The sequence below is a fragment of the Peromyscus californicus genome, unplaced genomic scaffold (genome assembly GCF_007827085.1).
Source record: "Peromyscus californicus insignis strain IS unplaced genomic scaffold, ASM782708v3 Scaffold_13__1_contigs__length_99412109, whole genome shotgun sequence".
NCBI lineage: Eukaryota > Metazoa > Chordata > Mammalia > Rodentia > Cricetidae > Peromyscus > Peromyscus californicus.
This window is the reverse complement of record NW_026294424.1, coordinates 66,271,297-66,415,475: the sequence shown is the minus strand read 5'-3', so window position 1 is coordinate 66,415,475 and position 144,179 is coordinate 66,271,297. Positions and strand designations below refer to the sequence as shown.

Here is a 144,179-nt window from a genome sequence, read left to right as displayed (position 1 = left end):
AATTGGACTCCCAGAGCTCCACCCGGGGCCTAGTCATGGATCTCTGCATCCAGATCCCTCAGTAGTTGGATGGGGTTTCTAGCACGACAATTAGGGTGTTTGGCCATCCCATCACCAGAGTAGGTCAGTTCGGGCTGTCTCTCGACCATTGCCAGCAGTCTGTTGTGGGGGTATCTTTGTGGATTTCTGTGGGCCTCTCTAGCACTTTGCTTCTTCCTATTCTCATGTGGTCTTCATTTACCATGGTCTCCTATTCCTTGTTCTCCCTCTCTGTTGTTGATCCAGCTGGGATCTCCCGCTCCCCCAAGCGCTCTTTCCCTCGACCCTCGCCCTTCACTACCCCCACTCATGTCCAGGCTGTTCATATAGATCTCTTCCATTTCTCCATCATTGGGCGATCCCCGTGTCTTTCTTGGGGGCCCCTTCAATATTTTATCTATTTAGAGAAATACATTCTGAAGCAAAGAGGGCAAAGTGCAAATGAAGTAGAATAGAGTAGAAGAGACCAGTTTTGAGGCATTGAGTTATTGATTTATTGATGTATTTAGTGAGCCATTTAAAACACTGCTTGTACCGCCTGTTTGCCAAGCATGACTTCACTCGTTACCTGGAGCAGCATGACTTGGAGAAACAGCTGAAACGATGGGCCATTGCCTTTAACCACATGCTGAGTGCCACATACGCTTCTACAAGATCTCGCTTGCTTGTTCAAACCAGTGAGCAGCTCCCCTCCATGGCCTCTGCATCAGCTTCTGCCTCCAGGGTCCTGCCCTGTTTGAGATGAACAGCAATGCTGAAGTGTAAGCCAAATAAACTCTTTCCTCCCCTGCCAACTTGCTTTTTGGTCATGGTGTTTCATCACAGCAATAGAAACCCTAATTAAGACAGGGTTGTTCCACCTCCCCAAAGGGTCGTGACCCACACGTTGAGAACCCCTGTTTTGGAATGTAACATGAGAGTATAAACTGGACCTGATACTGAGGCCTTGCAGGAGTTATCCTGGCTTAGGTTTAGTGCTTATTCCAGAAAGAGTCCCAAAACATAAGAGCTATTTAAATAGAGATGGTGGGGCTGGAGAGATGGTCCAGGGGTTAACCTCACTTGCTGTTCTACCGGAGAACCCGGATTCAAGTCCCACCACCCACACAATAGCTCACAACTATGCTACTCCAGGTCCAGAAATCCAATGCCTTCATCTGCCCTCTGCAGACATGGCACCCACATGGTGCACAGATAAACATGCAGGCAAAACACCCATACACACTGGATAATAAAATTTTAAAAAAATGACATGGTAAAGACAGGTGTAGTTGCATGCCTTTAATCCCAGCACTTGGGAGGCAGGCAGAATTCTAGAATTCTGTGAACTACAGGCCAGCCTGAGCTACATAGCAGGACCATATCTAAAAAGAAAAAAAAAAAAAGAAACAAAAAGAAAAATTGAGATGGTAGGTATATGCTTGGGATATTTTCTATAGATTTGAAATATTTGATAATTAAAATAAATTTCAGGTTATTAATAAAGAAAAACTCAAATGACTAGAAGAAGTATTGCTGTTTACTACGGTGCTGGGCATTGAACCCAGGGCCTCACACATGCCACACAAGCACTCTGGCATGGGGCTAAATCCCCACTTACTAGTGTAGCAGTGGACTGAGCCACTTGGCATCTGCGATGGGATAGAGACATTCATCCATTTGGATGTATATGTGTTTGCATCCTAATCTGAGACCTGGGCCCAGGTCCTTGGTGTTACAGGATTCAAACAAATAGTTTCAATCCACAACCCAAAATAGCACATTGACAAGACAGAGAGTTTGTGTAAGCAGCAAAATAAACAAACCCTCACTGACCTGTGTACGAGGAGAGAAAGTTTGGAAAGCCCTTTCAAATCACACTGTCACTCCAAATCGAGGAATCAGGAAGATGGGCACCTAACCAAGAGAATCGTGGAAACAGGTGTTCTGTGGCTTAACTGGAGCTTACTGTCACGGCAGAAAGTTATCTTAGGGACAACATTAACTTTTGATGAACCTGAGCCTCACAGATTGCGCCTGTGTGTCTCACTTTTTACGTCTTCTAGCTGTTTGAGTGTTTTCTCTCTTAGTAGCCTGAGATTGTTTTCACCATTAACTATTTCAAATATACAGAAAATAGTATTGCAACCACTTGCCTATCATATGCATTTAAATGACGTTGATATTTTTGCCATTGTGGTGGTTTGAAAGAAAATGGCCCCCATAGAGAGTGGCACTATTAGGAGGTGTGGCCTTATTGAAGTAGGTGTGGCCTTGTTGGTGGAAGTGTGTCCCTGTGGGGGTGGGCTTTGAAGTCTCCTATGCTCAAGCTACACCCAGTGTCACAGTTCACTTCCTGTTCCGTGTGGATCAAGATGTAGAACTCTCACCTCCTTCTCCAGCACCATGTCTGCCTGCATGCCACCCGCTGTGAAGATAATGGACTAAACTGAATTGTAAGATAGCCCGATTAAATGTTTTCCTCTATAAGAGTTGCCTTGGTCATGGTGTCTCTTCACAGGGATAGAAACCCTAAGATAGCCATCTTTGCTTCATATTTTTTTCTAAATAAATATGGATATATATATATATATATACATATATATAATGCTATGAATACATCTACAGCCAAGCTTCCATCTGAGAGTCATTCCAATCAATGTATCACTACATGGGTCTATGCTTTGACCATATATGTGTGTGTAAATATTATATGAATATATAAAATTATATATACATTTTATCATATTTAATATAGTCTGTTAGGATTTATTTTCATTTTGACTTAATATTTTTGAAATCTGTCCTATGGAATGAACAATTTATATTTCCAAGAGATGGAGAATTAGTGTTTTTATTTTTTTCCTCTTCTTTCTTTTTTTGAGACAGGGCTTCTCTGTGTAGTCTTGGCTGCCCTGGAACTCATTCTGTAGACCAGGCTGGCCTTGAGCTCAGAGATCCACCTGCCTCTGCCTCCCGAGTGCTAGGATTAAAGGCATGCACCACTGCTGCCCAGTGAGAATTAGTGTTTTACTAAACTTTTAGATGTATTTTTATTTTGTTATGTGTGTTGGGTGTGTGGGTATGTGCCATAGCATGCTTGTGGAGACCAGAGGACAAGTTGCGGGAGTTGGTTCTCTCCTTCTACCGTATGGGTCCTAGGGATCAAACTCAGGTCGTCAGACTTGGCGGCAAGCCCCGTTACCTGCTGAACCATATCTGTAGTCCTAGCGTGCTTTTGTATTTTTCCTTCTTTCTCGTTGTTGTGATGTAGTTAAAAACTCCCTGTCTGTTCTTCCTTTTGCCTATGTGGGCAAGTTTCTCTGCAGTAAAATCGCTGAGTCCCAAAAGGACACAAGGACACCCTCAGCTTTAGGAGGAGTAACCAACTTTTTTCCCAGTGGCTGTCTCTGTTGATACTCCCCACAAAAAGCCACGTCCTCTCCTAGGCCAGTGTTGAAAGACTTACCAGTTGGAAGGATGTCAAGCATTATCTCTTTACTGCTTCAATTTCTAATTTGCATTTGTAATTACTAGCAGGCAGAACTTGCCTTTGCATATTTTTACTGTTGGATTTTCTTTTGAAATGCACCTGTTTATGTTCTTGGCCCATTTTTATAGGCGTATATTATTTTCTCTTTCATCTGTGTGACATCTATTTATTATAGATTTTACCATTTTGGTTTTTTTTTTTCTCCTGGGCCTTATGAACACTTTCTCTCATACATTATTTGGTGACCTTAGCGTGTGTTTGAAAAACAGAATTTTTGAATGCAGTGCAATGTGATAAAAATGATGGCCCACTTCGTTTAGTTTGTTTTGTTTCTTGAAGGCCAGACAGGCAGCCCTCCTCAGAGAAAGCACCTACTCAGCCAGGCTGTCCATTTTTTGGTTTTCTGTCCCTACTGATGCTCATGGGAACATAAAAATACTAGATGGAGTCTTAAAAATTGAACCTAAGTGGCGGTGGTGGTGCACATCTTTAATCTCAGCACTTGGGAGGCAGAGGCAGGCAGATCTCTGTGTGCTCAAGGTCTACAGAGTGAGTTCTAGGACAGCCAGGACCTGTATACAGAGAAACCATGTCTCAGAAAACAAAAACAAACAAACAAACAAAAAGTGCAGACTAGGCAAATATTTTCCCTGACCAAATGGAAGTTCACCCCATATCAAGGTTTCAACGTTTGTCTTGTTTTGTTTGGAGAGAGCAGAGGCTGGACTAGGTAGAATGTTTTTTCCATGCTTAATAATTGCTGCTATTCACATTTGTTCTTAGGATTTGCGGGTGTGGTGTTTGCTTAGCATGTGTGAGGTCTTGATTTCTGCCCCCAGTATTACCCTAAAAGCGAAGGCGGCGGGAGAGAAGGAGAAAGAGAAGAATACGGGGAAAGAGATATTTATAATATGTTTGGGATGGAAATAGGGAATATTAATCACCTACAGAGAGATAGTAAGTGGTGAGCCACACTGTTGGGAGAATTTGCCAGGGCGTTTCTCACAGCAGGCTGCTAGCTGTGCGGATGCCAGCTGGGATTTGTAACACCTGATGCCTCACACGTGGCCATATGTTTAGAGATTGCTTTCTTGGAAGGATGGTGGCCACTTTTTGTATGCAACATGAAACAGCTCACACCTAACCCCACCTCGCTGAATGCTTGAACGATAGGATTCATAGGAAGCTGACATCGTCCTTACTGACCGGTTCCCACCGAGAAGGAAAAGCAGCACAGGGGATTCTTTTAATAACTGTGAGAGCAGGAGAAGATACTCTGCTTTCCCCAAAGGATTATGTAGCTGAATCAACTGGAGCTTGAAAGTCGTCTATGAATTTAACATTACGCAAACTGTTTTAAAGCAAAATTAAGAAGCAGCCTATTAGTCATCGGTAATACTAACCATGTGCCCTTCATCACGGATGCTCTCTTCCCATGTGTGCTGTTACTCATTTTAACCAAAGACGAGGTAATAAAGCCCATCTGTTTTATAAATACAGTTTTCTGTGCCATTTTTTGCTGTAACATTTTACTGTATCTTCTAAAGCATCCTTATATGAAAAAAGCATGACTCATGGGCAAAGACCTCTGAGGCCAAGCTTGATGATCTGAGTTGGATTCTGGAACCCACATGGCATGATGCAGAGAGAATGGCCCCCACAAGTTATTCTCTGACCTCCACATGTGTGCTCCCCAATCTCAACAAATAAATAATTAATACAAGTAAACAGTTAAAAAACCAAGCAAAAGCTTATGTAATGTATCCATGTAAAGCATTTTCACTCTTACAAATAAGGCGTTAGATTTACTGCTCTCCTTGGCAGGTAATACATTCCAGGCTTACCAATGTTTTCAATATCCAGTGGGATCCATTAGCTCCTGCCTACTAGAGTGCTGTTCAGTAGACATCTCCACCATACAATAAGAAACCATTAACCCGAGAGTTTCTAGCACTACATGCAATGAAATGAATTTTAAAACTCACCCAGGAATTGTTTCAAAATGAATTCAAGTGAATACTTTCTTTCACAAACTCCCATGCCAAAGAGAGTGAGTACATGGTATCTATATTTATATATCTATATCTATATATTCCATTCAAACACACGTATATATTCGACTGGAATCATTCTTACATTCATGCTATAAATATTTTAGAAATTGTTATTCCTGAAATGTATATAGTTTGCAACTGTGAGTTAGCAAATATTTAGGTAAATTCATGGATAATTGAGTTGAAGCAGAAAAGTACTATTTCAGAGAACACTGTTCCGTAGACTAGCTTCATTACCCTATATAGCGTAATCCCCCGACTGCAAATGGAATTTATTGTTTTAAACTGCCCTTACATTCACTCCTGCAACACATATTTTAGTACCTACTTGGGGCAGATGTTTAGTTTTTTTAATTCTATAAGCTGGCAATTCTCAACCTGTGAGTCATGACCCCTTTGAGGGTCAAATTACCCTTCCAGAGGGGGTCACCTAAAACCATCAGCAAACATGGATATTTACATTACAATTCATAACCAGCAAAATTACAGTTATGATGTAGCAACGGAAGTAATTTTGTGGTTGGGGGGCGGGGGTCACCACAACGTGAGGAACTGTATTAAAGGGTGGCAGCATTAGGAAGGTTGGGAACCACTGCTTATGCACCATCCGCTGTTGCCAGTTTTATAGGCTATGCAGCAAAACCTGGGAATTCTGTGGCATCTCAATTTCAAAAGGACATAGACACACTAACTCTTTGATATACGTATACACAAACTATGGTTGATAAATGACCTGAGGGGCCCAGAAATGAGAATGCTGGGGACTGGGGCTTCCTTCTGTTTGAATAGGAGACAGTGTACTCAAACTTATCTTTGAATGAGGTCTCCAGGTGCTGGGTAGCCAGATTCTTCAGCACCGCCATTCCCAGTGCCCCCTGTCCCCCCCCCCCCGATATCTGGCAGTTATGCTGAAACTGCTCAAGTGTTCCGTTTGTCCTCACACCCCCATACACTCCGCATTACACTTCACCTTGTAGGGGGAGAAAGCAATAGGAGGAGTGGGGTCCCTCTACTAGGTGGGAAGCCCTCAGCCCACCTACCTGATGTGAATATGTCTCTTTTTTAAAATGTGTAGAGACCATCTGCCCACTTTGGAGTCCTTCCCATGGCTGCATATCAGTAACCTTTGTTCTGGAGGTCCATGAGAAGCTTGAATCTGGCAGGCCCCACCACTTAGTTCTAGACTTCTGGAACTCCCCCTGGAACTTGGGACTGCCAGAGTTCCCGGCAGGCTCATCCAGACAGGTTCTATTCTCCTCTAGGATTCCAAAGCTCCCTGACAGGGGGAACTCCATTGTTAACATGGTTTCCCATCCAGTGCACCCCAGAGCCACCAGTAATGATGTGTAGAAGCTAACCTGTATACACACCTCCTTTCCCACTCTCTACACATCTGAGAAGTAATTTTACCTCTGGCTTCTGGTGATGAAAAAAGGGAACTGGTTTCTATAGATATATTTGATTCCACATTTCTGTTCATGGCTTCACATCTGGACATCCCTTTTGAACTCAGAAAGAGAATTTCAGTGTCTTTGTTATATATATATATATATATATATATATATATATATATATATATATATATATATATTTTGGTTTTTCGAGACAGGGTTTCTCTGTGTAGCTTTGCGCCTTTCCTGGAACTCACTTGGTAGTCCAGGCTGGCCTCGAACTCACAGAGATCCACCTGCCTCTGCCTCCCGAGTGCTGGGATTAAAGGCGTGCGCCACCACCGCCCGGCTCTTTGTTATATTTTTTGTTAGATTTATCTTTGTTAGATTTACTTATTTTTATATGTATGTTTGCCTGCATGTATGTATGTGCTGGGAACAGAACCTGGGTCCTCTGGAAGAGCAACAAGTGCTCTTAACCATTGAACCATTTCTCCAGGCCCTGGTGTCTTTATTTTCACACTCAGAACTGGACATTGCTGACCTAGGTGGTAGACTTCTTTGTTTACAGCCCTGAAGGGACACAAGGTAAAATGAGTTGTGGTATGTGGGGAGTAATGATATGACCATGTTCCAAACACATCTGATCACACCTTCTCTAAGTATTTTGTCTTGCATGTAGAAATGTCCTAGTCGGTCAAACAGTTAGACAGGAAAAAATGTTTTTATACCATGAAGAAAGCCATGCAAAATGGAAGTGCCTACACAGAAAACAGGAAAGAATGTTCAATGCTCAAGTGCTCATCTTTTGTATGTTTAGTCTGGTGGGGTTATAGGTTACTGGGGGATGTCTTTCTGTATGCTGTGAATACATGTTGTTCCCATTTGTTAATGAATTAGCTGCTTTGGCCTATGGCAAGGCAGCTTAGAGGCAGGCAGGAAATCCAAGGAGAGAGACAGGAAAGAGAAAGGTGAAGTTGGGAGAGATGCCAGCCCGCCATCCAAGGAACAACATGTAATGGACTCAGGTAAAGCCACAGAACATGTGGCGACATATAGATGAATAGTTATGGGTTGAATTAAACTATAAGAGCTAGCTAGCAAGAAGCCCACCATAAGCCATACAGTTTGTAAATAATATTAAGCCTCTGAATGATTATATTATAAGCGGCTGCAAGACTGCAAGGCTCAGTGGGACTGGAGAAACCTTTCGGCTACAATAGATGAGGTTTTATCTCTGGGTTTTCTGAAATGCTTGTAATCACCCTCGTAAATAGGAGGAAATAAATTTACTGGAACAAACAGAGATGTCGATCATTGCTAATCCATTTCCTTGAATAGACTTTGGATAAAGGAGAAATAACTGCCATTTATAAAGAGCCCATTCATCTGTGGTAAGCCATTCTAGTGGTTTAATAACTCCCTTGTCAGGAAGTGTTTCTATCTGTCATTAAATCTCTTCTGCTATATTTCAATGCCTTTAATCTCTGGCTGAAGTTCTAGTTGGTTATTTTACCAATGTCATAACTGTGGTTAACCACAGGGGAACGGATCCTTGTGCATTGTAACTAACAGCATGTTGGCTGAAGGCTAAAGTATCGCATGCTCATTGAAAGTATGACAGATGATGTAACCCCAGTCAGAGTGCCTCACAATATATGGAGATAAACATGAACTGAGCTGCTTGCCTTTGCAGTTGCCATAGCTATCACTTCCTTTTCTTTTTAAGCAAATAGGCTACTTAATCACTAAATGTTACGATGTAAAATTTGTTTTACTGATCATTTCCTAAGAATGGGAATGTTTTGAAATAGCTGGTGTTTTGAAAAGTTTCTGCCTTAAAAATCTAGATCAGGCCGGGCGGTGGTGGCGCACGCCTTTAATCCCAGCACTAGGGAGGCAGAGACAGGCGGATCTCTGTGAGTTCGAGGCCAGCCTGGTCTCCAAAGCGAGTTCCAGGAAAGGCACAAAGCTACACAGAGAAACCCTGTCTCGAAAAACCAAAAAAAAAAAAAAAAAAAAAAAAAATCTAGATCAGGGCTTGTGGTATTAATTATTTTTAGATTTATTTATCTATTTTTATGTGCATGTATGTGCTCTTGGTACATTTGAATGTTAGGAGAGGGCGTTGGACTCTCTAGCACTGGAGTTACAGATGACGGTGAGCCACCTGGAGGGTGCTGGAAGTAGAACCCAGATCCCTTGTCAGGGCAACAAGTGCTCCTGATTACTGAGATGTCTCTCCAGCTCTACTTATAGAATTTTAAAAAGAAAACCGACTTTCCCCTCGGTTAGATGATTTTTGTCTGGAGGGCATCTAACCCCTCCACCATTGATAAAAGTGTATCATTCTGTGGTTTTATGATTCATTGACTCACAAATGGCAAAATGTCAGAACACATTATTCATATTCCTTCCAGACTAGCCTAATTATACTAGACCTATATCATCAAAGGCCAACAGAGTTGCACAGTCATGTGGTCAAGTTCAGATAGCAGAGCTGTGTGACAATTCTTACTCAAGATGACAGAGTGTGTGCTATTTTTACAAGTAGCTAGGATAATGCAAAAACCAACTCTATGCTTTAAATAGTCTTTTCCACACTCCATATTGACTTTGCACATGGCCTAAAATAAAATAGAATACAGCTACAGTAGAAATACTCCAGGGGCAACTAGTTGACAATCAGGCTCTTTGAAAGCTTGGGTTTAAGATCATAGAATTTGTTAGGACAAAGAGAGGTAAAAGGGACCAGTTTCCTAAGCCAGCATCCAGTTCAGAGTTTTGTGTAGTTTCAGAAATTCCTCCAAAGGGAGTGACTGGTGTAGACCTCTCTCTCTCTCTCTCTCTCTCTCTCTCTCTCTCTCTCTCTCTGTCTCTGTGTGTGTGTGGTGTGTGTGCGCGCGTGCGTGCATGCGTGTGCGTGTGCACGTGTGCACGTGTGTGTGTGTGTGTGTGTGTGTGTGTGTGTGTGTGTGTGTGTGTATACTCTGGGACGTCCCAGTTTGAGGAGTCTGGTCTAGGACCAGGTAATCAATTCCTAGTTTGAGGTTTTCAAAATCCTCTCTGAAGGGGGTGTTGGGTGATTTTAGGGTTCCGAAAGGAATCTCATGAAGTACAAGATGACTAGAGATCCTGGCAGGTCACAGCTGGGTGTGTGGAAACTTCAATGGCAGTGTTTTCCAAAGTGAAACAACCTAAGTGTTTCCCAGAGGGCGTTTCAGGGTGTGGTTTCCCGCCCACTTTTCTGTGGACATGAATACTATAACATGTGGTAGGTCCACATTGTTCAGTGAGGTCCTAGTATTAGTCAGGGTTCTCCACAACAACATCAATATTATATGTAATTTATAAGAGGGGATTTAGTAGATTGACTTACATGATTGGAGGCTGAATAGTCCCCACAGTGGCCATTGGTAGGGCGAAGACCTAGAAAAATTCCAGTTCTAAAAGCTGGAAGCTTCAGGGGAAAGAAACAAAAACAAAAAAACAGACCAGAGATGCAACCCCGGCAAAAGCTGAGGGTCTAAGACTCCCCGGAGGGCTGCAGGTCCAAGTTCTCGTTGTCAGCACCCCAAAACTATACCTGCTTAAGAACCTCCCAGTGTAAGCACACATGGAGTTCTCTCTCTACTTTTCTGTTCTTTTGGAGGATGCCACCGCATCGAAGGTGGGTCTTCTGTTCAGTTCTCAGACACACACAACCATCCTTCTTCTCTGGAGGCCGCCTTATGAGAATCCCCAGAAATATGCTTTACCAATTAAAGCTATTGAATACTTGGAATAATTAACCCAAACTGAGATGTACCGTAAGTGTAGAACACACCGAAACATGAAGGCTTGATGATATCACAGCGAGAATGAGAATGTCAAATACGGGGGCTGGAGAGATGGTCAAGAGGATATGCTGCTCTTGCCAAGGACCCAGGCCAGTTTCCAGCATCCATATGCTTCCTGACAACCGCCTGTAACTCCAAGGGATCTAATGGCCTCTGAGTGTCCAGGCATGCACGTGGGGAACATACATACACGTAGGCAAAACACTCACACACATAATAATGAGTAGACTTTAAAAATATCTCTTTGTTTTTGTTTTGTTTTGATTTGAATCAGTCACATTAAACAAGGTAACATTTTGGGCTGGGGGTTTCACTGACTGCGCTGAGGGCAGAAAGACTGCCTTTGGGCGCTGGGCAGAGGAAGGGTAGAAGGGATGCTCTTGGGGGCTGGACCGAGGGGTGGGGAGGTGTGCTCCAGGACCTCTGAAACCTGCGGGGGGGCTGGAAGGGTAGGGGTCCCCTGGAAAGGTAGGTCCCTCCCACCCAGCTCTGATGGAGCTGAGAGACTCAGGCGGCAGAAGTGCTCCTATAGGACTAGACGGAGCCCGAACCTTCCATCCGGGAGCGTAGCCTGCCCCAGGCTCCCAGCTTTGAGCAGTGAACTGCGGGCAGCTGTACAGGTAAGGGCGAATCTGTGGATTCCCGTTGTCTGGTGGGGCCGCAGCTTTGCTCCAGCCCGGGGGACTCTGGAAAAAGTTATCCTGAGAACCCTCTTTCTGCCAGGATGCAGTCCTGGCCTCGATCCCCAGGCACACCCCAAAGCCAAAGCCGGGGTCCGGGCAGCTCCAAACAGCAGAAGGACGCTGGACCCTATTGGGGACCTCCATACTCACTTGCAAGTTACCTCCTGCGGCACCAGCAGGCATAATAAATGGCATCGTGTTGGCAAAACAATGAAAACAATATAGGGCCGGAGAGAGTGCTCAGTGGTTAAGAACACTGGTTGTTTTTCAAAGGGGCAGGGGTTCAATTCCCAGCACCCACGTGGCAGCTCACAATAGTCTATAATTTCCAGGGGATCTAATACTCTTCTGGTCTCAGAGGGTACCAGACACTCATGTGGTACACAGACATACATTCAAGCAAAACACACACACACACACACACACACACACACACACAGACACATAAAAAATTAATTAAAAAATAATAATCGGGATAAATTAGGTTAAATGTGATATCTGTAATGATAAATGTAATATTTTTGCCTGGTTCTTTTTACTTTTTCATTGTGTTTGTAGCCTGCATTTGAGTCTATTTTATTTTCTATCCAACAGTTGTTGCTCTGAACCGGCAGGATTAGAAAGGTTCCCATTCATCACAATTTCCACGGCATGCTGGAAGTTAGGCCTGGGACTGCTAGAAAAGGCTCCAGCAAAATGAGGAGCGTCCATCTACCCGATGGCCCGCAGCAGGGTGCTGCTGGCACAGGGGCTGAGAGCAGGTCACGGCAAGCTGAAGCCAAGAGAGGAGAGAATGAACATTTGCACTTGTAATGCTTTTATTAAGTAGAAATTTAAGTGACGAAAGTGAGTAAATTAAAAAAAAACATAATAGTAAGATAAGACTGAATAGATAAGCGATTGAAGTTTGTATTAACAACGTGACTGCTTACTCAAGATTCTTTGAATGAAACCATTTGTATATATTAATGTACTGGCTCTTGTCAGCTTCAAAGAAAACTCCCGTTGTACACATGCCCAAAGGCAGTACTTACATCCAGAGATGAAGGAATCTGGACTATAGGAGGATTTCTGGTGGCTAGACGAAAGCCAGCAGTCCTTAGGAATGAGTTGAAACCAGTTCCCATCTTCCAGGAGGAGTAGTCATTGCCTTACCTCTGGCAGAAGGTAAGGCACTTATGAGCATATCAAAGCTCATGCTGGCCCCCAGCCTCCCTCAGTATCACAAGTACCTGTTACACATTTCAAAGTCCACACGAACATCCCTTCTCACCTCCTTCCCTACCCTAAACTGCCTCCAGCTCATGGGCTTCCCTCCTCCCGCCTATTCTCGCTAACTCCTCTCTGTTCTCTATCTCCTGCCTTCTCCCCTCTCTCACAGACAGCCCTGGCTGTGTCCAGTCTGCCGGCCATGTTTAGTTTACTTCTTTCTCTCTGTGCTCTGGACCCTTCCAGATGCCCCTGGCTGTTCTCTCTCAAACCTACAGTAAAACCCTTAACTATATTATGTAGCAGTCATGTTGACAGTTTCTATACTGTACCCATCACGTGCATCTAGTGCCCAAACCCTTGCAGATGGCTCTTACTATGTATTCTTAACTTTTCTATTTCCTAATAAATATTAAATATAGTAGAGGGACTGGAGAGACGGCTCAGTGGTTAAGAGCACTGGCTGCTCTTGCAGAGGACCTGGGTTCAATTCCTAGCACCCACATGACAGCTCACAACTGTCTGTAATTCCAGTCCCAAGGGATCTTACTGTGGGATGCTTTTCTGTATGCTGTGAATATGTGTTGCTCTGGTTGGCTAATAAATAAACTACTTTGGCCTATGGCAAAACAGCTTAGAGGCAGGTGGGAAATCTGAACAGAGATACAGAGAGAAGAAGGGTGCAGTCAGGAGAGATGCCAGCCCGCCCGTCCAAGGAACAACATGTAACGGGACACAGGTAAAGCCATGGAACCTGTGGCGACACATAGATGAATAGGAATGGGTTGAGTTAAATTATAAGAGCTAGCCAGTGAGAAGCTGAAGCTATAGGCCATACAGTTTGTAATTAATTTAAGCCTCTAAGTAATTATTTTATAAGCAGCTGTGGGACCACGGGGCTGGATGGGACAGGAAAAACTTCTGTCTACAGAATCTGAGCCTCTCTGGCTTCCACAAGCAATGCACACACGTGGTGCACACACATACAGGCAGGCAAACACTCATACACAAACAATAAAAATAAATAAATAGACAAATAAGTATCTAGATATAGCAGAAAGATAGCCTTCTCTCTCTCTCTCTCCTCTCTCTTTCTTATCACATTAGGCATCAGGAAATACATAGTCAAGGATCATTCAAGGAAGATGACTGGCTAACTTCCCTGTCCCACACTGTTCCTTCTCTGAAGTCACCCAGACATGAAGCTGTCATGTTCCTGTGAATGACAATTCCTGGAAGCAATCTGTGTCTGCAAAGACTGATGGAAACTGAAGTGAGGTGGCGAGGTTGGAATGCTGCATGTCCAGAGGCTAACTACCTTATCTTGGGCTAGCATTAACCCCCCTAATGGCCATTCCTTGCCCACCTCTGTGCCAGAACTAACATCAGGTGACTAACAGATAAAGCCTTCTTGAAATCGATTAACTTAGTAGACCACTAGCTTCCACCAACCTGAAAGTTAAGAGTGTCATCAGATAGCATCTGAGGCCTACAGAGCAGCTTCCTCCATCCTGCCCTAACCACACGCTGATGGACTCACCAAATACATTTGAAAGTTGCCTAGATTTGTGACTTTCTTTGCTCAGTGAAACTGTGAAACTTCTTCCACAATGGAACATGGAATTTGGGGTAACTTAAATCTGTGTTCCTGAGCCATGGTCCCTTGAAATGGCTCCAGAATAAGTTGTCTCTTATTACCTTTAAGGTGAGAGCTGTGTTTTCACATCCACATTCTTATACTATCTTACTATTGATGGTTGAAGTGCCACCCCTTGGGATCCATGAAGAGTTAGCACCCTGAGACGGCCTTTTGGATGTCTCTGCCAGCCTCAGAAGATCCAAGTTTCATCACTATGGAAAGATGTTCAAGAACTTTCTGTTTATATAGTCTTAAGAATTGTTTTTCTTCTTTTAAAGTTAATGCAGGAACTTACAAAGAGCAGTGAACCTGTGTCAGCAGTCCAGGATAAAGAATTTCTTTTTTCAAGACAGGGATTCTCTGTGTAGCTTTGGTGCCTGTACTGGATCTCACTCTGTAGACCAGGCTGGCCTCAAACTCACAGAGATCCTCCTGGCTCTGCCTCCCGAGGACTGAGATTAAAGGCGTGTGCCACCACCTCCCGGCGATAAAGGATTTTTTGAAAAGATAGAATTGAATTCATCGGCCAGTATTCTCCCACAAAGAGAAGTTTATTCATTTATTCACCTATTTGACAATTCAATGAGCAGCTCCTGGTAAGGTGTAAGGTGAACTTACCCAGTAGGTGCTGATTTCACAAAATCATTCATGTTGAAGAAATAATCTCAGAGAAGACAGTTTATAGTATTTGTCTCAAAAGTTCAAAATATGGACACTCACCATGGGCAAATAGGGGAAAAAACTAAGAGAAAACGATGTTTTTTTTTTTTAACCTCTTGAACAAGATCCAGAGGTTTGTTAACAGTGGGAACCTATTTCCTGATAGTCAGATCAGTGTGCCTGGCTGGCCAAACTTCCCAATGGGCTTTGTGCCCAATGTGAGAAGCCAAGAAAGAAGTTGAGTGGGGATGCTTCACTTGCCTTGGGCCGTCCATTGTGCTGTGTAGTGATAGGAAATCTACCTGACCACAGAGAAAGTACAGGCAAGGGCTTTTCCTAACACCTTCATGGCTGTGGTGGTGAATTAGCCCTGGGGGAAAGGGATTAATTAGAACAGGCAAAATGTTCTTCCATCTAAACACAAATAACACAAAATATCTGTAATTTAGGATTTATTTGGCTGAGTACTTCTGGGCGGAGGCCCCTGGGAAAAACCATGTGTGCATAGCTCTGAGGTTTTATGCAGTCACATGTAACCAGTTTACAATACCAGAGTATACGGTGTATTTCTGTTTTTTTTTTTTTTTTTTTGAAGCTAAACATCATCAACTTTGAGCCTTCACTCAATGGTCTGGTAAGAAATTGCATTTTGGCTATCCACTTCCTTGGAATCAAGCAATAATCACAGGGTTGCATAGTCCCAGATGCTAGGTCCAAAGTGGGCCCCAAAAGTGGCCCTACTGTTGACAGTGTCCTAAATGACAGTCTGGGCTCAATCAGACTAGACTGGACTCTGCCAGAGAAATGAGAAGGATTGCTAGCAGATAAATAAAGCCTAAAATCAGCGTCTCTCAGAAACCTTGAGAAGCAGGTCTGTTCGTCAGGAAAAACCATTATTTCCTGTACTATCTTGGCAATGGGCATCTAGTTCCATATTAACTCAAACAGGCCTGAAACAGATCCAAGTCCCCACCCTGTCTCCCAGGTTGTTGTAGCCCATGAGCCCTCCCCTCCCACTACTTTAGTTCCTGGGAGGTTCCAACTTACATGCCTCATCTCACCTCTACACAACCCCTTAAAACTGGCAAGGCTTTCCTGCCTTTTGCTATTCTCTCTGCTCTTCCTTCCGCCACTTAGCCTTGGTGGTTTGAATTCCCCAAATAAACCTTCCTTTCTACCCACAGAACTGTCTAGTTTGGTGTTTTCACTGTACCCTGCCTATCTACACCAGGAACTTTGGGGATGGCCTATGCTTTGTATATAAACTGGTGATGTGACCACTGTGGTGGTGTGGATAGGTATGGCCCCCATAATCTCATGCATTTGAATGCACGGCATTTAGGGAGTGGCACTATTAGGAGGTGTGGCCTTGTTAGAGGAAGTGTGTCACCGTGGGGGTGGGCTTTGAGGTTTCATATGCTCAAGCCACACCCAGTCTAGTACACAGTCTCCTTTGGCTGCCTGCAGATCAAGATGTAGAAGTTTCAGCCCCTTCTCCAGCACCATGTCTACCTGCAGAATGCCATGCTTCCTTCTGTGATCCTAATGGACTAAACCTCTGAAACTGTAAGCCAGCCCCAATTAAATGTTTTCCTTTATAAGAGTTGCCTGGTCATGGTGTCTCTTCAGAGCAACAGAAACCCTAACTAAGACAACTACTGTATGGTATGGATAAGGGGAAGGCTTTTATTGTTGAGAGAGAGAGAGAGTGCCAGGGGCATCTGGAAGAGTCCAGAGCAGAGAGAGAAAGAAGTCGACAGAACATGGCCAGCAGACTGGACATGGCCAGGGCTATGGGTGGGTGGGGGGAGGATGGCAGGGGACAGAGAATAAAGCACAGTGAGAGAAGCAGGAGTAGAGCAGAGAAAGAGAGAGCCCATATCAAGAATAGCAGGGCTATAAGGGGAATGGGTAGCTGTGGGGAGGGAAGCCAGTGAGCTGGAGGGAGTTTAGGATAGGGGAGGAGGTGAGAAGGGCAAGGATGTTAGCGTGGACTTTGAAATGTGTAATAGGTACTTGTGATACTGAGGGAGGCTAGGCTGGAGGCCAGTGTGAGCTTTGATATGCTAATAGGCACCACAGGTAGCCTTAAGTCCCTTCTGCCAGAGGCCAGGGAAATGACTCCTTTTTGTAGGGGGGGGGGGGGACGGGGGGGACGGGGGGGGGGGGGGGACGGGACGGGGGGGGGGGGGGACGGGGACACGGGACGACTGGCTTCACAAGCCCCTGAAGAATGCTGACTTTTAGCTAACCTGTACAAATCCCCCTTTCGTCCAGGCTGAGCTCATCTCTGGATATTTGGACCGCCTTTTGGAGTATATGGAACTGGAGTTTCCTTGGGAGCTGGCACACTTTACCCAGGGTCAGAGTTTGGCTTCTTTCTCATTGTTTCTCTACTGAAACCATCCTGGTTGTGAAGCTGCTTTGGGGGATTTTAAATTATGCATTACATTCTTTAATGGTTACAGGACTTTCCTGGCATATGTATTTTATGTTGACTAAATTGTAACTCAGGCTTAAAAAATCAGTTTGATCTAAACTGTCACATTGATGTATGTAGGGTTATTTGTACCAGTCTGTAGCATTCATGCTAATTGGTCTTTTTTTTTTTTTTTTTTTTCTCGAGACAGGGTTTCTCTGTGTAGTTTTGGTGCCTGTCCTAGAACCTACTCTGTATATCAGGCTGGCCTCGAACTCACAGAGATCTGCCTGGCTCTGCCTCCCTAGTGCTGGGATTAAAGGTGTGTGCCACCACCGCCCGACCTAAGTGGTCTTAATAATAAAAACCTGGAGCTAGATATTGGGGTAAACACTGATCAGTAAAGGAACCAGCCTCTAGAGAGACTTCTTACCTCTACTGAATCCTCAGCCTGAAAGGACAAGCTTCTGTCTCCACCCTGTCTTACCACTTCCTCTCTCTGCCCAGCCATATCACTTCCTGTTTCCTCCTCCCAAGTGCTGGGATGAAAGGTGTGTGCCACCACTACGTGGCCTCTAGTGGCTAGCTCCCCACTCAGATCTTCAGGCAAGGTTTATTTGTTAAAGCACAAACAAAATATCACATCATTTCAAGTATTCTTCTGATTCCCGGAAGATCTGTAGGGATGGTACCATCTAGGGTGCAGGAATGGCCCATTTCTCTGCCAATTAAGGAATTAAAAGGTAGTGAAATCTTGGGGAGTCCCAGGAAAGCCATACTTGGGAAATAAAGATTCCCCTCTTGGGGGGTCTTAATCTCATTAATAAAAGAATTTAAGAACAGGCACAAAGGGAAGCTTGAGGACAGTTTATCATTATTTAAAAGAAAGAGTCCACAGTGGGCAAGCTGTGGCTCTCCAGCAAGCCTGGGAGGAAAGAAAAGAAAGAGGAAGAGAAACAATGGCTGCTTCCGTCACGGAGGTCACTCACCTGTCAGTAGGCAGCCCTACCACAGAAGGGAGGGTTAATCACAGTAAGGAAGCCCACAACCTCAGTTAGGGACTTTAGAAGAATACTCATGCTCTGGCCGCCCTCTGAAAGAAAAAGACAGACGAGCAGGAAATATTTCCATGTTTCTGACTCAGGCCTTAGGAAGATGACACACCCTGCCAGCCTCATGGCAGCTCAGCTGCTGGGGACTGCACTGGGGTGAGGAATTCTGGGAAGGAAGCGTTCAGTGTCTTAAGGGGAACTTGCCTCCCTAGGGGTAGTCACCTACCCAGGTTCCTGCCGCCCCCTCCCCATTAGCCCTTATCGGAGGAGACCAGGACGTGTCCCACCATTTTGTGCAGCAGGGCAGCCTCGTCTAGTCTTGGTCTTGGTTTTCTTCCTACTTCGAGTCTTGCCAGATGTGTTTCACTGCTGGTCGGTCTTATCTACACACACACACACACACACACACACACACACACACACACACACACACACACACACACACACACACACGAAACCGTTAAAGAAAAAGAGGCCATGAATTTGTAAAAGGGTAAGCAGGTTATACGGGAGGGTTTGGAGGAGAAAGGGGAAGGGGCAAATGATGTAATTACAATCTAAAATAATTTAGAAGTATCTTTGCAAGGCTTTTCTTTCACTGACACTCCACACTTGTTTTTGTTCTTAAGTCTCTGGTTTTTGCCTTTGTTGTTAACTTTGCATTTGTATTACGCTTTTTTTTTTTTTCTGGAGTCTTATAACAGAGTTTAGATTAGCAATTTGAGATGTAACTCCTTTCTAATGCATGCATTTACTGCTCTTTACTTAATTCAAAGTTTTGTTTTTTGTTTTTGTTTGTTTTTGTTTTTGCTTTCCCTCGAGACTGTCTTTGATCTTTGGCTTATTTACATTATTGGGACTGGAGGGGTGGCTCAGTGGTTAAGAGCACTGACTGCTCTTCCAGCGGACCCAGGTTCAATTCCCAGCATCCACACAGCAGCTAACAATTGTCTGTAACTCTAAGATCTGACACCCTCACACAGACATACATGCAGGCAAAGCACCAGTGCACATAAAAAATAAATATAAATAAATTATACACAAGTATGTTATTTAGTCCCAAATATTGCTTAGAGATAGTTCCATTGTTGTTGTTGTTGTTATTATTATAATTATTATTTTAAAACAGGGTCTTCCTATGTAGACATTGCTGGCCTTGAACTTAATATGTAGACCAAGCTGCCCTCAAACTGAGTTCCACCTGCCTGACTCTGGCGTGCTGAGATTAAATGCATGTGGCGTGCTGAGATTAAATGCATGCGTCAGCATGCCCAGCTCTCGGGTTATTGTATTCTACGTTTGAGTTTGACTTTTTTATAATCAGAAAAGACAGCGTGTATGATTCCAGTTATTTGCAGTCTTGTAGTGGTTTGATGTTTGACCCAGTTGTAGTTTGTCTTGGTGCAGTTTGTGGTGACCCAGTTATGGTCTGTCTTGGTGCAGTTTGTGGTGGTGGCCCAGCTATGCTCTGTCTTGGAACATGCTTCCTAGACACTTGATGAGCATGTATATCTGTTTTACTATACAGAGTCTGACTCCCTGGGCCAGTGCTCTTAACTGCTGAGCCCTCTCTTTAGTCCTTGTGTATAGCTTTTTAAGAGTCACTTCAGGCTTTACATTATATGCACAACTTCTATTGATGTCATTTTTACCTCAGTTGAGGAAGTATGGACATTTTAACATTTTTATCTCTTGGTTTTTTTTTTTTTTTTTTTTTTTTTTAAGACAAGGTTTCTCTGTGTAATAGCCCTGACTGTCCGAGAACTTACTCTGTAGACCAGGCTGGCCTCGAACTCACAGAGATCTACCTGTCTCTCGAGCCTCCCAAGTGCTGGGATTAAAGGTATGTACCATCACTGCCCAGTGACAGTTACTTTCTTTCAGCTCTCAGGAAATCTCTCTCACTTCCCTCTGCCAGGTTTCCCATGAAACATCAGCTGTCCTTGGAGTTGTTTTCTTGTCTAAGGTCAAGGTCACGTTTCTCTGCTTTCAAGAGTAATTTTCTCTTTAACGTTGTGAAGTTCAGCTATGGTGGGTCTTATTGTGAATTCCTTTGCATCTACCCTGTATGAGGTTTGCTCAACTTCCTACTCTGTAGCTTTACGTCATTTGCCAAATGTAGAAAAGTTCAGCTGTTGTTTCTTTGAAATACTGTGTCAGCGCTGTCCTCTTCCTCTTAGGAGACTCTGATGTTGCAAATAGCAAGTCATTGGTCGTCGTCTGGTGGCACCATCCATGACTTTCTCCCTTCTTTCATTCATTCTTTCCGTCCTCCCACCATCTGTCACTGTTGTTCAGATTAGGTAATGACTGTTGCTCCAGAAACGAGCGGTTCATTGGGTCTCCCTTCTAGACAAGCATCCATCACTGTCGCGCATTCATGGAGTTTCCATTAGAGTTATTGGGTTGTTAGTGCCAATACTTTCACCTGCCGCCCCCCCCCCCCCTCTTCTACATAGTCTACTTCTTTCCTTGGACTATCTCTTTCTTTCCTCCTTTCTTCCTCCTTCTTCCCTCCATCCCTCCTTCACCTGCCTCTTTCTTAGGCTATTTGCCACAAGCATGTGTGGAATTGAAAACATACCTAACATGACTACAAATTTGATTGTTTTAAATGACTAACTACGAACCTGCGTTTCTTAATTATCCTAAACAGTTTGTAATAACAGCTTTCAAGGACAAGAATTTTTACGTTACATTTTCAAATGAGCTGCATAGGTGCAATACCTTAAACAAGAGCAGAAACATAAAGACAGTGTGTTTTAACAAAATAACCTTAATTTGTATCAATATACAAAAATCCATAACAATGTAAAATATTTGAAACTAGTAGTTGCTTTTTAGCTTGAAGGAGATTCAAAAATCTGCATTTTTATCCTATCATTCCTATCCCCCCCCTTTTTCACTACATAGGAGAGAAAGAAGGATAGAGGAAAGGAGAGAAAGAAAGAAAGAAAGAAAAAAGAAAGAAAGAAATCCTTTAACCTAACCTTTTTTGTTTAGTTTCCTCCCTGACCATGATCAATAACAACTTGCAACTAACTCCCCTAAACAATGACAAACATCCATAACCCACTGAATGACCAAAAAACCACCCCACCTTTCGAGAATGTGGGCGTTGTGTTCTTAAAATTACTTCCTGCTGTCTGGGGATGATGGCATCTTTAGAGGACCCTGAGAAAATTGGGATAATGGTCAAGTCCTGGAGAGCTAGCTACATCATCTGGCGTTCAATCTGTGTGTGATGGGAAACTTCAAGGCCTATCTGAAGTCCTGGATGGAGTAGTCTATGAGGCTGGACCATTTTAGCTAGCCACTTTGAAGTTCTGGATGTAGATTTTTGAAGAAACTGCAACAGAGGCATTCTGAGTAGCTGGGTCACCTGGGCTACTTGTCCTCATTGGTGTCTGGTTCTTTTGTTCTGAAAACACACAAACTTTTTTAAAGGTAAATACATATCTATACTAACACAACCATGGAATGTGTGGTGTGCACAAATCAGCTAAAGATGATTCTCTGCTCTGTTTTTGAGCAGGTAAGAGACATCCTGTCAACTTTCTAAGTCCGTTTGGACTGCATAAAACTGTAATATAAATCTCCATCCATGCCTTATGGAAGGATGGCATGGAATAATCAGTCCTGAGGACTCTTTAGCCAAAAAGACTTATCACATCTCATGCAATTCAGAGCTGTTCCCATGCAGAGGGATAAGCGTGTATGTCACATGTCTTGTAGTTTTTCTTGGTTTCTTCCTTATGTATGCAGCCAAGACTTTCAAGAGGCCTCCCCCTGTCAAATTTGATCTTTATTAATTTTGAATAAATGTATATATAGCCTTTTGTTTCTCATGGAAATAAAGGTATAACTTCTCCCCCAATGCAACACATTTTCTGATTTTCATTCTAAAGTTAAGACATCCTTAAAATACATAGGCTGGTTTAATTTAACAGGCTACATGCATGTAGTACCTTCAGACTCCAGAAGAGGGCATCGGACCTTCTGGAACTGGAGTTAGAGCTGGTTGTGAGCTACCATGTGGATGCTGAGAATCAAACCTGGGTCCTCTGGAAGAACATTCAGTGCTCTTTTTTTTTTTTTTTTGGCTTTTTTCAAGACAGGGTTTCTCGGTTTATTCCTTGCTGTCCTGGAACTCACTTTGCAGACCAGGCTGACCTTGAACTCAGAGATCCACCTGTCTCTGACTCCGGAGTGCTGGAATTAAAGCATGTGCCACCACCGCTTGACCAAGTCCTTTTTCATCCAGTGCTCTTAACTGCAGAGCCATTTCTCTAGCTTAACAACTGTTCTTGGTAGTATGTTTAACAACTTCATGTCTAACATTCAGCATTCCTTCCTCCTTTCTATCTATTGAGTTCCAAATACTTCTTTGATACACTGCTTTTTTGATATACAAATACTGCTTTTGATACACAATGGAAAGAGGCAGACATGTCACATAATCTCAGTGAGGTCCTCTTCACATAGAAAGAGAGTCTCTGCACAAGACTGATAAGATCTGTATTATTATCATCATTGTAATCATTTATTCATTCAATGAATGCTTGGTCAGATTATGGGCAGGTTCTTTGGGTAGGTCAAAAGTCACAAAAAAAGTCACCAAACTGGGGTGCCAGACTCCAGATACAAACACTGCTTTGTCTACAAACCTTTCAGGTGGATTCTATATGTTTCTTATGTACCATGTGAAATTTTAACCCATGTTAAAAAAGGTATTTTTTTCTCTCTCAAGAAACAGAAATTGTCAACCTATTATTTAGCACTTAAATATATAAAATTTTATAGATGTCATGGCAATACCGTATAAGAAGGGAGATCATGGGCTCCAAGACATTGTATAAATGCCTAATTTGTACTTCAACTTTATTAAGAAGGCTGTAATGGGTAATGAAGACTGAGCTTTGACTTTGAAGGAAAGGGGAGAATTTTTTTTTCTTTTGTCCAGTCAGGGATTCTCTGTGTAACAGTCCTGACTATCCTGGAACTTACTTTGTAGACCAGGTTGGCCTTAAACTCACAGAGATCAGCCTGCCTCTACCTCTTGAGTGGGGGGAATGAAAGGCATGAGCCACCACACCCAGCTTTAAGGGAGAAATCTTAAATCCACGACCTTTTGTTTGAGTTATGGAAGCCCAACCTTTGTATTCTCTTTTCATGTAAGATGGAAGAAAATAATAATTTATGATAATTATATATATTTACACACACACAGACATGCCACGGGATGGTATATTATTGTGTTTAAGTGTGTACATGCCACTCTATGTATGATGTCAGAAGACAACTTCAGGTTTCAGTCTTTGCCTTTCACCTCGAGACAGAGTCTCTCTTATTGTATACATCATGTGTACAACTGTGGACATCAGCTGCCTCTGGAGCTTCGAGAGTCTCCTGTCTCTGCCTCTTATTTTGTCACTGGAACGCTGGGATTACAGATGCCTGTGTGTGTCCAGTTTATGTGTGTGACCTAACTCGGGTCATCAAACTTACACAACAAATGCTTTGAATGCTGAGCCGTTTCCCCAGCTGCAGCATTAAATACCAAGCACATTCTGAATTCGGCGTTCACACTTTCCCACTGATGGACTTGAAGTCCTCTGCTGGTCTCTGTCTCTTCTTTTTACCCTGCCGAGAACAGTGGTCCTCTCTCCTACATGGTTTGTGGAGGGCATACGGTGGCAACACCTTCTTGAACTGTTTGAGTGACAGCGGAATGAAGGTTTTCTTCAGGAAACCTTCCCCCAATTATTGTCAAGCTATTTGGATGGAGGTGTTTTGCTGACAGGTATGTCCTCTCTTATATTCCTCAGAATTAAAGGAGAGCAGTAGAGTAATTTTTTTTCTCTCTTAAGCTTTAGGAAGGAGGCATCAGAAAGTCTCTTATTTAAAATTCCTTACCACCAAAAGCCTCATTTCCATGTAGTTGAGAATATGAGACAGGAGGATCATCCAGGGGCAGCAGTCCATATGACAAGAAATGAGTTCTAAGCATCATAGTATCAGGTGGTGGTGCCCTTTAAAGGCAATAGTGCTTATCTTTTCCAAGGTAGTCAATATGATAAGCTTCCAAGTGTGTACACACACACACATACACACACACACACACACACACACTGCAGCACCATGGCTATCACTTGCTCTCTCTGCACACACACACACACACACACACACACACACACACACACACACACACACACACACTGCAGCACCATGACTATCACTTGCTCTCTCTGCACACACATGCTCCACCTTTTTTTTTTTTCAGACAGTTTCACAGGATCCAAACCTCCTCTCCCCAAGAACATCTGCACGGCAGGAAAAATCAGCACAATGAAGGGAATAAGAGGCAGGAGGTTCACTCAGAGCATGGCTCATGATGCTTAAGGCCTTCCCTGGAGCCAGAGGATTTAGACACAGATCATTGGTTCAATTCTGTGTTCTCCTCTCTTTCCCTCACCCCTTCCTAATTATATGACTTTAGGCGAGTCCTTTAAACAGCTCTTGGTTCTTTCCCTGTCACACGGAATCTTGTCACATGCCGTCTCAGGTCAGTGCGGTGATCACAGCAGAAGTAGCACCGGAAGGCAGTTCTTGGAAGTCCTCAGCAGGTGTGAGGGAGGAGTCTCACTGCTCAGTCATCCCGCCCCTCCCAGTTTCATCTTCGCGTTGGCTGCCTGGTTCAGGTCTCAGCTGCACAGTCACTTCCTTTGAGAAGTCCCCTCCTCGTCACTCTCTCTTTCTTTACCCCAGTGTATTTCAGTCAAGACACCTCACAGGTGAAGTGGTTTCTTTGCTTACCTGTGCATTGGTTTTCTCCCTGTTTAGAGTAAAGGCTCCACCGTGGAGGCCAGAGGTTGAGTGTCTCTGTCAATTGCTGTCTACCGTTTGATTTGAGATCCAGTCTCTCATTGAACCTGGACCTGAACCCAGAGCTGGCCTGCTGGGCTAAGACTGGGTGGCCAGCAAGTTCCCGGATATGCTTAGTGTCTGCCTTCAGCTCTGGATTACCGGTGGAGAGCTGTTGGGTTTGGTGGGTTCTAGGTGATCAACCTACGTTTACATAGCAAGCATTTTACAAGTTTAGTCTATCTCTCCATCCCACAAGCTTTTGGAGGGCAGAGCTCAGTCTTGTATTCTCAGGGACAACTCATGAACATTACAGTCCTGTCCTGTGTCCCTCTCCCTCTGGTCCTCACATCCCAACCCTGGCTGGCATGGAGCCAGTATGTAGACCTGACTGGCTTTGGATACACAGAAATGGGCTTGTCTTTGCCTCCCAAGTGCTGGAATTAAAGGTGTGGGCCACCATGCCTGTCCGACAGTACGTGATTGATGAGTCCTGAGAGCAAAGGCTTCTGTCAAGGACAGTTTAGACTTCAAGGTAGAGATGAAACCCCTTGCCTTGTGGACGTTAAGCAGACACCGTACCACTGAGCTAAAGCACCAGTCTTTCAAGGCCAGCTTCTCAATTAGCCAGCTAGGTGACAGTGGGCAAGTTCTAAGTCCTTTACAGTATTTAATACAAGTGAATAACTCGAAAGCTGTTTTCTACTCTTCAACGAGGTTAAGTGTTAATACACTAATAAGGTACGTGACCCTGTGCTATGCTCTCCTGCCTCAGGATTGCCAGTAAAAAACGACCCATTCTTTTTATCACCCCAGGGCACAGCGTCATCCGGTTCGCCTCGCCGCCGCCGGGGCTAAGGGGGAAGTGGAAGTCGGTTCTGAGTTCCGACAGGGCTCTCAGTCACCAACAGGTGCCACTGCTCCGGGCTCTCCCAGCCGGGGACAGACGAGCCTTTGCTTGGGATGGGGAAGTCACGACTTAGAGAGACCCCACGCCATGCCTGTGTGGATAAGGGACGCTCCCTGGAGCCCCGGCCACAGTGCGGGGCGCTCTGACACCATCCAGCCTCTGGCTTCCTTGCAATCGCGGAAGGAAGGTGGGGGACTCGGGGCTGTGGGCAGCGGCGGCGCGGCGAGGGGGCGGGGCCGGAGCGGAGCGAGGGGGTGGGCGTGGCTGTGGGCGTGGGCGTGGCGGTGGGCACGGTCAGCGCTCCCCGGGCTTCAGGCTCGCCAGTCCTGACGTCTCGCTGGTCTGGCCTGTCTCCGTGCGAGCTCCATCTAGGTAAGGACCCCGGGACTCTGGGCGGGGAGGACCGGACGGGGTGCGCGCACAAGGAGGTGGCCTCCGCCTGCTGGAGCCTGACCCCAGTGGGATTGGGAAGGATCTTCTGCCTTTCGCGTGGAGGTGAGAGTGGGCTGTCTGTCCTTTTTGGGCCGGGAAGAGGGGACAGGTGCGCTCCCCTGATGGCCGCGCCTTCCCTGTGGCTGCAGCCTGTCTCCGGGCTCCACATCTGAGCCCTTTTTTTTTGACTTGGTTTCTGAGGCTCAATCACTCGCGGTTGAGTTCCGTCCCCAGTGGAGCCGCAGGCTGCTTTTTCTCCTCTCTGCTTGTCCCGCGGGAAAGTGAGAATCCACGAGATGGTACACAGTTGCCTGTGCCTGAGCGCCTCACCCCATCGGGGGCACTTATTTACTTTTCTCTCTGGAGAGTGGTGTTTGGATCTTGATAAATAGGGGCTTGGAGACTCTGGGAAAAACTTATGTGGACCTTGTCCCAGGACGGTGCCATCTTAAGTTTCTTAACTTTCTCCTGTCATTGGTGAATAACAGATATGTTTCTGTGTATCAGGTCCCATCTCGGACCAATCTTTGGGAACTGGAATATTTGATTAGAGGAGTTGATCTCAGTGTTAAATTGGAACAACAGGGTGGCTGGTGGTTTGAAGGCTAACCCGCCTAGTTGTATGCTTTAAGCATATGCCTTGCATTTTTTCCAGTGAGTCTCCGTTTTCCTCTTAGGAAACTCTGACAATGTATTCCCTTTCTAGATAATTCTCTTTTACAGAGCTAGGGAGTGGTAGGAGGAAGCATCCTAAGTAAATTTTGGCATTTGACAGATTAATGACACGGGTAGCTCTTTGGTGTGCAAGACTCAAATATAGTATGGAATAGCTTGATTTCTATGGGGGAATGGGGGAGAAAGGTGGCTAGACTTACACATTAAGTATTTGAAAGCATTCTTTTGTTCAGTTATAGTTTCATTGTTTAAGAAAGGCTTATCGTTTCACCGTGCTCTTATTAATCTGATCACTACTCCTGCCCTTGACAACTCATGCTTTCTGTAGTGTGTTTATGTTAATGGCCCTCATTCTTCCCACAAGGGTGTGTGCATTCTGGTTTGTGGAACTGTGTGGGACAAGTATTGTAAACACATGCAAATCAATGCTACGCTGTAGTTGGCAATACCTTTGCCCTACACATGGATCTTTGGCCTAGAATTTTCCTCTCTTCCCAAATACGAAAGAATCTACAGTATGAATGTGTGTTTCAGCGTTGCCGGACTGTTTCTTTACTTTATTCTGCATTAAGGTGCTTTTGTTTTCAAAGCAGGGCAGGGGCTATGTTTTTATCAAACCTGTAACGATCCGTAGATGGTAAAACCTTAAACAACAATGGAGGGGCTGTGGATAATTCCTGGTCCATTTGTGTTCTTGAAGAATGACTGGCCTCCTTGCTTCCCTCCAGGCACCCCAGGGTGCTGGGAACTTGGTCCTTGGGTCTCTAACCACACCTCTGCCTACAGGTTGCCCAGGCTGCCCTAGTTGGTGCCTCTCTTCCTTGCCCTGCCCCTGTTCTTCTAGATTTTGGCATCTGCTTCACCCCTCCCTGGGTCTTCACGCCCATCCGAGGGAGATCATTTGTTTGTTGTCTACAGCATCAGTAAGGGCATCGATACTCCGTCTGGTGCTGGCTCCCCTGTGGATGCTCGGGAAGTGTCTGCTGATGATACTGCCCCTGTTCAGAGCCCTTACAATGCTCCCATCTTGTCCAGGGAATAGTAGGTGAAGCAGAGTGTGTCTCAAGTTGAATACCTACTAATAGTTTTGGGAGGCAGCTGTTTTGGTTCAATTAGGCTCCTAAATGGGGCACCCATGTGTGTAAGAAAGACATGAAATTGACTTGTGATCATTGGCAGTGGGGAGATTTTCCTGCTCCATGTGATTATGCTATTGGAAGAGATTTGTTGGGAAAAACAACCACCAAAAGGAACCTAGAGGAGAGGGTGTAGAGGTTATTTATACCTCCATGCTTGCTTCCACCTAGGCCTGCCTTGTTTTTTGAATCTCTGCCTAGGTCAGCCAGCCCTTCCTTGGGTTGGATTATAGCTATTAATTTTTTTCTGTATGTTCTACTGCTCAGAGCTCAGATGACTAAAGCTACCATGAAACAGAGGTTGAAATTACATTTTTTTTTTTTTAGAGAAAAAGAAAAGGGGATAAATTAAAAAAAAAGAAACCCCAAACAAATAGTTTGCTATTGGGGAAACAAACAAATGTAAATATAAGGAGCAAACAAATGTAGATGTAAACATATGTAGGCACAGAATTTGGGCTCGGAAATGGCTAGATCAATATAAGCCACAATATTAGTGGTAGGTCAATATTCACAGCTAAACCAAGCACAAATTTTTGTGTTCTTTGTTTGGCTTGTGTGTGTGTGTGTGTGTGTGTGTGTGCGCACATGCACTTCTCATTAATTCTACAACCCTTGACCAGTTTTCCAAGTCTTCCCTTAAAAGGAATCCGGTCTTCTGTTAATTTCGTTTTTCCCAGGAAGCTGAACCTGAACCTCCTGGCTTACCGTACTCTGGAGAGGTGGGCTTTTCTATTTATCGTGTGCAGCTGGCACTCAGAGACTGTCCGGTCACTAAGCATCCTGGGAATCCCCACCGCCTCTTTCTTGTGTTCCATCTCCTAGTTATCCACAAAACTTCCTTTATTTTGGTGGACTCCTCAGAGCTTTCTGGAAAAGGATTTATGGAATGTCAATCTTTCTGAGATTAAGAATGACTGAAGATATCTATTTTCCCCTCAAAATTTTTAGATTGACCAAGTGTAGAATTCTGGGATGAAAATTTCAATGGTATTATTCCAGTATCTTCTAAATTAGGAACTTCTGGCTCCTTAATGTTTACTTGCAACCTTGAGTAGAGGCCACAGCCCTGCTGTGCTTTTCCATGGGGTTGTGAAATATTCTCTTGTTCTTCACAATATCTAAGTTTCCTGGTGCTGTATCCTGGTTTGCTTCTGTTTTCATCCAGTGTGCTGGGCTTTTGAATCTGGGCGTTGGGGAATTTTCTTGAATTATTTCATTGGTGATTTTCTCCTATTTTCTGTCTTTTTTTTTTTTTTTTAAAGGAATTCCTTATTTAGATGTTAGGTATTTTGGATCAATCCTCTTACTTTGTACCTTACATAATTTCTGTCTTGTTATTTCCAAAATCTTCTAGGAAGATTTTTCTCAATATTAGTATCCAAGTTTAACATTGGAGTTTTCAGTGTCTTTAACATTATTATTGTTGTTATTATTGAGACAGGGTCTTGCTATGTAGTTCATGCCAGCCTAGAATTCATTTGCTATATAGTTCATGCCAGCCTCTTAGAATCCACTTGCTATGTAGTTCATGCCAGCCTAGAATCCACTTGCTATGTAGTTCATGCCAGCCTAGAATTCACTTGCTATGGAGTTCATGCCAGCCTAGAATCCACTTGCTATGGAGTTCATGCCAGCCTAGAATCCACTTGCTATGGAGTTCATGCCAGCCTAGAATCCACTTGCTATGGAGTTCATGCCAGCCTAGAATCCACTTGCTATGGAGTTCATGCCAGCCTAGAATCCACTTGCTATGGAGTTCATGCCAGCCTAGGCTGGCTCAAAGCCTACTCACTCCTGCTTTAACCTTACGAGTGCTAGAATTACAGGTGTGTCACCACATCTGGTTCTAATAATGCTTTTAGCATTTTTAATTTAAAAGCTCTCTCTTTTTGTTCTTCAAGTAGGTACGTGTGTGTGTGTGTGTGTGTGTGTGTGTGTGTGTGTGTGTGTGTGTATACTTTTTATCTTTCGCTTCCAGGGTCTTATCTGTCTGGGGAACCGATTGACTTTTTTTTGGCTAGAAGTGTGCCCAGCCACACCCTGTTGGTTTGCAGAAGTGTAGTGAAAACAGGCAGTGTGTTGGAGGTGTTCCTTCTGGTCTGGTTGCCCAGGGTTACCGGCTCGCATTTGAGGGGAGGCACTTAACAAGGCCAAAGCTGTGGATAGGCTTGTTGACCTTAGCTTCATCTTAGGCTGATTCAACTGGGCCTCCCAAGAAAGGCTGGGCTGGGCCAGGTGCAAAGCTTGTGGGTGAGGTGACTGGGACTTTTCTAGTTCTTTTTGGTGTGTGGGTGTGACTTTTAAGTTTTCCTGGAGATGGGACGTATATATGGTGCCATGTGTCCAAGGTGGTGTTTTTCTGGTAACTATCTGGCCTTGGACTATTGTGTTGTTCACATGGTTGGAGATCAGGGTGATCTCTGATACCATTGCTGGTCTGGTGAGAGTGACCAGAGAGGGCTCTTTTGGTCCTCTCGAGGCTGGAGGAGTGCCAGGTTGCCACAGCAGAGATGAAGCTGAATGTCACGGCTCAGAACCCTTTCATGCTGTGTGTCCAGACTTGACCCGAAGGTGGAGAAGGACAGCCACTTAACTTCTGCATGTGGTTGAGGGATATGGGAAGGTCCAGCTGACTTTTTTCTTTTTTGGTAGTGTTGGGGATTGAGCCCAGAACCTTGAGCATGTTAGATGCATTCACCTCCTCCTCAGGGAGTCCAGCTTTCTGAACAGTCTAGTTACTCCCCTGCTTTTTAGCCCCCTCATCTAAGAAGTATGTATTTCATAATTGTCTTCTCCTCACCCCACAATATGTGTCTAGTGTTATCTCTCCCTCTTTTCTCATTTATACATCAAAGGCAAAAATACTTTCCTTTCTCATTTGATTTTCCTGGGATTTCAGCAGGGATGGGGTGGGGGTGTGGAGGAAATGCAGGGATGTAGATTTCCTCAGTAACCCCCACCCAGACTCCAGCGGCTAGGTCTGGGTGGTGTGCTGTCAGTCTCCCTGCCTGTACCACAAGTACATGTTTTCTAACCATCCTGGAACAGAGAGTGTCACTGGACAGACCTCAGATGTCCCCAATTCTCTCTAGTCCACTACTAGTTGATCAAAGTTGTAGGAAGCCAAGTCTGTGTGTAAACCAGGCTTAGACCTGTGGGCAGTAGGAAGCTCACTGGTGTTTGGGTCTTGGTCCTCTTTCTCCCCTCTGGATTGCCTTTGAAGACACTTATCTGTCACGTGGGCCACCATATATCTTCTTGCCTGAGGGTAAAGCTCAGCCTCTTTCTGTGTGTCTCACATTTCAATTTAAAGGCTGGTCCCTGCATTGTTGGTGGCTGTGTGGCCTCAGGAGCAGATATGGTTTCTCTGGAGGCCAGCTGCCTTCCCAGAATCCTCTCTTCCTGTTCTCAAGTACCTGCCCTTCTTGGAATGTGTACCAAGTTCCTGTTTCTGGCCGGCTGAACAGGGCTACTGACTTACCCTGCCCGTACCAACTTTCCCGGCCCCAGCTTACCAGCTGAGTCATCGCTCAGGCTCCCTTCTTGAGTTGTGACCTTCAGCATCAATTCCAAGACCTCTGGCATCAGTGCTCTCAGTGGTGACACATAAGGAATACCCCCAAGCATCAGCCTCCACGGAAGCAGGAAAAGCATTCTTCCCTAGCCATCTGCCTGCAGGCTGGCCAAAGCTTTGTACTCTTGGATGCCAGGTGTGCCAAGGGGAAGAGGAGGAGTGTGAGCTGTGGGCATGGCTGCAAAACAGCCAGTGTTGATTCGACTGTCTGTGGTGGCTGAGAGAAAAGGACGGATGTCAGAAAAGAGCCAGGTGGCTGGTCCCCAGTGGGTGCCCACATGAATGAATGCTTGGCTGGGAGAAATGTAAACACACTGCATTATTATTATTATTATTATTATTATTATTATTATTACATTTTGTCTTCGTGATTGGCCCAATGTAGCCCAGGTTGGCCTTGAACTTGTGATCCTCCTGTATTAGCCTTAGGGGTGTTGAAATTACAGGTGTGTACCACCATGTCTACTGGACCTTTCTTCCAAAGGGAATGTGTGTATGTGTGTTATCTGTTTGTCTGTCCATCCATTTATCATTTGTCTTTTGTTTTGTTTTGAGACAGGGTCTCTCTATGTAGCCCTGACTATTCTGGAACCCACTCTGTAGACCAGGCTGGCCTCGGACTCACAGAGATCCTTTTGCCTCTGCCTCCCAAGTGCCGGGATTAAAGGTGTGCATCATCACACTGGGCCCTTGTTTTCAGAGTGAGACCTGGTCTTCCTAAGCACACACTGGCCTAGGACTTAGCAAGTGTAGCCTAGGTTAGACTCACACACATCTGACTCTCATGCTGAAAAGAGTGTTTGCTGCTGTCAAAGCCCCCTTGCACATGGTTTGTTTTCTCCACTGGCGAATGCATTTCCCACGAACTGGTTCTGTTTCCCCAGCTATGTCATATGTACTATTCCAGGGAAAGCACAGCATTACCATAAAAATACTTGAATGACTTTCCCTAGATGATCGTAGACCTGTTGCAGCTAAAAAAGATTTTGTCATAATTAAGCATTCTTTGTCCAGTTGTCTAAATTCACTATATTCCTGACTTGGATTTCACTTTGGCTGTGTAGAAGGAAGCATAGAATATTTGTGTTTTTCTGGGTGTGCTGTTTCTCATGTTAGTTAGAAACAGTCCTCCGCCTTTAATCCCAGCACTCGGGAGGCAGAGCCAGGCGGATCTCTGTGAGTTCGAGGCCAGCCTGGGCTACCAAGTGAGTTCCAGGAAAGGCGCAAAGCTACACAGAGAAACCCTGTCTCGAAAAACCAAAAAAAAAAAAAAAAAGAAACAGTCCTCACAGAAACATGTGCTCATGTTTCCCATCCATGCTTTTCCTTAGTGTAGTGTCAGACATTGTCTTGGCTTTTGTGGTAAAGACAATGACCTGTGGTGTGTGTGTGTGTGTGTGTGTGTGTGTGTGTGTGTGTGTGTGTGTGTGTGTGGGAAGTACATGTGGTAAGATGGTCTCTGGTGAGGGAGGGAGACCTTTGGATTCCAGCAATATGTATATATATATTTCCTCTTGTAACTAGATCCTTCATTTCCAGGGTTAAATGCCTTTGACATGCTTAGCTAGGGAGTATCAAAGTCCCAGGCTTTAAATCCCTATCCACGGTGTGAGATCCAAATCCTGCCGATGTCCGTTAGCTATCCTGCTCTAACCTGATTCGGTGGTTAGTAGCTTTACCTCTTCCCCTTTATCCCGCACAGAGCTCTAGCCAGGAGTCTGCTATGATTTCCTTAGAGACCCCTTCTTCCTCATGTGGTCGCTGGCCTCAGAGTTCAGCCACAACCTGTGACATCTCCATAGGAGCTGGACCAAAAATGGACTGAACCTCGCCTCCTTTTTCTTTTTCCTACACAGGAATGATTTTAGGGTGCTATGCTTTTTTCCCTTTGGGGGACTGTTTTTCATAATACCACCCTGGGATAAAGGGCTGCCAGTTTCTATAAACTACTGCTAGAAAAGCACACCCCTAATCACTAAGAAAAGCTCACCAGCTCTAGAAGGGGCTTCTTAAACTTCCATTTTCCTCCCCTTGCCCTCTGGGGTTGACGGCATCACCTGCGTGTAGGTGGAGTAGGTTTAGACAGATGGCTTGAGGCCGTGTGTGGCTGTTGGGTTGTAGGTCAGATGTAGCAGTCAGAAGAACCTGGCAGAGGTTTAATCTCAGCACTTGGGAGGCAGAGGTAAGAGGTGAGTTGGAGACCAGCCTGGTCTACAGAGTGAGTTCCGGGAAAGCCAGGGCTCCATAGGAAGACCCTGCCTCCAAAAAAGAAAAAAAAAAGTGACAGGCCCATGTCTCATGTCCATGTCTAGGGCCTTGTACTTGTTGGGCATATTGCTTGTTTAAACTTTTGGTAGGACTTCTCAAGGGTCAATTACAAAAGGTGGAGAGATTTTGACGGTAACTCTGCAACTCTCTTTGTCCTTTGGACTGGGCCAGGGTTTACCAATCTTCCTGTGAAGGCATCTGAAGTACTTGGGAAACTCCAAGCTTCCTCTTCATCCCCCAATTCCTCTACTAGGCAAATAAGCAGGGCTCAGTAAAGCAAGCAGGCCACCAGGGGCAGCTTACCATTAAGAGCTAGAGCGGAGCAAATTCCTGCTTAGATCTCTCACTCTCCAGACATCTTTCTTGCTATCTCGTTCCCATGTTTAAAGCCTCAACTGTATTTCTAAGTCAACTATTAACTGGAATTATGTTCCCATGCTTCAGCTATTCCCATCTATTAAACAAAGCGTAATAACACATAATTAATAGCCCACTTCAGAAAGGTAACACAGCCAGATGCTTGTAAAAAAAACTTGGAGGCTTTTCTGGGAGTGCTTTATACACATGCATGAACAATAAGATGGCTTCTCTAGTTGGCAAAGAACACCTGTATTGTGCCCATTTTATAGACAGGAAAAGTGAGCCTTAGAGGAGACGGTGTCTTGCTGAGGATCAGAGGGTAAAATTTAACATAGTGTCTATGGAATTTTTCTCAGACTTGTTAGAACAGTGAAATATAAAAAAACTGACCCCCCCTATCCCGTCCCGTCCGTGTGTGTGTGTGTGTGTGTGTGTGTGTGTGTGTGTGTGTGTATACATGCATGCTTGAGTAGCATGTTTATACTGCCTTAACCAAAATGCAGCATTTGGGAAATATGCTCCTACTCCATTAGCTTCATTAGCTACTCTTCCATTAAAAAAAAAATGAAAAGTTCATTAGCTTTCTTTTTTTAAAAAAAAGGCTTATTATATCTATCTATCTATCTATCTATCTATCTATCTATCTATCATCCATCCATCCACCCATCCACCCATCCACCCACCCACCCACCACACCCACCCACCCATCCATCCATCCATCCATCCATTCCATCTATCTATCTATCTATCTATCTATCTATCTATCTATCTATCTATCTATCTATGTGAGTTTATATGCACCATGTGCATGTAGGTGCTCACAGAGGCCAGACCACATCAGATCCCTGGAACTGGAGTTATAGACAGTTATGAGTCACCTGATATGGGTACTGGGAACCGAACCCAGGTCCTCTACAAGAGCAGTAAGTGCTCTTAACAGTTGAGCCATCGCTCTAGCTCCTCCTTAGTTCTATTAAAGAATTTTCAAAAATTAAGGAATTCAGGGGGGAAAAGTGTATCTTTCAAAGCCATCTTGAAACTATACTACACAAAAGCTATTCCATGGGAATCAGTGGGCATTTGGGAGAAATATTTTTAAGAATGAACACTCAAGAGGGACTGAAAATCAGAGGGAGGGTGGGACATTTCTTAGGATACAGGGTGTGAATGAACGAGTCTGATGATCATTTTAAAAATAGCTGATGTACAAGAGGCCAGTACTGTCCCCATGACTGTGACAAATACATGATGGAAGCAACTTAAGGGGGAGAAAAATTCAATTTAGCTCATGGATTTTCGGTCCATCATAGCAGAAAGAGTGAGTCTTATCATAGGAAATCTAGACACACACATGGAGTGGGGGGGGGGGGGGGCAGGGAGAATTTTGTATTCCGATTGTTCTATCAAGTCTGAGAAAAAATTCCATGGACACTGAGTTAAATGTATTCTCTGGTCCCCTAGCAAGACACCATCCCCTCTTCAAGGCTTACTTTTCTACTTTTCCTGTCTGTAATGTCCATCATAGCAGCTCCATCCGCCATAGCAGCTGCATCCCTTGGTGATGGGGGGCGTGGTGCTGTAGCATGTTCACATGGTGGCAGACAGAGAAGGGCGAGCTAGACTGGACAGAGAAGGGAGTGTAGCCTTCAAGGCACCCTCCCAGTGACAGGTTCTGTCAGCCCCACCTCCTAAAGGCTCCCCGCCTTCAAAACAGCGCTACTAACTTGGAACCATGTTACATGTTCAAAACACTGGCCTTTGGGGACATTTTGGATTCTTCCGTAATAGGTGGTTAGTGAACTCCATAATAAGTAATTTTACCTCATTTTTTTCTGTGATAGTTTCCTAAGTTTTCATTGATATATCTTGACAACAGTAGGCTTAGAGAAATGGATTCAGCTGTGGAGTAGAAGACTGAGCCAAATACTCCCCAGTGCACTCTGCTATTTAGAATGATCAGGAGGAGACAGGTGGCCAGGATTGCTACTACCCTGGCATCTCAGAAACCGAGCTATCCAATTCAGGGAAGCCCTTTGTGCTGGCTAGTCTCTATGTTCAACTTGACACAAGCTAGAATCATCTGAAAGTGAGGGAACCTCAGTTGAGAAAATGCCTCCGTAAGGTCGGGCTGTAAGACATTTTCTTAATTATCGATTGATGGGGGAGGGCCCAGCCCACTGTGGGGTGGTGCCATCCCTGGGCTGATGGTCCTGGGTTCTATAAGAAAGTAGGCTGAGCAAGCCATGAGGAGCAAGCCAGTAAGCAGCAGTTCTCCATGGCCCCTGCCTCAGGTCCTGCCCTCCAGGGTCCTGCCCCTGCTTGAGTCTCCTGCCCTGACTTCCCTCAGTGATGAACTGTTTGTTACCTGTAAAATAAACCCTCCCCTCCCTAACTTGCTTTTGGTCACGGGTGTTTCATCAAAGCACTAGAAAACCTAAGACAACATTCACCTGAGCATTCCTTTTTCCCTAACAGTAAGCATTTCAAATGTTTATTGGATCTATATAATGTGCCAGGTCCTATGCGAAGGTCTGCACATGGCTCATCACATTTAACTCTCTAAATAACCCCTCAAACGAGTAAGATTAGTTCTGGCATTTTGTAGACGAAGAGACTGAAATCCAGTGAGGTTTTGTTATACTTCTAAGTGTCTTCTGAGCTGGAGTTTCTCGTATGTGTTCTGCTGATCTCTACTCACTGAGCTTATACTTTTCTCTCGCTATTGTCTTTTCTCTCCTACCTCAACTTACTTGAAAGCCTAGGGTCTTTCAAGTACAAAGAACTGCTTCTTATAAAATGAAAGTGGTCAGTTTCTTCAGGCGTTGCTCCAAATCCTTCACCCTGTATAGGTCCTGAGACCAACTTCTCAGCAGCAAATGGAGATACTCCGTAAGACACATTGACTTGAACATGTCTACTAACAGGGCTGTGGAAGTGGCTCAGTGGTGGGATCTCCATCTGACACATGCAAGGCCTTGCCTTTGATCTCTAGCCCTACACCCCACAGAGAGAAACGTCTAGGAGCTGCACTGAACAAGGAAAAGCACAAGTGAAATTAGTTTTCATAACTTGCGCTGTATAACCCGATATTCAAAATACTGTAATTTCCCATATAACCATGTAGTAAATGATTAATGAGAAGCAGTTAGGAATAAATGCAAGATAATAAATGCAGTGCAACAGAATGCAGTGTGATTCAATACAGTGTCTTGTGGATGGCAGTTCGTGAAGTGAAGTGTTCTGTTGAACAACAGAGTTGTTGTTCGTGGGGCAATAGTTCAGACTGCTTCAGTTTTAGATGGAAGTGTCTGCTGTGGAAAGGCTGTGTTTGTCTCCACCGCTGAGAAGGTGTGTGGTGAGTAACCACATGGCCACCAGCACAGCTGCATCGCAGAAGTTCCCCTGTCTCCGAAGGCCTCCCGACTCTGATTTCACTCCTGTCCTGCTTGACCTCCCCCATCTCATGTACCTGCCTGCGTCTGAGGCTACCAGGCAGAGTTTGTGTGGGTTATTGCGAAACCATGGGCTGTCGTTTTCCATCAGAGACTTAGTGGGCCAGCTTTCTTTTCTGCAACAGATTTTAGAGAGATAAGAAGGAATGATTTTAAAGGAAGGTATTTTGTCTCCTAATGTATGCAAAGGCATTTTTGGGAGAGAGTGAGTAGCTGAAGTCTTTGGGTCTTCTGAGTGAGCACAACTGTATTATTATTATTGTTGTTGTTGTTGTTAATGCTTATCAGGCTCCCAATCCCTTTGCCAGTGGCTGGAAATATGGAAGCAGTTTCCATCAACCTCTCCTCCTGCAGAAAGTGTGCTCAGAGGCACATTACCCTCCACATCGTCTACTTTGGAGCCCTGTGTGTCTTCCTGGTGATTTCATTCCCAGATGCTCAACACATTTCTTGATCTGAATTGTCACCTGGCTTTAACTCCTGGGCCTCTGGCTTATGTCCTTAGTTGCTCTACTGATCTTTGACCCTGGACTCACTGATGTAAATGCTGACGTGGCTGTCCTTCATGGAGTCCCTGCTCCCCCTTCCATGTGGTACAGGCCTTCTCATGACACTTGGTGTCATCATGGTGGTGTCTAATAATAGTGACGGGCTCTTGATCACTTTGTGTCTGGCATTGTGCTGAGCTGTTTATATGTGTTATTTAATTTAACCCTTGTAAACAGCTCCAGGAGGCAGGCATTATACTCCATTTTCTAATAAGGAAATGGAGGCATTGAGAAATGAAGTATTTTACCTGAGGCCATATAGCTAATGAGGTATCTTTATAGCCAGCTCCCCCCTGACTTCAAAGCTCTTCTGGGTTGCCATTACTGGAGTTGGGCTACTGCCTGTGGTCCCTGAGTCCTTAGGAACAAGAGGCACACCATAGTAGACTTCCTGTTTGTTAGCCCAGACTTCTTTCCTTTGGTGAACTGGAGTTCAGGTGGTTTGAGTAGGGACTGATAGACCCTTGGTGGTCATGTGACTTTGCTCTGGTCAATCTAAGGAGTCCCTTCATCAGGCCATGTGATTGGCTCGTGAGCTGGTACTTGATCCCAGCTGGCTTCCAGACTCCTCTTCTGCTTTCTTTTGGAAAGGGAGTTTTTCTCTGACTCTTAAGAAAGTGGGTTGTCACCCAGGGAGAAGTGGTACTGAGCTGTGGGGAGAATGGAGATAGCCACCTCGGAAGCTGTGTTCAGCTGTGTTCCCTGCATCCACGACTTTAGACTTAGGTGAGCCTGTATGTTCGTGTTGTTGTTTACTTAAATCTAATTATTTGTGTTTGATAACATCCTCCTGGATTCTGAAAATGCAGCCTTAGCTTCCCCATTGCCATGTGCTGTCCCCAGGTGAGAGCAGGCGTTCTTGGGTCTTGCTATCTACTCAGGACCCAGATGTCTTTGATCCCTATAGACTTGGGTCCTATCCAGCGTTATGCTTTCCTCGTAGGTTGTTACTTCTTTCCCCAGTGAAAGGAGATACCGCACCCAACCCTTCCCTAGCACTCTCTCTCCTCTTTCCAAGGGGTAGCCCACACACATGGATATGGGTGGGGTGACCATTGAGCCACGAGTAGAAGAGTAGAGAAATCTGTTCTTCATAGTCACTAGGGGATTAATCACCAATCCTACTCTTTGAATGCTGATCAAAGACTATTGAGCACAGAACCCATCTGGCTCCCGACACTCTCTGGGCTCCCCAGCCAGCTTTGGGCCAAGGCCTTGTTCTCAGCCCCGCTTGCCTTGACTTTCCGCCTTCCTGGGCCGCTGTTGGCCTGTGGGCTCTCACTCCGGCTGCGATTCTGTACTCCGTCCTTCTGCTGGCTTTCCTTCCCACCTCTTCTCAGCAGCCCTCCGAGAGGGGAGAACGTTGTTGCATTGTGACTCAGCTCTCCCACACAGAGCTACTCCCAGGGCATCCCTTTCTGCCCCTCTCCTTTAGAGTTCAAGCCAGTGTTGCACACAACCCTCCTGGCTTCTCCCCCTACCGGCCTGTTAGTCATTCTGATTTGATGGCTTCTGTTCTTCTCTCCCAACTCTGCTCCCCCCCCCCCCCCCCCCCCCCCCCCCCCCCCCCCCCCCCGTCTTCATGTGTACAGCTAACTTTTTATTTGCAGTCGTAGTTGTGGTAAAAGGGGGACTTCATAAGAGATTACGGTAATCAAGACCTTGAGAAATGAATAGGATTGCTGTAGGTGGCTCAAAAGTTGAGGAGCTGTCCAGGCAAAGTGAACGACTTGGACAGAAGTCCAGAGATACAAAAAGGCTTGCTGGGATACGAATGGTAGAAAGGGAAGAGCGAACCCAGTTTGATGAGGCGTGATTGTATTGGGGTCCTGCTGCTTAGGAGCTCTGAGAGAGTGAGGCCCTGGTTGGTGATGGGAAGCTCATGTTCTGGGATGCGAGGAGACAGCGGCTGTATACTAGCTAGGAATCAAAGTTCTCAGCCCTTTAATTAACCTTGTCCATTAAAAGTAAGATAACTTACTTCATGATAGTAAAAATGACGTACGCTATATAAGCTTATGATGTTTCTCAAAGCATGTTTTATAGAATACTCCCAACTCTGAGAGATGTTAATAAGGTTCAAGGGAAATAGAATGAGTTCTATGACCAAATAAAGTTGGGAAACACTGCATTTGACGTGATTCATAGAGCATGCTCCCATATTAAATGCTCTCAGAAATGCACGCAAGAAACAGGCTTGAGGGTGTTGAATTCAGGTTTTTCCAACTATATTAATTTGGTCATTCATTCCTCTAGCCAACAAACATGTAGAAAGCACACACTCTAATAGCATGGTTATAACATGCTAGCCACCATGCCCTGCTATAGAGGATGTTGGCAGCCCATGCACCTGCCTTTACGAGCTTCTGGCCAGGCATGAGTGTGTGCTGTCATCTGACAGGGGCCTAGTGATGGGAGGTGCTTGATGTGGCAAAGCCCATGTGAAGGTTGTTTAAACATTCCTGTTTGTACTCTGGAATGGAGCGATGTGGAGTGACTGTCTATCTGCCTGTCCCTCTGGCCCCACGGCTGTGTCTTACATCAGTCTCCCCGCCTCTTCACAGAGTATTTCCTGTCCCGCCTGCTCTGCGTAGATAGGGCACATGGCAAGGGAACTTGCAGGTCTGGGAAGCTGGTGACTCGCCCAAGGTTACCCAGCTAGTTGCAGAAGGAGAGCCGAAACCTAACCCAACTGGTTCTAAGTTCTTCGCTCATTGTGTTCCTGATCAGAAGGGGCAACTTGAAATGCTTAAAAATGGAAAAAAAAAATCAAAACCTTTCAGTAGACTCAATAGGTTGAGTGAGATCCTGTGGACAATGTTAATCAGTGTCATATAGGGATCTCCATCACCACCTTTATTGTGGAGTGACAATATGACCGTGTACTGGGCCAAGTACATTCTATGCATTCCTTTAATTTCACAGCCCTGTGAGGTAGTAATTACTACCTTGTTTCATAAATGAGGGAAGAGGTTCAGAGAATGAGTATAGTATCCATTTTACACAGCTTGAAAGGGTTTCTCTAGGCTGTTGTGAGCCCATTCCGTGTGAGGTGAAATGTTTTTTTCAGGTTCAGACTGGCAGAGCCAGTGTGTCTTTTGGTCTTTCCATTTTAGCTTGTCACCTCTGTGAAAAACTGAATTTCAGCCAGATGGACGTGCATTACCTATAGTTCCCCATTCTCAGGAGGCCGAGTGAAGAGGAACAGTGCTCGTTCAAGGCTAGTCAGAGCTACACAGTGAGACTGGTCTCAACAAAACCAAAGGAAACCAACCATACAAACAAACAAAAAGACAGACAGACGGACAGCACTCATACACACACACACACACACACACACACACACACACACACACACACACACACACACACAACTAAAACATATATAAAATAGAACCTCCTCTCAAAAGGATCCGATCCACTCAGTGAACAGCTGAGCCAGGGAGCTCTCACACAGCCCTTCATGAGCACCTAATGATGTGAAGGCACTCCAGGAGCTGAGGATCTGGAAGTGGATGCACACACTTGGATATTGTTCTTGTGTAACTTAACTAGTGCAAAAGCATATAGTAAAAATACACAGAAAGACTCAAGAAAAATTGTACAGTGATTACTAGAATGCTAAGAATTGAAATCAAACAAAATAAAATTGACTAGATGTTTTATTTTTTCAGTGACTAGTTTTTTTTTAGTTATTTATTCTATATTTATTTTTTGTTTTATATTGATTTATTTTTATTTTATGTGTATGGGTGTTTTGGCTGCATGTATCTATGTGCAGCACATGAGTGCCTGGTGGAGTATTGGATGTCCTGAAACTGAAATTAAGGGCAGTTGTGAATCACCATGTGGGCCCTGGGAATTGAACCCAGGTTCTCTGGAAGAGAGAAGCCTGTGCTCTTAACCACTGAGCCATCTCTCCAGCCTCCAGTGATTGATTTTTTTTTGATAAGCTCTTACTGCATAGCCTTGGCTGGACTTGAACTTGCAACTCTCTTGCCTCTGCTTCCCCAGGGCTGGGATTACAGGCTTGCATCCAGCTAGTCTGTCTAATTTAGATCCGGCAGTGCATTAGTTACCCTTTCTTGTTGCTATGACAATAGCAGTGGTATGGAAGGGTTTATTTTGGTTCACAGTTTGAAGGTCCAGCCCATCTCGGCAGGAAAGGTCTGGTGGTGAGAGCTGGAGGCAGCCGGTCACATTGCATCCACAGTCAGGGAGCAGAGAACAGATGTGCATGCTAGTACTCAGCTCATTAGCATTCATTTTATTCAGCCCAGGGCTCTAGCCAGATGGATAATGTAACCCACGGACAAAGTGGGTCTTCATATGTCAGTTGAACCTAATCTAGATCATCCCTCAAAGACGTGGCCAGAGGCTTGTCTCCTAGTTAGTGTAGATTCTGTCAAATTGTTGGTCAATATTAACTGTAGCAGGTAGTCAAAGCAATGCCTTTTTGTGAAAGTGACATGTAAGATAACATTCAAATTAGGAGTAGGTGGAGCGGGAGAAGGAAGGGGAACAAAGAGATATAGAGATAGCTAGATAAGGAACATTTGTAGGTGGAAGGACCGTCATGTATGTACAGAGGCCCTGCCCGTGGATTTTTCAGTTGGAAGAACAAGAAGAATGGTAGTATGTTTCCACCATGGTGGGTCAGGGTGAGGTGGTACTAATACATTTGGAGTAGGAGGTATGCTAGGTTAAATTGGCTTTTAGTGTAAGCGTATAAACAGGGAGGACAACATGGGCATGATTCAAGCTTTTAAAAGATTATGTTGACTGGTGAATGGAGAAACTATTACAAAGAGATAAGGAAGTAGTGAGAACCCAGTGGGGGATATTGCAGTAGTTTTGATTATAAGATTATGATGGTGGTTATAAATTTATCAGTTACCACCACAGTGATGCTGTATAACACACATCCCCATAAACTCAGCAGCATACAAGAATAATGATTCATTGTTGCTCAGGCATTTATGGAATGATTGTGTCATTTTCCTGATCTGAGCCAGGCTCTATTGGTTTTGACTAAGATAGTCCTATGTACCTGTAATAGCTGTGGGTCAGGTGAGCAGCTTTGCCATACTGCATAGGTTCTTAACTGTTTTGTGTTGGGGAGTACTGGATGTCAACGGCTTTAGGATGACTTTGCTGGGATAGTTCTGTTCTTTCCCATAAGTCCAGTATACCCCTCTAAGACCCTAGCTTGTCCTTCTTCTCACATTTTTAATGGCTATGGCATAGAATCAAGAATGGAGGTACTAACAGGCAAATGCATCTTAAAATTGTACCTTTGGTTAAGTTTGCTTCTACTCTACCAAGTCAAAGCCAGTTATTTGAAGGTCTCCATAGTCAGTGTGGGAGGGGTGTTGACAACTGACAGGCACTCAGGTGTGAGCAGAACACAAGAATTTGAGGTGATGGATGTGAATACTAATGGGAGAGAAGTGAAGGAAAGAGTTGAATAGGCTCAGAAAAATATTTTGTATCTATAGCTCAAAGAACATGCTGAGAAATTAGATATAAGACATGAGGGCGGGGGTGGTGGGGGGAGAATCAAAGAAAGTGCCTGGGTTTGAACCAAGTGGTAGGGAGATAATGAGGCATTTACTCATTGAGGCAAAGAATGGGTCAGGAGTAGGTTTTGGGGTACCTAGGGTTCTGAGATAGCTGGTAGGTATTGAGATAAAGATGTCAAGATGGTGGTTGGATATAGAAATATGAAGTTCTTGAAGAATTCAGGGATTAGCAAGTAGGTTTCAGAGGCATCAGTAGAGAGACTGAGGCCAACCATAAAGAGGGTGTCTAGGTGTGGAAGCAAAGCAGGCCGAAGAAGGACTCTGGCACACCTGCCTTAGCAGTAAAACAGAAAAGTGGAATCCAGCAAAGAGGGGCTGTCTTAGTCAGTGTTCTATTGCTGTGAAGAGACACCATGAGCAAGACAACTCTTATATAAGAAATGCTTACAGTTTCAGAGGATTAATCCATTATCATCATGGTGGGGAACATGGTGTCACACAGGCGGGCATGGTGTTGAAGCAGTAACTGAGAGCTTTACATCGTGATGTATAGACAGCATGCAGGAGAGAGATGCAGAGAGAGACAGAGAGAAACACACACACAAACACATACATACATACATGGAGAGAGAGAGAGAGAGAGAGAGAGAGAGAGAGAGAGAGAGAGAGAGAGAGAGAGAGAGAGAGAGAGAGAGAGATTCACAAACACTGGGCCTAGAGCATCGGCTTTTGAAACCTCAGAGTCTACCCCCAGTGACATATTTCCTCCAGCAAGACTATACCTACTCTGATAAGACCACACCTCCAAATCCTTCTAATTTTTCTCAAACAATTTACCAACTGGGGACCAAGCATTCAAATATATGAGCCTATGGGGCCCAGTCTCATCAAACCAGCACAGAGGCTGACTTTCTAAGACCAAAGAAATATAGGGAATGTCTGTGTTTTGGAACCAGGAGAGGCTGAGCACCAACCTGTGTTGGATGCAGCCAGTAGGATGTGAATTAAGAAGTGAGCGCTGGGTCTAGGTACAGGGACATCCTCAGTGACTGACAGGTACAGTCTTGTTAGAGTGGTGGACAAAAGCCTAATGGGAGGAGTTTCAGGAAAGCATGTGAGGGGACACATATTGATGGAAAAGACAATCTCATATTTCAAGAGTGTTTCAGAAATAACTTGGTACTTGGAGGTGCAGGTGGGTCAAGTGAATGGTTTCTCTGGGAGGATTGTAAATGATGCACCATGCCAAGGGGTGATTGGCAGAGATGGTGGGGTGCACTGGAGACATGTGGAATAATTGGACAGAGTGGAATAATTGAGATGCCAGAAAGGATGGACTGAAGAATCAGAATATACTTCATTTGATGTTTGACCTTCGGGTGTATTCCCACCCCATGTTTTATAGTTAATTTGGAGTGAAAGTGTATGTCCATAGTTGGAACAGTTTCTGCTGTCAACCTGGGTAGACGGTGCTTGAGTTCTCTTGTCCTTCTGGGCAGTTTTACAGCCCGTGCATTAGGCTCAGCTCTCTCTCTCTCTCTCTCTCTCTCTCTCCCTCTCTCTCTCTCTCTCTCTCTCCCTCCCTCCCCCCCCCCCCTCTCTCTCTCTCTCTCTCTCTCTCTCTCTCACACACACACACACACACACACACACACACACAGTCTCACATATACTCTTTACTTTTCTTTTTTTTCAGTCCTGGGGCTTAAATCCAGGAAACACACTCCATCACCGTGCTATGTCCCTGTTTCACTCAACTACCACTACAGATCAACTACCACTACAGATCAACTACCACTACAGATCAACTACCACTACAGAGCAACTACCACTACAGAGCAACTACCACTACAGATCAACTACCACTACAGATCAACTACCACTACAGATCAACTACCACTACAGAGCAAAGACCTTTTTGGAATAGTGATGTCTCCTCTGGTGGCTTGAATGAGAGTGGCCCTGTCCAGGCTCATATATTTGAGTGTGTTCCCAGTTGGTGGACTGTTTAGGAGGGATTAGGAGGTGCCATTTTGTTGGAGTAGGTGTGGCCTTGTAGAGGAGGCCAGGCCTGTGTCTCTGTCTCTCTGTCTCCCTCTCCCTCCTCCCCCTTCCCTCCCCTCCCCTCCCCTCCCGCCTGTGGATCAGATGTAAGCTCTCAGCCACTGCCTCAGAGCCATGCCTGTCTGCCTGCCCTCATACGTCCCACCATGGTGATCATGAGCTAACTCTCTCAAACTCTAAGCAAGCCCCCCAATTAAACGCTTCCTCTTCTAAGTTGCCTCTGTCATGGTGTCTCTTCACAGCAATAGTAACTAACCCTAACTACGGTATCTCTGTAGGTCATGCTTATTGTGTTTTGCAATGAATACTGATGCTGGTAAATTCAGGACCTCAGGTTTTGATGTGGTTCACAAGTTTGGCAGATCCCAGGCAGAGCTAGGAAGGGAATATGAATTAATGTGCTACTTTCTCATTCAGGCTCTTAGACCAGCATGGCAGATTTCCTTTTTCATTGATATAAAGAACGAATTGCATCTGGCAATGCGAAGATTCCCCTTTATTCATAGACTCCATGACGGTAGCCTACAACTCAGTGGATCCCAGAGAGGCATGCGTTCTGGAATTCCAGCTGAACCACGACTTCCTTTGTGTGTGTGTGTGTGTGTGTGTGTGTGTGTGTGTGTGTGTGTGTGTGTGTTTAAACCAGTATAGCTGGGCTTTTGAAATGTAAAGCAGGAATTGGAGAAATGGCTCAGTGGGTAAGAGTGCTTGTAACGGAAGTGTGGGGGTCTGAGTTTGAACCCCTCGAGCCCATGTAAATCTGAAAATGGTAGCACATACAGTAATGACAAAATGGAGGGGAGACTGGAGACTCCCCAGAAGTTCCTGGTCCAGCTAGCCTGCATAGCAGCAGAGCAGCAGGAGAGGCCGTCTCAAACAAGGTGGACAGTACAGACCAACTCCTGAGGTTGTCCTCTGGTCTCCACATGTGTGCCATACACGGCATGCCGTGCCTGCACTCACACACATCCTGCACATCCGCAGAGATTTAAAAAAACGTGTCTAACCAGTGTATCACAAGTGGGAAATTTGAAATGTGTTTTGGTTGAGAACAAGCACAGATTCAGCATTCTTTTCTTTCTTTCTTCCTTCCTTCCTTCCTTCCTTCCTTCCTTCCTTCCTTCCATCGTTCGAGACATGGTTTCACTGTGTAGCTCTGGCTGTCCTGGATACCGCTCTGTAGACCAGGCTGGCTTCAAACTCACAAAGATCCACCTGCCTCTGCTTCTTGAGAGCTGGGATATAAAGGTGTGCGCCACCACTGCCCAGCTCATATTCAGCATTCTTAAGCATCTGCTTTTCTTAGTCTTCAGGGAGTGTGTGCACAGTGTGTGCTGGTGGGTGAGTGAGGTTGTGTAGAGAGACAAGGTACCTTGTTGGAGTTTAGTAATGACCTTGGAGAAGTTTTGTTGCATGACCTCAACTCCACTTCGTTGTTTCACTAGTTTAAAATACTTGGTCTTATAGTGTGAACTGAAAACAACAACAACAACAAGAACAAAAAAACAACACACCTTTGTCAGTCTGCCTTAGAGCTTGCTTGCTTGCTTTTTGCAAATTTAAAGCTATATTTATTTTGTTTTATGTGTACGAGTGTTCCGTCTGCATGTATGTATGTGTACCATGTGCGTGACTAATGGAGGTCAGAAGAAAGCATTGGCTCCCATGGAACTGGAGTTATGGGTAGTTGTGAGCCATCATGTGGAAGCTGGGTCCTCTGCAAAAACATCCTTCCAACTCCCCAGAGCGTTCTTATTTGCCAGAAATAACACTGAATACCAGCCAGGGTCTTATGATTCTTACCCCTAATAATCAGAGATATCCTAGCTTAGTGTTAATTAGGAAGAACACGAATGAAATCAAGAAACAGGGCTCAAATCAGATGAAGTTTTTCCTAGGCTGGGTGGTTCAGGCCGGTAATCCCTACTTGTGAGGCTGAGGCAAGAGGAGCTGATGTTTGAGACCTGCCAGGTTTACAGTAAGAGTTCAGAGTCAGCTGGGCAAAGGAGTGAAACACTGTCTCAAAATAAAAAAAACATTAAAAAAAGACCGGAGCACGGACCTCGCAATGGTAGAATGCTTGCCAAGTGTGAGGTTCAGTCACCAGCACTGTGGTCAGTCAACCGATCAGATGATGTTGGAATGTGTAAGTACTTCCAGTGGCGCTCTGGGTCTCTGAGACTATGGGCATTCTCTGTGACATCGAGGCATTCAGCTAGCATATTATAACAGACCTAGACCATCAGAAAAGCACTATTAACCTTTTCCCAACTGACAGATGTGTTCAAATGACACTTAGCTTTATTGTTATCAATGTACGATTTAATTTCCGTCACATGGGAGGAAAACCATGAATGCCTCTCATTCAACTTTCGTCAAGAATAAAATTGGGATAATACTTAACATATCTAGACCAAAGATCATATTACCTGTTATCTACTTTTTATGTTTTATTGCCATTTCTGAGTTAACCAGAAAGTAATCTGTCTTGCTCAGCCAACACAGAAATGCTCTTACCAAGGCATCGCTAACTAAGGCGCCATTATCAAGTGTTAATATCTGAAGTAGCCTGGTGGGGAATGCTAATGTTAGTTTTGGCCAAATCCTATTGAAAATATCAGGCAGCAGCTTTCATTTCTGTTACGTCCCCCTCAGCCAATTTCCCCTTGGAATTCCGTAACGGGAAGTTTTTCTTTTGATAAATTGGCATCATAAAAATAAGGTCACAATTTTATGAGGCACATAGCTGTCTTTCTCCCCCACCCTGGATTTGGGGAAGTTCCAGTTTCAACAATCACAGTTCTGAGTTCTGGCTATCAGGGTGGAGCGGAATTGTTGCCTGTGTGAATGGGAGCAGAGGGAATTCAACTCCGTGGGCCAGCCAAGAAAGGACAGAGAGGAAAATAATTGATCAAAAGGGTGGCGGTGATTCTGTTCCCCAGTCCTGTGGGTGCGTGACTGCCCTGGAGCGCATGCCCACTCCCCCCACCCCCTCCCCCGCCCGGCCTGCCACTCCCCATCTTAGTGGGCACTGCTTCTCATCAGTGTCTGCTGATGCCAGGTGTGACCGCAGTGGTTAAAGGCAAATGCCTTTTTACGCAGACTGCCTCCAGAGCCTAATGCAGTAACCACGGTAATGGGAAACCAAGAAAACAGACCTGTCCTTTCCTCTGGGCTGCCTTGTTTGAAGAAATAAAAAAAGGTTTCCGGTTTCTCCAGCCGCCTTTCTGCCCTGGGGTTGTCACCTCTCTTCCTGACTTGGCTGGGCTATTGATCTGGCTTTGGCCAGTGACACGGGAGTGCATGGATGTGCATGCCTTGGGTCTTGGTCTGTCCTTGATCTTGGAACTTGAGGACCATATGAAGAAGCCCGCAGGTCCCAGTGACTCCTAACGTGTTCCAGCTACCAGCCCTTCAGGTGCCAGGCCAGGACTGCTTGTCCTGTAGAATCAAGAGAAATAATCTGTTTGTATTCTTGGATGCTAATGTTAATTGTAGAATAATTTTATTTACTTAGCAAATTTATTAATTGATGGTGTGCATGTGTGTGGACCATGGTGTTGTTGTAGAGGTCAAAGGACAATTTGAGGGAGTTAGTTCTCTCCTACTTTGTGGGTCCTGGGGATGGGACTCAGGTCATGGGGCTTGGGAGCAAAAGCCTTTACCTACTGAGCCATCTTGCCAGCCCCATGTTTTTAATGTTTTATTTTTGACAATTACACACATGTACAGAATGTATTGTGATCATATTAATCCCCATCTGTAGTATGAATCTTAGAAAGTCTTATTAATAAAATCAAACCCGAGGCCAGTTATTGGGGTGAATACTGGAAGATCAGAGAGACAGACGAGATCGGGCGCGTTCAGGGTGGTATGGCCGTAGACAATCAGAGAGACAGAACGAGCCACAGCTAACCTCACCTTGCCAGATCCTCAGCTGGTCTTGTTTTCTCTGACTGGAGGCCTCTGAGTCCTCATCCAGTATGGGTCTCAACTGAAAGCTTAACCAGCCAAATGCTTAACCAGCCAAATGCTTCTAGTTTCTGGTCCTCACGCCTCATATATCTTTCTGCTTTCTACCACCACTCCCTGGGATTAAAGGCTGGCTTTCTGGGATTAAAGGCATGTGTCACCATGCTTGGCTGTTTCCAATGTGACCTTGAACTCACAGAGATCCAGAGGGATTTCTATCTCTGGAATGCTAGGATTAAAGGCGTGAGTGCCACCATTTTCTAGCCTCTGTATCTAGTGGCTGTCTGTTCTCTGACCCCAGATAAATTTATTAGGATACACAATATTTTGGGGAACACAATACCACCACACCCATCACCCTGTCTTATTCCACTCTTGCTGGCATCCTCTCTTTCCCAAATAGTCCTTCTTCTAACCCCTATGTTACATGTGCATACATGTGTGTGTGTGTCTCGTGTGTGTGTGTGTGTGTGTGTGTGTGTGTGTGTGTGTCTTATGCAGGTAGCCACAGATGCTGCGTTTTTATTATTGCAATGGCCATGTCGTATCCAGAAGACAGCATTTCATAGCGTCTCCATCCTCCAGCCCCTACAGTCTTTCCACCTCCATCTCTGTGATCTACCCTGGTCCTTGAAGCAGTTATATACCTTTGTTTAGGCTTAAACACTCAATGGTGGCTTTTTTTCAGTACGTTGACCAGTTGTTCATTGATTGGCACCCTCAAAACAAAAAGAACCCTCTCTGACCCAGGCTGAGGGCAAAGCACACGTCTATGGGTATGGCTCTTTGTTTTCGCTCTTACCAAAAGCTGGTAGAATTTCTAGTTGCTTCTGTACGGTTCTGCCTAGGCGGGGTACTTAATCCAGAGATGGAACATCTGTCTCCACTGTGGCCTGTGCCTCCTGGGGAAGCAGTCATAGCTCATTTCCCCGCATTCTGTTTTACCGGGTATGCAGAGAAATAAGCTATGTGCTCCACTCAATTTTCTTCTTGCCAATTTGATTTCTAACTCTTTCTTTTACTTTTACTTATTCTAATCAGTATGTTGTTTGCATGCTATACAGGTTTTTTTTTTCCTTTAAAATTCTTTTCTGGAGAATAAATTCAGTTACATGCAATACTCCATTTACATCATTGGGAAGGGTGCAGGCCAGTGGCTTTGAGTCTATCCATGATATGCAGCCCTCACTGTATCCAAGTTGTCAAGACAGCCGTTACCCTCTCCCCAAGCTACCTCTTACCCTCAGATTTCCCCTCTTCCCTCCTAATCAGTAATCTGCTTTCTGCTGGTGTGGATTTATGTTCTCTGGACATTTCATATAAACAGACTCTGTGGTCTTTTGTGTCTCCCTTCAACTGTGTAATGCTTCCAAGATACAAGCTGTACCATGTGCCAGTATTTAATTCCTTCTTGTGGTCGGATGCTGTTCCATCACATAGCTGCATGGTGTCTTGCTAGTCTCTTCATCAGTTGATAGCCCTTTAGGATGGTTCCACTTTTGGGCTGTTATCAGCAGCACTACTCTGAGCATCCACGTGCAGTTTTTGTATGAATATGTTTTCTATTCTCTTAACTACATATCTGAGTCATATGGTGACTCTGTGCTTAAGGTTTGAGAAACTGCCACATGGTCTTTCACAGTGTCTGGGCTCCTTTACATTTCCAGCAGCAGTATGGGGGGGTTCTGACTTCTCCGTGTTTGTGTAAATTCTCCGTTTCTATTTTCTTTCTGTTTTTAGCCACCGTGATATGTGTGAAGTGGGATCTTGTGGCTCTGATTTGCATTTCCCCACTGACAAATGATGCTGAACACCATTTCATGGCTCATTGGTCATCTGTGTGTATCCTTTGGAGAAATGTTTGCTCAAGACTGTAGGCCCTGGTGGTGTGGTTGTTTGCTTTGAGACAGGGTCTCATTGCTTTGCCCAGGACAGCCTTGAACTCTCGGGCTCCAGCGTCCTCCTGTCTTCCTTTGCCTGCCCTGTGCTAGGATGTCTGGTGTGTGCTACTGGACTTGACTCCGTTATTTATAAACTGAATTGCTTGTCTTTTTCTTTTCTTTCCCTTTCCCTTCCTCTCCTTCCTTCTCTCTCTCCCCTTCCTCCTTCCCACTCTCCCTCCCTCCCTTCTCTCTCTCTCTCTCTCTCTCTCTCTCTCTCTTTCTTTCTTTCTTTCTCTTACTTTGGTGCTAAGCCTTGAAGCCTAGGCCTTGCACATGCTAGGCTGTACTGTACCCATGCGTTATGAATATTTAATTCTTCATTTAGAATATCTTTTATTTATTTTTTTGTGATGACTTCCTCCTCTTCCTCCTCCTCCTCCTCAACCCCCTCCCATGGAGTCCAATTAGTGCTTCCTGCTGGAATAATGACTGATCTTGTTGGCTGGATCTTGTGCAGATGACCATAGCCTTGGTGACTTAGGAGCACAATGGCTGTGCCGTGACAGCACTTCACAAGGCTCCTCCTCAGCTTAGCCCATATTCTCTTCTGCTCCCTGAGCCTTGGCGTGGGGGTGGAGTGGGGCGGGGGTTGATATAGATGGCTCACTTAGGGCTGAGCAATCAAGAGTCAGTGTTTCTCAGCAGTGTGTGTGTGTGTGTGTGTGTGTGTGTGTGTGTGTGTGTGTGTGTGTATGAGAGAGAGAGAGAGAGAGAGAGAGAGAGAGAGAGAGAGAGAGAGAGAGAGAGAGTCAGTATCTCATTGAGTTCTGTAGGCTGGCCTTGAGTTGTAATTCCCCTGTCTCAGCTTCCCACATATCTGGGAGGCCTGTGCCATCAGGCCCAGTGAAGTTTGTCTTTTGATTGTTCAATGTAAGTGTTTTGTTTTGTTTTTATATTGTTTGTGTACTTTACTCTCTTATCAGATATGTAATTTGCAAATACTTTCTCCTGTTTTTAATTTAAAAAACTAAGACTTATTCTATTTTATATGTATGAGTATTTTGTTTGCATGTATATATTGTACACCATGCCAGGTGCCTGAGAAGGTCAAAAGAGGGTGTCAGATCCCCTGAAGCTGGAGTTATGGATGGCTGTGAGCCACCATGTGGGTGCTGGGAACTGGACTTGGGACCTCTGCAAGAGCAACAAGTGCTCTTAACTATAGAGCTATTTCTCCAGCATCCTGTTTTAACTTTTTTGGTAATAAAATACAAAAGCTTTTAAATTGATTAAGCCCAATTAATTTTTTCTTTTGTTACTTAATGCTCACATTTAAGAAACCCTTTTTAGCTGGGCTGTGGTGGTGCACACCTTCAATCCCAGCACTTGGGAGGCAGAGACAAGTGGATCTCTGAGTTTGAGGCTAGCCTGGTCTACAGAGCGAGTTCCAGGACCGCCAGGGCTACACTAAGAAACTGTATCCCAAACAAACAAACAAACAAACAAACAAGCAACAACCCCCCCTCAAAAAAAACCAACCAAACAAACAAACAAAAAACCCTATGTTTAGTCTGAGATAATGGAAATTTATACCTGTGTTTCTCTTAAGAGTTTTGCAATTTTATTGCTTTCATTTCTTGTGTGGAGTAGGGACTCACTTTCATTTACACCCAACTGTTTCTGTACGGTTTATTAGAAAGATTATTCTTCCTCCATTGACACTAGTCAGAAATCAGTTGGCCACAGGTAAGTTTTTTTCTGTACCCTCAGTTTCACATTATTGAGACTATATGGTGGTATTAATAGCATAATGTTGGTTGTTCTCTTTGCTTGTATCTGTTCATATTACAGTGTCCCCCACATAGTTCAGGGACTTAGAGTAATGCTACAGAAAATAAAGATACAACAGTGATACTAACAACAAGTACTTCCATGACACACACATGCCGGGTAGCTGTTCTAAGGGTTCGACATTTATTAGCCCTGTTAAGAAAATTGAACGCTGAATATGGTATAGCTTTATGATTACATGTGTATCTGTGTTTACTTTTTCTTAATGAGTATTTTGGCAAAATATTCATAATATTAACCTTTGGTTCTCCAAAATTATGATACATAGTATAATATCTCCTTTTCTTCACATGTAATCTAGGTTAATATATATAATATAATGTACATTATACTATATAATGATATAATATCCTACATATATATGTAGGAGGACTGTTTGGGAAGAGGCAGTGTAACAGTGGGAGAGGGATAAGAATGGGACTGAATGTGAGAAAAACAGATTAGATACTCATGAAAATGTTCCAAGGTAGCCCGTTATTCTGTACAGTTGATACATGCCAAAATGAGTGCAAAAGTAATTATGATGTTAGTAACAGCATTGATGAGCAAAGGGAGGGAGGTGATGTTTGTCAAGCTTGTTTGGGCTTTAATGTCTCAGTAGAGAAGCTGGATCTGGTGATTTCTGGTCTGGGCGTGGCTGGGTCTCACTGTCCAATGTCCGGCTGCCATGCCTCACAGAAGCAGGCTTCAGGGCAGCCCTTTAAGGCAACACATCAAAGCCCACAGGGCTAGAAGCCCAGCGAAGAGGAGGCCTTCCCATGTACAGTTTTGTGTCTGTTACGGCGCATGATGGAGAGTGCCGTTGCAACCAAGTGTTTATCGAAACACAAATGAACAAACAAACCCAACGTTATAAAGGACTCTTTTGGATTTTGTTTTAAATAGTGGAAATAGTTTTCTCTCCCTTAGGACTATTTGTACTTGAGGAAGAATGGAGGAGATGAAGGAGCATTCAAATGGGATGTATCTAAATTAATGCAAGCTGTTTTTACTGCTTGTTCCTTCAAACCACTGTGCATGTCTCAGTGCTGAGGTCTTGGCCTGACATTGCCCTGTTCACTGTATTCCACGGGTGACAACTTACTGGGGTTTTTTTTTTTTTAAGCCTAGCCCAGGTACCTTTTTCTTTTTCTTTTTCTTTTCTTTTCCCTTCCTTCCTGCCTTCCTTCCTTTCTTTTTTTCTTTTGTTGTTGTTGTTTTTGAGAGAGACTTGTCAGAAATCCAGTCTGGCCTGAAACTCACTGTGTAGCTCAGGGTAGTCTTGAACTCTTGTCCATCCTTCTTTCCCTATCTCTGCAGTGCTAGGAATACAACCGCATGTTCCCTCTCCCAGCTCCCTGACATCCCCTTTACCGCTGACCTTCTGTCTCAGCAGAAGCCGTCTGTGGTCTAGCACATGGTAAATAAATCACTAGTGTTTGCCATTTCTGTTCCTTTTACTAGGCTATAAGTGGCTTCAGCTAATGGCTCTGTCTAAGGTTTTGTCTTCCAGAGCCTGAGAATATATCTAGCACTCGGCCGAGCTCAGTTAGCAGTTGTTGAGTGTATAAACGTGAACCAGTTCAGAATACAGATATGGCAAGAGCCAGCTGAGCAGCGGTTCCCCCAACCATTTACTTATGTCTAAGACGTGCGTTGCCTTGTTTGTTCCTACGATAGTCCTTTGAGCTTGATAGCACCATCCTCATTATTCTCACCAGGGGCAAGGTAGCACCTGAGGGAGTTAGGTAGCTTACGTGAAGCTAAGGTCTGAGTCACGTCCACCAGCTCAGCTGTTCCGGGTATTTCCACCAGTTCTTGCTCCTCAGATAAGTTTGCTGTGAATAACTGATAGAATGAGGTAATAGAGGGTGATACCAAGAAAAACATCTTCAAGATAGTGTTCAGAGAACCATTGCTTCCTCAGGAGACATATTAACAGCTGGTTCTTTTAGAAACACAGTCATAGTGGTGCATATCCATAGTCCCAGCTACTTCGGAGGCTGAGGCAGGAGGATTGTTAGAACCTATGAGTTCATGGTCAGCCTGAGCAACAGAGAGACCCTAACTTGAAAAATAAAAATAAAACCCTTTTTGATCTTTTAATATATGAAAAGACACAGGATGGCCTCCTAGGTGGTGATCTTCCTGTTTAAATCAGTGGGTCTCTTGGAGCCGGTGGGTTCCTAGCATATTGAGCTAGAAGAATTGAATTATAGGGTTAAAGGCAATGCTGGAGCTCATTAGCTTCAGCCCGTGAATCTTCCCAAAAATGTCACAGAACCCCCAGATTTTGTGAGGTTTGCCTTCAGTTTTCTTGTTTGTCCAGGACAGAGGGGGCTTCTCTCACCATGAGCCACCACCTATATTTTAAAAGGCCTTCCAGACAGTATTGGGCACAGGATGCTCCCATTTAAAGGGACAAAGTGCAAGAGATTGGTCAGAGAATCATGCCACTCATGAGAGATGTCTGTCACTCTCTGGTGAAGAAGCTCTGAGTCCCCAGTCCCATGAGGAGAGGATCTGCACAGCGCAGACCTGGGTCCCAGGAGCATTTCAGAGAAGAGGCAGTCCGCTGGCTGTCAGTTAGGATTCCTGGATGCTGACTGAAAATGCAGCCGGGGGTTTGTGACACAAAGATCACCAGCTTATGGTGAGGGCCTTGGGACATTGAACTGCATAAAAGAGGAGTTTTCCTTTAGGTCTGTCCAGTGACAGCAAGGGACACAGAAACTAGGGAAGGCTCTAAAGCGGACGCTTTTGTTACCTCTGATGTTTTGCTTCTGAAATAATACAGCGAAGGCCATACAGTAATTACTTATAAATGCTTACTTTATTCCAGGCAAGGTTCTGACTGCCAGGTCATGCTAAATGTATATTCTTTTGCTTGATTTATATAAGAACAAGTAGTCAGACTTGAAAATACATTTTTGAGAGATTGATGTGAGACAGAACAAAAACTTACACATACATGACATGTATGCATGCATTCTCTCTTTATTGCAAACATTTTTTTCACACAATATATTCCGATCTGTTTCCCTCCTCCGATTTCTCCCGGATCCTCCCTACCTCCCCACCTACTCAACTCCATACCGTCTTTCTCTCTCCCTCTTTAGAAACAGGCAAACCAAAAACCAAACAAACCAGACTTAAAGCAAAGCAAAACAACAAAAACTAAAGAAAAAACATAAGAAACCACACACACACACGCCATAAAAAACACAAAAATTGGAAACTATAATATACAAGCAAAAGACCAGTAACCGCCCCCCATCAAAACAAACAAACAAACAAAACCCAAACATCCAAACGAAGCAAGTGATATGAGACAAAAAAGCCTACAAAAATACCATCACGCTCATTTGTGTGTCGGTCATCTACTGCTGGGCATAGTGGAGCTTGTACATACCACAGTGAGAATCCATTAGAGGAAATGAAATTGTCCTTTGCAAGGGGATGTCAGCTGGAGAGAGCTTCTTGCTTAGGGATGGGAGTTCCTGTCCACACCCTCCTCTCAGTTCTGGGGCCCCATCTGGCTTGAACCTGGCCAGGCCCTGGGCATGCCGCCACACTCTTGAATTCATGTTATTCTTGTTGTGTTGGGAAGACACGGTTTCCTTGATGTCATCCACCATCAATGGCTGTTAGAATTATCCTGCCTCCTCTGTGGCAGAGCTCCCTGAGCCCCGAGAGGAGGGGTTTAATAAAGACACCCCACTTAGGTCTGAGTGTCCCAGGGTCTCTCAGTCTCTGCACACTGTCCAGTTTTGAGTCTCCGTTAGTTCCCATCTATTGCAGGAGGAAGCAGTTTGCTGATAAGAATTTCATAGTGTGCTAGAAAAAAATTGGGCATCGATTTATTTTATGGAGTATGTGGTGAGTTCTCAAATCATGGAATTCCAGACTATAGTGGCAGAATGTGATCCAGAGATTTAGGTCAGGTGATAATACAAATGGGGAAAATGCCCGGCTTGGGGACTTTGGTGCAGTAGCAGATGTTTACGAGTGACAGAACTTTGGTTTGGGGATGGTAGTAAAAGTACTGGGGTGACGGGAAGTGGAAAGCCCTGTGATAACCGTTCAGGCCTTTACACCACCCTGGAGGCTCGATGGCTCCTCCTTAGTTCTGTGATGTCCAGAGTGTTCTGGGCTTGTTTCTCTCTCAGGATTTGTCCCATATATCCTGCATGCTTTCTTTCCTCCACGGGAATGCATCTGGATCCCAGAATTAAATCCAAGTGGAAAAACTCTTCCAGTCAGTTTCTTTTCATTTCAGCCATATGCCTGGGCTGCCTCTAGTTTACAAAGTGAAGAGTACATGTCAGTAAAAGAGTCACTATTCTTTAGCTAAGACCCTTGCTTTTCTGTTTAGCTTCATTCTTATAGTAATAAATACTGGAAAAAAACATGAAAACTCATCCCAGAGTTTAAGTATCCAATATTAAAAACTACTACAAGAAATTTGAAAATGAAACAGTAAAAACATGCCCCCCTTGGTTCCCTCCCTCCCCCTCCCTCCCTCCCCCTCCCTCCCTTCCTATCTCCTTCCCTCCCTTCCCCCTCCCTCCCTTCCTACCTCCTTCCCTCCCTTCCTACCTCCTTCCCTCCCTTCCTACCTTCATTCTTTCCTTCCTTCTTTTTTGGTTTGTGAGACAGGATTTCTCTGTGTAACAGCCATGACTGACCTGGAACTTTCTTGTAGACCAAGCTGGCCTTGAACTCACAGAGATCCATCTGCCTCTGCCTCCCCTGCGCTGGGATTAAAGGCGTGCGCCGCGGCGCGGCACATGGCAACACATGTCTTTTCTATGTATGGTTCTGACTGAAACTAGATAAACTTTAGAAGGAACTTATATGCCAGGATGTGGCCATCAAGATCTGAACATTGACACCTACCTTATTCATGTGTTGGCGTATCTCTAACCTGTCAACATTCTGCTAATATATTTCCTCACAGAAGTGGTTCATTATTTTCTGAAAGGGGGTAATGGTTTACTCTTTGGTGACCCCAACCTGGAGAATATTTGGGGCTGTGTGTTTGGGGATGGTCTTCAGTGTGGTAGTATTGGGAGATAAGACCTTGGCGAGGTATGGTTTAGAGGGAAATCATTGGGTCATTGGGATTAAGGTAATTTAGTGTTCTCCCGAGGGCTGTTGTAAGCCTGCCCACACCCTGCTCTTTGGTTTTTCACATGGCAATGCATTTTCTTGCATCACATGTCCTACTCTTGTATGCTCCATGATGTGATTCAGCTGAGTGGGTCCTTAGCAAAATCAAACCCATGTAGCCATCGTGCTCCTGAACCTCCAAAGCTGTGGCCTAAGTGGACCTTTCTTGTTCATAAAGTTAGCCTCTTTAGGTACTACTTGATTATAGCAATAAAAAGCTGAATGATATACCAATAAAATTCGATATCATCAGTATAATTTAATATTCGAATTGACATGCTGACAATTTCTGCTTGAATATCGTCATTGAAAATGAGCCTACGCCTTTAATGCTGGCACTTGGGAGGCAGAGGCAGGCGGATCTCTGTGAGTTCGAGGCCAGCCTGGGCTACAGAGTGAGTTCAGGAAAGGCGCAAAAGCTACACAAGAAACCCTGTCTCGAAAAACCAAAAAAAGAAAAAAAGAAAAAAGAAAAAAAAGAAAATGAGCCCACCGAAAATTTCCCAGTAATATAGTAAAACAAAATGAAATGAAATCAGTATGATTCAGGCAGATTCTGAAAAATAAAGTAAATGTTTTGATTTTTATCTAATGTTTAACCCCATTTAGATCATTGCTGTTAATTCCCAACAAAGAGTAAATTTTCACTTTCCACAATTTTTCTGCATAAATGCATGATAAGAAACTTCTTTCATTTTGCATTTGGACTTGTCAGCACCATTTTAAAAAGAGCAAGTTTGCTTGGTTGCTTGTTTTTCCTCCAGAAATCATTGGAATTCTTCCTTAGCTTTTGCAAAGGCTTTCCTATTAGGAAGGAAAAAAGTGAAACCACTATAATGAAGAAACTATGACATGTAAGTTCACTTTTGATGACTTAAAGAATTCTTTGCCGGGCGGTGGTGGCGCACCCCTTTAATCCCAGCACTCGGGAGGCAGAGGCAGGTGGATCTCTGTGAGTTTGAGGCCAGCCTGGTCTCCAAAGCGAATTCCAGGAAAGGTGCAAAGCTACACAGAGAAACCCTGTCTCGAAAAAACCAAAAAAAAAAAAAAAAAAAAAGAATTCTTTGATAATTTCATACATACATAAATCCATACATATATAATAGACTTTCATCATATTTTCCTCCTCCTATCCTTTCTTATCCCCATCTCCACCTCACCAAGCCCATTCACTTTCCCAGCAAGCTCCCTATTATTTTTCTTTCCTTTTTTTTTTCTCTCTCTGGGGTGTGTGTATGCCCTACTGCATTTAATTAGGGTTGCTTGCATGAGCAAAGGTCAGGGGTTATTTACCAGAGCAAGGGCAACTTACCACTGTGTACACCACTGAGGATTATTACTCTTCCTTCTCCAGGAATTATGAAGTGCCCATAGGTCCTCAGGGAGGGATGGGGCCTAATGATCCATCCCTTCCCCATCCATGCTGGAATGTCGATGGATGGACCCAGTTGGTGCCTGCAGAACTTCTGCAAGTCTTGTGCAGGTATCCACTGCGGCTGCGCAGCATTCGTAGCCAGGCTGTGTCCAGGAAATAGTTTTACAGCACTCCTACTCCTCCTCTAGCTCTTACATTTTTTTTCTGCTCCCTCTTGTTTGATTTTCCTGCATCTTGGAGGGGATGCTATAGATGCCCTATTTGAGGCCGAGACTCAACAGTCACTTGCTCTCAGCACTTGGAATAGATAGGAGTCTGCATTAATCATCGTCCACTGCAAACAGCAGCGTGTTGGACCAAGGGAGAGAGCAGCACTAATTGACATGTAATCTCTAAGAGACGACAGAGGTATTTCTTCTGTCCTTTGCCTGCCTTCTGGGTTAGCGTTTCTGCTCCTTTGATGATGAGAGTTGTGAAAGGTTGTATTGAATAGACGGGCTGCCCTAGTGGCCACTTGTTTTTTAAAACTTATTCTTCTCAGGCAGAGTCTTTGATGATGAATGAGGTTCCAAGATCTGTTGGCTGCGATTGCCGGACCATGAAACTGAAGCATTAGTCTTGCCCTCGGACTATCTGCAACACTGAACAGAGACAGAACTTTGATGGTTTAAGTGTGTCACTGGTGAGATGGTGACATTCTTTTTCCGTTGTCTGCTTCAGAATATTAGTGTTCATAGTCTGGTAAGGTCTGTTTTAAGCTTTTAATAGCAGCCAAGGTAGAGAGTGAAGTTATCTTTAGCTGCAGTAAGACAAAGACAAAGGGGACTTCTTTTGGCAGTTTAGTTTTATGCAAAGAAGCTATTTGTAGCCAGGCATGGTGGCACGTGCCTGCAAACCCGGCATTTATGTGGCAGAGGCAGGAGAACCATGAATTCCAGGCCAGCCTGGGCCACATAATGAGACCCTGTCCCCTAGTGAAACTAAAACATGTATTTGTAACCCTGAGTTATATAATGTTTGGGAGATGAATCTGGAGCATTTGAGGATATCTTACCCCCTGCCTCCCGCCACAACCTATGATATTTCCATCAAAGGCTGTGGAATCTGGACCAACACAGGGAAGGAAGCTGAAGACAGATTTTCCCTAGAAGTAGTCATCTGTGTCCTGGCTCCTGTGAAATCCACAAGGGTGAGCAAGGCACAGAGCAGCCCTTTGCCCAGAAAATCAGGGCACCGGGTCCCTATTCAGAGGAGGCAGCTCCCTTGAGTTTTGGGGATCGAAAGGTTCCTTCTCACAGGACATGTCTGTGGCTATCGGAAGATGAATTCAGTTGCTTTCAATCATCTTCCTGAGTGACGTTGCTCAGAGCTCAGTAGCCTTTCCCCCCTTCTTTCTGCCTTCCTTTCCTGCAGAGCGCAGTGAGCAGGACAGGTGCTGTAGCTGCGCTGCTGGGCTGAAAGCCCGGCTCTTGTTTTCTGTTCGTGACTGGTGTGTAGGTATGTGCTTCAGAAAGCTGTCAGTGAATGGGATGATGCGATGCATCTGAGGCGCTTGGTAGTTTGGACAGTGTCAACATAGAGCAAAATAGTGAAGGAAACAAAAAGGTAAAAACCTGCCTGGTCTAGTGCTGTGTGCCCTTAGTGCCAGTCACACAGGAGGCTGAGTAGGAAGGCTCTCTTGAGCCCTGGGAATTCAAGACTAGTCTAGGCACTATAGGGGGAACTTACATCACCAACAGGTAAAACTTAATCATGATGTTTATAATTATAATATATTTTCTGTGTAAAGGACCATTCTTCCAGGGTCTGCTCACCCTTCTGGATTTCACAGGTATCATCAAAAGGTCATTGGTGACCTTTCAGGACATGGATGACTGTTTCTAGGGAAGTCTGTCTTCATTCCCTGGTCTAGATCCCACAGCATTTAACAGATACAAATATCGCAGTTTGTAGTTTGGTGTTTTTGTAGACTTTTTTACTGATTCATTGACAGTGAGATGATCTGCCTCTGGAGAAGAGAAACACACGTCTATTACTCGCTCTCTCCTTAAGTTTTCTGTCTCTCAGAGAGGATAATGTTTATTTTGTCAAACCTTTTAGGAACAGTACATCTTTTAAAACAAAAACCATGGGAAGCCATTGTTTGGAGTTGGGCTTCTGTTCTAGGCTCCAACGGACCAGACTAAGAAAATCAAAATGGAGTCATTTGTACTGTGGTGCCACGTAATCAGCCCAAAGACTTTAAGCAAGCATGCAGGTCTTTAAGCAGGCTAGTTTTCCTTGAAGAGGAAGACTCTAGTCTAGCTGAGAAAGTGCCGTCTTTGCTTTAAATCTTATTTAAAAAATTACCTAGAATGAGTGAGATTTCAGTACTCATAGTTTTAAATCTGCTGGTTGGCTCCTGTGTCCCTCTGTCCTAAGCCCATCATTCTGCCGTTTCCCGAGGGAGCTCTCATCCTGTTTTACAGAACAGAGTTTGCCGCACTCGATGGTTTCACAGAAAAGCCAAATCGATCTGTATAATTTTATCTGTTGATAACCTCTCGTGTTACTCGATATTTCAAGTTTACGCTCTACTCTACTTCCTCTTCCGTCTCTGTCACTACCGAAGAGAGTGCGGCTCTCTTGCACAACCTCCTCCCTCACCCACACGGAAACACACTTCCTGCCCTCCAAAAACATCTATAACAGCAACAAGATTGCTTATTATTTACATTATTGTAATGCTATGGATATTATTTATATAGCCCGGCTCAGGATGTACTGTGGTTGCTTTTGCATGCCTTTTCTGTATGTTCTTTTTAAAGTTTCCCTGGAATGAATTAGCTAATTTATTTCTTACGTTGATATGTGTAGCTAACTTCTTGTGAACTTCCCCATGCATTCAGTTTCATCTTCTAGAAGAATTCTTCCCAGGAACCTTCTGATTTGGCCCTTTGCACAGGATCTCTTCGCTTGCTTCTCGCTGTCATCCATCTTGGAATTTCTCTTCACCGTGATGGGAGATGGGAGGGAGGTCTTCTTGCCTTTTTCTTGTGTTAGAATCCTTGCTTCCAGAACTCGCTGTGTGTTTATTGCCTTATTTTGGTAGAACACCCCATCAGGTAGTTTTCCAGAAGAGTGAAGAGGAGGCAGCAGTTCAGAACCTTGCATATATGAATGCTGCATTATTTATGATCCTCTGCCGGTATTGATATTCCGCGGAGTGTAGAATTTGAGTTAGGAATCTGTTGTCTTCTGATGGTGCTTCCTCCATTTCCTCGTTTTCAGTTTCTTCTAAACCCTCTGTTTCTGAGCTGTCGGTATTTCTTGTGGTGATCGCCATTCTGAATCTTGATCTTTTTATTATTACCTACTTTTAAGCTTTTTGAATCTTCTGTTTATTCCCATAATTTTGGTATTTTATAAGATGTGGCTCGACTTGGTTATATTTTATCTGGATATAACCTTTATTTTGGCAAAACTTCTCTAATTTTTTTTTTCTCTTCCCATTTTTCTAGAAGTCCTGAGTTTCACACTCTGGGCCTCCGAGTGAGCCCTCTAATGCTATTGTATTTTCTTCCCAATTCATTGTCTGCTCAGCTTTCTGTTTTATTTCTTGGGAGATTTTCTCAGCTTTAGTCTCCTGAGTTTTTAATTTCTACCCTCTTGATTTCCAGTGCCGACCCCCCTCCCCCGGGTACTTTATTGCTTATTTTGGCGGTGTCCCAACCTTGTGGCATACATGTTTGATAGTAAGATCTTTCTGGAATTCTTTGGTGATCCTAAACCTTCTTTAATTTTGTGTTTGGGGTTGGGCCTTGTTGGCATTGGGCTAAGTATAAGGTGATGTGTTTGTGGTGTTTCTGGGAGGAACACTCCTGTCCCTGGTTTTAGTAGTGCTGGTTGGGTCTGATTTGTAGCCAATGTTCTGGACCACATGGCACGGAAGAGCTGAGTGGTCCAAATTTGCTTGAATGTGTGTAGACCCTTTGACATTAGTTCCCACGCAGTATGATACCCCTGCCTCAGCTCTTCATTTCTCTTGGGATAGATCTTCTGTCTTAAGTTTCATGAAAACAAAAAACAAAACCAAAAACAAACAAACTCAAAAAATCTCCCAAACTTCAGTTTTTCCTAGAATTGAGAATGGCTGCCTACTAGACCTACACAGAAGAGGGCATATGTTCTATGTCTTACCAGACCTGTAAAAAGTTCCCTTGGGGTTGGGCATGGTGGTGCAGAGGTCTGCATGACTTACATAGAGAGTTTCAGGCCAACCCGAGGTACACAGTGAGACCCTGTCTCACCCCCTTCCCCTGAAAAACTAGTTCCTTCCTTTAGAGAGTTTAGAAAATGGCTCATTTGGTAAAGTCCTTGCCGTGAAAGTATCATGGCCTGAGTTCCATTCACCAAAATCCACATAAAAAGTACAGCAAGGCCGGGCGGTGGTGGCGCACGCCTTTAATCCCAGCACTCGGGAGGCAGAGCCAGGCGGATCTCTGTGAGTTCGAGGCCAGCCTGGGCTACCAAGTGAGTTCCAGGAAAGGCGCAAAGCTTACACAGAGAAACCCTGTCTCGAAAAACCAAAAAAAAAAAAAAAAAAAAAAGTACAGCAATGCACGCCTGTAATCCAGTGTTGGGGGAGACAGAGACAGGCAGATCTCTGAAGCTTGTTGGCTAGCCAGCTTAGTGTGCCAGCGAGCTCCAGGTCCAATGAGAGACACTATTTTGATTGAGAAAGATAACAGATGTTAATCTCTGGCCTCTATGTGTACCCATATCTGTAGCCAGAAGTTTCTGTCTCACCCGGTCCTACAGCCTTTCAGTCCCAAATTAACACATAGAGAGGCTTATATTAATTACAAACTGTTTGGTCTGTGGCTCAGGCTCATTACTAACTAGCTCTTAACTCAGCCCATTCCTATTAATCTATGTTTTGCCGTGTGGCTTCGTGGCATTACCTGTTCTCTTACATCTTGCTTCTCCTGGTGGCCACATGCAGCATCTGCCTGACCCTGCCTTTTTTCCTTTTTTCTCCCCTCTCTCTCTCTCTCTCTCTCTCTCTCTCTCTCTCTCTCTCTCTCTCCCCGATTTCCCTCCTGGTTCCATCCTGCTATGCCATAGGCCAATGCAGCTTTATTTATTAACCAATGGGAGCAACACATATTCACAGCATACAGAAAGACATCCCATAGCATGTATCCATATATGCACACATTCACACACACACACACACACACACACACACACACACACACACACACACACACACTTGCTTCAAGTTCTTCTTTACCACCACTTCTAGGGCTCCTGAATTTGGTGACTCAATTTTTACACTATCTAGAGGTATAAAATGATTTGTTTCCAGGTGCCTGTCTGTTCTTCCCTCTGTGAGACCTAGCATGTACTTGTCTTCTACTTTCTAGAATTTTTTAAAATATCTTTTTCTGTTTTCTACTTTTGAGTGTTAATTTCTTTTTAAATTTTTTATTTATTTCTAAACTTTATTGTTATTATTTCTTAAATTATGTGCTTATGTATGTATGTCGGGGGGTATGTGCATGTGAGTGCAGGTGACTGTGGAGACCAGAAGAGGGCATTGGATTCCCTGGAACCACAAAATGGGTGCTTGGGAACCAAATCTGGGTCATCTTTGAGAATAGTACAAGCTCTTAACTGCTAAGCTAACTTTTCAGTCCCTCAGAGTGTTAATTTCTTAAAAACAACAAGTAAATAAAATAGCTATTTTTGATGGACTTCCAGGAAGGAAGTGGGTGTATTCAGCCCTCCATCTTTAGCTGGACATTTCCATGAGGAGAAATATGCTTCCTTTATACCCTACAAAGAACAATGGCTTTTGTTGGCCAGAATTTTCCATTGACATATGAATTATTACAAGGCAATGAATTTGTGTGTTGTGGAATGGTGGGAAGAGTCCTTCATTTGGAACCAAGAGAGATTTGTTTTTCATTTTCTGGTCTTGGTCTGTGTTACTTTGGGCAAGATGCTAGCTTTTTAATTTGTGAGGTGAAGGGGATGATGGGTAAGATTCCTTTTAGCTCACATGGTATGATTCTGTATCCCAATAAGTTCTGTTTCTCAATAAATCAGGTAGGGTGATTCCCCCCTCATCCTGAAGTCATTAAAGAGACAGTTTTCTAATTTCTGGTGTTGGGAACTTTTGCTTCTAGAACACACTCTAGCTGTCCTCTAGTGCCTTCCAAAAGTCTGCGTACTGTTTGATAACAGTAGAGTTGCTCCATGGATCAGAACTACATACACTGTATGCTTGTGTTTAGAGTCTAACTGGTTTCTCCCTGGTAACCTTTCCTAAGTAGCCATTTTCTTCCTTTCCTGAAAATTTCTTATAAAAAGATTTCTAAAGAAGTAGAATTTGCATACCAATTGTTTCTCAGGAAAACAAAATAGAGTACCCCTCTCATCTATCTATCTCATCTGTATCTATTTCTGTATCATCTATCTCTATCTAGCTCTATCTATTTTTGAGACAGGATATTATTATATAGGCTAGTCTTGTGATCCAGGTTGTATTTGTTTATCAAGAGGCTGCTATAAGCACCAAGAGTGGTTAAGAAAAAAAAAGGCACAAGGCTTCAGGCTTTTCTTTCAAGATAGTGGCTCACAGTTCTACCTACACATAGAATTATGATGTCCAGGCCCTACTCCAGACCTAGAAAATATTAGAGGAAAATGGAAGCAGAACCTAGGTATCTGAATTAAAAATTGATTTTGGTGATTCTAATGTACACCTTCGTAGATTAATAGCTAGGTGAGAAGTTAAGCTTTATGCATTGTTGTAGACATGGAAGAATATGATTAACTTTATGATGAATGAGAGAGATTATGGGTATAGACACTGGAAGATTTCCATTAACTAGAGACACAAGGAAGGGTTGCATCAAAGGGATGAGTTCTGAGTTGATGGAGTTTTCATAGACGGAGAGAGAGGAGTTGGGAGAGTGCTGTAGATCAGGGAATGAATACTGGGGGCGGGGGGGCTGCTGTTTTGATCTGTGTTTGGAATTCCTGGGGAAGAGTTGAAGTGAAAATTGGGTGTCAGATTGCAACTGGATTGTGAACATCTTCAGAGTCAGACTAAGTGTTGGCTTTATCCTGCAGGTGTTGGGGGACCCTAAGGATGTCTGATGAATGAAATGACCCAATGGAACTTTGAAGACTGATTCAACAGGAAGAAGGGGTATGTAGTTAGAATCAAATGAGGCAAGAATGGTAATGGAAGACCAGTTGGGAAGGTGCTGCTATTGTTCAGCTGTGAGATTAGGATGCTCTGAGCTAGGGGAATGACAGTGGAGTTAAATATAACTGTCTTAGTTAGGGTTTTATTGCTGTGAAGAGACACCATGACCACAGCAACTCTCATAAAGGAAAAACATTTAATTGGGGCTGGCTTACAGTTTCAGAGGTTTAGTCCATTATCACCATGATGGGAAGCATGGCAGCGTGCAGTCAGACATGGTGCTGGAGAAGGATCTGAGAGTTCTACATCCAGATTGGCAGACAGCAGGAAGTGAACTGAGACACACTTCTTCCAACAATGCCACATCTACTTTACCAAGGCCACACCTAATAGTGCCACTCCTTATGAACCTATGGGGGCCATTTCTATTCAAACCACCATAATAACCACAACAGATATTTGTATAGCAGTTGCACAGTAAGTTTATTATCTACATTTCTTTTAAACCTCACTAATCTTGTATTCCCAAGCATACCTTCTAAATGAAGGGGTGGATGTTTAGAGGTTATGTTGTTGAAGAAGCCCTCTTAAAAGTCGGAGGAGCCCAAGTGGTTGATGGTCATCGAGTAAGAGAGAATAGTTACTGTAGAGCACTGAAGTTATCAGGTTGGAAGGAGGCATGGTGGAATTCCTTAGCAGTTCAATATCTGTCACTGGCCACAGTATCAAGTAGCCTCTGAATGTGCTTCAAGAGACTCCTTTATTTCTGTGCTTTGATATGCAATCACTTCTTCAAAGGGCATGGAGGAGACAAGGGAAGGAAAGCTGCCCTTCATTCAGCTTGCCTCAGGGAAGAATCACAGGCCTCTTCTGAGTACCTTTGTGTTCTCAAATGGTTGAGAATTATTAAATTGGGTTGAATTTTTCCTCCCTCCCTCCCTCTCTCCCTCCCTCCCTCCCTCCCTCCCTTCCTTCCTTTCTTCCTCAAACTTCCTCTTCTCCTCTCCTCTCCTCCCCTCTCCTCCCCTCCCCTCCCCTCCCCTCTCCTCCCCTCCCCTCTCCTCTCCTTTCCTCTCCTCTCCTCTCCTCTCCTCTCCTCTCCTCTCCTCTCCTCTCCTCTCCCCCTTCTCCTCTCCCTTACCCTCCTCTCTCTCCCTCTCTTCTTTTCTTTCTGCATACCATGGTGGTCAGGAGACAAATTACAGGAGTTGTTTCTCCTCTTTCCACCATGGGGGTTCTGGGGATTGAACTCAGGCCATCAGGTTTGGAGCCATCTTGCCAGCTCTTGTTTAAGATTTAAGGCTCTAGGTACAGGACTGAGGATCTTCATATCCAGGTAGGTTGTCCTGAGGAGGGTTAACTCTGACTGGGTGGGCTTCTTTTCTCTTGAGGTCTGGATAGGAGCCATATATGGAGCAAGGTAATATAGATAACAAGGGACATCCCTGTAGCAACAGCTTCCCTGTGACACTACTCTGATACCACATCAAGATGACATCCTTCCTGAGTTAGAGTGTGAATTGTATCCACTACCGTGCTCATTCATTGTTCAAATCAATTATGCTGTGTGGTCATGTGTTTCGAATCCCAAGATCTTGAGGCCTAAACCTCTACCTTGCCGTCTGAGTTATTTATTCTCGGAAGTCAAATAGCAGAATGTGTTAGAGAGCTGAGTGATACTGGGAGAGACAAAGGCATGCATCATCATCATCATCATCATCATCATCATCATCATGGGAAATCTTGATTAGTGTTTCCTAGGAAATGGCTGAGCAGGATGGAGGCTGAGCTAAGAGAGGACGAGCTTTTTGCCTTGGACACCCTAGTCTGGACATCCATCCTAGCTAGAGGGTGTTGTAATTTAAAAGTGCAACAGCATTAGAAAATTAACGCCATAGTCTGACTGTTTATTTTCTTACTTTAGAGTCCTGGGATCTTCAATGGCAGGAGAAAGAGCAACCAGAAGACCGAGATGAATTTTAACACTATCCTAGAAGAGATTCTTATTAAGAGATCCCAGCAGAAAAAGAAGACATCACCATTAAACTACAAAGAGAGACTTTTTGTGCTCACCAAATCTGTGTTAACCTACTATGAGGGTCGAGCGGAGGTAGGAGACAATCTTCTCTGCAGTGTTCAGTGTTGATACCATTGAGTAGGTGATGCTCCATTGAGTTAATGAACTTCAGGTTACGGTTTGTTGGCATTTGGATTTGAAAGGTAAAATTTAGCATGTGATAAAACTTGGCACAAGTCTGTCAGTATAGGTTAAGTTATATAGCTATCCGTTTGGTGTCAGGCTTTTGAACTAATTAATCTGCCAGAGAAAATACATCTCTGTTTGTTATAGGTCTTTCTAGAATTTATTAGGTATACTGAACACATGGCTTTTCCCCACAAGCCCCACCATATTATGTGTCAGAGCCTAAGCTGCTTTGGGTGAACATTTCTTCATTACTTGAAGCTGATGAGTTATTTGGTGAGCCATTTATTGAAGTTGATGGCAGAGGAATTCTTCAACTCTTGATGCTGAGCGTCTACCACAGTGTTCTTTGCTGGAGGCAGGGAGGTTGAAGAAGCAGGGGTCCAGTGAGCTCCTGTGTGGGATGTTGAGGTACAATGAGGAAGGGAGGGATTTGGGTTAGACAGCTTCTAGCTTTCCACAAGAAATGTGACTGAGTGACTCTCTCTGGCCCAATTTAAAATCTCGCCATGGTATTTTCTACTCCTGCCATAGTCTTCTCTGCTAGAAATAATTTTGGGTTGTAGAGAATGGCTGGGAACTGGATTTCTCTTGACAACATACTATAGCAAATGTGATCATGGTGAATGTCTGGTGGTCCTGGTATCTGGGCTCAATTGTGCCTATTCTTGGGGCATTTTTCTCAGATGTTGATTTCCTTGTTTTGTTATCGTTTTCTTATTCTGTGTGTTGGTTCCCTTCATTTATACAGAATGCCATTGTTTTTCCTGAACAATCTCAGCTCTGTTATTTCTACTGTGGCGTATTGCCATGACCTGTGCTGTTCTTTGGGCTCATGCACTGTCGAACCATATTCCCTTAACTCTAACCTCCCCCAAATGCTGCATACCAAAGCTTCAAAACTCTTACTTGTAAAACTAGAGCCGTGGTGAGACCATGCTCACTCTTTATTCCCTTTGAACACATATATATGTGTGCCCAGAACTGTTAATGTGGCTAGTTACATCGGCTACCTTTGTCCTATTGAGAAATGTCATATTTATGATATGTATGCTATATTTTCTTTGTTGTCCAAGAAGTTCAGAAACCCAATAGGGTTTCAGATAAAAATTGTTACTAGAAATAAGGATTATTTTAAAATTGTAAGTCAAGTTTTAGGGAAACATTAGTAAGTTTTTGCTGTATGGCAATGATTTGTTATAACTTGAACTTAATATAGTTAGTCCAGAAGAAGACTAGAAATACATCAATGAGAGTGGTAAAAGGTGGCACATTATTAACCCCAAACCTGCAGAAACTTACATTGTCAACTTAGAAATACGGATTGATGCTATTAAGACACAACACAGTGAGGGCAGAGAGATGGCTCAGCGGTTAAGAGCACTGACAGCTCTTTCAGAAAACCTGTGTTTGATTCTCTGCATCTGTGGATGCTCACAGCCAGCTGTTACTCTAGCTCCAGGGAGTCTGGTGCCCTGTTCTGGCTTCTGCAGGAGCCAGGCATGTATGAGGTGCACAGATATACATACAGGAAAAACACCATACACATGAAGAGAAAGTACAGTGCAGTGGTCAACTCACTCTGAAGATGTCTAGTATATAGTTGGCCCTTAATGTCTGTGAAGGGAGTGGTTCTTCTCACCATATGCTCAAATCTATTACATAAAATAGTGCAGCATTTGCACATAACCTGTGCACATCCTCTTATGTGTTTTAAATTACCTATATATTGCTTATAATACCAGATACAATATTGATGCTATAAAAATACTCATTCTATATTCCTTAGGAAATAACAACATGAGAAAAGTCTGTATCTGTTCAAACAGATGCAATTTTCCCTCCAGATATTTTCCAGAGTTTATTGATTCTGTGGACTCAGAACCTGTAGCTATGGAAGGCTAATTGTACAAAGTTAAAAGTGCCCTGACTGTTTAAGCAGAATGAAAAGACAGAGAGCCCTTCTTATGTCAGATCCCAGTCTACTCTCTGAACGTGCAGTGGTTTCAGTCATTGTGAGAACCAGACAGAGCAGAATGAGGTGGTTGTCCAACATGTAGAAATCCGCCTTCTAACCCTTATTCAGAATCCATGTCTTTTCTAGCTGTTACTCACTGGCCCCATGTACCAAGCCGTTGACTAGATCCCCACCCCTAAACAAACTACTAATTGCTTATATTGAATTATTTGGAATTTAAAGAAAAGAATCAGAATTCTTGAAATAACTACTAACAATACTAGGAAGGCTTCCAGGTGACACTTCTCAGCCCGTTTTCTAGAAAATTCCAGAAATACTTCACAGCGAGTTACTTCCCTGTTTTGGGGGGGGGGGGGGCATGTGTTTGGTGCCTGTTTGCAGCGGATGAATCTTCTGCTTTTTTGTCTCTGTTCTTAGAATCACTATTCAAAAAGCGTAACGAGGGAGTGGGGAGAGCCCACAAGAATGTTGAGTTAGAAAGTAAGATTCTAGAATTGGGCTGGGAAAACCATTGGAATCACTTGAGACATTTAAATTATCTATAGTTCTTCAGTTTTCAAATGAAAGCCAGTGAAGAGGCTGTCTGATGCTTCATTAGGCCCCATTCGCGGTCCCCTCATGGCCATTGGATCCTTTGTGATGGCCACACTTTCTTCCGTCTCTGCATCCAACTCCTACAACATGGTAGCAAAAGTTTTTCCTGAAGCGGGTCCTGCTAATTTCACTTATTGTGCTTTTCAAAGTGTCCTGAGGAGTTATGTTTTATAGAGATCATCAGAAATCTAGTTAAACTGTCTCCTGGAAGTCTCACATTGAGAAACTACATTGGGCTGCTGATTTCTTCGGTTTGCCTTTTCTCTCATTTGGCAGCTAATTCGTTCACGTCTGCGCATGTTCCAGTGACCTGGGAAACAAAGATCATGACAGTTTATGTTACACAATCTTACAATAACACAGCCCGTGGAGGTTTGTAAGTGATGCTGCTTTCTACTTAGAGAGCTAAATGGTAGATGGAATAGGCCACTTGGCATTCCTGGGGAGGCTCCCTGGGACATGGGCATGGGAGTCAGGAAAGGGCAAGACTAGAGTTTATTCAAGAAAAAATGTTGAGATGTTGAATAAAGGAAACCAAGTAGTTTGTAAATTTTGCAGCAATTGTTAGCTAAGAAAGCGGGAACTTTAGATTGAACAGTGGTGCTCTTTGGCTGGTTTGCTGTCTCCAATACTGTGTAGCACAGCATAGACGCTACAGGTAGTTTATAAAGTCAAAGGGGATTGAACAGCATGACAGGTCCCCTGTAGCAAGCTTTCTTATCAGACTGTCTTTGGATCACTAGCCCCCAAATAACAACACGGAGATTTATTATTAATTGTGAAAGTTTCTTTAGCTTAGGCTTGTTTCCAACTAGCTCTTATAACTTAACTCATATTTTTTAAAATCTCTGTTCTTCCATGTGGCTTGGTTACTTCTCCTCAGTACACCACGCCCAACTTGCTCCAAGTCAGCTGGTGAAAATCACACCTCTATATTCCTCCTCCTCTTCCTCCCTCTCTCTGGAAATCCCGCCTATCCTCTCCTGCCTAGCTATTGGCCATTCAGGTCTTTATTAAACCAATCAGAAGCTTCCTTAGGCAAAGACACATCTATACATTGTACACAAATATTCTGCAGCAGTCCCCCACTCCACCTCCATGCCTAGAATCACAATGAAGACTTCCTAACCATGCTGGATAGTTTTGTGTCAACTTGACACAAGTTAAAGTCATTTGAGAGGAGGGAACCCCTTAAGAAGATGCCTCCATAAAATCAGGCTGAAGACAAGCCTGTAGGACATTTCTTAATTAGTGATTGATGGAGGAGGGCCCAGCCCATTGTGGGTGGTGCCACCCCTGGGTTGGTAGTCCTGGGTTCTATAAGAAGGCAGGCTGAGAAAGTCATGAAGAAGCAAGCAAGCAAGCAGCACCCCTCCATGGCCTCTGCATCAGCTCCTGCCTCCAGGTTCCTGCCCTGTTTGAGCTCCTATCTTGCCTTCCTTAAATGATGAACTACAATGTGGATATGTAAGCCAAATAAGCCCGTTCTTCCCCAACTTACTTTTGGTCATCACAGTAATAGTAAGCCTAATTAAGACACTAACGAAGAACACAGTCAGCTACAAGTCATCACAGTGGAAGAACACAAAACAGAATCAAAGTCACCAGGTACCAGGGTCTGGTACAAATAATGAAGGATGTGCATGGTCCTCTCGCACTTGTGATAATTAACATGTCTGTGAGGGAAGATTACTATAGATTCAGTACCCACGGTGTTTGTCTTAGTGTATAACAAAATTACAGGTGCTAGAAAGAAAGGAAGTGTTTAGCACAAATCATGCTCATGTTTGGTTGAGGCACAGTGAGCCACCACCACCAGCTTTAGAAATGTCCAAGTTGCCAGGCACTAGCCAATGGCCAACTTTATGAGCAGGTTTTCCTAGTATAGTGTTCTCAGGCACACGGTTATAAAAATGGTGTGACATTTGGAACACTAACTGTGTGCTGGCCACAGTGCTAAGTTATACACATAAGGCTTATTTGGTTTCATTTCAGAATGAGGAACCAAGGCAAAGACAGATAAAAAACGTTGCATAAGGTGTGCCATACTAGAAGTTGCACATTCTTACAAGAAATTGCAGGGCTGTTTCTTCAAAATCTATCTTTGAAACCATCTTACTACTCCAGGAGAAATTAGGGGAAAGAAAGAAAGAAAAAGGAGAGAAAGGAGGAAAAAGGAAGAAAGAAAAGAAAGAAAGAAAGAAAGAAAGAAAGAAAGAAAGAAAGAAGATATCTCTGTATCTCTGTAGTACAGATACAATTTTACTTTAGAGGATATTTTACTATTTTCAGTTACAACTGTTTGGAATTTTCCTTGTATTGAAAAAAAGAGATTCACACTGAACAGGTTTTTTTTTTTTTCTTTTTTTCCTGTCTGCCTCTAACTGGGTGCTCTAAAATAACATTTTTAATTTGTGTATGGAGTCTAAAATTATTTTTATGTAGATAGTGTCTTTTTATATGCTTAACTTCATTTTCATCCCCGTTCTGACATGAGTGCACGTCTGATGTGAAGGGTTCAGAGTCTGCCAGGGTGACCCCAGTGCCAGGAGGGTGGTGTCGTATCACGCAAGCTCCATGGAGACAGGAGCTCTTGGGATTAATGCCCCTCTGGCCCTTGCCCATGTCAGTAGTAACAGGGTTGCTTGGTAAATTCTAGAAAAGTCTCGAGCTTGAAGAAGCGGTTGTGGGAAGTTGTGGTTTGGAATTAAGTCAAACAGAGAAGTTCCTAGTAACCTGGAGACCACTCTGTGAGCTCTGTAACTGAAGTAAACAGGACTGAACCCTTTACCCATGAGTATGATGTATTAGCTTGGGCAGTTAGTTTCAGAACTGAGTTAAATTGGTGTCCATGGTGTGAGACTAACCAAAGTCCAAATTCTCATGCTTGTTTTTATTTCTAGTGTGATACGTGGTGTTAGAGTTTGGGACAATGAAAAAGAAAGACTTTTGTCTCTTTTTCAGCTTCCTGAGGGCTGTGGACAGGGATCATGGCTTACCCATCTTTGTATTTCTGGAGGTTTTGCACAGAGTGGACACTCAGTGTGTCATACATGGTTGAATGGATTGTAGGTGAGATAGGAAAACCATTACTCCAGAATCGGGTAGAGCGGGCTTATCCATGAGCCCCAGATGTTTGATTCAGTCTTTCACTGACATTTCCTAACAGGACAATGAAAACCATCAATTCTAGTCGTGATGTCACAGACTGTTGAGTACCTTGGGGAGCTCTTATGTTCTAGAGGGTGTCCTGGGTCATATGAGGGGTGTTCTCTTAACTAGGCTTGGAAACCTAGAAGCTCTTAGCAATACAGGGATAAGAGCCACCAAGATGAACGCTTCAGGCCTTCCAGTCCCTTTCTGAAAGTTTGTATCTTGCAGCACTTCATTGCATGATGGGAAGTTGGTATGGCATGGGAACATAATCCATTTTACTGCAGACCCACTGGAAGCATTTGTATCACATGGAAGAGTTATTGCTCTAGATATCATCCCCCCCCCATTATCCCAGGGTTGCAGCAAACACTGAAAGGGTACGCCTGAATTCATAAATAGAACCATCCCTTAGTTTTTCTCCTATACATATTTATCTCTGATAAAGCTTGATGCTGTGGGATGTTCTGTATGTCAAGTGTGTTGCTGATTGGTCAATAAATAAAACACTGATTGGCCATTGGCTAGGCAGGAAGTATAGGCGGGACAAGGAGGAGAATAAAGCTGGGAAGTGGAAGGCTGAGTCAGAGAGACACTGCCAGCCGCCGCGATGACAAACAGCATGTGAAGATGCCGGTAAGCCACGAGCCATATACCATGTGGCAAGGTATAGATTTATGGAAATGGATTAAGATATAAGAACAGTTAGCAAGAAGCCTGCCACGGCCATACAGTTTGTAAGCAATATAAGTTTCTGTGTTTACTTGGTTGGGTCTGAGCGGCTGTGGGACTGGCGGGTGAGAGAGATTTGCTCTGACTGTGGGCCAGGCAGGAAAACTTTAGCTACAGCTTGATGTAAATTTTATATTTAGAAAGAGATTACTAATATTTAATAGCAAACAGAAGAATCATAATTTTTAATAGTAAAATTGCTACTGGTATATAAACATTGTAGTAGTGCTACAATTAATCTGATACCTGAGTTGGTTGCTAATTTGTGATATATACAGTAAAGATACATTAGACGATGGGCTGTTCATGTCCCAGGTGGGATGGAGTGAGCTATCCTAAAATGTTATCATACCACTCAAAATGGCATTAAATTTAAAACTTATAAATTGTTTAGTTATTGGGGCTGAAGAGATGGCTCATTGCTTAAGAGCACTGACTGCTCTTCCAGAGGACCCAGGTTCAATTCCCAGCATCCACATGGTGGTTCACAGCTTTCCAGGGGATCTGACACCCTCACCTAGACATACATGAAGGCAATAAACTAACAATAAATAAACAAATAAATTTTTTAATTCTGAAATTTTCCATTTAATAATTTGGACCATGTTTAATTCCAAGTAGCCAAACTTTAGGAAGCAAGACCACAGATGAGTATAAAATTTTTATATTTCATGGATAATAGTGGTTAGCACAATATGATATTGTTTTGTGCTCTCAGAATCAACTGTATCATTACATGAAAACTCATTTTTTTTTTGTTTTTGTTTTTCGAGACAGGGTTTCTCTGTAGTTTTGCGCCTTTCCTGGAACTCACTTTGTAGACCAGGCTGGCCTCAAACTCACAGAGATCCTCCTGCCTCTGCCTCCCGAGTGCTGGGATTAAAGGCGTGCGCCACCACCGCCCAGCTGAAAACTCATTTTTTATTGGCATTCAAATCTCTCTGTTTCTGAAATAAAGTAGTATTACAACAACTTCTCATTTATATTTTCTTTTCTTCTGTCTCTTCTTCCATTTTTGACTTTTATTTGTCTTCTTCATACCTGAACTTCTGCCTCATTAATCATTGAAAAACATCAAGATACCAGGTCAGAAGTCTAAAGGTCTGACACTACCTGAATGTGCTAAATTAATTCTCTTCTTAGGAAACTAAGGTCTGTTTTAAAAGATTTATTCTATTCTATTCATATAAGTGTTTTACATGCATGTATGTGGAGGTCAGAAGATAGTGATAGATCCCCTGGAACTGGAGTTAAGGGTGGCTGTGAACCAGCATGTGGGTACTGGGAATCAAACCTGGGTCCTCTGAAGAGCAGCAATGATTTAAAGCAGAGCCATCTCTCTAGTCTCCCCACATGGACACTTTTTTTTATAGCCACAGTACAATGATCAATATCCAGGCACTGGAATAGAATGTGCAGTCATATCTTATTCAAGTGCCTCTAGGTCTTTACAGTTGTTTCTGTACCTTGCTCCATCCCCACCCCCAAGATATAATTCATATCCACACATTGACTAGGTTGGCCAAGAAATAGATTTTTTTAGTGTTCCTGGTGGGGGAAGAGAAACATCTGTAAAATCCAAGCATATCAAAAGCTCCCAGAGAGGACATAAAAGAGGCCTCAGCCGGAAACCACCCTAGGTTCTCTTGCTCTTTAAAGATTTAGTCATTTATGTTTGAGTTGTCTGTATGTGTGTGTGTGCCTGTGTGAGTTCGTGTACACTAAGTACGTAGCTGTCCATGGAAGACAGAGGGCATTGGGTTCCCTGGAACTGGAGTTACAGGTGGTTGTGAGCCTCCTGATATAGGTGCTGAGAACTGAACCCGGGTCCTGTACAAGAGCAGCAGATGCTGAGCCATGTCTGCACCCCAAGAGGCTCTTATTGTTATGCCCATGCTTGCTTTTGAGGATGGGTGACCTTCCTCTTCACGAGTACATTATTTTAGCATGGTCTGCCTAGGGGGTGAAAAAAATCAGTTATTTTACGTCTTTCACCAGTTTTCTAGCTTTAACTTTTTAGTACTTTGTGTCAACTCAGTCATGGGACATGTAAGGCTTTGGATGATGAAGAATACGGTACCCACAATGGCTAACCGAGTAAAAAGGGAACTTAGTCAGAATTTAATCCTCTTGGAATTTTAAGTAGGGACAAGAACAAAAATATCTGAGATCCTGAAAAATCACACGGTGACAGTTGTGTTTTACTCAGTGGTTGTTTGTATCATGAGAGAGACAAGGACTATGAGAAAAAAAATCAGCGGCCAGGCTGTGGTGGTGCACGCCGTTAACCCCAGCACTGGAGAGGCAGAGGCAGGCGGACCTCAGTGTTCCAGGCCAGCCTGGCCTGCAGAGTGAGTTCCAGAACAGGCTCCAAAGCTACACAGAAAAACCCTGTCTCGAGAAACCAAAACCAAACCAAACAAAACAAAAACCAAAAAAACAAAACAAAAACCCAAAAAACAAAGCCCCCCAAAACCAAACCAAACCAAAACAACAAAACGGAAAAATCAGCATTTTTGCTCAGAAGTGGTATTGTCTGGTTTAATTCACTTATAAGCCTTAGCTCTCAGCGGTACTTAGTGATACCAACAAGACAGTTTCCATCGAAGTTTTCTTCATTGAATTTTCACGAGCCTTAGCTCTTGGCAATTTTTAGTGATAACCAACAGTCAAGTTTGCGTCAAGGTTTTATTTAGCTCTTTCCCCCCCACTGAATATATTCAAAAGACTGCTAAAGGGATTGAAGGCAATTATGAAAATTTGGCTTTCAGAAAGTTTGGGAAGTAGGGTAGTTGAACTCAAGTGTTTCTCTCCGGCTCTTTCTTCCCATTTGTCTGCCTTGAAGCGACTGGCTTCTCTATCAGAGCTGTAGGCAACGTCCTGTAGAGATTTCTTTCAAAGCACTCTGATGTCAGTTTATGTAACCAGCATTTTGTTTCTGTTGGGCCCAGAACTGCTGGGCTAGAGATTCTTAGAGCCTTGGAGCTGCTTCCTTGGGATTCCCAGTTTCCTCTAAGTGTTGCTTGATAAGAGTAAGGATGGGGCAGGGAGGTGAGGGCTGACACCAGTGGTGTACACGCGCGCACACACACACACACACACACACCCTACCCCCAACATATACACACTCACATCCTACCCCCCCAAATACATACACACACCCTACCCCCTAACACACACACATACTACACATACACACCCTACCCCCAACATACACACACACACACACACACACACACACACACACAGAATAGAAATGATTGGACTTACCTTGGGAGACTGTTTAAAAAGAAATCAAATTTATGGAATGGAATATGGTTTAGTTGCGAACAGAAACTGTTGGGATTTTTTTCTTTGATGTATAGAGGTTGGGAGGGGTTATAAAGGTTTTCAGATGGTCTTCCCAGAGCAGGAACATGAGAAAGGTTAGGCAGAGAGAAATCGCTCATGCAAAGGGGACAGTATGTGCAAAGGCCCTGAGACTTGGTGAGTCTGGAACTTTTATTTATCCTTGACCTATGTGGATGTGTGTGTAATGAATAGTCACTCATACAAATGGGTAATGGTTTGTCACAATGGAGAGTTACACATTTTTAGAGCTCGAAGAGACTTTGAAGAACGACCTCCAGATTTTCCAGTTTGAGAAACTCAGGGTAAAGGGGATGGTTTGCACCGGGTCCTCCAGTAACTGATAATCAGCCTGGACCAAACAGCGGCTGTCTGATTACATCACTTGAGTTCTGGAAACTGAACGGGGAGTTGTGCAAACAAGTGAGGGCACTCTGCCTTATCAGATGACTGGGTGGTGTGAAGTTAGAGCAGATCCCAGCAGGATCAGCATGGAGCCCATGTCGTGGGGGAGCCAGTGAATCCCAAGGCACTGGGTTCAATCCCAGCGCCAGGGGAGGAGGGTGTGAGTAGGGGATGGTCTGACTGATGATTGCCCAGACACTTTGGCTCAAGGACTTTGTCATCCTCCTGCCTTTAAAGCCGTGTCCCTGTTAAGCACCACAGCCCCTTCTCTCTGGTTATCCTGGTCCTGGCTCAGCTCGTCTTCATGGGGCGTTTTGGACATTCCCTGGGTGAACGCCGCACTCCTTCCAAACTTCTGCATATTCATTCCTGTGTTATTAGTGCTCCTGTTTTCCCTGACCAACTATCAGTACATGATCCTTTCCCCAAGGCCCCAAATTGTTGTTTAACAATTTAAGCATGTCAGACAGTACTTCACACCTATCAACTCAAGGAAGTTTCTGCTGTTGATGGTCTCAGTGATGTGATCAGAAAGTATGTAGGGAAAGCAGAAATGTCTTTAGACACTATTATGTGGTTGCTGTTCTCATCTAGTTCCTTTTCGTTGTTTAGAGGACATCTATTATTTAAATTTAGAAACAGGTTGTTGTGGGTTTTTTGTTTAAAGTATTTACTGACGTTAATCTCTGCCAGAGTAAAAAGTAATTATTGTATACAAGCAACCACCAGAAGACATCACATGTCAATTTGAAAAAGCAAAACCACATTTTGAATTGTTTTGAAAAAGTAGCAAAGCATATACAGAAGGGACTTTAGAAGCACATGTGTCCCTCTGCAGTGAACACAATAGAGTGAATTGCTTTATTGTCTCCTCACACTGGTAGTTTTGGGCTTTGTGAATAGAGTGTACCTCCAAGACAGATGGCCACATTTAATGATTATCAGTGAAAACTGGTACCTATTTCTTAATCCAACTTTACATTTGTCTTTTTTGTTTTCAATTTTAAAGTTTTTTTTTTTGTTTTTATGTAGCCCAGGGATGTCTCAGACTCACTAGGTAGCCTAAGGCTGGCCTTGAACTGCCCCACATACTGGATACAGGCACAAAATACTATTCCTTGCTTAACCATTTTCTTTTCATTTTAGAAAACAATCTCTAAAATTAGTAAATACAAAAAAACTGTTCAAAATGTGACAATACAGTTGCTTATTAAGTAAACAAGTGAGTAAGAAACTCTTTTTAAAAATTCATTTATTTATTCTATGTGCATTGGTGTTTGGCCTGCATGTGTGTCTGTGCGAGGGTGTTAGATCCCCTGGAGCTGGAGTGACAGACAGTCGTGAGCTGCTGCGTGGGTGTTGGGAATTGAACCCGAAACTTTACAGACTATCTAGTACTTCATAGTCAGCTGTGGGGAAGACATTTCCCCCATTATTATATGGTATGGGGAAGGCACACGAGCAGGCCCCACTCTTTGCTGACGAGACGGCAGCATGCACATTTTGATCCTCATTAAGGGTTGGGGTGTAACCTGCTGGCAGCAGAGTCATGTGCTTTCCTTTGTAATATGGGATTCAGCTCACTTACCTGAGCACGGCGGAGGCCCAGTCAGTTGGTACAGAATGGGAGAAACAGAGTTAATAGAGAGAATGACTCTGGTCCAGCCCAGCTCGCAGTCTGATGAGGCCCCGATTCTACCTCTGTGGGCTCCTGCAAGTTTCTCACACCGCCTGAGCTCTGCAGGGCAATCGGCCTGGCTTCTTCACCTGCAGTTCTTATTCCTCATCCTTGCGGGCAGGGTTGTTGGCAGATGCTGTGGCTTTCTGATTACCATGGACTCTTGGCTTTCCAGATGTGCTATGGTGCCGTTGTGCCTATGGAGGGGTTCAGGGTTCCTTTCTATGCAGAAATTTGATATGTAGATCCTTGGAGGTACAGAGCTTCTGTATATGTACCCGTGTGACTCCATCTTATCAGCCTTCCCATAAATTATGCCTGTCAGTCATCCACAACTTTGCCACACTGATTCACAAGTGAAGAACCCAGGGACAGCCAAGTCAGGTGCACTACCATTTGACTGTGTGCCTCAAGATGTCTTATCTCTCTGGCTAGCACACTGACTGTTAAACCACATTGTGCTACTTTCTACCCAGGGGGACTTCCTGATACATCTTCACTGACCACCTTGGCGCATGCACTTCCTTCCGGTTCCCTTTCTCTGGCTCTGTATAGCAGGGCCTGGAGAAGGGCGCCCTGTGCCAGTCCCTTTACCCCTGTTCCTTAGGAAACACTGTGCACTATGTTTCTTAAGGAAGGATACACTGTGGAAAGTAGCGGCTACCTTATGATTTAAGAAAATTAGAGTTCAAGGTTTGTTTGTGTTTACTCTTGATTGAAGTGTCCATTTGGGCATTTTTCTCTTAGGTTATCGGCCTTTTGTTTACTTTTTATAAGATATAGAATATGTATTCTAAATCAAGCCATTATCTATATATGCTTTATACTTGTATTTGCGGTTTGTGGATTTTCTAGCTCTCTTCTTCTAAAATTAAATTACAATTTTGTATTTATTATTTGGGGTGTGTGTGTGTGTGTGTGTGTGTGTGTGTGTGTGTGTGTGTGTGTACATGTACCACGTCGAATGTGTGGAGGTCAGAGGACAACTTATAGGAGTTGGTTATCCAACAATGGGTTCTGGGGAATGAACTTAGGTCATCTGGCTTGGAGACAAGTGCCTTCTTGGGTTGAGATCTCTAATCAATCCCTTGTCTACTTTTACGTGTGTGTGTGTGTGTGTGTGTGTGTGTGTGTGTGTGTGTGTGTGTGTGTATTCTTGTTGTGGTAAAATAGGCATAACCTAAGCTTACTATTGTAACCATTTAAAGGAACAAGTCAGTGACCTCACTGTTGTATAAAAGCCACAAAGATTTAGTTCCATCAATCCAAACAGAAATTGTCCCCATTAAAACAAAACTCAGTTTCCCACTCCTCTCAGCTCCTACCAACCAGGCTTGGTGATTTTCTGATTCACAAAATGTAACACACTGCTGTGTCCAGGACTGTCGTTTGTTAAGGGAAAAGATGCAGAGTCCAATGAAGAAAGGGGAAGGGTCCCATAATAAAGTCTGTGAGGAACCACAGTGTGAGCTTCCGAAAGGTGACTCCAGGGGAGTCACCTCAGACATGCTTAATTAAATCCTGCGGTGACTGGAACTCAGAGTAGACTCAGTGCCTTCTTCCTTGTGTGCCCCCCAACTCCAGACTTCCAGGAAGGAAACAGGCATTCAGAGAAACCGTTTTGTTTTTACAAAGTGTTTTAGCCCAGTGAGTCACTCAGACCTGGGAACAGGGACAGAGTCCTCAAGCCTTCTGAAGACTAGCTGTCCATCATGGTGTGCTGTTTTCTGCCCAGGGACCAGATGCAGAAGGGGAGAAGAAGTGCAAGAGGAGGGAGCCTGTCTCTGTTACGTAGACAACCGGATGTTGTACGGCTCTCTAAGCCTGCCTGCCCAGTTCAACAGATGTGCACACATGTGTAGCACCTCTGTGCGGAACGGGACTGGGCTTGGAAGTTTCTGTGGTGTTCCCAAGCGTGATGAATTCTGACTGCCTAACGCAGATGGCCCCGAGTGGCTTCACAAGCCTGACTCTGAATTCTTGGTGACTTTTTTTTCCCCCATGAGAAGCTTTGACCAGAACAGCTGAGCTCTGCAGTTTGTGTTCCAGAACCCCAGACACCATGTCTCCTCAGATTCACTTTCTGCACTGGTGAAGTTAGTCTAGAAGCCTTTTTTTTTTTTTTCCAGCTTGGCTTCTCCTGTGCCTGGGTCACATGCAGAGGTGACTGAGTTCTTTGTGGGTGTCCAGTTGTCTGGGCACATTCCAGGGACTCTTCAGTGGAGGAGCTGTTCTGGGGAGGAGCCAGCCATTGTGCCGAGAGGCCGCTCCCTTTTCTTCTGAGTTTCCATCACAGACTTGAGGGTAAGGACACACAGGCAGCTCACTCCCTCTCAGTTCTCAAGTCAAGGGGAGACTTCTTTTCCTGATGTGTTTTTTTTTTTGTTTTGTTTTTGTTTTCATTGTTTCCCACTCCTTTGGTGTGAAGGCCCGAAGAAGTCTTTGTGAGAAAACAAAAGATTTCTGTTGGGCAGAGCAGCGTTTCTGACTGACTTACAGAGCACTGGTCTTGACATCCAGTGGTCCTTGTTCACACTCAGTAGTTCACATGACACTGAGCAGGTCCGTGCATCAGTGTCCTCAGCTGTGAAATGGAGGTGGTGACAATCACAACCTTATAGAGGTGCTGTGCCACTCAGATAAGTGACGCATCTAAAAGGGACACTAAATAAGTTTAGAGCAAAGCCTGGCTTGAGCGAGCCTCGAAGAAAGCCACTGATAATTGCTGTTGTGAACTCTCAGGATATCTGAACCCATTTTAGTTTTGATTTGGAAAAACAAAGTGCCTGGCCCTCTACCTCACATTCTTCTAAAGCTTTCATGATGCGTAGCTGAAATTGATTGTGTAGTATTTTTAATCCGAAATGGACATTTTAAGATTACTGTTTGAGAGAACTTCCTGTGTGTGTGTGTGTGTGTGTGTGTGTGTGTGTGTGTGTGTGTGTGTGTGTGTTGTGGGGGATGGGGAAGAGCAGTCTGTCCACTTTCAACAAACTAGTATGTTCTGGGGTTTCCACCATGGCTCATGCTGGCTCAGTGAGGTGAACACTTGGTTCTAGGGGTCAGGGACACAAATAATTTCCCCTGCTTCTGCTGTCATGGGGACCACCCACAGGCTGCCCCCAACTTGTCTGTGCAGGTAGAGGCCATAATTATGAACCTGAGGGTAGATGCATTCCTGGGTTCCCGAAAAAGATTCCCGGGTCAGCACTGTGGGCCTGCTTCTTATTTGTACGCACTCAGCTTGGCTTTGTTGATGTTGTAGAAATGAAGAGTTTAGCCGCAGGCTTCAATGCTGTTATCTTCTTGATACTTACAAAAATGCATTAGGTCTTCCTGTCCTGTGCCTTTCAGAAGACACAATTTTTGTTGTTGTTGTTGCTTGAGACAAATTTTTACTCTTGTTTGTAGTCTAGGCTGACCTCAGACTTGTGATTCTCTTGCTTCAGCTGTCAGAGGACTAGGAATATAAGTGTGTGTTAGTCACCATGCCTGACTCAAAACCATTGTTCTTAAGAACCTTCTTGGCACACTGTCTGCTAATTCTTTCCTTAATAACTCTCAAACCCATAGAAAACAAACATCTATCCACCCCCCTCACCCTCACCAGAATCAGATTATCGAGCTTCCTAATCCCCTCATCCCTTTTTTGGGGCGGTGGGTGGGCAGGGTCTTACTAGGTAGCCCTGGCTGTCCTGGAATCCCGTATGTAGGCCAGGTTTACCTCAGACTCACAAAGATCTACCTGCTGCTGCTTCCCAAGTGCTGCTATTAAAGCCACGTGTCACCACGCGTGACCTCCGTCCCTTGATTCTCCTTCTTCAGCTGCAGTGAGGCTCTTCTCGATCCTGCCTCCGTCACTTTCAGCACAGCTGGAAGATGCCTGGGCCTCCTCCGTGGCCCTTGCTCTTTGTACAGTAAATGCTTGGCAGTGTCTGCCCATGTGAGTTCCATGGCTCTTATTCTGGTGGCTTCTTGTCTCCTTCAAAGACTATCCTTTCCTGACATGCTTCTCAAATGTAGCCGTTATTCACTATTCCTTCCCACTTGGCATGTGTCTTAGGAGACACTGTCTTTCCCATGGCTTCTGTTAGTATCTTGTCCTGATGATTGTCCCTATTCCTGCGTCTCAATCCCATGTATTCTGAAGTCTGGACTCATCTGGTTCTATGATTCAAACTTCTGTCTATAGCTCAGTCCTGCCATTTGCTCTTTATCTCTCCCAGTACCACAATCCAAGTCACCACTGCTTCTTAGGTGAATACAATAACACCTGTCTGTGTGAGGACTCAGTTACCTGTTCCCGTGAAACCCCTGCACAATACTGGTTGCAAATATAGAAACTACTTTTCCTCTCTCAGTGTGGATGTTGGGAGTAAAGCCTGGAAGCAGCCATTCAGAACTCATAGGGCTGGATCCGAACTAGAGATCTTGATTCTTGCCTTTCTTGCTATCATTCTAGCTTAGGTCTTTTACTGTGGCCTAGCCATGTTAACTGAGTGAAAGCTGAAAGAGGCAAGAAAGGCAGATGGGCAGGAGAGGACCTCTCCCACCAGAGCCAGCTCCCTTTAACAACCTTGTGTTTCGCACAAAGACTTCCCATCAATCTTGCTGGTCAGAACTGAGCCATGTGATCAGATCTAGGTGCTCTTCCATTTTGGACAACAGCATTTCTACTTCAAAGTGGGTGTCATTAGTAAGAGAATGGGTATTGTGGTAGACAGCTAGCAATCTCTGTGAATGCTAACAGGCTCCTGTTTCCATTCTCCAGTCTGCTTACACAGTGATAAAAAGACAAATATAATTGTGTGCTTCCTTACGACTCGTTAAGAATGTCACATTGTTCCCATGTACATCCCAGATGGATAGCCACTGCCTACCCGGCTCTCAGGGATTGGCATCCCTTCTCCTCTTCACTTCTCTCTCTCTCCTGAGTTCTGATCCTTGAATGGTGCCTCCCGCATCCCAGTATGGAGTCTAGGCATTAGCTGTGTTATCTTTCTAGAGCACATCTCCCTCCCTGACTGATGCAGTCGTATCCATTTCAGCCTCAGCACAATGAGCACATCTTCCCTAGTTCCACTCCATCCTTCCTGACTAGGTTTGGTTTCCCTGTGTGGAATTGGGATACAGCTCAGTGCAGTGGATGTGCCCCGCATGCTGCAGCCCCTAGGGTCAATCAATCCTTAGGCGCCACCCACAACAACAACTCAACACCCAACATGTGTGCTTCTCTATGTAATGGCGTTTTCCACTTTTACTTTTTATTACCTGTCTCTGTTTTAACATGAGTTGGTTTTAGTTTGTTATCAGCATGATTATATTACTCTTTTTCTTTGGTGAATGTAGGATCCAGGACCGAGGGAGCCTGTGATAGACTTCTGTGTGTCACATCTCAGGAAAGGAGAATGGGAGAGAGCTATCCTGTATGGGGTCAGAGATACAGAGCAGGACTCGGAATGGTATCTGGAGCCATCACACCAAGCTCATTGATGCTGCTTATCCTGAAGGGAAGTAGCTTCCTAGAGGCACACGCTGCAGGCTGTGGAGCCAGCCAGCTGCTCTCATTCTCCAGCTGTGACAGTGGGCATTGGGTCAAACTCAGAGTCTCCATTTCCTCACATGTCAGTGGAGCAAGTACCTCTCTGCAAGGCTGTGTACGCATGCACACCTTGGGGAATAGTCCAGATTCCTCTGTCAGCTTGGCTTAGAAGACAGGGAGATGGCGGAAGCAGAGATGGAGGAGAACACCAATCCCTTCATCCCTTCCTCGATGTGCCTGACATATACTTTGCACAGTGAAAAATCAAGATTGGCTTCTGGCTTAGGAACAGAAGGACTTGAAAGCCTTTTTTAGTTTTTTTAAACAAATACTTGTACAGAATGTAGAGGAGGGGGAAACCCCTCTTCTTCTCTACTTATTTTAGCTTTTCTGGCTGAGGCCCTAAAAATTAGACTACCAAAAGATAAACAGGAGAAAGCCAGTAATTCTTCCAATTGCGTGGGCACCTCCGTAAGGAGAAGGAAGATGTAAAGCTGTGGGTTAGAGCTGAAAGCTCGTGTTCCCGGCTGACAAGCTGTAAAAAGGCGACAAGCTGGAGGGGCTTTGGCTAGCACAAAAACAAGGACGTCAAGGTGGCCTGCACAGGGCCTGCACGGTTGTTAACTGCTTTTGTGTTGTGCAGAATTCCTGACAGAGAAGCTGGCGAGGGGAAAGATGTGCTTTGGCCCATAGTTTCAGTTCATCGCGGCAGGGAAAGCTGCTCCACGGCAGTGGGAGCGTGTGGGAGACAGAGCTCTTCACAGCAGCCAGACCAGAAGGCAGAGAGCAGTACCCAAACCAGGGCCAGGCTGCGACCCAAGACCTGGCTCCTATGACCCACCGTTACTAACGGGGCCTAACTGCTGATCTGCAGTAGTGGTTCTCAACCCGTGGGTCGTGAGCCCCACGGGGTCGGGGGAGAGAGGAGTTGCGTATTGGATATTTATATTACAATTCATAACAGTAGCAAAATGACAGTTATGAAGTAGCAATGAAAATAATGGTGTGGCTGGGCATCACCCCAACATGAGGAACTGTGTTAAAGGATCGCAACATTAGGAAGGTTGAGAACCCCTGCTCTACAGCCTTTCCACACAGCACAGCCTAATATTTAAACATACTCCTTCGGGGACATTTCCCATTCAAACTACACATGGGTCTTTGTCAGCTCCATGACCAAGCTGATGTTTCTTCTCACTGCTGTAGAAAGCCCCGCCCTCTCCCCACCGGGGGACTTCAGGAAGAAGGCAGGCCCATGCACCTTTCCTGTACCTGCTATTTCCACAGTGCTTCTCATGGAAAATAGTCACATCCCTCGGTGGTCTACCGGGGGTGGTGGTGGTGGTAGTGGTGGTGGTGTTGGTGTTGGTGGTGCCCCCTTCCTGTAGTGCTCACTGTATGGCAATATGCTTTGTAAGTACAGACTGCGGTTCTCATGACTGTGAGGTAAACACGCTCATTCTCGTTTTCCAGAAGAGGAAATCGAAGAACAGAGAGGTCAAAGAACTTGCCCAGTGTCCCAGGCAGAGTCAGGAGCCAAGCACAGGCAGGGTGATCCCGAAGCTCAGAGCTACTACACTGTGGCACCCCCAGATAAATCTCTGATTGTTTTCGGCTGGCCAAATTGTGCTTTGCAGAGGAATCCAACATGTATTAATGCTGATATTTGCCGGCATAGTATCCGCATGCCCTTGAACTATTACTGCCTCACTGAAGGAAGAGAAGCCTTCAGCCAACGTGTCCCCTGCTGTTGGGCACTCAAGGCTGGGAAGTGCTCACGGCCTCCGGATGAGTCAGTCAGCCCTGGTTCTGGTTGCATGCTGTAAGTGGAGGGCACTTAAATAGCCTCAAAGGGTAAAAATAGCCCAGTCACACGAAGCGCCAGTCATCTTTTTAGAAAAGATTTGCAAAAGCCGAGGAAGTCAAGGTAAGCTGTTTGGTTGAAAACAACAGATGTTGAAGCCAGACGCGGTGGCACAGGCCTGTCGTCCCAGAACTTGGGGAACAGATTCAGGAGGATTGCTTCAAGTTCAAGTTCAGTGGCTGTACATGCTTTCAGGCAGTTAGGACTTACAGCAAGATCCTGTGTCAGAAAAACAAAAAAGAAGAAAAGAATAGATGTTGGTGGGCAGTGGTCATTTCTGTTGTTCTCTTAAAACTTTAGAGATCTTACTTCATTCATCATGTCCCAAACCATGCTCTCATCCCATTTTATTTGGTAAGACAGCCAAGGTTTGGCACCAGCCCTCCCATGCACCTTGTTGGAGTCTTGAAGGTAGGTATGAGAGACTTTCCTTAAGTCTAGTGTCTTATGCTTTCTCCTTTCCCAGGCCTCCTGTGGTTTTGAGAGTCTTAGTAGCTAAGTTAATGGAGTACTTGCCGTGTTCCAGCTTTGTCTCTTAACACTGCAGGAATTGATTGTTTAAATTCTTACTACAGATTGACAAAGTTCTTGATGCTGTTATTTGTCACATTTTATAGCGAGGGGAAGAGGTGCAGAGAGGTTGAATCAGATGTTCAAGGAGACTCCAGACACTGGCCGTCTTCCCCCACTCTCAACTCCCTGTTACAAGCACTCATTTCTTTATTTCTCTTCATCGTGTGTGTGTGTGTGTGTGTGTGTGTGTGTGTGTGTGTGTAGGTGGTGGTGGAAGAATTCTGGAGATCCAACTCAGGTCCTGGTGCTTACATGGCAAGCATGTCACCAACGGATCATGTCCCTAGCCTCACTTTGATGCATCTTGATGTTTCAGTCACACAGATGTTTGTAGTTCCTAACCCTGGCAGGCCGTCTTGGAATTACATCTCTCTGCTTTCCTACTTTCCATGTTTTGTACCTCTAACACTCTTTCCTCTTTTCTTTTTTTGGGGGAAATTCTTATCTGTAATTCAAGGTCTGATTCAAGGAGGTGTCTCCATCATGAAGCCTTCTCTGTCCTGTTCCCTGGACTTGTGAACCTCTTCCTGTGTTCCACCGCTAACAGTGAAGGATGTCCCACTCCACTTTAGAAGTACTCATCCCTGGCTGGCTGGTTAACAGATCCCTGCAGACAGAGCTGTATCTTCCTAGTAGAAGCTGTTTAAATGTTGAGTAATAAAGCTGGAAGGAAGATGTAGGAGAGAGACTAGATAGTAGAGGAGAAGGGTATTTAACTGTTAATTCCTACTTATTACCCTTCCTAAGAAGCAGGTAACTTAGATTTTGAAATATAAACTCAGCGTGACCCCTACCTTTCATGACAAAAAATTTTATAAATCATGATGTTTGCAATCATAATATCCATAAGCCATGTAATCATCTTGGCAATCAAAATTACATATAATGCAAAATGATTGTCCTTATTTTAGGTTAATTGTGTGACTCTGGCTAAGTTAAAGCTAACATTCTAACGTTTTCCTGGATCAACACCAGATATCAGTTGCACTTTGTTGGGAGCTAGTGGTGACCACACCAGGCATGCCTCCTGTTACCTGTTCAGTCTGTCACAGGTAGTAGATACTCAGCAGAACATCACCCAAATCAGAACTGCCATGGTGATAAGTGTACAGACTACTTTTTGTATATGAGCAGGTTCAAACTGTACTGAGCAGAATCATTTGAAATAACCAATACTGGATCATTTTTGTCCTATAAATATAGCAGTTTTTTATAATATGGCTTAGTGAATTAACAAGAGAAGCCTATTCTCTTTATGAATCCACTTAAAAGCTGATATTTGATAGTACAGAGGTTCTAGATATGTTCGCTGGTTTTATGAGAATAGCCTACATAATTCCTTGAAGCCATCCAAGGCAGTTGCTGTATGGGTGTGTGGGGTGGTACCTCTGTTTCATTCAGCAGTGTGGAGGTAAGAAGAGCAGACAGATACTGCCACAACATGTGTGACTGATCCTCAGAGTACCTTGTTGGTTGGTGGCACTGAGAGACTTCAGTAGAGTCCAGAGTTCCTTAGTTAACAGTAGAGAACTTTGAACATGCTGGATGCAGATTGTTGTGTGTACTTGGCCTCTAAGAGCAGTTGTAAATATCAGGATTGTTGGGTTTCCAAGGCTCACTTCCTGTTCTGAGCCCACAGTGCCTATCACCCCAAGAACAGCCAGAGCTTTGGTAGTAGTAGTTAAGAAACATGCCCATGTCTCAGTTCTGGCAGTTGATTATAGACCCTTTCTGTATTCTCACAGAAAATTATTAAAACTGGGTCCCCTACAATAATTTAACATTTTTGATAAGCATTTATTAAAATGCTTTTAAATTTTGACGTTTTTTGAAAAGCATTTTTAACCTTTTATTATGGCATATTTCAAACCTGACAGTGGACAGAATGGTACAACAAGCCCCCTGTACCCATTCAGCAGCACATAGCATGCTCTCCTGCCTGTTACCTGTTCCAGCCCCCAAGCCCTGTGCTGTTGTCTGTGGCATTCACACCATCTCTTTTGCAGAGGCTTCAGCATATGAGCACCACAGGACAGAGGGTCTCCAGTGTAAGCAGGGACATAGTGCCAACTCTACATTCCTAAATATACCAACACAACTTCCTTGATGCCATCAAGCCTCCAGAATGAGGAAGAACTTGCTTTAAAAATAAGCTTATCTATAGAATGTGTCTAAGTGATAAGGGGTGTTACAAAAAAAAATGCTATTTCGTTTTTTTGACACTAAGTGAAAGAATATTATTGGAGGTCGTAGTAGAGGGGCTTAGCGTTTCCGAGGGTTAAAGTCCGTGATCATCATGGTGGCAAGCATGGCAGCAGGCAGGCAGGCAGGCATGGTGCTGGAGCAGTAGCTGAGAGCTCACATCTGATTCACAAGCATGAGGCAGGGGTGGGGGTCGGGAGAGAGAATTAACTCTGAATGGTGTAAACTTTTGAAACCTCAAAGCTCATCCCCCGTGATGCATCTCCTCTAACAAGGCCACACCTCTAATGCTTCCCAAACAGTTCTACCTAATGGGGACCACGCATTCAAATCTATGAGCCCATGGGAGGCATTCTCATTCCAAACACCACACCCAGCTTTAACGTAAGCTATCAGGAACCTGAACTCAGGTCCTAATGCATGCACACTAAGCACTTAACTCACTGAGCCGTCTCCCCAGACACAGCCAGTTAGTGTCTGAAAGGCAGAGAACCCTGCAGATAGCTACAGAACAGTGCATTTGAAGGGCAGGCTAAGGCTCTGCTTTTGCAATGCTCCCTCAGCCTTGGTTCAGTTTCACGTAATTTATATGCTTAGTCGACACTTATCTGCATGCCCTTGTACCTGTGCTTTCTGCTAGCAGAGAGGGCTTCCCTTCATGGAGGAACTTTCCAGGTATGAACATCGTAGAAACAAAGTTCCCAACAAGCTGTGAACTTCCCAGCTTGTACCTTTCTAGATAGAAACCTAGCCCTGGGGTGACCCCAGGGTAACACCGAAGGAACTACAGAGGGCTGTCACTTTTTATCAGATTAGCCACTGGCTCTGGTGGGGATGCTGAGTCTCACGGGGCTGTGTAATGTGTGCTGTGGGTTTCTTTCCCATGCCAAAGCCCCAGATCTAGGCTAGTGTATCTTCTCTGAGTTGCTGGTTGCCTCTGCTACTCACTTAGCCCTCAAATACCAGACACACGCAAAGCTTAATTCGATGGGAGATTCTGTTCATGATTCTAGTTATTTCTACTTTCATGAAGATATGAATTGTTAGGAAGAAAGCATACTGAGCACATGAAGACAGACAGACAGACAGACATCCCCATCACAGAAGCGAAATGCTACCTGTCAGTGTGAATTATAGAAACCCAACCCAGAGATCTACGGGCCTATCTTCTCTTTTGCTGGTGAAAATGAAGGGAAGTGACCTGTGCTGGTCTGTGACCACCAGCTGCAGTGACAGAGGAGGAGTATCCTGACGGCAGTTATTGGGTCTGGGAGGGCTTTAATGGGACCGGTAGGTGCAGTGAAATGTATCTCTAGGAACTGTAATTGCCTGCATCAGTACAGTCTTATGCAAATATTATTCTGTGATTTTAGAAATGGAAATGAAAGTTTTGCCATGAGTTTTTCAACATCCCGTTTTTTATTGTGCATATTACTTAGTACTTGACCTTAGCCAACAGCCCAGGCAGCAGTAGGAACATGGCTTTAAAAACCTTAGTCATCACAGTTAAGCCACTCTTAGGTGTAACCACTAACTTGTTAATGTAAAGCCTTTTTCCCCTTTTCTCCTTTAAGAATGGCATTTTATCAGATGTGAAGCACCTGTAGTAGAACTATGCTAGGTTGTAGTGTTCTTGCTCTACACCAGATCTCATTCGTATTGAAAGAAGACAGTTCATCAACCACCAAATGAGAAAAACCTTTACGTTTTATGTATTCTACATTCCCTGATCCTGGAAGGGTCTGCATCCAATTATTTCCAGTGGACACAAAAAAAAAGGCCATAGCCACCCAGCATGTCCCTGACTTGCCCTAATTAATGACACCTGCCACTCTGGGGACTTGTTCTTTGAATTCTGTACCAAGTCGAAGAGGAAAAAGTTGCCCTTCTGAATAGGCCTTTGGGGCTTATTTGAGAATTTTGGTAGAAATGTGTCCCTCTTTTCTGTGGACGAGCAGGTGGGACCTCTGTACCCTTCCCATATTGAACTTGAACAGCAAACACCAGCTCTCTTAACCTGAGCAAACACCTGCTTGTAAAGTTTCCAAGGTCAATGGATTGTGTATGTTTTGACTTCTGTTGTGATACTTTTGTGTCCATGATTTTCCAGAAGGATATAGAGGCAGTGGTATGAACATGGCTGAATGAAGGCAGGGTCAAGGCGAGTTTGGGATTAAAATAGACCCAGATCGCCATGGTGATGTGCAGTGGATGCTGGCACAAGCTTTGGTGCCCTGTATGTATTGAGGACTGCAGGTTCTAGGAGTTGTCAACTGTGTCTCTTTAGTTAGATAACCGCATTTTATTCTCTCGCCATAAGAGTTCATATACATAACTACATGTTTTTAGTTTCTTTTGGGGGCTGCATTCTCTGGATGCCTCTGTCGTAGACATGCTGTGTCAGCACCGTCTTTGGATTTGTCTGGTTTAGCGCCTTGACTAGGAACTGAGGCTGACTGGATCTGAAACTGTGTGGTGGTACTGAATGGCCAGATGGTAGAGTAGTAGTGAGCGTACCAACAGTTCCTCCTGGCTGGAACTGAGAGAAAGGGTGGGGGAGCGTACATGACACACAGTCAAGCAAGCCTGTGAGCACCCAAAGAATTCCTACAGAGAGGGACTTGGCTCCAACAGACGGCCATTTTATCACACCCCAATCCATTGTCATCTTTACCCCCCTTCGTTCGTATTTTGTTCATATTTCGCTTGTTAATTTGTTTTGGCCTTATAACTGCACAAGCGCTATAAGCACAAGACATTTGCACTCTGTGTTATGTCTGTCCATAGCCAAGTGATTTCAAGTGAATGAAATGTATACAGCATTGAAGAATTCAGGGCCGAGCTCCAATTCAGGTATGATTGTGACTTTGAGTTAATTATATTCTCCATGGCTTGGTTTCTTCATGGGTAAAATGGAGTGTCCAGAGTTCTCATGTTATAATATTGTGAGGACTGACTGAAGTCGTCTGTGGACAAGACAAACGCAGTTGCTGGCCCACAGTGAGGGAATGTTAGTGGCGAATGCAGTGTGATTACCCTTCTGTAAGTGCCCATACGTATTCAAGCTTGAGAAACCTGGTGGTGGGTGACAGTATTTTAGATAAAAATGTTTTGAGAGACTTGGGTTCACTTTTTGCTCAGCGTCTTGTGATATTCAGTTGGCTTCACAACCTCTCAGATACTCAGTTTCCTGGCAGCTTCCCAGAGTTTTTGTAAAAGATGATTTGTGTTAGTTAGGGTTCTCCAGAACATCAGAACTAGTAAGGTAAAAGTATGTGTGTTTGTTATGTGTATGGATATGTGCATATGTATGTAGGGGATTTGTTATATAGTAAATATATAAGATTGATTATAGGCACGGGCTTCTGTGACCGTGGAGTCGTGTCACAGTCTGCCACCTGCAATCTAGAGTTCCAAAGCCAGTGTTAATTTGGGTCAAGTCATAAAGCCCGAGAATCATGGGAACCCGTGGTGGAACTTTTCAATCTGTAGCCAGAAAATTGAGACCTAAAGATGGGGAGGAAGGTGTGGCCACAGTCCCCAAAGTGAAGAAGATGGAGCTCTGGTGTTTGGGGGTGCAACAGATGAGTTTCCCAACTCAAGAACAGAGCACACCCTCTGGGTACTTTTCTCTTTCTTGTGAAAATACCTACCAGAAGCCACTGAGGGAAGCAAAGATATGCTTTGGCTCATTGCTTGCATGCATCTGTCATGGCGGCAGGAGCTTAAGGTCATGTTGCATCCACAGTCAGGGAGCAGAAAGCGATGGAGTCTGGCACTTAGCCCCCTTTCTCTCTTTCATTCAGTCTGGGATCCCAGCCCAGGAGTGGTGGCATCTACATTTAGGGAGGGTCTTTCTGCTTCAGTTAGTCTAATCCAGAAAATCCTTCACAGATATGCTCACAGGCTTTTGACCAGATACTGGACAAGAAGTAACTTAGAGAAGGGACGATGGATCATGGCTTGTCTATCACGGGGGAGTCACTATGGTAGGGAGGGCTCAAGCCTGTGGAGCAGGAGCGTGAGTAGAAGTAAAGATGGGTCAGAAAGAGGAGCTGGGTTACCCAAGGCCTGCTCCCCACTTCTTCAGTTGGGCTCCACCTCCCAAAGGTGCCATAATTACCCCCAGAGAGTGCCATCATCTAGACCTTCCAAACCATAACAGCCAGGAAGCCCGTCTCAGAGGCAGCGCCCCTGCTTCCAGCTCTTTCTGCCACCTAGTAAGTGTGTAGCTTTAGACAAGTTCTGTTTTATCTCGGTGTCTACCTTCCTCACTGAAGCTGGTTTTAAAGTGCTTTGGAATGGTACACAGGACACTTAAAGCTTTGCAAAGCCCACAGAGGCTGTGCATGAGAGAACACTGTCCCCCAGCATAAGAAATTATTACCGCCACAGTTCTTTGTGTATTAGCTGTTGAGTCAACATCTAAGCACGAGGCGGCCTTTTTAGCTTGGCATATTCAAAAATGAGTATGAGGAGGTCTCACTTCCCCTTCATTTTCAGTTTTGTGGGCAGGAGTAAAAAGGCTCCATCAGTAAAATTTGCATGAAAAAAGTAATGATGTTGGTTATTTCTTCTCAGGTCCCAATATTCACAGAAATGTAGAGTAGATTATAGCAATCATGAATTAATTGTCTTATTGAAAGAAAATTGAAAGATCTATCTATCATCTATCTATCTATCTATTTATCTATCATCTATACATACATACAAAGAGAGAGAGAGAGAGAGAGAGAGAGAGTCTTTCTTGTTTCTGATAATACTTCTCAAAGGCCCCTGGCTTCTCAGGGTTCCTGGATGGTTTTGAAAAGCGGACATACCAAGAGTTTCAAGGAGGAACAAGAGTTCCATGGGACCAGACATACAAAGAGCACATGACTCTCACAATAACTCTGGGTGCCCTGAGAGTAACCTAGCGTGGCGGCAGGCCTTCTCTTTCCTTGAGCAGCCTGACCTGCCAGGGGCACCTTGAGATGTGGAGGGAACCAGGCACTACTGTGCCTCCTGCAAAGGCACTGAAGAGCAGAAACGTTTATCTACACAGAGGGTGGTACTAAGCATTTCCAGCTGTTTGCAAACATCTGCAGCTGCTTGTTCAATAGTCACTCAAACCCTCCCCAGCTTTGCAGGCTCCAACCTGATTGTCCTTTGCTTTTCTCTGGCATGGCTCATGGTGTCACTCAAACTCCAGTTTGCCACTGTTCATGCACAGTTGAATTCTGAGTGGAATCCCCAGTGTCGTAAGAACAGCTAATTATTAGCACAGGAGAGCTTCGGAGGAAGAGTCCATGGAACTTTGCGAGCGCTGAGAATGTGGTGGGAAGAGTGGTAAATGTTTTGGAGTATGGTATATCCCCAACAATAATTACTTTTTTCAGAAATATGCCTTGTATAACACTCCTTGTTACCCATTGAGACTCACTCAGGATAGATCCCAATTCTTCAGCCTTGTATGTGAGCATTGCCTAATTTGGCCTCAAACAGCCTTTCTTTGGGTCATTTCCTACACTTCTGATCCACCCTGAGTTCAGCCATTATGCATATCTTTCAGTTCCCCAAATGCTGTGAGCTCTTTTGTTTTTTGCAGCCTGGTACTTTCTTTGCTTTCTCTAAAGAGAAACTGTTATTTATCCTTTGAAAACCAGGTCCAAATGCTACTTCCTTAAAACCCCCAGCTTCTCCTAGCCTCACTCCCACCCACCTCCAGGCTGTCTCATTCCCAGATTAGGAATCATCCCCTCTTCTACCCACAGCATTCCTGTGAAGTCTTGTAGAGACCCTCTGCCCTCTACCCTAACCCCGAGACTTCGGCACACAGCCCTGGGGCTGGCAGACTAAGGCAATGAAGGAACAACTCGAAAGTATGTAACTACGTGGAGTTGCTTTAATATTATAACCAATAGAGTGCAGCTGTCCATAGAGGCCAGAAGAGGACGTTGGGTCCTCCTGGAGCTGGAGTGGCAAGCGGCTGGGAGCTGCCCACTGCATACTGGGAACCACACTTGGAGCCTCTGGAAGAACAGCAAGTACTCCTAACTGCTGGGCCACTTGCTCCAGCCCCTCAAACTTCCAGCTATGGGACAGAAGAGAAAAATGGGGGAAATGAAGGGGTCCTGGAAAGAGAATGAAACCCCTCATTTTGGGGTCATTTCCTGCTGTCTGAGAGTCCAAGAAATTTCAGCACAAGGGATAAAGTCAAGATTGCCTGCTGAGATAATGTCCTCCTAAGGGCCATTCGTTCAGGGATGTTCAAAACGACAGATCAACTCCTCTCACTTAGGGTCAGAATGTCCTTGACCTTGATCATAACCTCATTAGCACTCTTCTCTCATCCCTAAATCTAAACAGTGCATCTCCTAAATCCGTTTCATCGATAAAAGGATATTCATTAAGAGGATTAAGTGGAGCAGCTCATGAGCTCATATGATTTTTATTTTTTGACTTAAATTTAAAACTTGTTTTTAAAGACAGGGTTTCACTGCATAGCCCTGGCTATCCTGGAACTCAGTCTGTAGACCAGGCTGGCCTCAGACTCACAGAGATCCATCTGCTCCTGCCTCTTGAGTGCTGGGATTAAAGGCCTGTGCCACCACCGCCTGGCTTTAAAACTTCGTTTTATCTTTGAACTGTAAGTCATATCCTTTGAGCGGTGTAGCTGAGCCACAAAGTCTGGTGCGGGGGCAGTCAGTCTGTGCTGCTTGCCAGCGGTAATTTGCCTTATCTGGCTGTCGGGCCGTCTCCTTCCTCCCTGAGCCTCCATTGCCTTGGGTTCTTTGATAGCTGCATGCCATGGGGAAGAGGACAGACTGGAAGAGAACCGTTCCTCAGCAAGGGTGTACAAGTATCTGCCTCCCTGCTAGAAACTGAGTGGAACCCTCCTGAGTGAACACATGCTTAAGTTCTCCCTCCTGCTCCTCCCCAACTATCCGCGTTTAAGGCTTAAGCGCATATCCTCTCTTAAGGTCGTGCTATCCCTTATCTCCACTTAGCAAACTTGTAACCTTTGCTTCACCCTGGCTCCTGTGAAATTCTTTTCTGTGATGGAAGCAGGGAGCTGGCTTTACCTGAATGCAGGTCCTCAGGCTCCCTGTGTTTGTGTTGATCTGTGTCTCTCCACTACCACTGACAGTGTTACTGGAAGGTCTTTGGATCCAAAATACTAATTAGCACGTTAGGAGATTTTCATAGAGCACATGTATAAATTAGTCCAGTATCAAAGTCATCCCCAGTTTTCTGGAAATAGTGACCTACCTGGGACACTGGCTGGCAGTTGCCCAAGGCTGATGCGATTGGATTGGAGATAGGTGTTGTGGAAGCAGAGCACACCTTCCTGCTGCAGGGCTGGTGAGCTGGCTGGCGAGAATAGTCTCCCAAGGGCAGCGATGTTCCCTCCGGGGGTTAGGGATGAGGGTTCACAGGACTTTCTGCTATTTCTAAGGTTTCACAGTGAACACATGTGACCTGCTAACAGAAGGGTGATAGTCTTGCAATTTCTTCTACCTGATAGTGAGTGTAGTCCCTAGGAGCAGGCTGGGTAACTCTGCCTGACCAGACATTGTATAGCAGGTTATTTACAAGGCCCCTGGTCACCTTTCCATCCTGCCTTATGCTGTCCTCGATCACTCTGTCTGCTTTTGCCTTTTTATTTAGCAAATAATCCCAAGTCTGATACTTTGAGCCAGACACTCTTTTAAGCACATCTGCAGTATTAGCTCATTTAATCCTCATACCAAGCCTGTGGGGATTGACACTATTATTCCCATTTTACAGATGATGAGAGTCATGTAGGAATGTGATTTACTTTGCATAGCTTGTTCATTCTGCTGGGGTTTCTCCTTCTGCTATCCCACTTCTGACATAAAAGTCACCGTTCTTAGAGTATCTTTCTGTTGTTTTGAGACAGGGTTTCTCTGTGTAGCCCTGGCTGTCCCACAGCTCACTCTGTAGACCAGGCTGGTCTCGAACTCACAAGAGATCTGCCTGCCGGGTGCTGGGATTAAAGGCATGAGACACCACCCCTGGCCTTTGAGCATCTTTTTTGTATGCAGCACTTAGTGCATGGTATAGTGACTTCTGTGTCAGTTTCTCCCACAGGGACGCTCCAGTGGGCTGGTTAGTTTGGGTAGCTGTAAAATGGGTCTTACCTTGCAGGGTAACTGAGGGCTGAAGACTCCTGGGATAGTGAGCTTTTCTTGTTTTGTGATTTTTTGTTTGTTGTTTTTCATACCACTGTTGGCACAAGGCCAATGCAGATTGAGAAGCCAAGAGAAGGAAAATCAGGATGGGCCAAAGGCGGAGCCACCGAAGAAGAGCATGTCGGCCCTCTTATTTATGGTCAGCAAGCAGAGGCAGGCCAGCAAGTCCGCTGACTTGGTCATCGCTGACTTTTTTTTTGTTTTCTTGTGGTTGCTCCTAGCCAACTGTGGGGGTTGAAGGTTGCAAGTGGTCAGGGGAGTGGGTGGGAAGGAAGTGTAGGTTGAGCATTCAGTTGTTCTCACAGGAAGGAAGGAGAAGAATGAAGCCGTTGGCTGGCCCAAAGGGAGGTGCTGGTTTCGACGTCTATAGGCAGAAGCAAATGTCTGGAAGAGAATAGCCTAGCAGCTTGTTCTCCATGTAGCCCTGGCTGGCCTGGAACTAGCTGTGTAGACCAGGCTGACCTTGAACTTGAACCAGGGCTTAGGGAAGTCTATGCTCAACATCCCCACTGTCCATCGGGACTTGACTCCACAGCCCTCTCACCTCTTGCTGGGGGGCATCCTAGAGGGCTTTGGCAGCAGTAGAGGTCCTCGGACTGTATTCAGCTTAAGTGAGAGATGATCTCATCACCTGCAGAGTGAGGAGACTAGGGCTACCCCACAGGATGCTGTGAGCACAGAGCTGGAATGCTTCTGTGAAATGTCAGCCGCCGTCTTTCAGCTACTGTGTCCTCTTTGTCTTGTTTTAGAAACGGGGTTAGCTAAAGTGCCACTGAGGTGCAGGAGGGAGGAACTTGTCCTTGGAGTGGGCGTGGACCTTTCACTAAAGTATCAGAGCTTGTCCCCCCAGGGAAGGACAAGGGAGGGGGAATGCTCGTCTGGCAGTGCTGGTGGCCTCTGGAGGAGATGCATGGGACTGGGGAGCGGCAGGGAGGGCCCAGCTAGGTGTGGAGAGGACAGGCGACCTGCAGCCCACTTTCAAGGGACCAGGGATCAAACCGAAGGCTGATCAGAGTATCTGAAGGTGCAGGGGGGGGAAAGAGGGAGGGAGAGGAAGGAGGGAAACAAGGATGAAGAAGGGAAGGGGGAGGGGTGAATATTGAACAGCGGACAGAGAATATGTGTACTAGTGGCTAACAGGGAAATAAGGCTAGTGTGCTAGGAGCTGCTGATTGACAGCCTGGAGTGGGGCAGATGTGAAGTCCCCCCACCCCAAGACCACAGGGTCTCACTATGTAGCCCTGGCTGTCCTGGAACTCACTCTGTAGACCAGGCTGGCCTTGAACTCACAGAGATCCACCTGCCTCTGCCTTCCGAGGGCTGGGATTAAAGGTGTGCGCCACTGTGTCCAGACTGTGGAGTCGTATCTTTGAAGATGTCGTGTAGGTTTTGGGGCATAGTGCAGAGGACAGAACACAGCTGTGGCCAGAGGAAAGACTGCGGAGTGTTGGATGAAATAATTTTCTTTCTAACTTTTTATTTTTTACTTTTGTGTTGTGGATTGAACCATAGGCCTACTGTAGGCTAGGCAAGTGCTCTGCTGAGCTACACTTGCCCTTTCCATACCCCTCCTCCCTGCCTTTTCTTTTGCTTTTTTATAGATAGGTTTCATGTAGTAGTTCAGGCTAGCCTTAAACTTTCTGTATAGCCCCAGCAGTCCTTGAACTTTTGATCCTCCTGCCTCGGCCACCTGAGTATCTAGGATACAAGCCTGTGCCGTCAGGGCCAGCTTAAAGAAAATAATTTTCAGTAGCTGATTCCAGGGGTGTGCAGTTGTGTTCTTTCTTTCTCTTCTTTATTATATACATATCCCAAAAAAATTAACCCTAATCTTTGGAAGACTTCTTGTGTGCAGTGCATCAGTTTTATTATTTAGCAATTGTTTTCTATCTGTATACTGTATTTGTTGTTAGATTTTCATGCATACACGTTCCTGGTTCCTTACATGTGCTTTTTGTATTATTATTATTATTATTATTTTTGATTCTTCCCTGGAATGAATTTCCAGGTATGAGGTTAATGTGCTCAAGGGTGTGGGTGGGCAGACCTGCAGTGAGCAGGGAGACTGGGAGGAGGAGGAGGAAGTCCAGCTTCCACACTATTGAGGAGGCTGAGTTTTATGTGTCTATGGGCAGTCCACTTCCCATCAATGATCCTGAACTCTGTGCTGGTCCAAGGGAGGCCCCTCCATAGAGGAGGGACACAGGAGGAAGTGCGGTTGGTTAGAGCGTGTGTCCGTGTCTCGGTAAATGGAGTACTGTGTGCTTGGTCTTTGTTTATTATTTTTTTAAATGAGCACTGTTGTCAGGAGGTTGAACAAGAGGTGTGTCTGGAGGGGAAGATGGCAATGAAAGGGGGTCTGTAGCTCTCTTTCAGAGCTTTTTATTCTTGATTTTTGAAGCAAGGACAGAACAAGTTCATCACTAGAAGTGGAAGGATCTAGTGACTTTCATTAAAGTTACCACAGTGGTAATATTCTGAACAATTTTTAACAGGTTAGGAAAATGTAATTTATGTAGTTATTAAGGAAATTGTACTCGTGTGTGTGTGTGTGTGTGTGTGTGTGTGTGTGTGTGTGTGTGTGTGTGTGTGTGTGTAGGTCTGTAGATAGCTTTGTTTCTCAGTAACTGCCTACCTTTTTTTTTTGTTGTTTTTCCATTGGCCTGGAATTTGTCACTCAGCTAGGCTGGCTGGTCACTGAACCCCAGGAATCTGCCTCCTTAACATCTGGCTTACAAGCACCTGTGCCTGGCTGTTTTTACATGGTTTCTGGGGCATCAAACTCAAGTCCTTATGCTTGTAAGACAAGCTCTTTACCAACCGGCCTGTCTTTGTGTTATTGTGGCTGCTCTGAAGTAGTAATCTTTTGAATCACTAATTCCATCATCAAATATAATTATTAAATAGTCTTCTTATGTCCTGTGGTTGTGACACATCTCTTCTTTTTCTCTTTTCACAGAAAAAATACAGAAAGGGATTCATCGATATTTCGAAAATCAAGTGTGTGGAAATAGTGAAGAATGATGATGGTGTCATTCCCTGTCAAAATAAGTATCCATTCCAGGTGAGCTGGCAGCCTCGAGCAGCGTGGTGCCGGTGCTGGTTTTAATGTGGCGGCGCAATGTTATTCATTAAGCGGGGCTGTTACCTTGCGAGAAAAGCCACCAGGCATGACAAAACCCACTATAAGAGTTTTATTAGGAGAAGGGAGGGACAGGAAAGAATGTGACCAGCCTGTGGAAGACATTCCCCTGCACATGCACATATGCTCTTATAGAGCTACGCCACTCAGGTGTATAGACTGCCTGATCACACTGTGTGCAAATTACGGGATCACACACTGCATGGATGTGTGTGTAGAACCTAAGACCCCTTGCTTGGCTACTGAACTTTGCGTGTGTGGTCATGTAGCTGGGGGAGTGGCCAGGAATTCCAACAGCCCACTTTTGTCCTGTTCCCATTTGAAGTGACAGTTTCCTGTCCCGGGTTTGGTATCTGATTTGGGGGCTCCTTTGTCATCTTCATAGTCCTTGCCTCTCTTCATTAACTGCTTAAGACTTAGGCAGCCATTTTGTTTTTGTTTTGGCTGCTGTAGCCTACCACTGATCCCGAGTCACTAAACCCCAGGTCTCTCCTGTGGGTCACTTTAGCCACAGAGCACAGACCAAAGCCCACTGGAATTTTTCCCTGAACTTGAGAAGCTGGAAAGTAGCAAGAATGATTTACTTACAAACAGAAATGAGATGAAAGGGCTTCTTTTGATGGAAAAGGTAATAGTAGCAGTATATGTTGATAAAACTACATGACAATCCTGTGCTCTACTGGGTTCGCTTATGACCAAGGAAGGTGATGCTCACTAGTTGTAAATGACTTCTTCAGAACCACATTGTGAATGAAAAACAAAACACAACAAAACAAAAAACAGTCAAGGATGTGCACTTTTTAGGAAGGAAAAAAAAAAGCAAGTTCATTGAAAGGAGCTGGCAGGTAATGACTCGTCAGGTGGGCTAGGGGAGATACAGGATGAGGCCACCTATGTGGGAAAACAGTTAGGAGAGCATGGTCGGGGCTTGAAGGGGGAGAGAGAAGATGGGCACTGTGGGTAATGCAGTGGCACCCTGAATGAAGAGAGAGACGTCGCAGTTCTGCTAACAAAGGGGGTTTCTGACTCTTACAGGTTTTCATGGGATGGGCGTGGTGTGAACTGTGTGGTTTGTAGACAGAAGGAGACTGGTACCCTAGAATCTTCCCAGACAACCAAACTGCCTGAGATGTCAAAATTAGACATTTTCTATTCAGATTAAGGGCAGTATTTTCTAGAAATCCTTGTACAAATACAAAAATGTCCCATGTTACCAAGGTAATAGATATAATTACATCTGCTCCATCAGTAGAGATCCTGGCTGCCCTACAGATTAAACCAGGAGGCATCTGTAAAGTGTTTAGACCAAATTGGGAAGTCAATCAAGTAATACACTGAACAGATTATTATTAGAACAACACTGTAGATTTTGGGATGGTCCAAGCCCAAGCTTTTCTTTCTAGCTATGTCTGCCAGTTCAGGCTGACTTGCCTGGTATGCTACAATTCACTGTTTAGTACAGAGCTGGCTGTACAGACAAAACTGGGTAAGGTGTGAAAGCCATGTAGCAAACATGAAAACATCTCTCCACGTCTCTGTTAGCACATATCTCTGGTACTGCCTCTCACATTCTGTCTTGTAATACAGCATTTCTAGATATATCTTAGAAGCAGGCTCATGTTTGATATATTTTTGTATTTTCGGCAGTCCCACCAAAATGTAGGTGTTGACATGAATTGGGAAGGGTTTACCTGTTAAACTGGGCAAGAGACAACTGTGGCCAACGAGATCATGGTTTACTTTTTCAGTCTAGTGGGTATTGGCCCAATAAAGGGAGGTTTATAATAGAGCACATTACCTTTTAGTCAGGTCAGAGTGTTTCTGCCTTGTGACTAACTGTCAGGGATAACATCTCAGAGCAGTGGCAGGATTCCTAGGTTAATTTCCAAGGCTTACTATTCATATTAAAATACAGAATAGCCGGGCAGTGGTGGCGCACGCCTTTAATCCCAGCACTCGGGAGGCAGAGCCAGGTGGATCTCTGTGAGTTCGAGGCCAGCCTGGGCTACCAAGTGAGTTTCAGGAGAGGCGCAAAGCTACACAGAGAAACCCTGTCTCGAAAAACCAAAAAAAAAAAAAAAAAAAAAAAAAAAACAAAAAAAAAAAAAAAAAAAAAAAAAAAACAGAATAATTTAGCCATGCCTGCTATGTGAATGGTGCCTCCTGAAGTCGTACAGGAGCATAGGGTCTTGGCTAGGCCTTCCTTTTCTTGTCTATAAAATGGAAATGCTCATCTCTTGGTGGATTGAGTTGACATCTATGAAGCCACAGCCTAGATCTGTAAGACTCGGTACTTATTAAAGATGTGTACTGCATTCACTGATGGGACAAAAGGACAGGACAGGAGCGATACTGAAATTCACCCCAAATATTGTTTAGAAATATACTGGGTTAGAATAAGCCCTGAGGCACCAAGTTTATCCAGAAAACTCTAGTTAGCTAAATTGAAATAAATACCAAGATCAGTGAAGCATCCTGATAGCTGTCAGTATTTGTGTTCCTCTGTGAGGATGCAATCCCGGCTCTGGGCAGTTAGTAAATGCCTTAAGGACCCGAGTCATCCATATCTCAGTACTCACATAAAAAGAGCCAGGCGTGGTGGTACGTGCCTGTAATCCCAGCACTGGAGAGGTGGAGACAGGCAGATCTGTGGCTTGTTGGCCAGCCAGCCTAATCTGCTTGGTAAGTTTCAGGCCAGTGAGAGACCCTGTCTAAATAAATTAGGTAGAAGGCACCTGAGAGACAAGACCCAAGGTTGTCATCATCTAGCCTCTAACACACACAGAGAGAGAGAGAGAGAGAGAGAGAGAGAGAGAGAGAGAGAGAGAGAGAGAGAGAAAGAGAGAGAGAGAGAGTTCCCATAATCCTTTGTAAAATATATATCCCACTTAATGTTGAAATTAAGAATTAGATGTTCTTTTGTAACTAAAGAGTCTAGTTTCTTTGGAAACTAGACTTCTGAAGTAATGGATTTGTTTTCAGCCATCCAGGAACCATGTGTCAGGGCTCTGCTAGACAGAAGGGTTGTGTCCAAGTATTGTCACTGGTTTCATCTTTTGTCTTCTTTTCTAGGTTGTTCATGATGCTAACACACTTTATATTTTTGCACCTAGTCCACAAAGCAGGGACCGATGGGTGAAGAAGTTAAAAGAAGGTAAGAACTCCCGGATTCTGTATAATTTTAGGATACCACAAAAAGACACACGGCTAATACAGCTCCTGCAATTATAATTAATTACGATGAGTATCTCTCCAAGGACAGTCAGTCATGTGAAGTGATAACACATTGAAGACAGATTTCCCTTTCTAAAATCTTATTTCTTTCTAGTTGAATGCTTTTTTTCCTAGTAAAAGCACACTTCCATGTATCACACAATGTGGTTGAAGGTGATAAAGCGTGAGCTTTTAGAATGCCAGAATTTGTATGTCCTAAGAAATTGCCTGCATCAAACACTTGGTGTGGATGGAATGGCATTTTCATGGTGAAGTGCTTAAATGGACAGTTTGTCTTGCTCAATACTCCTATCTTTGATGGAACACTGTGGTAGTGGGCAGTGATTCTCTTCTCTTCACATGCATGTTTCACCAGTGAAAGGGACAAAGAAAGAAAGCCATCTAGCTTTTCTGAATACTGAATATGTAATGTCCCAATGATATTCTCATAATAAGCATGTTGGTCAAGGAAGAAGTAATGTTTTATGTCACTAACCACTCATGTGTCTGTGAATTACAGAAATAAAGAACAACAATAATATTATGATTAAGTATCATCCTAAATTTTGGACAGACGGAAGTTACCAGTGTTGTAGACAAACAGAAAAACTAGCCCCCGGATGTGAAAAATACAATCTTTTTGAGAGTAGTAAGTATTCATCTGATTCTTTAGTGGGATGTACTCAGAATGATCGTACTGTTGGTGTTGGGAGGAGTGATGGGATTTTGATTCTGATCAAGTAGAGCACACTATCCGGAAAAGTGCAAACGCAAAGTAGCCATGGCGTCTAAGAGTGATGCTGTTTCCTTAGCAGTGGGCCTTAGAGAGGCGAGGCCTCTTTGGGGAGCTTTTATCATAACAGCGAGGCCGTTAAAATGAATCGGTTAAAAGTGTGGACCACAGGTGGTGGTGCAGGCCTGTGATTCCAGACTCCGATTCAGGGCAGGAGCTTAATTCTTTACCCAGGGCCTTATAAACCCTTAGTTGTGAGTGAAGACCAGAGACCAGAGCTACTAGTGCTGAGGAGGATGGGATACCCCAGGCTGTCACCCTGCACTGTGACTACCATGTGAATCATCAACTTCCAGGGAGAGGGAGAATGGCCATTTGTCGAGTCTGTGGCATGGGGCAGGGACAGCTCTAATTCTGAGTTCCCCCACTCCTCTGGGGTAGTCATCCTGACATTAACTAGCACATTAACAAGCAGGACTCAAGCTTCCAGGCTGCTGTTATTGCCTACCTGGGTAAAGTCCGCTCTGACTTGCTGGAGAAATGACTGAGAAGTTAGTTAAAGCTAGTCGTTTGTTAGTCTCTCAGGTAGTGAAACAGAGGTGAGCAGCTACCCCAGGTGGCTGTAGAGATTATTCTAATTCTGCCACTGTTGCTCCTTCAGCAGTTGAGTGGGGAAAAGATCCAGAATGCCCACAGGAGGTTTTACAGGGACAGGGTCTAAAAATGGCCCATTCCTTTGATTAGAATTTCATCCATGTCTACTGTGCGGGTAACCATGTACCATACCAAACTCAAGAGGGATAGACTGATAAAAGTGATGCATTTCTCTGTGTTATCATTACGGTGGTGCTATTTTACCTACAGAGGATCTGTGTCAAGACCCCCAGGGTACGGGTCATATTGAACTGTATGTATACTGTTTCCTGATACATATATACATACATACCAGTCATAAAGTATAATTTATAATTTGGAAACAGTAAGAGATTAACTATAACACCTACCAGTAAGATAAAATGACTCTAATAACATGCTGTAATAAGTTATTACACATAATTTCTTAATATGGTGCAGATTTTAATGACATCAGCATTCTTTTTTTTTTCTTTCCTTGTTAAATCAAGACCGCTCACCTTTTCAGATCAAGGGTCCACTTTTCGGCTTCTCTTTGGTGTATCTGAGTGCCAGGATTGCTATTCTTGCATTTGGGGCCATCACTCAGTTAAAAATGTTTGATGTGCTGTGATTATACCACCATGGTTGGTATGAGAGCTGAGAGTGTAAAGTGACTAATGGCCCGGATAGTGGATGCAGTGTGGACATGCTAGATGAAGGAATGATTTGCTTCCCGGGAGGGTGTGAGCCAGACAACCTGAGATTTTTGTCACACTTATCAGAAGAGTGTACACATGAAAGCTTGTGAATCGCTCCATTTAATATTTTCACACCGTGGCTCACTGGTGCAACTCCAGTTGTGGAACGTGAAGCTGTAGATAAGGGAGCACTGTTGTAACCTGACTTAGGCATTTCTTCATCTATTTTTCCACGATGCTAAAGACTGAAGACAGGGCCTCACACTGCTAGGCACTCACTCTGTCAGACCCCAGCTGCAGTTTAGATTGTAGCTTACGTAAGAGCCAGGATGATGCTGTCTGGGGAATCCTGAGATCATGATGCTAGGATATGTTGGGAGTTGGGCGCAGTGGTCGCCTGCCTAGTGCTCATTCTCCACCAGTGGTATCTTCTCTCCATCAGTTCTTGTGGGATACCATTGTGATCAACGTTTATTGGCACTTTCAGGTATAAGAAAAGCACTGCCCCCAGCACCAGAAACAAAGAAGGTGAGTGGTCTCTGCCTTTATGTTAAATCCTTAAGTTCCCTGCTCTTACAAGCCTGTGTGTTTTAGAAGGGTTTGTGGTTTATTGACTGTATTTATGTTCAGCCATGCAATAATGCTTCCTCCCAGGACCACCTTAGAAACAGGTGTGATAGAAGTCATCTGAATAGTTCTCGATGTCAAGACAATCAGTTTAGTTCTTAAGCTTTTGTTGTTGGGGTCCTGTTACTTTCTGGTAGACTGGCTTCAGGAGTCATTTGAGAGGCATGGCATTTTAAAGGACTATTTCTGTCTTAGGAGCATGGCACAATAAAGGAGAGGCTTTAGTGATGTAATGATGTGCCCATGGAGTGGGATACGGTGGAATAACATGCAATTTAGACCCAGTTAGTACCTTAGCCAGTAAGAACTGGGGGTTACTGGGTAGGTTACTAAACTTTGGGTGGGTTGACTCAGCTGTAGCTAAGGACTTACTATATGATAAATACGTTACTTGGTGGTAGCATTGTTTAGAATAACAATGTTAGATCCTAACAGAAAACATGTTAGATCCTAAGTGTGTGCTTTATACATTGAAGGCATAAAGAAGTGCACATTGCTCTGAGTGGGAGATCTGTTGAAAGACTCCATGGTGTACTGTTCTCCCAATGCCTGTGGTCCTTTAGTCTACCCAGTGTCTCCTCATGGGTTGTCATTGCCTCGCTCTCTGGAAAACTATCCCTGACCTGAGAACAAACAAGCAATCATCAAACAAATCCCTTAGAATAGTCAGGGCAGGCTTTGCCCTTCCCTTCAATCTTGAACTCTTAAAAAAAAAGTCCAACAACACTAGCATTGTCATGGGAGGGCTCACAGGTTTCACTCGGTGGCTTAGACTAGACTTGGGCTTTGCACTATGGTGACATGTGAGTCCTTTATATTTTGCTGCTGTGCCTCATGATCCATTTCAAATAGAAGCTGAACTTGCCAATGTCATCTTCTCTGCATAGAGAAGGCCTCCTCCACCAATTCCCCCAGAAGAAGAAAATACTGAAGAAATAGTTGTAGCCATGTATGACTTCCAAGCAACAGAAGCACATGACCTCAGGTTAGAGAGAGGCCAAGAGTATATCATACTGGAGAAGAATGACATCCATTGGTGGAGAGCAAGGGATAAGTATGGGTAAGTGTTTCCTTTGTGTGTGACTCTCAATGGGTGTGCGTGACGTGCTGAGTGAATTGTGTGCGCACTGTAATTGGTTAAAACAGACTAGCTCAGCCAGCCACAACTTTAAGTCAACCATGAATTCACAGCACTGTGAGGTATACTTTAAGGGTTTTTAAAAGTATTTGATGGTGTGTGTGTGTGTGTGTGTGTGTGTGTGTGTGTGTGTGTGTGTGTTTGTTTGTGTAATAGTTTATTGTAATTCTCTTCTTCCAATTTCTCTCTCTTTCTCTCTCCCTGTATACTCACAATATAATGGAACAACTTTGCTTTTGAACTTGTCTTTCTCTCTATAAATGTGCATATAGGTATAATACATGTGTATAAAATACATGTATATGTATATACAGCAAGCATTATTTGTACAGGTAACTTAGGACATAAGGGGCATGACCACTGGTGTGTGCCTCCACACCTGACTTGGATATGTCTCCTGTGTCTTTTTTATTTTGTTTCATAATAGTCCTTTCCTCTTTTCATTTTTGATCTTTATTTACCTTATAAAATGAATCGTCATCTATATTACGTGGACTGTCCTCTTCTTGGACTGTCTGGCATACCTCTGTGTCATCTTATCTTTTGTAATCTGGTGGTTGGAGTGAGAAGCTTGGTCACCTCAAAGATGACCTCCCGCTGTTCTGTTGTTAATGGTGCTGAGGGTGCTCATGATTCAGGAGCTGGCCTGAGGGACACATCATAAGTTCCCATAATGTATTCCCTCTTGACATTAGCATCCACTAATGGTTGCTACTTAGACCTGTTCTTGCCTTAGGAAGTACAAACGGTGCCTTTTCTAACTCCGCTGCCGCCGCCACACCCACAGCTGTTAATTCCCAAAGGATCTGCCTCATCAATGAGCACATTTAGTTCTGGCGGGAAAGGCAGGTGCAGCTGATCCTTAAGTCCCACCATGTTTCAGAATGAATTGATGAATGAACTTCCTCTGATGGTTACAGTGGTAGCCAGAGGTTTTTCTTAGTGTTGTGGATGCTTTTGTGTTAGGTTTCGATCCAAAGCAGCCATTGTTCCGATTGCTTTGAGCTGAGGACCCTGTTAGTTTTTCTCTGCTTTCTGACTCAGTAAAATAATTCAAGTTCACCTTGTATTTTTCCTCACTGGGCCTGCAGTTTGACATTTCCCCCAAGGAACTCTGCCTCTGTTCAGTCAGAAGCAGTGTTTTACAGGTAACAGGTGGAATTCTGGGATTCTGTTTGTTTGGTGTATTGTCGTTGCTTCTAGGCTTCTGTGGGTGCAGTGAAGCGCACGTGCGTGTGCATGCATGCATGTATGTGTGTGGACTCCCATGCATGTGTATGATGAGCTTTTACTAAAGGTTCAGTACCAAATAGAAGATTATAAAGCTTCTAGTTTAAAGAAAAATTTATACATGGGCATCGTGGCTCCTACCAACATACAAGTATTTCTTAAACTGTAGTGTAGTATACATAGGAGTCACCAAGGGTAAAATGGAAGGTTCCTTTGTGCCACACAGGCCTCCCCAATTCAGATCTCTCAAGAATGTTCTTTTTAACAAGTTCCTCATGGTACCAATGCAGAGGGCACAGACTACCCTTGGGATGCTGTCCTGCAGAGCTTGCTGAGGTAGTAGAGCGCAGGTGACTCCATGCAACACAGACTTTTATGATGTAGTAGTTTCTTTAAGACATCCTTAGAAATGATAAAGTCTTGACCAGCATCATGGAATGTTGGTCATCATGGAATACTGGAAAGACCTAGAGTTCAAGTTCACACCCTGATGCTGACTGACTTTGGGAACTGAGAGATCATCTTAATCTAGGTTTTGGTTTCCCCATGAGAAAATGGGTATAATAATGTCTGTACAGCTATAATCTCTGTGAGGATCAAATATGGACATACATTGTAAAGTACTGGACAATACAGTTATATTGAATTAATGAGGTACTTGGGTTTTCATAAAAACTTCAGGTCATGTGCTTTAGAAAACCAATTACCTTTCCTTAAACAAAAATTAAAGTCGTTTTTGTTTGTGTGCTCATCTTAATTCTAGGAGTGAAGGATATATCCCAAGTAATTATGTCACAGGAAAGAAATCAAACAACTTAGATCAATATGAGTAAGTAATCATTTCCTTTGTAAGTGTGGAGAACCAAAAGCCTTTGTTTTCCTAATTATGTAAGGCACTTGGATGATTAAGGGATAACCTTAATGTCTTTAGAATGTGCCAACATATCCTTAATTCTGTTGACTTAGTGAAAACCCAAGTTTTATCTCTCTATGTCATTTTCCTTGAATATATTGTGTGTGAATGTCATTATATAAGCAGGCACAGTTGAACTGGATTTGAACAATCACAGCTCAGCTGAGTTTGAAATAAATATCATTGTTCATTCATGTAAGGTAAGGGAACAACATTTCCCAGAGGAGCCTTTAAAAGCATTTCATTGTTTCTTTTCTTCAGATGAAAACAAGAGTCTATGATTATTTTTTTAAAACTTTGAAAATAGGAAAAATGTTATTAAGAAAATATTATGAACAAGAGTTGACCTTGTCAGCATTAGTGATATTTTTCTTTTCTTTTTCCACTAAGCAGTGAGTGCATTATGCATTCATATTTCTTCCTGCCATTAAACAGTCTTTGAAAATATTTTCATAGCTGGACCAATTGCTCATTCAGTCATAAATTTACAATATATTTGCTGAGTTCTTGGTATTGATCTATTGTCTGGCAAGGCCCAAGGGCTCTAACCTGTATATGGACTCATAAGAATTGACATAATTGTTCTCTTATCTGGGAGGTATTGGGTTGTTTCAGGTATCTTTGCAATAGTAAAGTAATGGGATAGCCTCTTCTCGCTGTCTTCACCCATCTCTCTAAAATCTACATCCTGGGAAGCCTGCATGCGTGACCTTTGTCAAGTTTCCTGAGGCATGCTGTCTGACCACTTCACAGAAAAACTGTGCTTTCTATGCCCACGGACAGTGCGTAGCCAGATTTTAATGCATGACCCATAGGTATCAATTCTCTTGTGGGCCTCCTGAGGTAGGATGTGAGTATGACATCCACTTCCTTAAAACTACAAGCTGTTGCTTTGCCATCTCCCTGTGATGACATGAGCATACCTCAAACTCTAGAAGAAGACCATCAGGGTCTAAAAGTCCCAACATCAAGGGCATGATCTTTTAAAGTGTCGTTAGAAGTGGAAATAGAGACAGTATACAATTATGTACTATATAGCACATTTTACCAAAACGGGCTGTGTGCTTGACAATCTTTCCATAGGACTGTGATGGAGCTGAAGAACTCCTAAGGTTTTTCTGTGTATGTGGATACATAAATGCTTACCGTTGTGCTATAGTGGCCCATACTATTTGTGTAGTGACAAGCTGTCAGGTTTGTAGCACAGAGCTGTTGCCTGCTTCATGTAGTCTGGAGGGGATGGGAGATTGGGGGATGAGTAGTAGATTATACGGGCTGCCAGGGGGCATAATGGGCTATATGGGCTAGGTCTTCTAAGTGCACTCTGTGAGGCTTCCTCAGTGACAGTTGCATGACTATGTATTCCTCTGAGGGTTTCTTATTGTGATAGAGGATTATGTAAAATATGGTGGTTTGGCTCTTAAATACATCTAAGGAAATTATAATAAAATCCTTAGAAACAGGGAAGATGCCCAAAGGCTTAAGACTTAAACTGATTTGAAATGATTCAACCAAGAACTAACTGATAATTTGGTTCACGGAAACCAGATAATCCTGGTGAAGAATCATAGGAAACTTTGAAGATTCCTTATGACTCATGGGATTTCAAATAAGGATTTTCAACCCTGGAGTTTGTAACTAGGACATGAGTGAGTGCTTTGGTTATATTGTCACTTGGAAATTTAATCTCTCTGAAGGGTTTTTCTCCTCTTTGTGACTCCAGTGTGGGAGTCCCCTCAGCATTCTGTGCCAGGGACAGAGATTCCACCTTGGCGTTATGCCAGGTAGTAAAGCTGAAGACTGTCCTCAGGGTGGGCAGGCAGAGTTCTCCTCTCCTGTTTTTCTCCTCCCCATTCTCTGCCTGACTTTGTTTTCTTGGGTTGAACACAGCCCATTAGTAACACATCTTCTACGACCTCATGGAGGCTGAATCAACTGTTTTTCTGTTTGTTTGGGCCAACCAGGAATCCCAGGTCACAGCTGTCCCCAAGTCAGACCTAGCTTGACCTCTAAACTCTACCAAAAGTTTGGATACCAGAGGTTTAGAAAAATCTCCATAAGGCAAAAAAAAAAAAAAAAAAAAAAAAGGGCGGGGGAGCCCATTAGGATGGGCAGAGGGAAGTGTTCTTGTGTGAAAGATGTTCAAGGAATAAGGTAGCCAAAAGGAAATGGCAGGAACAGCAGACTGTGTGGGAACAGCTCTGAGTGGGTTTAGGAGACAGGAACAGAATAGAGAGAAGACAGAAATGTGCACATGGTTGGTTAGTTGTGTTTTTCCTTCATAGCTGGAAGTTTCTCTGGTCCTGCCCGGCCCTGTGGTCAGGATGAACCATTCCCACCCATGTCCCTCAGCTACTTGGTCCCAAGTAAACACACAGAGGCTTATATCATTTACAAACTGTATGGCCTATTGGCTCAGGCTCCTCACTGGCTCACTCCTACAACTTAACTCAGCCCATTTCTGTGCATCTGTGCTTTACCATGTGGCTTCGTGGCTTCCCGGTGCTTTCACATCTTCGTTCTCCTGGTGGCGGCTCGCAGAGTCTGCCCTGCTCTCCTTTTCTTCTCTCTCTCCAGTCGGAATGTACCGCCTCACCTTGTTCTGCCTCTCCATTGGCCTAACAGCTTTATTTATCAACCAGTCAGAGCAGCGCATGTTCACAGAGGACAGAAAGACATCCTACATCATTCCTTCATGTCTTTTTTTCTTGATTTACTCTTACTCTTCCTTTCCAAGAAACTTGGTCATGTCTCACATTTGCAGAAGACTGGGTGTCCTCAAATCTCCTCTTCCCTCTCCTTCAGACACTGCTGTAACATCCCATTCCTCAGGAAGTTGTGAGGTAGCTAGCCAATTTGAAAAACTAATTCATTCTGGAGTACCTGAGAAAAGGATGACAGATTACCCATACATCTCGGGTATTGTTTCCAAATGTAGCTGTCCTTCAGCAAAAGGTATTAAACTCTAATGAGGCATCTCCAGACCTTACGTAGAGGTATGTGCACTGGCATCTCTATCTCCTTATGCCCTCTAGGCTTGTTTACATTCCTCCCGTGTGTTCCTCTTCCTGATAGGATGAATTCATCAGAGGGTCTTTTCCTTCTGCCCGGGGACAGGGACAGGGACAGGGACAGGGGCAGGGACAGGAGACAGGGCCAGGGGCCATGGACAGGGACAGGAGACAGGGATAGGGACAGGAGGCAGGGGCAGGGGCAGGGGCAGGGACAGGAGATAGGAACAGGGACAGGGGACAGGGACAGGGGACAGAGGGAGAGAAGCCAGGGAGAGCTGCTGTGAAATAGCATCAACAGTTGGTTCATCTATTTATTTGTTTATAACTCAATAGACCCTAAAGGGCCTGGGTTTGTATCTTACATTATTCAGCTGCACATCGGTGTAACAAAATACCTCGTAAAGAGAAAAATTTGACTTTGGCTTGCATTTTGGAGTTTCTGCTCCATGATATATCAATGCTATTGTTTTAGCACTGTTGTGAGAAAGAAATCATGATGGGAGCATGCCCTAAAAAAAACTTGCTTGCCTCATAATTGGAAAGTCGAGAGGAAATGTCAGGGGTGCTGTAGTCCCCTTCAGAGCTGTGCCCTTACGGCACAAGGACTTCCTGCAAGGCCCTATCAATGAACGGTTCCACAGCCTCCCAGTAGTGCCCCTCTGGTCACCAAGCTGCTAACACACAGGCCTTGGCACACACTGTGGGTAGAATCGATGGCGTGTCCAGAGGATGGAAAGATCTTTTTCAGGAACTACAGACGCTGTAAAAAACACCTCATTAGAACAGGTTTCAAGGAGCTGCTTTTTGGGGCACAGAGTCCTTAACTCTTTAGTTTCCTTTACCCTTTCCTGGGGTCTGGAAGTTAACTGTGAGGAAGGGGCCTCCTTGTTGCTCTGGATGTCTGTTTGTCTTCTGAAAGCCACAGTGTAGCTCTCCCAATTTCCTGCAACCGGACCTTCCCTCTCTTGCTCTTACTTTGAAGATGTGAAAATGGATCTTCTGTTTCCTTGACCAATCAAAATTTTCAGTCTCAAACATCTTGCTAGTTCACAGTGTATAATGAGCTACCTTTTCTTGACTAATTTTTATGACAGTTTTGGGTGTCTGAGAAATACTTCTTTTATCTATAGAAAAGCTTTAGAGACAGAATCTTTTCTAATTTATCACTGTATCTCAATTGCATTCAGAAATGGATTGATCATAATGGCAGCTTTGTTGAACTTGGCCTCATTTCATAAAGTGTGATGGACATGTTGTTCATTCCCAGGTCTGGGTCCTCGTTGCAGGCTCTGATATCATTACAGTGTGTTGCAACTTCACTGGGCATTCAGTTGCTTTCTAAAAACAGCCATCTTTCTTGTCTTGTTTTCTTGTTGTGATTTTGCCTTTCTCAGTCATGGGGAATTTTATATTTTCTTGTTCAGGGTGTCTGGGATGAGAGGCCGGGTGAGTGCCAAACTTTTCCTGGGGAAAGCAACACACACACACACATACACACACATACACACCCCTACTCAGCAAACAATAGACCAAAGTCCACTTGGTGAACTGATGAGTTTTACTGGGGTTACTTGCAGGAATATGGGTGAGGGGTCACTTACAGAAGCAGAAACGACTGAAAGACAGCTGTATCACCAAGGCCACCCCAGCATGGGTGACAGCTCACAAGAGCTGGGAACCTGGAGCACACTGCACAGTCTGCAGGCAGCTTAACAGGTTGGAGAGTGTCCTTTCCAAGTAACTCCATGGATCTCTTCCAGACAGTTTGGCTGGTTTTGGCTGTTTCCCGGCAACTAGGCAACTTACCTGACAGTCCTCTTTGCAGCTTGTCTTGTCTGAAAATGACTCTCAGCAGCCTTTACTGTTCCTTCTTGGGGAGGGAGGGGAAGCCGTGAATCTGGTCAGTTTCAGGGACTTCCTGAAGCTGTTTTGACTTGTTTACTTTCCATGTGATGGAGCTTCCTGCAGGATGGAATGTTTTAATCTCAGAGAACAGTGCTACACAATCATTGTGAATAAGCTGAGGCAATAATGGGAAATTCAGATGCCCAAAAAGGCCCCAGGGACTTTAGGATATTTGTAATTTTTAAGTATTTGGCAGTAATAGGGGGATTCATTGCCAAATGAAAAACATCCAACAAAACAAATTTAAAATTGAAGGCTAGAGAAAATGATCTTATTCATACTCTTTGGGGCCCGTTTGCTTACAGTCACATGGAGGGATGATCCTGGGGGAAGCTCAAAGGATAGCCTGTCTCTGGGGATGAGGAAGGAGATGTCAATACACAGAGGGAGTCTTCCCAAAGGCCAGGAAGGGGCAGATCTTCAGGGCCTCAGGGTATGGACCAGGTAGGGAGGTAGGGTGGATGCTCAGATAAGGTACAGAACCAATATGGAGGCTAGGGTGACCACAAGAGTCTAGATGTGCTGGACATCAGAAAGTCTGGAGCACCTAGATCGCCTCTTTAGTGTTGCTCCTTATTTCTTGACACTTGAGATCTCCATGAATTCGGTAAACAGATGCCACAGTGACCTGATGATCTGCTATGCTGATGAGATGGGGACTGGAATAAGATTTAGTCTGAATTAAAGACAACGATGTAAAGTGACATTTCCTGCACGTGTTAATCATTGGAATAAAATTCATTCTTGCATTGCTTGTAGTCATTGGAAATGATTTGTTATGTTGAATGACAAGAACAAATGAAATATGGCACCTCCATGCCTACCTACATAGAACTAGTACTGATTTGCAAAGCTGTCCTCTGACAAATTCAGGTTATGCCATACAAGTAGCCTTTGATTCCACTTACCAGATGTGGGATGTCTTCCTAAGAATGTGGGTAGGAAAAGTCTGGAGACATAGAGATGAAGGCATGTTATTGCTCTTAAGAATGTAAGTGCTGTCTTACCATGGTGGTGTGTCTTACATTTGCTATTGATAAGCTGCATTAGTTTGTTAGTCAGACTAAGAATAAAAATTAATTTTCAAAATCTGATAACCATCTCTTTCTGATCAGATGGTATTGCAGAAATACCAACAGAAGCAAAGCCGAGCAGCTCCTCAGAACGGAAGTAAGTGGTTGTCTTCATTTTGCAAGCCGCACTTCAGCACAGATTAATTTTAATGAATCCTTCATGAATGGTTCCATGTACTTATGCCTAAAGCCTGAAGGGTCTGTGGTATAGATACAGGCTGTCTTTTTCACATCACTTAAAAGAGAGTATTGGAGTGTTAGCATACTGTAACGAAGAGCCGCACACTGAGTGACCCAAACGTCAGGATTTCACCACTTCATAGTTGTGGAGACTTACAGCCCAAAGTCATGGTCAGTAGGATTGGTTGCTTCTGGGGGCTGTGTGTGGGGGGGCCTAAGTCCCTCTCCTTGCCTTGGAGATGGCGCTTCTCCCCTGTATCTTTGTCTTCCTCCATGTATGTACATGTTTCTGTCTACATCTTCTCTGTTAGTGAGGGTACCAGTCATACTGAACTAGAGCCACCTTGATGACTTCATCTTAATTTAACGACCCATGTAAACCCTTATGCCAAAGCACAGTCACCTTCTGAAGCTTAGGACTCGGCTCATTGGAGTACAGCAAAAGGTGGATGGGCACCTTGAAATCTTCATTGTGAGGAAGCACCCACCACTGAGCAGCCTTTAACTTCCCTACTGATTTATCATTTGCTGCGTTGATTTTAATTCTTCTATGTATTTTCTTTTTTGCTTGAAGTTATTTGTTTTAGAATAGTTTACATTAATATTATGTGATATGTTTTGTAAATTAAAACTTAATAACATGTAATTGCCTGTTATAATAGTTGCAATGAATTTCTCACACCTTGAAGTGAAATTAGAGGAAAAGACAATGACTACAGAGAGGAAATTGCACTGAGCTGAGAAAGACCCAGGTGTTGTTGTTTGTTTTTGCTCTTTTGGGGGCCCACCACTCAGCTCCCAAATGAATCACACATGAAGGCGTATTCTTAATTATAAATGACCTGTCTTAGCTTGGCTTATTTCTTGCCAGCTTTCCTTAACTTAAACCATCCCATCTACCTTTTGCCTCTGGGCTTTTCCCTTTCCTTACTTCTGTGAATCTTACTCTTATTCCGTGTCTTGCTGTGTAGCTGGGTGGCTGGCCCCTGATGTCTTCCTTCTTCTCTAGTTACTTCTTCTTTCTCTTTCTTTCTCCCAGATTTCTCCCTCTATTTATCTTCTCTGCCTGCCAGCCCTGCCTGTTTCTCTCTCCTGCCTCACTATTGGCCTTCAGCTCTTTATTAGACCATCAGGTGTTTTAGACAGGCACAGTAACACACCTTAGAATAATATTCTACAACACCCAGGCACTCTGGGACAGTTTTAATCATTTTTTGAATCTGTAAGGTAGGAAAGTTGACTTAGAAGCCAAGGTCTGAAGCTCCCACATTGACGTTCTAGTTGTTTTACTTAGTGATAGTTCAAGGCATTGCCTTGTCTGGGTGTTAACACCAAGGCTTTGCTGAGCACTGAGTATAGTTTATATGCCAAGACTCATTCCTACCCCCCTAGGATCCTTACCGGCTTCCCAGAGACCACACAATGAGACAGCTAGAGGGTGCCCAGTAACCAGGCAGCCTGGTCTTCAAATTCCCATTTGCTACTCACTAGCCAGGTGACCGGGGAAGGTTGTCTCTTTGTGTGTCCCCTTTCCTTACCTGAAAGATAAAAGAAGACTATTACTAAAAATAAGACTATTACTCAAACGACTGTCTGGGTACTCAATACATTTGCATATGAGGACACATTTAAAAAGAATAGGTTTTCAAGATGGTGACTCTTATTAATCTTTTACCAATGAATTTATGATCATAATTAATATTCTAATTGTTATTAGATAGGCTTGTGGGGCCTTCCTTAATGCCTCTGTCTTTCTTATAAATAAGAATAAAAGTTACTCTTCAACTATGAAACACATTTTTCATTTTAAAGCAATGTAAATACTAAAGATAGGATATGGTTTCATTGGTAGAGAAATGTCTGAGATGTGAAGCTTCCATTTCTTGCCCTTCACCTGGGAATCTGATTCGAGCTTAACCATTACTCACTCAACCTTGTTTGCATGTTTTGAATCTCTGTTGGAGTTACTCCATCTCCCCTGTGTCCTGATATTTGACACTGAACTGCAGGGGAATCCGGGTGTTTAAACATAATCTTGCAAAGAGCACTGAGGTTTTTATAGGAGAAAGGCTGTATAGATAGGAACAGATACTGAGAGGAACTGAAAGTTCCCACCACGTGTGGGAATGCTATGAACTGAAACCCAGAAAGAGGTTCTCAATGATTGTTTTCACAAGCCCAGGACTTCCAGCGCAGCGGGACCTCCCTGGTGGCTCTGCAGAGGCCCTAAGACACTCTAGCCGTGGGCCCCACTTCAGCATGTGTGAGAAATTGTAGTTAGGAGATGTGAATGTGCCTTCTGCCATCTCCTAGCCCAGGAGTTTGAGGCAGAAAGTCACGTGGGTGGAAAGACTCAAGAGGCTCCATTGTTACGTTGCTCCTGTTGACAACAGATTTGCTGCACAGAGGATGATAATAAATGATAAGATAAAACTGTTGGATCTTTGCCACTTCGTTAGTAAATGGAATTTTAAAGAGGAATGTCTTACTTTGGATTTTAGGATAAAGAAGGTGGTTTTATGGTGAGAGACTCCAGTCAACCCGGCTTGTACACAGTCTCCCTTTACACAAAGTTTGGGGGGTAAGTAGTTACGCGCTAGTTTTTAGTTGTTGCTTATTTTTATTCATTTTATGTGTGGAGTGTGTGGGTGTATGGCATATGCATGTTAGGAATGTGTGGGTGCAGGGGAATTCACCTGGGCATGTGGAGACTAGAGGCTGGTTTCCAGAGATTTTCTTCAGTGCCTTCTGCACCTTATTTATTTATCTATTTTTTGACACAGGGTCTCTCACTGTCCCTGGAGCTAACCAGCTAGCTAGACTAGCTGGCCAGTGAGCTCTCAGGATTAGTCTGTCTCCCGACTCCTCACCCCTGTGCCGACTCTGCAGTTACAGGCTTATGCCTGCACCTCTAGCTTTTATAGAAACGCTGGGGATTCGAACTCATGTCCTTATACTTTCATCGCCGGCATTTATCTGCTGAGCTGTCTTCTTAACCCTCATATTTTTTCTTTTAACTCAGAGTTTTTATATGAACTCCCCATGTTGCTTTTATGTGTCCCTAATATTCAAAGTAAGATACTCCATTTCAGCATTAGAAAAAAAAATCTAGTCTTCGTTTCTAAAGTCTGGCTTTATTTTGTATTTATTTTCTTCAGAAAATTTCCCTATAGTTTTCTCATATATATGTCAGTGTGTGTATACATACATGCATACATGTTTGTTTAGGATAGTTATGGAAGATTTAGTAACATTCATTGGATAACTGCTGTGCTCTGAGCTATGTACAAAGGGATCTACATTGAGTAGGGTAGGCTTTTTAATGAGGGTCACAGACAGGCCTGCAGGCAGCCATGGTGGCATAAAAATAAGGTGGAGGGGGGGGCTGTAGAATGTTCTATTGCTAAGACACATTTCAGTTATTCTAAAGTGACATCTAAGCTGAGACCTTACGGCAAGACAGGAAGAACTGAGAGAAGGGAAAGAGGGTTGCTGACTCCGCAGTGAGAGAGGCGATGGTGAGGTCAGACAGGCACAGGGATGTCTGGAGTGGCTGTAGAATGAGAAGGGAGGAGGGAGGGAGAGGCACCGCAGAGGTGGACGCACTCCAGGTCACGTAAGCTTAGGTCAAGGAACCCAAGCTCTACCCCAAGAGCAATTATGAATCATCTCGAATTTAAAGCACGAGACGACTAGAGATCTGTATTCTAGAGAGATATCTACAACAGAGTGTCTATACTCTTAAGTCTAGTCCACTCCCTTTGAGAAGGGAGAGCGTTCTAGGCATTGCAGGCCCATGTCTCCGTGGGACAGAAAGTAGCTGTAAATTAAAATTCTGCTGCAGCTGGCTGGAGGTGGTAAATGTTGTTGTTTTCATTCCCATGCGAGCAGCCGACCTTATTATTGTGGGTTCTCTCCAGACTCCCACTTGTTGACGTGAGTGGGAAAGCTAAGAGCATGGGAAAACTAATATTTGTGTCAGGGATAGAAGGAGCCAGTACGAAGAAGTCATACCAAGGTTGCCCTGTAGATGGCGTCTATGGGTGAAGTTCCATTATCCCCACCTGGTTACAATGCAGTGTTTTGTTTTGTTTTAATAGAGAAGGTTCATCAGGTTTCAGGCATTATCACATAAAGGAAACAGCAACATCTCCGAAGAAGTACTATCTGTCGGAAAAGCATGCTTTCGGGTCAATTCCTGAGATCATTGAGTACCACAAGCACAATGCAGCAGGTGAGTGTGCTCTGAACCCCCATGAGGACCAGTGACCCCATGATCAGTCACTGCGAAATTCTTCAGAAGGGAGGTTTGTGTAGTCACCTGTAAAGTATGGTTGATGTAAAAACTATTAAGGATATTTTTGTATCCAAAGAAAAACCAGAAATCACATCAGATTTCATAGAAATGCTGTGTTTCCACCACAGAAGTCAAGGACTTTATTGTGTGGATATTCACACCTCTGTGCTTTACAACCTTGGCACTAAACGAAAATTCCAAGATGTGCCTACTTGATGAGCAACCCAGGAGGCTGAGGTTTGAGGATCTCTTGAGTCAGAGAGTTGAAGGCCAGTCTGGGCAACATAAGGAAACTCCTGTCCCCCGTCTCAGAAAGTAAACGTCAAAGATGTGTATAGAGTGGTCATCGAAGCTTTCGGAGGAGCCAGGGTTTCAGTTTATGCTGAAACTTTCCAAGGAGCAGAGTGTAGATACTCCTCAACGTATAGTGGGATTATGTCACGATGACACCGTTAGAGGTTGAGAATACCCTAAGTAGAAAGTGTATTTAGCACAGCTAATCTACCTAGCTTTGTAACATGGCACTCTGGAGAGTACTGGGGGGTGACCCTCATTACAGCTACACATCTGGAAGGCGCCCTGCCTTACTTGTCTCCCCCCCCCCCCCCCCCCCCCCCCCCCCCCCCCCCCCCGAGACAGGGCTTTTCTGTGTAGTTTTGGTGCCTGTCCTGGGTCTCACTCTGTAGCCCAGGCTGGCCTCGAACTCACAAAGATCCGCCTGGCTCTGCCTCCCAAGTGCTGGGATTAAAGGCGTGCACCACCGCTGCCCGGCATGGTATCCCACCTTACAACACTAGCCCAGGAGCAAACAAAACACAATATCATCAGAAAAGGTCTAGATTCAAAAAGGATGCTTTTCTCAGAATGTATACTGCTTTGGCACCTTGTTAAAGTTGAAAACCCGTAAAACCACTGCAGACTGCAGACGATCGGACATCATGTCATACAGGTTGTTGTTGTTTTTTTTTTTTTCAGCAGCTTAAATCTGTGTTATCCCAACATCAAACAAACAGCAAAAAAAAGAAGGCTTCCAGCTTTTTAACTTTAAAGGTACAAACAGGCAGGGTGTTCAGTAGCCAGCTGCTTGATTCCACCTGTAAAAAACTGACTTGTGGGTTAATCCAAGAAAGGGGGCTGCTCTTCTATGAGGTCATCTGCTATTTGTCAGATGATAGGAAGAATTATCGAGTTGTAATTTACACACCATGAAATTCATGCTTTTAAAATACAGGGTTCAGTGGCTTTTAGAATATTTACCGTGTGCCAACAGCCACATCACCGTAACCTAATTTTTTTGAACACTGTCATCGTCCCCCAAAGAAATCTTGTACCCGTCAGCAGTCACCCATGCCCTGCCTTCTCCAGCCCAGCCCCAGGCAACCACCAACCCCCTTTCTGTCTTAGTACATTTGCCCTCTCTGAACAGTTCATAGAAATAGACTCACACATTTAGACTGTGGCTGGGCTGTTTTTGGTTTTTTTGTTTTGGTGCATTGTAATGTTTTTACAATTGCCCATGTTGTATCGTGTATTCCTTGTTGAAATAATCAGAAAAGGTAAAAATGATCAAGGCCTGACCTGTGGGAATTGTCCAGTATGCTGTATAAATTATTATGCAGAGCCTTGCATAATATTTGTGCAGTTGTTAGGTTCCCAGGCCAAGTTATAAGTCTGTGTTTAATTCTTAAATTACTTCCAGTGTCTGCGTAATATTACTAAATGGCAAGGAAGTCAGTCGGCCCTCTAAGCCCCAGTCTTGAAAGCTGTCTTTTTTTTTTTTTTTTTTTTTTTTTTTGGTTTTTCGAGACAGGGTTTCTCTGTGTAGCTTTGTGCCTTTCCTGGAACTCACTTGGTAGCCCAGCAGGCTGGCCTCGAACTCAGAGATCCACCGGCCTCTGCCTCCCCAGTGCTGGGATTAAAGGCTGTCTTAACACACCGACCTTGACAAAATTTCTCCTTCATCTGCTTGTGGAAACCAAGATGCCCCCTGGGTATGCATAAGCTCCAGATGTGATGCTGCTGGGGAAAGCCTACTGGGGATTCTGGATGATGCAAATCCCCAGGGCATTTTGTTTTGCTTTGCTTGTTTTGTTTTTTTCTATGATGGATTCACTGAACATATTCTTAGAGATTGCCTTGTGTATTCTGCTCAAGGCTGACCTGCCCTAGGAAAGAAATCCTGAGGAAGCTTAAATTCCAGAACTCAGGCAGGCAGCCAGAGGAAGTGTCTACTTTTTATTGACAGATAACAGTCTATTGTGTGGACATCTGGGTTGTTTCCACATTTTGAATTTCATGACTAATGATGACATGAACAGTTGTATTCATATGTTTACATGGGAACAGAGTTTTGTTTCTTTGGACACTTGTCTACAGTGGGTTGACTGGGTTGTTCTGCAATTCTGTGTTCAATACTTGAGCAATTAAGCCAGGCGTGGTGGCACATGTCTTTAATCCAACACTTGGGAGGCAGAGGCTGGGAGAATCTCTGAGTTTGAGGAAGCTGGTGTATAGATCAGAGTTCCAGGAAAGTCAGGGCTACATAGAGAAAGAACCCTGCCTCAAAAAGCCAACAAAATAAAACAAAAAACAGACAAACAAACAAAAACCCAACTTGAGCAATTAATTCTTATCAGTACCCCCAAACAACCTTTTTTTATAACCTTGTTTGGTTATTCTCTTGTTTTTATTATATTTTTTCCTATTTTTTTTGTGTGTTCTTATGTCTTCTTTTTTTTTTTTTAACCACTATCTTAATTTACTTAACTGACTTTTATTTAGTGCCTACTTCCTGCAAGAAACCAAACCAGCCTTCGAGGAGAGTATGGTGGATGTTAGATGGTCATCAATTTACATGCACATACAATTTTAAATTATGATGCAATATGCTTTATATCAGAATTACATACTTATCTGGGTGTTCCTGGAAGAGGGCTCCTGTTTATTCTTTGAGGCTCTCAACGACTTAAAGGATTTGACTTTCCTCACTGATTTCCAGTGGTTGATAGTCCTCATTGCTAGTACCATGGGGCATGATTTTAATGCCACAGTCACAAACACTGAGTTATATCGGGTGAATCACTTTAATTTGTAGTGGACTAATAAAAATTCTCTTTCATAATTCAGATCTCATATTGGAAAAGGTCATTAACTCACTGATAATAAATGCTGGAAACCTTTTTAATATCTTAGGGTGTTGGAGGAGAGAGGAAGCTAGCCTTGTGCCAGATAAACACTGCATTGAAAAGGAAATGTGTAGACTGGCTGAAAGCATGCTCTGCAGTGCCCTGTGTAGACGAAGAGGAGGTCTAAAGAATGAGTGAATGAGCGTTTCCTAGGCGCTTCTTGTTTAGCCTTTGACCAAGTAGAATGGTTGAGATCAAGTTCAACTGCAATGGCTTCTTCCCTCTTCAGGACTTGTCACCAGGCTGCGGTACCCGGTCAGTACGAAGGGGAAGAAAGCACCGACTACTGCAGGCTTCAGCTATGGTAACTCATCTTGTCGTTGCGTTGGCAAGTTTCCCTGGAAAAGAATCCGCCTTTACAAGACGGATGTAGATGTGCAGAATTCAACTCCTCCCCACGGGGTGGGAGGGATGGAACCATAGTTGTAGAGTGAAAGGCCAGGTCCCGGCAGCCCCAACAGCCTAGGCTCCACCACCTGTCCCACAGAGCCAACCAAGGGATGAGCAGTGGGGAAAAGCAGAGAAAGGAGGTTGGATCACTGTGTATTGGGAAGAGAAACTGAAGGTCTCTCCAGGGTACTCACATTAAAGGCTGAAACAGAGAAAGAACTGGGGCAAGGCAGACAGGAGGTGTACTTGAGCAGTCTTGGTCCAAGTGTGGTTGATAATGTAGGTGGAAGTTTTTGTCCTGCAAGCCGCTTCCAAGTAACCACAGAGAGGCTTAATATTAATTATAAAAGCTCAGGCTTGTTACTAGCTCTTACATTTCCATTACATTGTTTTTGCTCTTTTACTCTTTGCTCTTTGGGGTCCTGCCACCTACCTCCCAAATAAGTCACACAGAGACGTATTCTTATTTATGAATGCCCGTCCTTAGCTTGGCTTATTTCTAGCCAGCTTTTCTTAATTTAAATTATCCTGTCTATCTTTTGCCCTTAGGCTTTTACCTTTCTCTAGTTCTGTGTATCTTTATTTTACTTTCACTCTTATTCCATGGCTGGCTGTGTGGCTGGCTGTGTGGCTGACCCCTAGCGTCCTCCTCTCCTCCTCTTCTTGCTCCTCTTCCTTCCTCCCAGATTTTTCCTTCTATTTATTCTCTCTACCTGCAAGCCCTGACTATCCTTTCTCCTGCCTTACTATTGGCCATTTAGCTCTTTATTAGACTGTCAGGTGTTTTAGACAAGCAAAGTAACACAGCTTCACAGAGTTAAACAAATGCAGCACAAAAGAATGCAGCACATCTTCGCATCATTAAACAAATATTCCACAGCATAAACAAATGTAACACATGTTAAAATAATATTCTACAACGCTCATATTTTTATCTACGCTTTGCCACATGGCTCAATATCTTTTCTCAGTACAGCATGTCCATCTTGCTTCTCTCTGCTTCTCTCTTGACTCCTGACTCCTCCCTTCTTCTTCCCAGCATTCTCAGTTTGGCTTTTCTGCCTAACCTTATCCTGCCCAGCTATTGTCCAGTCAGCTTCTTTATTAAACCAATCACAGCGACATCTAGTCACACAGTGTAAAGGAATATTCCACATTTCCCCCTTTTTGTCTAATTAAAAAGGAAAGTTTCAACTTCAACATAGTAAAATTATATGCAACAAAACAATCATCAAGTAAGAATTACAGTTAGAATATCCAGTCCATTTGTATTTGACAAATTTAAAGAAAATACTCTGTTATTTATTCTATCTTGATGAGTACAAAGCTCTGTACATAATTTACTTTCTATCATAACTAAGGAAAACTATAACTATGACTATCTAGTCTTCAATTCCATCAAAGACCTCAAAGGATATAACATTACCTGAGTATACAGGAAGTACAGTGCAAGCCACTTCCAAAATGACAGAGACATCTGGCTACCTGGACAGTCACCCAAAGTTCCTTTGTGACATTGGGGCATCAACTTTGGCCTACAGGCCTGGTGTATCCGACAGACATTTCTGAGCTGGGAATTTTGAAGGCCTGTCCTACATTGTCTTGGCAAAGTTTGGCAGTTGCTTTCTTTTGTGTCCTATGGCTAGCTTTTGCCACAAAGAAAACCAACTCCATACATAGTTTCTTCAATGCCCATCATCTTCTCTGAAGTAGATTAGAGGAGACATGTCTCACTGTCATGAAAAGCCTTAGGTTATTAAACATATTAAATGCCATATTCTTCAGCTTTTTGAAGTGTTTGAAGACCATCTATCTATCTAAATACATCTGTGTATAACCTTGAAAATGTACCTAATATGACTATAAATTTGACTCCATGGATGACTATTAATCTATATTTTTTAATTATACATTACATTTTTAAATGAGTTACATAAGCAAAATACCACAAACAAGAGTAGAAACATACATATAGTATAGTAAAATAACTTTAAATTTGTATCAATAAACCAAAATCCATACCAATGTAAAATATTTTGAAATTAATAGTTGTTTTTTGGATTAAAGAAGAGTTAATAATCTACCCTTTTGTTTCATCATTAGAAAGAGATTTTTGAATTTAACTCTTTTGTTTAGTCTTTTTTTTTTTTTTGACTAAGACCAATAACCATTTGTAACCAACCCCCCTTAAATGAAACATTCATAACACATCTTCTAGGAATATGGTCATCATTCTCTAGACTATTTCCTGTTGTTTGGGGGCATTGGAACTTTGGGGGAACGTTGAGAAAATCAGGATAATTGTTAAGTCTTGGTTGGAGTATTTTGTGAGGCTGGATCTTCTCAATTAGCAGCTTTGAAGCTGTTTTGGATGTTGGATCACCTGGGCCCTCCATTTTTATTGATGTCTGGTCCCCTTGTTCTGAAAATACAATTTTAAAGGAAGTAACATATACATCTGTATTAATACAGGTATACACTATGCATTGTACTTAAGTCAGCCAAAGATGAATTTTTGTTTTATGTTTGAGCAGATAAAATATACATCATATGTCTTATAGTTCTTCTAGGTTTATTTCTTAATGTTTGTAACCAGAATTTCAAGGGGTCTTCCTCAATCTAACTTAATCATCTTTAACTTTGAACGAATCCCCAATCTTTCATTTCCTGTGGAAATAAGAACATAACCTCTTCCCCAAAGTAACATATCTTTTGACTTCCACTTTGAAGTCAAGATATTTTTAAAATATATAGATTGCTTTAATCCAGCAGCTTTTATAATCCAATGTTTCCTAACAGGTATTACTCCTTCATCAGCAGTCAAAAAATTCAAAGACAACACAATAACATACAGTATCCAGACTCTACTTTTTTATCTTTACATGGCTTTTTAAAAATACCACTTTATTCCCTTTTTAAGGTCTTTATTATTTTAAAACTATATTTTTTAAATCTATGGCTGGATATACTCTTCCTCTTCTCTCTCCAAAGCCTATGTATATTTTAAAACACACCATAACCCATTCAAAGGCTTTTTTCTGTCTAGATCTGTTTTTTTACCAAGCATCTGTATTTTTTTTTGATCCCATGAGGTGAATCTTAAACTGGTATGCTGTGGGATGTTCTGTATGGTAAATGTGTTGCTGATTAGTCAATAAATAAAACACTGATTGGCCATTGGCTAGGCAGGAAATGTAGGTGGGACAAGGAGGAGAATAAAGCTGGGAAGTGGAAGGCTGAGTCAGAGAGACACTGCCAGCCGCCATGATGAGAAACAGCATGTGAAGGTGCCGGTAAGCCACGAGCCATGTGGCAAGGTATAGATTTATAGAAATGGATTAATTTAAGCTGTAAGAACAGTTAGCAAGAAGTCTGCCACGGCCATACAGTTTGTAACCAATATAAGTCTCTGTGTTTACTTGGTCAGGTCTGAGCAGCTGTGGGACTGGCAGGTGATAGAGATTTGTCCTGACTGTGGGCCAGGCAGGAAAACAATAGCGACACTGGTATGTCAGCCACTGCCAGAGTAGCTTAGCTTAGTGTATGGCAGTAGTGCATGGAGACTGGCTCTTCCTGCAGGCAGATGCCAGGAGATACCTCTCTGTGCCACAGCCGGCATGAGAGACATGAGACTAGGAAGCCGTGCCTGGCTCCATTTCTGTGTGTCTAGAACCCTTTCCCAAGCTCTCTCAGGTTTTATGTGGATGTAGGTGCCATGTTTGGGCACCATGTGTAGGTGGACTTTTCTTTCCCACCCACCAGTTCCCAAATAACCAACACGGAGACTCAATTATTAATTATAAATGCACAGCTGATCGCTCAGGCTTATTACTAACTAGCTTTTACAACAAATTAACCCATTTTTTTTTTAATCTAAGTTTACCAAGTGCCTCATGGCTTGTTACCTCTTTTTGTACACATCCTGTTTCCTCTGTGTCTGGCTGGTGACTCCCGCGATCTTCCCAGCATTCTCAGTTTGGCTTTTCTGCCTAACCTTATCCTGTCCAGCTATTGGCCAGTCAGCTTCTTTATTAAAACAGTCACAGTGACATATATTCACAGAATGTAAAGGAATATTCCACAGGTTGATAATTATCTCAGATCTGGTCCTGCAAGGTGGTCTGAAGACGTCTTTATCGCTTGAAGGGACAAGCTAGTTCTCCAGAGTTGGTTGCTCCTGCTCTAGGGTGCAGCCTTGCCCTCATGAATAACTAACTGTACCTGAACTTGATGGGCAGTCTGTCCTGGGAGATGCTGCTATTCCTGGAGTCAGAGGTAGACTGTAGGTTTCAGACAGTTCTTGGAGACCTTTAGTGTCTTTTGAGCATCCAGAATAGGATGTTGTAAAATCTGTAAGATGCCTCCGTCCCTCTTACCTTTGCACCTTCATCCATGTCGGGGAGAAGGTAAGTTAGCTATCACCAGGTTTTAGACAGACGGTCTTTGCACGTGTGTGTGTGTGTGACTGGAAGTAGATGAGACAGATGCAGACAAAGGCAAAGATGCCAGGCTCTAACCCTGCATGAGTCACCCTGTGGGCCCACATGTGGAATCTGTGGTTTTAGCAAAAGAATTCTCTGGGTGTAAGCTATATAACTGTTTCTAATGCATCGACAGAGTGGGCTTTTAGATGATTGTATTTTATAATAACACTAGATTTTCTGTTTTCATCCTTATTTATAGAAAATACTTTCCATAGGTAAAAACTAAATATGTCACTGCTAAAACAGTTGTTATCATGGTCCTCATTGGCTGTGCAGTCTGGGTGTCCAGGTACAGGCAGCATCTTGGTTCTGTGTCTTCTGGTAATTATTACTGTGTTATCCAGGACTGTGGTGTTAGTCTTGTTTGGAACATCTCTTTTCCCCATGGACTTACACTGCTCTGTCCTTTTCTCATCTGTCTTACAGAGAAGTGGGAGATCAACCCCTCAGAGCTGACCTTTATGAGGGAGCTGGGGAGTGGACTGTTTGGAGTGGTGAGGCTGGGCAAGTGGCGAGCCCAGTACAAAGTAGCCATCAAAGCTATTCGGGAAGGTGCCATGTGTGAGGAGGATTTTATAGAGGAAGCAAAAGTCATGATGTAAGTTTCTTTGTGTATCATTATCATTATTACTTTTACATATATGGGTGTTTGGCCTGCATGTATGATTGTGTACCATGTGTACCCAGTACCTGTAGAGACCAGAAGTGGGCATCAGATCCCCCTGGAGTTAAAGATGGTTGTGAGCCATCATGTGGGTGCTGGGGATCGAACTCTGGTCCTCTGGAAGAGCAGCCCATGCTCTTAACCACCGAGCCATCTCTCTAGTCCCCATGATGTCAGTTTCTAGCTTCTACAGGGACCCCCCCCTTTTGTATTAAAAATTGGCCCCACCCAGCACATCCGCCTGCTGGTTTCTTGTCCTGTGGTAACTCTCTGTGTCTGTCTTTGTTCCCAGGAAGCTAACACACCCCAAGCTGGTCCAACTCTATGGCGTGTGCACCCAGCAGAAACCCATCTACATCGTTACCGAGTTCATGGAACGGGGCTGCCTTCTGAATTTCCTCCGACAGAGACAAGGCCATTTCAGTAGAGATGTGCTGCTGAGCATGTGTCAGGATGTATGTGAAGGGATGGAGTACCTGGAGAGAAACAGCTTCATCCACAGAGACCTGGTAACCATGGTCCCCCGAGCCCCCCACTCCCCTTCTCACTCCCCATGGCTTCCCCCTCCCTGGCTGGATTCCTTTGCCACACTGCGTTAGCCAGTGAGCTGTGTGGTGTTAGCCCCCTGTCTTTGTCCTTAGCAAGATTTCATTATTTTAAAACTTGGTAAATTTCAATCACTTGATAATTTTAAAGGAAAAGGCCTTCATTAAATCTCATAACTTACAGACTTAATATCTCCAAGCAAGTTTCCACGAATGAATTATTTGAGCTCTGGAAAATTCCCAGGAGATACCAAGTCACAACAGACTCACTCCCTGTCATTGTGTCACAGATAAGGATGTTAGCCTTGGTGACGTGAATGTGGCTTGCCTATTGTGAGAAATGGGGAAGTTGGGCTTAGCCCCGACCTTCTGACCAGCTCTCAGGCTCTTTCCCACTTTACACATTGTGAACAGAAATTACCAGAGAAATCCCAAGCTCATGTCCATTATCTCTCAACGAAGAGGGAATTCCGGGAGTTTTCATTCCTTTTGAAAATACTAGGGAAACAGAACAAAACAAATCTCTGTTCTACGTGACTGTGGTGGAGATACTTCTCAGTTCCCACTTCCCCTCCATTCTTCTCTCCCTTCTGTTTCTCCCCAGCCATTCTTCACAAATGCCTCTGTTTTCAGTGTGAAGTAGCACAGTCCACCTTCCTTGATTCTTCCATCAAAACTGAGGGAATTTGCACGGCCCCCTCCCCACTTCGGTTTTAGCTTCCTTGTGATGGAGTGTGGATCCACATCGCTTTCATACCATGCAAATTCAGACTCGATTGGTCATCGTAACAACCAAATGTCATTCCTGTTTCCATTTTACAGACAAAGGAAAGGAGTGGAATTGGATAAAACAATCAGCAGCAGTCAGGGAAGTGGTGGGGGGAGGATTTGAACCCAGAGAGTTTGCCACTAGGATCAGTACTCTAACTGCTATGTTATCCTCTGGATTTAAAGCATAGTAACAAACTGAGGATTTGGCAATGGAAGACTTGATCTCCTAGGTGTGTTATGGGCTAGCACCTTATTCATTCTGTAAACTGGATTTGCAGTTTACACATCATTGTTTTGCTTACTACGCTATTTTAAAGTTCATGGCCTATAATTGAGGCAAAGGGCTTTGTAAAGCAGACATGATATATATCACTAGTTTTGATGTGTAACTGTGACAAAGACTAATTGTCATACTGAAACTCACGAATTAAGCATTGTCCTTGTTTTTGTTCTTCCAAAACAGTTGAACATCTTCACGACTCTTGCACTTGCATGCATAGAATTTATTTCCTTGAAAGTGAATTTTGATGTTTTTTGGGGCCTGTGATACTGATAATAAACTCTGGCAGGTTTTTCCCACACTTTAAAGGAAGAGTCTGATTGCCTGTTCCCTGGTAAAGTAATGTCATGGGCTTTTGAGTGACAGTACTGTGGCTGTCCTTATGGGAGGGTGCAGGTAATTCAGGACATGGGCATTAACTCTCACTTGAGAAGAGGCTCTCAAATGTGCTCAGAAGAAGGAAGGTCGTGTAAGGGGAGTTGCCCCACACAAAAAAAAATAAGCATCTCAAGAGTCAAAGAGAAAACTACACCTCGTCCCGTGGGTTGTGGTGTTAAAAATATCATTATCTTGCTTCTGAGAAGTACTGTGTCATTGTACCAAATTATTTTATTGAATCACATAACTTTGAAAACTAGATCAAAAAACAAAAACTACGTGTTTGTGTTTTACCAACTGAGTATATTATGTCTTAATATATTAGAAACCTGGTACATGATAAAGCCAATCCTGTTACACACAGCCTTTCTTTTGACAGTTGAGGGGAACACTCACAGATTACTTGTCACTTTGGTGACTGTGTTTCTACTGTCACCTAGAGAGAATTCATCTTTAATCTAGATTACAGACTTCAAGAGGTATAGTCATTGTCCGTGAGAAAAATCACACAGTCTACTAAGAATATGCCTGGTCAGGGAAGAAGGTTGGAATGTCCATCAGGCCTCTTTAAGTGTGATGTTGAAGATATGTTGTAATACCTTGTGGCATTTCTAATCTTTATTTCTCCAGGTTATTTCAGATTCATGTTGGAGGTACCTTCTATTGGGATGTAAACAATTTATATGGACACATTTATGTAGTTGGTTTGTTTTTTGGTTTTGTTTTGTTTTGTTTTTTTACTCTATGAGGGTCCACCACCCAGCTCTGTAATAAATGCACAGAGACTGATTCTTACTTATGAATGCCCGACCTTAGCTTAGCTTGTTTCTAGCCAGCTTTCCTAACTTAAATTAACCCATTTCTCTTTAACTACATTTGCCTCTGGGCTTTTACCTTTCTTTATTCTATATGTCTTTTTTCCCTTCTTACTCCACGCCTGGCTATGTGGCTGGGTGGCTGGGTGGCTGGGTGGCTGGGTGGCTGGGTGGCTGGGTGGCTGGCCTCTGGCATCCTTCTCCTCCTTTTCTTGCTTTTCTCTCTCTTTCCTAGATTTCTCCCCCTATTTACTCTCTCTGCCTGGCAGCCCCACCTGTTTTTCTCTCTCTCTCTCTCTCTCTCTCTCTCTCTCTCTCTCTCTCTCTCTCGTCTAGCTATTGGCCATTCAGCTCTTTAATAGCCCATCAAGTGTTGTAGACACACACAGTAATACAGCTTTACAGAGTTAAACAAATGCAGCATAAAAGAATGCAGCACGTCTTTGGGTCATTAAACAAATATTCCACAGCATAAGCAAATGTAACACATCTTAAACTAATATTCCACAACACATTTACTCTTTTCTGTTGTTGACTTTGTTATATTTACTAGAAATCGGACTTCTGTTTTTTCCTTTATTGCAGGACTTTCTAATAAATGTAACATCATAATGTTGTTTTCCAGGCTGCCAGAAATTGTCTAGTGAATGAAGCAGGAGTTGTGAAAGTATCTGATTTTGGAATGGCCAGGTATGGCTGAGAACTGTGTGCTCTTAAGTGCGAATCACATAATTTTGAATAATTAATAAGCATGGGAAGGTCTTGGGAGATAGCTCAGTAGATAAACTACTTGCATCCTAAACATGAGAACCTGAGTTTTCCCAGAACCCAAGAAAAAATTCTGGGAGTGGTGGCCCAGGCTTATAATCCCAGAACTGGGGAGGCAGAGACTGGGGGATTCCGGGGCTCTGTGGCTAGCCAGCCTAGATTAATGGTGAACTCTGGCCATTGAGAGGACCTATCCCAAGGTAGGTGGACCATGTTCCTGATCACACCACCCAAGATTGTCCTCTGCTCTCTCTATATGTACCCATAACACCCACAAACATACCCTCCCCCCAAACTGAAACAACAATTTGGGCCCTGGTTGTGGTGATACTTGCTTATAATCCAGTACTTGGAGGTAGAGACAGGAGAATCAGGATTTCAAAGTCATTCTGGGCTATATACCAAATTTGAGGCCGGCTTGGGCTACCGGAGACTGTGCCTTTTAAAAATTAATGTGGGAATAACTTGCACCAATAAAGCAAAAGGGAAATGTCTTCAGCTGTTTCGAGGTTAATGAAACTAACTGTATGTTGTGGTATTAGTCATTCTATCCACTAGATGGTACTAGAACCTATTAAATATCTCTCTCTCTCTCTCTCTCTCTCTCTCTCTCTCTCTCTCTCTCACTAAGTAGATTCTTAGAATCTTCTGGAATGTGTTTGGTGAGCCAGTGCTTAGGATAGCCGTGTTTGCAATTTTTTTAATCTCTTAACTTTTGTAACTTTATTAGTGTTAGAATAGACTCTTAAGAAGCATTTTGTCTTCCTCTGTATATATTACAAGTCAGGTGCTGTGTGAGAAGCCTAACAATGTGGACCAAAGCAGAGTCCAAACTGAAGGTCCTGCCTGTATGCAGCTTAAAGGCCAGAGAAGGGAGATACCTAGACCTGGAGCCCATGACTGTGACAGAGCAGGGGGTGGTCTGCAAGTGATGGCCTGTCAGTTCAATCTGTGTCATTTTGTCTATCCTGTGAGTCAACCATGGGCTTTTCATTAAAAAAAACAGTGAAAAGGAATCTAAAAGCCTATCAGGACACATGAAAATTATCTGATATTTGAGTCATTGTCCATTAAAAAAAAACATAGTGTTATTGGGACACACAAGCTTGACCAATTGTGGGTGGCTGGCCACTTTCACATTGCAGAGGCAAAACCTTGAGCTGTCACAGGGACTGTGTATCCTGCAGAATCCGAAATCCTCTGTGTCATCTTTCTTTCTCAGAAAGAGTTTGCTGTCTTCTTTGAAAGAGATTGAGGGGTGGAGGTAGCCACTGGAGATCTGGTGACCAGAAAGACTTTTCTCACATGGGAACATTGAGCGGACACCACAGGAAATAGCCACAAGATAAAAGAAGTAGGGGTGGTACCACCTGAAGTCTGGGACTAGTGTCAGCTGCCTAGGGAACCAGAAGAGGGCCCAGGCAGTTGGTCCAGAGGCAGATCTGAGAACAGTTATGAAGGCAGAGAAGTACTGGGTCCTCTGGGGCTAAGACTTGCTCCCAAGAAGATGCTGGCCTAGGGAGACCAGAGCGCTATCCCTGGCAGCTTCCGACTCTCAAAGTCCTAATTACCCAGTCCTCTCTACATGCTGTAGGTAAGATGTTTTGCATCTGACAGGCGGCCCTCCACTTTCTTATAGTCACTCTTCACGTATTTGGCTTTCAGGAAGTTGGTGCTTTTATACCAGTCCTTGTAAAACTACTCTTGATGCACTAAATTCAAACTCACCAGACTGACAAGTATGTGATCCAGCCCAAGATGGCATTGTCTGCCTGATACCATCTTTATCTGTACCATCTCCAAGAGGACATTTGTGCACTTCTTTGAATCTTTTCACATGGCAGCTTTAAAATTAATGTCATCTAAATATATAGTGCATTAATATTCCCTCTGATGAATAGGTGCTGAAGTCCTCACAGCCATCAAGTATCAAGGATTAGTATCAAGGATTCTTCCGGGGAGTGGTCAGTGTTACAGTTTCCATGTTTCTTTCTGGATGGGCCTATATATGTTCACATAGAAAAGGAATAAAACAGGCCGGGCGGTGGTGGCGCACGCCTTTAATCCCAGCACTCGGGAGGCAGAGCCAGGCGGATCTCTGTGAGTTCGAGGCCAGCCTGGACTACCGAGTGAGTTCCAGGAAAGGCGCAAAGCTACACAGAGAAACCCTGTCTCGAAAAACCAAAAAAAAAAAAAAAAAAAAAAAAAAGAAAAGGAATAAAACATTGAGTATGTGTGGATGGATGGTGTTATGGTATCTGAATATATTTATCATCTTTTTGTACTCTTTTTCACCTCTGATTTTTTTCTCACTTCTTTTCGTATGCTATAGTTTTTATTTGCACTCCGTGGAACTGTGGGGGCTCAGAGCATGGGTATCTCCAGTCACTTGTTACCACTTCCTTTAAGGAGCTCTGCTTTAGATCTTTTGCACACAGGGCCTTTGGGTGAAATTTTATTCAGAGACCAAAAATCACACACCCACAAGTTTGCAACAGTTGTATGGTATTCTGCCCCTGTGCCTCATTAAAAAGAAAGAGGAACAGCAGAACAATGAAGGTGTGCACACTAGGGTTGTGAGGTTGTCTTCTCATGGCCTTAAGTTGTGCTGTGGAGATAGACATCACCAGGCCAGGCCATGAGCTGAACGTTTCGCTTCAGCTAGGTGGTGGTAGACTTCACTTAGTGTCTTCTTTTGTCTTTGTAAGGGGGAAATGAAGGCCCACGTCTGACATGCGACCGTGTGTCTCACCCTAGGTATGTTCTGGATGATCAGTACACCAGCTCCTCTGGTGCCAAGTTCCCGGTGAAGTGGTGTCCCCCAGAAGTGTTTAATTACAGCCGCTTCAGCAGCAAGTCAGACGTCTGGTCATTTGGTAAGGTCCATGATGCAAGTTTCCTCCCCTCCCCTCTGAAGAGGAAGCAGACACTTCATTGAGTAACCTTATCATTCTGTAGGTGTTCTAATGTGGGAAGTATTCACAGAAGGCAGGATGCCCTTCGAGAAGAACACCAATTACGAAGTGGTAACCATGGTTACTCGAGGCCACCGACTCCACCGGCCAAAGTTGGCATCCAAATATTTGTATGAGGTGATGCTGAGGTGTTGGCAGGAGGTATCTACTTCTTTGTGTTGTCTTATGATCTGTAAAACATCCAGGGTTGGCCCGGTGGATGGGGAAGGTACTGTCCTCACAGCCTGGTGAGGCCACGCCTCCGTCAAGCTCCGGCAGGAAGCCAAGTCTTCGCCTCCGTTCTAAATATTGAGAAGCATCTGAAGAGATGGAGAATGCTAAGAGTTAGCTTAACACACTCAGGCTGATGCCTCACTCCCAAGTGGGAGCGCCATCACAGCCAGGGGCTGGGGAACAAACCTGGAAAAGTTGCTCCTCCTTCCCGTGCAGTAGCCGTGGGTTTGAAGCATCACTCTTTCGAGGGAAGAGTTCTTCTTTGATCTCAGTGTCTCTAGTTATCTTACTTAATCTCTAGAAGCAGTGAAATGTCGCCTCCATAGAAGAGATTAAACACTAGACAGATTCTCGAACGGCGTTCACATATATTGTGTATGGAGTCCTTTAGGTTTAGCATTCAGAGTAACCCTTGGAGGTGTAGATACTTGGGCCATGACCATTTGATAGGAGAGGGTGGTCCTTGCCCAGGACCAGTTCCCCACGGAGTATCAGAGGCCCATCTGGCACCAAAGCTGAGGCTCCCTCCCACGAGTACCCGTAGGGTGGGCAGAGGCTGACGGGGCAGGAAGCAGTACCAGAGAGAGCAACAGGAACAAAGCGCAGGATTTGGTTGTAAACATGGTGTGTGTCCCCGAGGGTGGAGCCAAGTCTGATTTAACAAAGAGCCAGAGTGAGGCTTATGGTAGGAAATGAGGTTAGGTGACAAGGAGGTGGGGGAGGGTCAGGTCACAGAGGGCCGACCCGATGAGTAAGACTTGATTTCCTAGGCACGATGGAGCTCTAGTAGTTCCCTGAGCAGGGACGTGACAGCAGGGGAGGAAAGGGGAGTCTGGCAGCCATGGTGTTATGTAGGGCACAGACTTCCAGCCTGTGTTTCCCCAACCCCTGAGTCTTGCCTGGGCAGGGTTCCACAGGATTTGAGCAGGGAGAGTTTTCTTGGGAATGGATTCTGAAACTCACAACTTCTCTTTGACTTTTTTTTTTGAAGAAACCAGAGGGAAGGCCTTCTTTCGAAGATTTGCTGCGTACGATAGATGAACTAGTTGAATGTGAAGAAACTTTTGGAAGATAAATAAATGGTGGCTCCGGATTCCAAGGCACGAGGAAGAAATAGCATGCGGTGGGAACGGAATTCAGCCGGCGCCTGGGAGTGTGGACAGCTCTGCCGACGATGGGGGAAACTCCAGGGCCTTGGCTTCCGGTGCAGCCTCAGCTCTGTGACTGCTTCGTGGGCTGAGGAGAAGGTGTCTGGGAGCTGGGGACTTGAGGCAGTCACTGCTCATTCCTTCAAGAGCTCGAGTGCCAACAAGGTACCAGACACGGTGCCCAGGCCTCGGGGCTTTGCCCATTTTGGGGATGAACGTGAGGCTACGTTAGCTGGTGCTAGTAGAAGGCCAGGATGTTGGGGAAGGGAGGAGCCGCGTCCCAGCAACTCTCCTCTGCCCTTTGGCGTCTACTTAAACCTGGGCCTGGAATGCTGTCTACAGCCGAGTTCTAGGTAAAACAGGAACCCACCTGAATAAGTAGTAATCCTCTGTTTTGAAAACATCTCCTTCCAAACCTGCTACACTTAAAAATCTGTATACTGTACATACTGTAAATACATATAATATATAAAGTTATATATTTATAAGAAACATGAGTTTGCCTCTTCAATTGAAATTTTTGTTGTTGTTTTTGTTTTTTGAGACAGGGTTTCACTATGTAGACCAGGCTGTCATTGAACTTATAGAGGTCTGCCTTTAATTGAAAATTTTAGCTTTAGAGAATGTCTAGTCCTAATTCTAACAACTGCCAATTCTATCTCCCCCAGGGATCAAATATTGCTTTCTGAAGGGAAGAAAGCCTGGGTCCTTCAGTTGTTAAATGCTTGATTCACGAGTATACATGTCGGCCCAGCTTGAACCACAGCATGGCCTATGATGGGTTATTTGACCCTGACCATGGTGGCCAGAGCTGGTTAAGAGTTAGGTAGAACTTTTAATGACAGAATTAGTTACCTCAAAAGTCTTAGAATGTTCCCAGGGCATTGTGGATACTTCATCTGAGGTGCTGGGCTCTGGACCAGAGGTCTCCAGAGCGGCTTGCCTGTGGTGGTCCAGGATGTAGCCAAGGGACCTAGGGAGAAGGTGTTCTGAGCTGTCACGTGCTGCTCAAGAAGCCTGGCTGGACTTGGGTCCCTGGATTTGTAAGACGGTCCATCTCAGCCTTGCGCTCGACCCTGCGGTCCAGTTTGTGTGAGTGGGTGTCTCATTCACACAGTTTTCCTTTTTTTTTTTTTTCATGAGCTTCAGGGAAATGAAGCCAATCCAGCTACTGTCAGTAGGAACCATTTACTCCCTAACACACTGCTCTTGGTATTTGTGAGCCCCCAAAGCTGAGGAAGGTAAGGACTGTTCCTTCACAAGTCAGTGTCCCGTGGGAGCTACTGGGAGCCCTCCCCCACTGGAGCTTTCGGTGAACACACAGGCGGGAGCTGGCTCCCCTGAGAAGACCCCTCTTCCCTCTGACTCCAGAGAAACACCTCCTTGGCCAGGATTCTGGGCCCACCAAACTGAAGGCTGGGCTGGAGGCTGTGTTCATTTCTTTCTTGGACCTTTTATCATGGAGAAAAGTCAAATAGTCTTGGCACAGTCTGCCACATTCCTTCCAACTCCCCACGCCACAAAGCCGCATACACTTTTTAGCCGACTTGTGCCTCCAGAAGGAGCTGGTCCTGTGCAGGTGTACCGGACACCTCTGTCACACTTCCCCACCCCCATGCTCTCCTTTCACCTGGATGAGCTGTGGGAGGAAGTCACTGGTGCCCAGGAGAGTGAGCGGAGGCTACAGTTCCTGTGTGAACAGTTTCAAATACTTTTTTTTTTTCCTTTTTTCTCGTGTATGTCTCGGTGGTGGGGTCTCTGTGTACATGTGTGCACACTGTGTGTGTGCACGTGTGCACACAGAGGCGGACATTACGTGTCTTTGATTGCTTTCCACCTTATGTCGTGAGGTGGAACCTCTCAACTCAACTCAGAGCTGGCTAGTTTGGTCAATCTAGCTAGCCAGTTGGCCCTAGAATCTCCTCTCTCCCCTTCTCCTGCACTTGGCTTACTGGTGGAACACCACGCCCACTTGTCAATCACGTGAGTTTTCTGGCTGGGAACTCAGGTCCTTATATTTCTGCGTTAAAAACTTTATCCACTGAGCCGTTTCCCTAGCCCATACAAATACCTTCTGTGGGAAAATGAAGCAAATACTACTGACAACAGTTAGGAACCATTTTCTTTTTTACTTTTTTCTTTCTTTCTTTTTTTTTTTTTTTTTTTTTTTTTTTTTTGTAGCCCTGGTTGTCCTGGAACTGTTTATGTAGACCAGACTGGCCTTGAACTCACAGAGATTCAGCTCCCTCTGCCTCCCAAGTACTGGGATTAAAGATGTGAGCCACACAAATTCTCACCTAATCCCAAAGCAGGTTCCTGGAGTCAATCCTGACTCAGGACCAAACATTCTACATTGAATATTCATAATCCTAGAATCCAATTTTCCCTGTACCATTGTGAGCCCTTGGACAAATAAAATCCCTTCTTGTCTGTTCCTTTATTCCAGACTCTGCCCAGAGAGGGCAGCTTGACTTGATCATTTTTAAGGTCCCCTTTACCAAAATTTTGTGATTTCTTCAAAACGTTCTCAAGACACACCCACACATCTAGGCATGAGGAGGTGCTAGCAAACATCTCAGATGTGGATACCGAGTTCTGAACTTTCTTATGTAGGCCACTGGGCTCTCATTCACACACTTCTCTGAGGTTTCAGAACAGGAAAATAGGTGGGGTAAACTCTGCCTGCGAGAAAAGTCACAGCCAACGACACTCTCAGTCGAAAGATGTGTTGCTGTGAGTGGGACACGGCTGGAGACCCAAGCCTTCTGTGTGGGCCCAGGCAGCGGGACAGCCATGATTCTGTCCTCTTGTGAGTAAGATGGGCTTCGCCATTTCATGTTGATGGGCATCTTCCAGAGTCTTGAACAGGAGGGGAGGAGGTTTTTGCTAAAACATGGAACTTGTGAAATCTTGAAGATATAATTTCTCCAGATGTAGTGACAGGATTTTGGACTTATTTAAACAGCCACTGTCTTCAGATAAAATATGTTTGAGGATTGAGAACATAAAGTAGCAAAACAAAAAGAAAAAAAAAGGTACTTCCATGTGTGGAAATGCAGTCAGTGTGATGTGCTGTGTTTGTTTCTAGACTGATAAAGAGCTCAGAGTTGAAGGCCAGGAGACCAAACTTGTTCTGTTTTGCCTCAGTTTTGACAGGTCACCATTGGCAACTTGGTTGTATGAGCAAGTCTACAACGTGAGGACTCCCTTTCTGCCCCCTCCCCTAGATATCGTGAAGAAATAATAGGTTAAAAATGACAAATGCATCCTCAAGTTAATTTGAGAGCTGCTCTTAAAGCTCCAGCGCAATTTTTAGAAACCCGCACTAATTTAACTATGAGACCCAGAGAGGCTTCTCAGGTATATAGTTTTTAAAATGGAAGAAAAAGACCGTCTCTGATTTTACTTCTAGATGGCCCTTGGAATCAAACATCAGCAGAGCTCAGTCGTTTCAGAGTAGGCCACAATTCTGATTTTTAGTGGGCATCAGGAAGAATGGATTGTGAGTCTGACGTCTCTCTTTAAGCCACAGCACCTTGTTAGGACCCCCCACACACACACATAGGTAGGATTTATAAAAACATGTGCATGCTATTCTAGGTGTACCTTCCTGAATATGATTTACAGTCTTAATTCAGGAAGACTAAGACAAAAACAACAACAAAACAAAAAACAAAAAAATAAAACTAAAGGCTTCCTGTTATCAGTAATAGGAACAAGCAGAGAAAGCTACAAAGAATCGTCACACGTCCCCACCTCCCCCAAAGCAGAGCGCACTGAGCAGCGACAGAATATGGAATGTTAAAGGCCCCCATCATTTCTCCAGAGGTCAGAACTAGGGGAAGGCCATTCATTATATCAGGAAAGGCCTGGTTACATGGAAAGTAGTTGTAGGGACTGAGACAAGGTCTAGGATGTCTAGGGATGAAATGGAAGACTAGCTCTCTGTGGGGTCTTTGATGATCATTCCCCCGTTGGCCTTTAAAAGGATGATGTTAATGCAATTTCCCTGTATCATCCAGCGTCTGGTAGTCTGATTGGATGCAAGAATCAGCTGTTTCCTTCTGCCATAAGCCACAGCTGAGCGGTGCTCTGTTTCCTTCTAGGTGAAATGTTGAGTATTTACCGTTGACAAGGAAATACCAAGCATGCTCCAGGGTATATTGAAGTTAAGGATGCTTGTTTGTATTTGCCAATCGTTTACCAAACACATTGGCTATTCTAAGGGCTGTCATGGCAACCGGCAGTCACAGGCCGCTAGAAGAGGAGGTAGTTGTGTAGGGTGGGATTTTGATCAGATGGAAATGATTGCAAGTTCTGAACAGGGGCCAAGGACACTGCTCCAATGAAGTTACATTTAAATGAAGTATGGTTGGAATTGCCAGCGTGTTTAGCAGCTAAGTTACCACAAGAACAGACTCAGCGCAGACGTTTATGGAGATGCCAAGATCCTCGTGCAATGGCCGGGATTAGGAAAACTTATCTCTTCTGGAACACTTTTCATCTTTTTTTCCCCTGTCTTTTTATTGTTCCCAAGTTGTAAAGTAGAAAGAAAAATGGTGGCCAGAACACCCTATCACACCAACCCTGCAAAGCTAACGACCCATGATTACTAATATG

General features: G+C 44.0%; 1 protein-coding gene across 4 annotated transcripts; it reads left to right on the top strand.

The window, feature by feature from the left end:
* Positions 1–26,524: 26,524 nt before the first annotated feature.
* Positions 26,525–140,020, top strand: Tec (tec protein tyrosine kinase). 4 transcript variants are annotated; one of them, XM_052735105.1, is made up of 20 exons: positions 26,525–26,603; positions 67,620–67,698; positions 69,623–69,808; positions 103,125–103,229; positions 106,380–106,461; positions 107,041–107,169; positions 109,054–109,094; positions 110,081–110,253; positions 111,423–111,479; positions 112,325–112,390; positions 118,509–118,563; positions 121,148–121,227; positions 122,747–122,880; positions 126,358–126,432; positions 131,429–131,600; positions 131,959–132,175; positions 135,081–135,145; positions 137,981–138,099; positions 138,182–138,339; positions 139,403–140,020. In XM_052735105.1, the coding sequence occupies exons 3-20, from the start codon at positions 69,671–69,673 to the stop codon at positions 139,484–139,486; spliced, it is 1,950 nt and encodes a 649-aa protein (XP_052591065.1). In that variant the 5' UTR covers positions 26,525–26,603; positions 67,620–67,698; positions 69,623–69,670; the 3' UTR covers positions 139,487–140,020. The 4 variants fall into 4 exon arrangements, with proteins under 4 accessions (XP_052591065.1, XP_052591066.1, XP_052591068.1 ...); XM_052735106.1 differs by lacking the exon at positions 111,423–111,479 and having other exon boundaries at positions 139,403–140,019; XM_052735107.1 differs by lacking the exons at positions 26,525–26,603; positions 67,620–67,698 and having other exon boundaries at positions 69,695–69,808; positions 106,421–106,461.
* Positions 140,021–144,179: the final 4,159 nt, after the last annotated feature.

Bases quoted from the DNA above. Each gene is read 5' to 3' on its own strand.
- Tec (XM_052735105.1), top strand. From the start codon at position 69,671: ATGAATTTTAACACTATCCTAGAAGAGATTCTTATTAAGAGATCCCAG. The intron at 110,254-111,422 runs GTAAGTGTTTCC...CTGGGCCTGCAG, and splicing joins AGAGCAAGGGATAAGTATGG to TTTGACATTTCCCCCAAGGA. The intron at 132,176-135,080 runs GTAACCATGGTC...GTTGTTTTCCAG, and splicing joins GCTTCATCCACAGAGACCTG to GCTGCCAGAAATTGTCTAGT.